The 144,179-nt window shown below is 37.1% G+C and overlaps 6 protein-coding genes across 10 annotated transcripts; 3 read left to right on the forward strand and 3 right to left on the reverse strand.

Moving 5' to 3' along the window:
• Positions 1–11,796: 11,796 nt before the first annotated feature.
• On the reverse strand, positions 11,797–15,142 carry LOC107782988 (zinc finger protein WIP4-like). Its single transcript, XM_016603943.2, has 2 exons — positions 14,367–15,142; positions 11,797–12,494 (listed from the first exon to the last, which is right to left on the reverse strand). The coding sequence occupies exons 1-2, from the start codon at positions 14,877–14,879 to the stop codon at positions 12,048–12,050; spliced, it is 960 nt and encodes a 319-aa protein (XP_016459429.1). The 5' UTR covers positions 14,880–15,142; the 3' UTR covers positions 11,797–12,047.
• Positions 15,143–39,214: 24,072 nt separating this feature from the next.
• Positions 39,215–45,370, reverse strand: LOC107782989 (E3 ubiquitin-protein ligase BIG BROTHER-like). 4 transcript variants are annotated; one of them, XM_075238904.1, is made up of 8 exons: positions 45,132–45,363; positions 44,586–44,757; positions 43,993–44,224; positions 43,560–43,623; positions 42,830–42,872; positions 41,036–41,163; positions 39,768–39,876; positions 39,215–39,675 (listed from the first exon to the last, which is right to left on the reverse strand). In XM_075238904.1, the coding sequence occupies exons 4-8, from the start codon at positions 43,574–43,576 to the stop codon at positions 39,634–39,636; spliced, it is 339 nt and encodes a 112-aa protein (XP_075095005.1). In that variant the 5' UTR covers positions 43,577–43,623; positions 43,993–44,224; positions 44,586–44,757; positions 45,132–45,363; the 3' UTR covers positions 39,215–39,633. The 4 variants fall into 4 exon arrangements, with proteins under 4 accessions (XP_075095005.1, XP_016459430.2, XP_016459431.2 ...); XM_016603944.2 differs by having other exon boundaries at positions 43,560–43,594; positions 45,132–45,362; XM_016603945.2 differs by having other exon boundaries at positions 43,560–43,594; positions 44,586–44,772; positions 45,132–45,362.
• Positions 45,371–72,244: 26,874 nt separating this feature from the next.
• LOC107759519 (ADP,ATP carrier protein 1, mitochondrial-like) lies at positions 72,245–75,298 on the reverse strand. Of its 2 annotated transcripts, none has more exons than XM_075238903.1 (4): positions 75,195–75,298; positions 73,397–73,872; positions 72,933–73,304; positions 72,245–72,802 (listed from the first exon to the last, which is right to left on the reverse strand). In XM_075238903.1, the coding sequence occupies exons 2-4, from the start codon at positions 73,862–73,864 to the stop codon at positions 72,506–72,508; spliced, it is 1,137 nt and encodes a 378-aa protein (XP_075095004.1). In that variant the 5' UTR covers positions 73,865–73,872; positions 75,195–75,298; the 3' UTR covers positions 72,245–72,505. The 2 variants fall into 2 exon arrangements, with proteins under 2 accessions (XP_075095004.1, XP_016432969.1); XM_016577483.2 differs by having other exon boundaries at positions 75,125–75,282.
• A 1,016-nt stretch (positions 75,299–76,314) lies between these two features.
• LOC107759515 (uncharacterized) lies at positions 76,315–79,919 on the forward strand. Its single transcript, XM_016577479.2, has 6 exons — positions 76,315–76,699; positions 76,805–76,869; positions 77,293–77,345; positions 77,448–77,963; positions 78,518–78,689; positions 79,408–79,919. The coding sequence occupies exons 1-6, from the start codon at positions 76,555–76,557 to the stop codon at positions 79,594–79,596; spliced, it is 1,140 nt and encodes a 379-aa protein (XP_016432965.1). The 5' UTR covers positions 76,315–76,554; the 3' UTR covers positions 79,597–79,919.
• A 24,250-nt stretch (positions 79,920–104,169) lies between these two features.
• On the forward strand, positions 104,170–117,972 carry LOC107759516 (telomerase reverse transcriptase-like). Its single transcript, XM_016577480.2, is given in 14 exon segments — positions 104,170–104,733; positions 108,846–108,917; positions 109,267–109,332; positions 109,424–109,589; positions 109,738–109,801; positions 109,891–110,164; positions 111,478–111,604; positions 111,892–112,036; positions 113,471–113,511; positions 113,514–113,608; positions 114,080–115,237; positions 116,069–116,628; positions 116,987–117,259; positions 117,497–117,972. Coding segments are annotated over 14 exon segments (3,612 nt in total). The 5' UTR covers positions 104,170–104,436; the 3' UTR covers positions 117,771–117,972.
• Positions 117,973–129,911: 11,939 nt separating this feature from the next.
• On the forward strand, positions 129,912–135,283 carry LOC107759517 (ATP synthase subunit O, mitochondrial). Its single transcript, XM_016577481.2, has 6 exons — positions 129,912–130,151; positions 130,694–130,741; positions 131,874–132,117; positions 134,120–134,232; positions 134,837–134,923; positions 135,011–135,283. The coding sequence occupies exons 1-6, from the start codon at positions 130,047–130,049 to the stop codon at positions 135,128–135,130; spliced, it is 717 nt and encodes a 238-aa protein (XP_016432967.1). The 5' UTR covers positions 129,912–130,046; the 3' UTR covers positions 135,131–135,283.
• Positions 135,284–144,179: the final 8,896 nt, after the last annotated feature.

The following is a 144,179-nucleotide window of genomic DNA, read 5'->3' on the forward strand; positions in this document are numbered from 1 at the left end:
TCGATAACGAGTCCAACCATACAAGATTTACTCAAATCTAACCTCAAATCCCTAAATTTTAGCATAAGAATTTTTCTCAATTTTTTCTCAAATTTCCAACTCAAATCACTAATTAAATGATAAAATTAATAATAGATTTGTATAATTTAACCAAAACCGAGTTAGTATTTCTTACCCCAATATTTTCTTTGAAACTCTCCCGAAATATCTCCATAAACCGAGCTCTCTAGGTCTAAAAATAGATTATGAAATCAAACCCTCGAAATTAAGCCTTTTCTGCCCAGCGATTTTGCTTTTGCGGGCCTTTAGTCGCATTTGCGACGCTGCACCTGCGGAAAAATCATCACAGGTGTTGTTCCAACTTAAGCCCAGAAGACTCGCACCTACAGAGGACCCCCTTAGCACTTTTGCAGACACTATCCGCTTCTGCGATCCAAGGCCTCCCTGCCATCTCTGCTTCTGCATTGCATTCCTCGTAACGGCGACTCCGCTTCTGCGGAACATGGACCGCACCTGCGGTCCCAGCTGGCCATGACAAAACACGCTTCTGTGGATTGAGGTCCCCCCCTTGCAGCTCGAGAGCTGCTCCCTGCGGCCTAAATGCACATGTGCGATATCACCAGAAGTAGCAGTGCTTCAGCAATCTCATAAGTCCAAACTTGTTCCGGATTCAATCCGAATCACCTCCGAGGCCCCCGGGACTCCGTTCGAATATACCAATAAATTCTAAAATACCTAACGGACCTACTCGAGGCCAAAAATCACATCAAACAATATCAATTCTACGAATCGCAACCCAATTCAAGCCTATGAAATTATGAACTTTCGAATTCCAAAACTAATGTCGATTCGTGCCAAAACAACTCCGATTGACTTCAAACTTTGCACACAAGTCATAAATGATATGACAGACCTATTTCAACTTCCAAAATTAGGATCCGACCCCGATATCAATAAAGTCAACTCTCGGTCAAACTTTTCAAATCTTCTAAACCTTAAATTTTCTAACTTCCGCCAATTCACACCGAAACGACCTACGGACCTCCAAATCAACATCCGGACACGCTCCTAAGTACAAAATAACCATACGGAGCTATTCAAACCGTCAAAACTTCATTTCGGAGTCGTCTACAGTCTACACAAAGTCAAACGACGGTTAACTTTTTAATTTAAAGCTCCAACTTAGGGACTATATGTCTCATTTCACTCCGAAACTCATCCGAAACCAAAACCAAACATCCCCGGCAAGTCACGCAACCATAATAAAAATAGAGGAGGCACTAAATAGGGGATCGGGGCTAAAATACTCAAAACGATCGGCCGGTTCGTTACATCCTCTCCCTCTTAAAACAAACGTTCGTCCTCGAACGAGTATAGAGACATACCTGAAGTGGCAAAAAGATGAGGATAACGGCTATGCATATCATGCTCGTTCTCCCAAGTTATCTCCTCGACCGGTTGACCCCTCCACTGAAGCAATGTTCCTTGACCTCAACTTTCGGACATGCCTATCCAAAATGGCCACCGGCTCCTCAACATAAGACAAATCCTTGTCCAACTAGACTGAGCTGAAATCCAACTCATGAGACGGATCATCGTGATACTTCCGGAGCATAGAAACATGGAATACTGGATGAACTGCAACTAAACTAGGTGGTAGTGCAAGCCTGTAGGCTACCTCTCCAATCCTCTCAAGAATCACAAAAGGTCTGATATACTTAGGGCTCGACTTTCTCTTTTTCTCGAACCTCATAACACCCTTCATGAGAGAAACCCGGAGCAAGACCCGTTCCCCAACCATGAATGTAACGTCACGAACCTTCCGATCCGCATAACACTTCTGCCTAGATTGGCTGTGCGCAATCGATTTTGAATCAATTAAAACTTTTCCAAAGCATCCTAAACCAAGTCTGTACCCAATAGCCTAGCCTCACCCTGCTCAAACCAACCCACCGGAGACCGACACCGCCTCCCATACAAGGCCTCATACGAAGCCATCTGAATGCTCGACTGGTAAATATTGTTGTAGGCAACCTCCGCGAGCGGCAAAAACTGATCTTAAGAACCCCAAACTCCATCACACATGCACAGAGCATATCCTCCAATATCTGAATATTGCACTCAAACTGTCCGTTCGTCTAAGGATGGAATGTTGTGCTCAACTCAACCCGCGTGCCTAAATCACATTGTACGGTCCTTCAGAATCGCGATGTAAACTACGTACCCCGGTCAGAGCTGATGGATATCGGCACACCATGAAGTCTGACAATCTCGCGAATATAAACCTGAGCTAGCTGCTCTGAAGAATAAGTAGTCACCACTGGAATGAAATGTGCCGAGTTGGTCAACCTATCCACAATCACCTATAATGCATCGAACTTCCTTTGAGTCTGAGGGAGCCCAACAACAAAATCCATAGTAACCCGCTCCCATTTCCACTTTGGAATCTCTAGCCTCTAAAGTAATCCACCTGGTCGTTGATGCACATACTTCACCTGCAGACAATTTAGGCACTGAGCTACATACTCCGCTATGTCTTTCTTCATCCTCCTCTACCAATAGTGCTGGCTCAAGTCCTGATACATCTTAGCGGCACCCGGATGAATGTAGTACCGCAAATGTTGAGCCTCTTAAAGAATCAACTCACTCAACCCATCTACATTGGGCACACATAGCCTTCCCTACATCCACAACACACCGTCATCCCCAATACTGACCTCCTTGGCATCGCCGTGCTGAACCGTGTCCTTGAGGATAAGAAGATGGGGGTCATCATATTGACACTCTCTGATACGATCATATAGAGAAGACTGGGAAACCACATATGCCAAAACTCAACTCAGCTTGGAAACATCCAATCTAAAAAATTAGTTGGCCAAGGACTGAACATCCAATGCTAATGGCCTCTCTATTACCGGTAGATATGCTAAACTGCCCAAGCTCTCCGCCTTACGACTCAAGGCATCGACCACCATATTGGCCTTCTCGGGATGATACAGAATGGTACTATCATAGTCCTTAAGCAAATCTAACCATCTCTACTACCGCAAGTTAAGATCCTTCTGTTTGAACAGATGTTGTAGACTCCGGTGGTCGGTATAGACCTCACAAGGGACATCGTACAAGTAGTTCTGCCAAATCTTCAAGGCATGAACAATAACTACTGACTCAAGGTCGTGGACATGATAATTCTTCTCATGAACCTTCAGCTGTCCAGATGCGTAGGTAATCACCCTACCATCCTGCATCAACACTACAACGAGGCCAACACGCAACGCATCACAGTATATAGTGTAAGACCCCAAACTTGTAGGAAACATCAACACTGGGGTTGTAGTCAAAGCAGTCTTGAGCTTTTGAAAGCTCTCCTCACACTCCTCGGTCCACCTGAACGGAGCACCCTTCTAGGTCAGTCTGGTCATAGGTGCAGCAATAGATGAGAAACCCTCTACAAATCGACGGTAATACCCTGCCAAATCAAGAAAACTTAGTAGCTGAATATGGTCTGGGCCAACTCTACACTACTTCAATCTTCTTCGAATCTACCTTGATCCCCTCGCTCAACACTACATGACCCAAAAATGCGACCGAATCAAGCCAGAATTCACACATCAAAAATTTTGCATACAACTTCTTTTCTCTCAAGGTATGAAGCACGATCCTTAGGTGTCGCTCATGATCCTCTCGGCTCCGGGAGTACATCAAGATGTCGTCAATAATCACAATGACGAATGATACAAGATAGGGCTGGAATAAACTGTTCACCAAGTGCATGAATGCAGCTGGGGCATTGGTTAGCCCAAATGACATCACAAGGAACTCGTAATGATCATACCGAGTCCGGAAGGCAGTCTTCGAATTATCCGGTTCCCGAATCTGCAACTGATGATAGCCTGATCGCAAATCAATCTTGGAGAACACTCTGACACCCTGTAACTGGTCAAATAGGACATCAATGTGTGGCAATGGATACATGTTCTTCACTGTAACCTTGTTCACATGTTGATAATCAATACGTTGCGCATAGAACCATCCTTCTTCTTTACAAATAAGATCGGAGCACCCCAAGGTGATACACTGGCTGAATGAAACCCTTATCAACCTACTCTTGCAATTGCTCATTTAACTCTTTCAGCTCTGCTGGGGCCATACGATATGGTGGAATAGAAATGGGCTGAGTGCCCGATAATAAATCAATACCAAAATCGATATCCCTATCGGGCGGTACGCCTGGAAGATCCGACGAAAATACATCTGGATAATCCCTCATTACCGGAACTGACACAACGGTAGGAGTATCAACATTGACATCTCTCATGAAGGCTAGATATGCCTCACACCCCTTCCCAACCATCCAATATGCCTTAAGGAAGGACACCACCCTGGTAGGAACATAATCCAAGGTACCCCTTCACTCCAACCGCGGCAAACCTGGCATAACTAATGTCACCGTCTTGGCATGACAATCAAGGATAACATGATAGGGCGACAACCAGTCCATACCCAAGATAACATCAAAATCTACCATACTGAGAAATATTAGGTCAGCTCTGGTCTCAAAACCACCAAGAACAACTAAACACGATCGATACACACGGTCAACAACAATGGAATCCCCCACAGGCGTGGACACATAGATAGGAGAACTCAAAGAAGCACAGGATATACCCAAATATAGAGCAAAGTAAGATGATACATAGGAATAAGTGGAGCCTGGATCAAATAAGACTGAGGCATCTCTCTAACAAACCGGAACAATACTTGTGATGACTGAGTCGGATGCAACCGCCTTCGTTCTAGTAGGAAGAGAATAACATTTGGCCTGACCTCCACCTGCCCGACCTCCACCTCTAGCTGGCTGTGCAAGTGGAGTGGCAACTGGTTCCTTAACCACGGCCTGAGAAGCTTGATGGCCATGTGGAATACATGGGGCCTGAGTAGTCTGTGGAGGTGCACCCCTCCTGAGTCTAGGGAAGTCCCTCATCATATGACGAGTGTCACCACACTTAAAACAAGATCTTGGAGGACGTGGCTATTGGAAATGGCTCGGGCCTGGTCGGTTGGACTAGCCGCTGAAAGCACCCCGTGCAAGAGGTGCACTAGACAGTGGCGGTGTATATTGGGTAACCTGAGGCCTAGGAGTAGCCGGACTACCTTGGAAGCTGGAAGTGCTGAATGAACAGGACGACTCACATAGCCGCTACCATGACGGGCTGCAAATGGGGTACAGGCACCACTATATGTGCTAGAATCTCGAGGCCTCTTAGCCTCCATCTTCTCTCTCTCCCAGGCCCATATACCCTCCAATATCCTAGGGATTTCCACAGCCTACTGGTACGGGATGTCAGTCTCCAACTCTCGCGCCATGCTGAATCTAATACCAGCGTTGAGCTCAAAATCATAATTCGTCCACAACATGGAAATAGATAATACTAGAACACATGGGCACGGTCAATAAAAGTCAAGTTTCATACTCCTGAGCTAGTATAAGGGGCATGCTACGGTGTATGCTTGTGCGAGTGTACTACTGTAGCTCAAGTCAACAAGTAATATCAAAGACATCGAGTAGGTCATCGAAGCAACAAAACAAGTCATGTAAGGTGTATGACAAACACAAGGAAAGGCGCACCATCACACGAAAATCACCAACACAATAACCCCAAGCCATCAGACATCATCCCTAACATTGCCACCCTTATCCCTCTGATAGCCACCCGTATCACTTCGCCCTGACAATATCATTAGCCACCCTTATCTCTCTAATAGTCACCCGTATTACTCCATATAAATGCCACCCTTATCGCTCCGCCTTGGCAATAACACAATAGCCACTCGTATCACTGCATACATTCAATAATAGTGAGATGACACCCTTATGCCCTACATAACAACAACGGTGAAATGCTACCCTTATACACCGTATAATAACAACCGGGAAATGCCACCCTTATACTGTACATAACAACAATGGTGAAATTCCACCCTTATACTCCGCATAACAACAACCAAACAACAAAACAATTCACACGTGTTATCATCACAATACCAAAACATATCAAGTCGTATCGCAAGTGCCCATAGGCCACAACCTTTCCAAAGATTCAACGATATCAATATTTTCACAACAAATAGCCCATGGCTCAACATAACATATATAGAATCTCAATAACAACAAAATAAATGGAAAAGTAACTGTCACGACCCAAAACTAACCTCTGTCGTGATGGCGTCTATCGTGGAACTAGGCAAGCTGACTCATTTCTAAAACAAACCGATATTTTCATTTCAAAGAAAATTTCATGGTTATTTAACATAAAACCTCCATTTAAAGAGTTTAAATCAAAGAAAAATAGAAGTGCAAAAAAGAAAAGCCCGACATCGGGGTGTCACTAGTCATGAGCATCTACTACAATCTGTCTAACAATATCAAGGCTAACTCAGCCTGGAAAATAGCTAAATACAACTAGAGGAAGATAAGAGGGAGAAGAGCAGGGGCTGTGATCGCCAAACAGCTACCTTACTATCTCCAAGAAAAATCTGCAACCAAAACACTCAATAACTGCTACTGTGTCCAGCTACACCTGAATCTGCACACAAGGTGCAGGGAGTAATGTGAGTACGCCAACTCAGTAAGTAACAACAATAAATAAAGACTGAGCAGTAGTTACGAGCAATAAAGCATATAACGTTCATATTATGAAATCTCAGTTAGGTACAACATGCTTTAAAAATCAGTGTTTGAATCGAATCATCTCATTTAAACCCGGTTTCAGTAAAAATTATTTAAAGATATTTTTCTAACAGTTTTTCAAACCAAGGCTCAATGCAAAAATGAGCAACAGAAATGATGAAATCATAAACAGCCCCTCGGGCAAAACATCACTCATAAACAACCCCTCGGGCAAACCTCACAGTCACTCGTGCCACTCGGGCATACCTCATAATCACTCTTGCCACTCGGGCATACCTCACAATCATTCATGCCTCCCATCCCCCAACCTGAGATGTGGCAGGAGCAAGTGGAATCAACCCCACCTGAGCTAGAGTGCCAAATATGCTCAAAAACTGTGCGAGAGTCTCTTAAAGTGCAGGGGTAGTAAAAGCATCTCAGGTTGCTGCTCTCCAACTGGAGCTACTAGTGACTCCTCTATAGGAGCTCGGGCAGGTGCTCTGGCTGCACCACGTCCCCATCCCGGCTCTGGCCTCTCGCAGCTCTAGCAGAGGGCGTGGGTGTCAGATCATCTGATCCAGCTGTGCGTGTCCTCACCATCTGTGAGAGAATAGAAAGATAGAGATTTAGAATTTCGAAGACAACAATTTTGCATGATAAGGAATCGAAGAAGTGAAACATTTCCTAACAGTTCCATAGCCTCCCGAAGATAAATACAGAGGTCTCTGTACGGATCCGCGAGACTCTACTAAAGTTGCTTGTGACTCATAACACCTATGAATCTAGAGCTTTAATACCAACTTGTCACGATCCTAATTTCCCATCGCAGGATGTCGTAATGGCACCTAGTCTCTATGACTGGGTAAGCCTAACATTCATGCAGAAATAACTGAAATAATAATTAAAGTCTCAAAACTCAGCAACTATATAAAATAAACTCTACAACTCAGCATATACAACTCCACAACTGAGCTCTCGCTAATACCTGGGTTGGTAGGAGGTACATGGATCTGCACAAAAAGATGTACAGAAGCGTAGCATGAGTACACCACAACAGTACCCAGTAAGTGCCAAGCCTAACCTTGGTAAAGTAGTAACGAGGCCAATTCAAGGCCCTACTGGAATAAATAAGAAAAATTGTACAAGTGTATGGCAGTGTAGTAATGACAATAATGAAATTGAAATAACAGTAACATATCAAGGTTAGCTACACAGAACTAAAGCAAATAATACAACATAGAGAAAATGAGGAATGATATGCTAAGGAAACAAAACAATCAAAGACAAGTGCAATAATAGATAAATACCAACAAGAGTCACTACCGAGGTACCGCCACGTAGTCTCAAATAACAAAATAATTCACAATCTTTCCTTATATTACCGTGGGAGCCTTGCATTTAGTTTTGAAAATTATTTTTTCCAAAATAGCTTCCCGCATTTTAGCGTACTTTATCACACCGAGTGGCTTCAAGTAGTTCCCCTACTAGCAACACGCGTATCAAGCCCACCTTATCTCACTGCATGCGTTTCAACCCCCAAAACCTTATACCACCTCATGCGTATCAATATCACAACATATCACAAATCGCACCTCAAGTGTCCAATATCACAACTTGCCAAAGAATTCAACAATAACAGTGTTTTCACATTAAAGAGACCATAGCTCAATCACAATATACACAAGAGTCTCAACAACAACAACAACCGGAAGTGGATAACTCAACAGAATAGTATTTCACAACTTAACACTTTGCTTTAATGTGAATCACAGCCTTTATATCTCAATACCAGTTTCACCAACAAGATATTCCAAGAATAACAACTTCAAGAAAAGAATTCAATGGTCAAATAATGAATACTGAATAAAGGAATCAAGAACTTCAACTAAACATGTAGAGAAATTAACAAGTAAGAGATAAGACAAGTAGAGCATGTGAAAATAGCTAGTGATGATGAAGATAACATGTTAAGATAACTCGATTAAGGCATGAAAGGAATCTACATAGCTAAAATTGGTAAATTTCCACATTTAACTCGTGTACACACTCGTCACCTCGTGTACAGGGCTTTCACACATCACATTTATCACAAAACAACACCAATCCTAAGGGGTAATTCTCCCACACAAAGTTAGGCAAAACATTTATCTCAAAACACGCTAGTCAATCCAACTCTGAACGGCTCGAATCTAGCCAAAATCACTTTATACTATAAATATAACTATAGAAAACTATTTCGAACAATAAAAGTACGATCTTAGCAAAGAAATAAAAATCAACTCAAAAAAGTCAACCCGGGCCCGCGTCTCGGAACCCAACCAAAATTATAAAATCCTAACATCCATTCGATAACGAGTCCAACCATATAAGAGTTACTCAAATCCGAACTCAAACTACCTTTATAATCCCCAATTTTAGCCTAAGAAGTTTTCATAATTTTCCCTCAAATTTTCAACTCAAATCACTAATTAAATGATAAAATTAATAATAGATTCATGTAATTTAACCAAAATCAAGTTAGGATTTCTTACCCCAATATTGTCCTTGAAATTATCCTGAAACATCACCCTAAACGAGCTCTCTAGGTCCAAAAATGAATTATGAAATCAAACCCTCGAAATTAGGTCTTTTCTGCCCAGTGATTTTGCTTTTGCGGTCCTTTATTCGCATCTGCGACGCCGCACCTGTGGAAAAATCATCGCAAGTGCGGTTCCAACTTAAGCCCAGAAGACTCGTACCTGCGGACCCCTTAGCACTTCTGCGGACACTGTCCGATTCTACGATCCAAGGCCTCCCTGGCCATCTCTGCTTCTGCGATGCATTCCTCGCATCGGCAAGTCCACTTCTGCAGAACATGGACCGCATCATCGATTCTACGAATCGCAACCCAATTCAAGACTATGAAATTATGAACTTCCGAATTCCAAAACTAATGCCGACTCATACCAAAACAACTCCGATTGACTTCAAATTTTGCACGCAAGTCATAAATGATATGACAGACCTATTTTAACTTTTAAAATCGGGATCCGACCTCGATATCAATAAAGTCAACTCCCGGTCAAACTTTTCAAATCTTCCAAACCTTAAATTTTCTAACTTCTGCCAATTCACGCCGAAACGACCTACGGACCTCCAAATCAACATTCGGACACGCTCCTAAGTCAATAATCACCAGACAAAGTTATTGGAATCGTCAAAACTCCATTCCGGAGTCGTCTACACAAAGTCAAACTTCGATCAATTGTTTCAACTTAAAGCTCCAACTTAGGGACTATATGTCTCATTTCACTCCGAAAATTACCCGAAACCAAAATCAAACACCTCCGGCAAGTCACGTAACCATAATACAACATAAAAGAGATAATAAATAGGGGATCGAGGCTAAAATACTCAAAATGACAGGCCGGATCGTTACAGAAAAGGAACTAAAGAGCCATTTTATTTTTCAAAGCTTTGGTCTCTTAATCTTTCTTGTTCTTTCTTTCTTTACTTCTTGTAATTTTCATATTTTATGCTAGTGTTGGCAATATAGGCCATATTATAGAAATCCTTTCTTTTTCAAATACTCGATAATGGAGTAGTGTCTTTTTGTTGGGATAGTTGATGAAGCTTGATATGTATTTATAATAGTTTTCTCAATCTTATTTACATACTAGGCCTGAGATTCTCTAGCTCCACTTTTATATTGTGCTGGGGTGTTAGATTTTAATTAGTCATATCTATCTAGTTATTTCTAAAGTTACTTGTATTGATTTTGTAATTCTCACAAAGCAAAATCGTTACATATTGACTAGTGTGAATCAGTAGATAAATGATAATTTTCAGCAATCCAGTATTCCAAATATTGATTTTTGCTTACTTCAATTTTAATTCTCACGAAGGAATTGTTATAAGAAATATCATTGATTTCTTCATAAAGATAATCTCAAGAGTTCTTTACTACTTCTTGGCGCAATTCATGCAAGACATATATTTCGGTCTTATCATCACTAGTTGTAAGTCAGTTAATAATATAACCTCAAGGAATATTATTAATTATTTAATTTCTAGTGAGCAAAGCATATTGTATTAGCAATAAGCAATTATCCATTAGTGAAATATATTTAGAAATTGAGATTTCATTATAAAAATATTGTCAAGTGAATTCAATGATTCCCAACACTTTTTAAATATAAATTTCATCAATTTGGTTCTCTCAAATAGTAGCTAAATTATTACAAGTTTGTAGCATAGATTTTCCAATTTCTGTGGGACGATATCTTAAACTATACTAGAATTTGACGGAGAACTAGCAAATATTTCATATGCACTAAGAGCTCGTCATGATCACTCATTATGCACTGCTCAAGGATTGTATGCTCTCTTAATAGTTAAAATAGGGATTATAAGAGAACATAGGAAACAGATTTGGGTTGATAATACTAATATACCCCGGTTGATAATGCTAATACACCCCTCTTAAAACGAGATTCTTCACATCAAATACGAAGTATTGAACAACAAAATGGTTAGGCAAAATTCATGAGAAAAGGAGCTTTTTTCTAGAGTCTATTTAAGGAAAAACATAAATGGAGCCCGAGGGAGAAGGAACTGTAATATATTTGTAAGGATATAACTTTACTTTACTATGTAAAATTTTGTTTATACTATTAGTATATTATAACATGATATAACAGGTTATTTATCTTATTTATTGGTGACTAATCTTTCTAATTATAATCAATTAAAATTTATGTTATCAGCATATAGAAGTTAAATTTGTCACTGACATTTAGTTTATTCTCAAAATTACTTTTCAAAAACCTTTGGAAACACTACCTCAAAACGGAATCGACACACCAATAGTTGAGGACTTGGGATATGAATCTTTCTTATTATAGTAAATCACAGACGTGATTTTCCCAATAGTTGATTTCTTGGAGATATGAAACAAATCTTTAACATATGTGCATGCAATTAACTATATCTAAAGTTCATAAGAAATATGGAACCAGAAGAGGAGATCCATTTTCTGGCTACTTTGCTGCTGCAGACCAAACCCTAATTAACATGATTTGACAAGACATTTTCTTGTGCCCCGAAACCTTGTCTTTACCTTAAAATTAAGAAAAAATGTTTCAGCAGAAACAACTGTAGCTTTGAGTAGAATATTAAGATAATTCACCCAATCTAGAAACACACATCTTATATTACATATCTAGAGAACAATCATTTACAGAAAATTCACTTCTCTTTTCCAAAACATGGAACAAATTTAAAGTGTATAAGAGTGAATTTGGAGCATAAACAAAGACAATTTAGCTCGTTTGAGGGCGAACGAAGAGAAACCAACTATGGAAATATTGAGTCTTTTAATCATGTCAGAGATTTTGCATCAAACTGGAGACGAAGATCCAACGTCTTGTTCGATCTCAGACGTTGATTCATCTTCTAATTCCTCAAGATTAGGTATCCCAACAGCGCCATGACCGCGTCCAAAGGACTTAATATGATCTTTCAGAGACCTCTTATGCTTAAAATCAGAGCCACAAATGCAATACCAAATCTTGCCACAATTCTTCTCATGGGTTCTCCAATCACCTTTCACAGCAAATGGTTTCCCACATTTCCTACACATAAATGGCTTGACTCCATGTTTCCTCTTGTAATGTGTTTGAAGGGTTCTAAAGTCTTTTAATGGCCTTGCTCTTGGGTGATCAATGTTGTGCTTGCAACCTGGTGCACAGCAGTAACAAGGCAGCCTTAGCATTGCACTTGGTTGTGTCCCTCTTAAGGATTCTGGCCCTTTTCTGTATTGGGATCCATGTCCCCACATATGCATCTAACATGATCAAGAAAACTATAATTAGAGATGAATAAACTGGTATATATGGATTTAAGTTGCATACATCGATAATAAACATGTTAGTTAGTACTATTTTTATCAGGTTATCAATTAATGTTTACCAACAATTACATTATAAGTAACTTGATTATGTGAATAATTGTATACTATTAGTGCATAGAAACTAAACTCAACAATATAGGCAAATGGATTGCAATATATATATTGGAGAACTTTTAATAATTATGAAGAACATTTCATACATTTATCTCGAAGAGCCAAAAAGAAGAAATTATGATTGTATGAATCGTATATCTACGATTCTCTCTGTCCCAATTTATATGGTGGAGCTCAGATTTCGAAAGTCAAACTTTTTAATTTTGACCGTTAATTCAAACATAAAATTTGTAAGTTTTTTGAAATAAAATTTATATATTTAAAAACTACTTTAAAAATACAATAATTAATAATTCAAATTATCTAAAAGACATATGAAAAATAGTGATCAAAGAAAAATTCATTTGACTCTCGAAATGCGAACTTTACCACATAAATTGAGACCGATGGAGTAGAATATCTATTTGAGAGTTTTAGACGAACAGTCATGCCGAAGCATTTACATAAAAGTAATAAAGAGTTGAATAACATTCAGAGAGGCAAAGTAGGATTAATTCCACTAAGAATATCAAAGGATATGCATAGAGTAAGATGATGATTAAATCTGCAAGTAAACCATGGCTTAATTATGGTGCTTTTTGAAACACTTGGCTGAGTAAATAAGCTAAGGAGTAAGAAATTCAAATTTGCTAAAACTTGAAGGACCAAAAGGACAAAGAAAGTTTTTGAACAACAGTTATCTTCAAGTTGGAGCATGACAAATAGTTAAAAAGGGTTTCATTCAATGGTATGTGGTGACATTTGAAAAAGCAACTTGACCAACAGTCATCTTCTGCAACAAAATAGTGAGTTCTCAGAAGTAGCATTAATGCAGAGAAATGAATGAATGATGTTTTACTGAATTTGAAGGGATGAAAATCAACTCTGTCCGGATTCTCCTGAGGAGACCTGAACTAGTGATGAAATACTGGAAATCTTGTCAGTTTTTACACTGCCAAATTTGTCAGTTCCCGTTTGACCACATTCACCTGGTTGCAGAAGTTTAGCACTAAATAGTTTGAATATAATACCCCTACCCAAACACGAAACAGGAAAAGGAAAAAAAAAAGGAAAAGGAGAAATATATTTTATTAGAAAAACTGCTCTAGTATCAACCATTAAAATGTAACCAAATCTGGTGGCCAAAACCCTCATTTCATGCATAAATGAAGTGAGGTGTAAAACAAAAATATAAACCACAAATAAATAAGAAATAGAGTTAAAAAAACTATAATTATATTGATGAATTAGTCATAAAAAATATACATTGAAGAACAGGCCAGGTGGACCGTTTTGAAGACAGAGGACCTTAAAGAAACCCAGAAAGAAAAAGAATCTAGGTTGAAGCTAAAAACATGAAGAATCAAGCTTCTGAACTCTTCAATATAAGCATTTTACGACACAATTGTAAAGGAAACAAAAGAGAACACAAAATTTCAGACCTCAACTTGTAATTCATTCATATAAACTGAATTACCAAAAAGATACTTTAAATAAACTTGATGGAGAAAACAACGATTGGATAGGTCTGTACTGACATAAGTTCAACTGAACCCACTATTTTAGATATACAACATATAAACACATTTTAAAAAATCACTAAATTTCAAGAAACATCAAATTCTAAACAAATAAACAATAACTATAATGTTAAAAAAAATTAAAAAGTCAACCCATCAATTTAAATTCTAAATCTGCTTCTATAATACATACCTGAAGATTGTTGTATCTGTTAAAAGTCTTGTAGCAAAGATGGCATGAGAACTGTGTTGGACCAATGAGAATCTGAGAAGGGGTAGGGATCCAATACTGACCCTTATTTAGTTTGCTCAAAGGGACATCAAATTCTTTATTTCCCCCAACACTTTCAGATGAAAATGAAACCCTTGAGGAAGTCAAATCAGAGCTAGGGCTAATTGGGAGCCCTATATGTAAAGAAACACTCACATTTTCATTATTATTATTATCTTCCTCAGCTATACTACTAGTAGTACTCTCATAAGAATACTTAGTAGTATTAGTCTTGTCCAATTTATCAACATTTTTGAGAAGGGGAAGAGCTTCTTTTAATGGTGGTGAAGGAGGAGGAGCAAGAGAAACTTCTTCTTGGAAATTCATGTTGTTGTTTGAATTATTGTAGCAAAAGTTGGGAGAAGAAAGATATTGTTGATGGAGAGGAAGGAAGTTGAACCATCCTGTGAAGAAATTATAGTAGGGTTCTGTCATACTGAAAATAAGTTTCAGTTTCAATCTGTTAGAAAATTTTCTGGGAGTTCTATTGTTCAGAGACTCTCACTATTTTTGTCTAACAGCTATCTTTAGGGTTTATGTGTTTAGGGGTGTGTGTGTATATATATATATACACATAAGAGTCTATAGATATGATGGGGAAATGGAGGATGGGTGAAGGGAAGAAGAAAGAAAAGGTTAAGGGAAGGGGTTGAAGGATATTGGAAGGAGGTTCACTAGCTACTTCATGTGACAGTGAAATGAAAGGAACCAGTAATACAGTGCTATGATATATTACCTTCCTTTTTATTTTTAATTTACGTGATACTATTTATTAGGCGAATTTTAAGAAAGAAACGAAAACTTTTTAAATTTGTGGTCTTAACCAATCATACTTCCTCCAATCCATGATAAGTGATTTTTTGGCCTTTTTTGTAATCTAAAATAAGTAATTTTTTCAGATTTCAAGAATAAATTAATTATTTTTTTTCTACATTGTCCTTGGAGTAAATAATGTTGGAGTATGTGTTAGGGTGTTTATGTGAAGAGATAGTAAAGGTTAATATGATCAATTTCATTGCTAATTAATGTTAAAAAGTAGATTTCTTAATCTGTGTGAAAACATCCAAAAAAATTACTTATTGTGGACCGGAGGGAGTAATATTTATGTGACTATAATTCTTTTGAAACTTATAGTATTAAATATGTTAGAGTATTTTTGTGGCTATAAAAACTTTTTATTAAGAGTAAAATTAAAAATTAAAATTAAATTCTTTCCTTATTTAGAAGGAGGTCATTATTATTTTTAGAACGAACTAAAAAGAAACTAGATTAACATAAAATAAAATGGAGGAAATTTTTTTTTATTAGTCTGCCTCGAAAAGAACAGATTTTATATTTATAAAAAAATTTATTCTAATATTAATGATTTAAATTACAATCATATAAATATCTTGATATATTCGAGATCGCAAGTTTTAAAAATATTTTTGTTATATACGGTTAAAACTTTTTTTTTCTTTTTAAAACTTCATGACTAGTGAAACGTGTGTCATATAAATGAAATAGAGAATATTATAACTTATTGTTATAACGAGTGTGTGGATAATGAAGGAAATATTTTAGCAGCTTTAGGATTAAAGGCAGCGAACCAAATGTGGGTGAGGGGATAATAAAGGAAGTAAAAGCCAAAGGACAAAGTCAGAGACTACACATAGCAGGTTGTCTCCCTCAAGAATCATTGTGAAAATTCTTGCCATGTTGTACGTTGTTTTAGTGGTAGAATAAATTTACTCTCACTTCTTCTTTCTTTTATTAGCCTTTAAGTATTTTCAACAATCTCGAGCTTTTGCTTTGAACAATGTGTCTGCTGTTTTCTATGTGTGAACCCAAGGCACATTTAACTTACCACTTTTATATTCTTCTCACCGGTTTCCTTTCTTCCTTTTTAAAAACCAAAATTACCTTCTCCACTACAAATTAAATAGAGTAAAATATAAAATTAACTGGTCAATAAAATTAATGAGAGCTTATTAACCAAAAAGTATATAAAATATATATATTAAATATATATATATATATATATATATATATATATATATATATATATATAACACATAAATATATTAAAAAATATACTATCAGCTATTATTTTTAGGAATAGCTAAAAATATACGTTTCTCTTTACCAACTCTAAGAAATACTAACTTCTGTTTGCTAAAAAAAAATTATTGAATAAGAGCACCAAGAAAATTTGGAAGGTGCGTGACTTGTTTCTTGAGTTCGTTACTAAGAAAATTTAGTAGAAAACTCTGATTTGACTGATTCTCATTCTTCTACTTATACCAATAAGACCTGACCGACGTCGAAATACAAAAGGAAAAGGACTAATTACCATGACTTTTTCTTTAGTTATATAAACTTCAAATTTATTTTCGGTTCCTGGGGTCCGAGGAGAGAAGAGGGTCAAGATCATGCATAAATGATATGATATCGATAGCTTCCAGAAAATATTATTGCTAAGCTACCTTAACATTATAAGTTCAAGATTACAATAAAGGTGAAAATGAAGTAATTCTTGTGCGGCATTTATTGTGGCTTATAGCCTGTTTGACCAAGCCGGAGAAAAATCAGCTTATTTTGAGAAGTGTTTTTTTCAAAAGTGCTTTTAAAAAAAGTACTTTTGGAGAAAACAAGTTTGTGTTTGGCTAATCACTCTAAAAAGTATTTTTGAGCAAAAAATAAAATTTAAAAATACTTAATTCTTTTAATATAAGTTAAATATATTAAAAATTATTCAACAAATATAAAAGCATTCACCCCTAAAGTCACTATATATTAGAAAGTTATCCTAAAATTAATAAAAAATATTTATACATTAATATCCTAAGTATTAGGTTTAACGGTTATTTTTGTATATACTATATTTTGTTAAGGGTATTTTTGGTAAGAAAAAAAGTCAAAATTGCTTCTGCTTCTGCTTTTGAGAAGAAATTACTTTTTCTGCTTCTCAAAAATTATTTCTACTTCTTCCCAAAAATATTTTTTTTCCCCAAAAAAACTTAGCCAAACACCTCAAAGTTAAGGAAAGAACGTGCTTTTGAGGAAAAAAACACTTTTACATGCTATTAGTCTTACAAAATCCAGATAGATTCAAATAGATTAGTCACATTGCTTACAAATCGAAACAATTCAACATCCTCCTAGTTTAAGAATTTTGTGTGACATTAATTATTGAAAAAAGGTAATTTCATCGCACTTTAATTAATTGATAGTGTTGAATAGGGGTGTACATGGGTCGGATTAGTTCGGATTTTCTAATTACCAAATCAAACCAATTGTATCGGGTTATTAAATCTAAATACCAAATCAAACCAATAAAGTCGGATTTTTCGGGTTTTTCATTTATTTTTTTCCATAAAGTCTTCATAGCACAAAACGTAAAATTTGTGATCCAAATATTTCTTTAATCCTAGTAAGACATAACTATATAAGGTGTTTTTCAATAAAATAACATAAATATGAGATGAGTCGTGGCATTGTACTAAAATATTCAACAATAAAGATAATAAAATCACATAAAATAAGTATTACTAATAAGCCATAATGAAAACAAACATAATTTAAAATTATAACTAATAAGTACTATTATTTACATGACTAACCACTAAAAGAAAAATAAGTTATACATTTTATCTAAACCATGGAAAAAGTAAAAAATAGATATCCAACACTATTTTCATTCATAGTATAATTGTATTGAATGTCTTTTATTATCATTAGTATTGATTTGATTTTGGTTTAGGATTTATTTGAGTTAGTAATATTTATGGACTATAAAACTTATTGGAGCATCCAAAAATTATAAGCTCAAGATTGAAATAATACGTTAAAAGATAAAATTATGAAAAAACTTAAGAATATTTATAAACTACACTACCATAAATATTTTTATGTATTAAATATATTTAAAACTTTTATACATATAATGTCGGGTTTGTTTGGTTTCGGTTTGACTTTTTTTAGTTAAAATCAAATCAAACCAAATATGGTCGGGGTTTTTTTTCCAACATCAAAACAAATCAAATCAAACTATAGCCGGATTTTTTTTCTCGATTTGACTCGAATTATCGGGTTGGTACGATTTGTCGGTTTCATTTGTACCCTTGTGTTCGAACTTACTTTGGACTTTTCTTGTTCCGTTGTTTTTACTAATCAAAGAAGCTACAGTATTCTCCAACTTCTAGGCTACCAACGCAAAAATGTATTGGATTTATTTTTTTCTTTTGTGAAAATTAAGAAGTTTCTAGGGTGATCGTGACACGTGGACTCAAGCTATAACGTTGAAAATAATAGATGCAAAAAAGCAAATCGAGCTTCTTCTTTTTCCATAAGCATTTCGTTGGTTGTATGATATGATTTTAAACATAAACCATATATCCATCTCTGCTTTTTTATTGGCGAATTACTCATCTAGGAGATAACACCGTGGTGACGCGTGGAGCTCTTATAAAACACATGAAAATGAAAGGCAAAGTGTAGTATATATAGTAATAACTTCACAGAACTGCTTAGTGCTTACTCTATAGCCAGCAAGGAAAATGATAGCCATGATCAGAACACTATTCATTCCTACAGAAGATAGAGCATTGTGTGAGGAAAATGGAAAGGCCAAAAGGGGTGAAACGGGAATTGTTTGTCAATTCATTCCTCATTTTTCTTTGTTAATTATTTCTATTATTTTTTTTATTTCTCTTAAGATTATTGAGAAAGTTAAGTAAATTTGGTTATCAGTAACCCGTCTTTTTCTAGATATTGACTTTGACCGAAAAATCAATTTTTGGTTAAACAAATTGGTTCCGTTGCCGGAAAACTAATAATCTATTCACTTTCCAAATTTTAATTTTTAACAACCAACTATGTCAACTGCTAACGAAAATAACCAGTTGAACCCACAAGGTGAAACTCCACCACTCCCTTCTCCAACGGGATCCCCTCAGCAATCCCGTGGAGGTTCACCTGAAAGGTCTACATCGCGTGCTGATGATCAACAAGGAGATGAACAAACTGTAGAGCAGGACTCTCTAGAGCAATTGATTGCAGAACACGTGAATAGTGCTCTACAAGCTTTTATTAGAGGATTGCCCAACGCGCCATAAACTCCTCCACCGGTCAATACAGCAACCCTAGAAGACCCACGCTCAAGACTTGGCAACTCTGGAAGTGGAGAAATTCCAAACGAATCTCGTGATTGAGGGTCAGGTACACCAAATAATTCTAATCTACAAAGTTTAGTACTAACTTTGCAGAAACAAATCAAGGAGCAAAACGATCGCATAAAGCAAATACCTGGTGTGCCACCCGTGATCAAAGGGGTGGATATTGACAAGTATTCGCAACAGCCTTGGAAGCCAAGTACAGCGCCTTTGCCAATTCCTAAAAAGATTAAAATTTCTGATATTCCAAAATATGATGGAACGACTGACCCACGATATCAGTAACTGCATTCACAACTGGCATGAAAGGAAACGATTTAACCAAGTAAGAAATTGAATCGGTTTTGGTTAAGAAATTTGGTGAAACACTCACTAAAAGTGCATTAACATGGTATTCTCTTTTACCTGAAAACTCTATTGATTATTTTGCTGAGCTTGCAGATTCAATTATAAAAGCACATTCGGGAGCTCAAAAGGTTGAAAAAGGGATGGAAGGCAACTTTAAGGTAAAACATGAGAATACATAATTACTCAGGGAATTCGTAGATAGATTCCATCGGGAGAGGATGATGTTACCTCGGGTACCTGATAATCGGGCTGCTATGGCATTCGCGAGTAATTAAAATGAGAAATGTTCAGAAGCCACGAGAAGACTGAAAGAGAGTTTGCGGGAATTTCCATTAACAACTTGGAACGATGTGTACAGCAGATACAACACAAAATTGTGGATAGAAGAAGATACGGTCGCACAACCAAGAACCGATGAAAAAGCAGGATCGAGACGTTCGAAATCAGGGGGAAAACAAAACACCGAAAAAAATAGGTACGAACCTTACATAGGACCTGTTGGGCGAGACCCTCGATCTAAACAAGAAAACACATGATTCGATTCAAGACCGACGAAAAAAGATACGAGTTCTTCATCTAGGTTCAGAAAGGAACGGGATGTACGAGGCAACGATTCTGGTACACACACAAGGGTAGGAGATTATAGCTTTAATGTCAGCACCTTTGAGTTAGTAGTTGTTTTAAGAGGTATGGGAGATAAGGTGCAATGGCCTAAAGAAATGAGATCAAATCCAAGCAAAAGGAATCCATATTTCTTGTGTGAGGTTCACAATGATCATGGCCATAAAACAGTAGATTGTAGACTACTGCAGGGAGAGGTCGAGCACTTGTTGAAGCAAGATTATCTAACTGACCTGTTCAACGAGAAAGGAAAACAATCATATATAAAGAACAAACACGAACCCCCAAAACCTCCATCACCAAAAAGAATAGTTAATGTGATAACTGGGGGAGATGAGGTCAATGGTGTAACTTATACAGCTGCAAAAAAGACGTCAAAAGTCATGGTTAGCGAGTTCGCCAAGCCTTGGATAGAGACAGTATAATATTTGATGATGAATATGCGGACGACTTGATGATTCCTCACAACGATACTAATATAAAGCGAGTTTTGATTGATTCAGGTAGTTCGATAAACATCATTTTACTAAGGTGGTGAACGAAATGCAAGATATCAACAAGGTGATACCAAAGATACGATCCTTGGTCGGGTTTGATAATTCAAGTGTTATCACAAAAGGGGAAGTTTTGCTCACCACATTTGCAGAATGAGTTGTTAAGGATACAAAGTTCCAGGTAGTAGATGCGGACATGGCATATAATATAATTCTGGGAAGACCATGGATTCACAACATGGATGTCATCCCATCCACATTACATCGGGTTATCAAATTTCCTTCACATTGGGGAATCCGTCAAATCCGTAGAGATCAGCAAGCTTCAAGAAGTATCAACTCGGTGGTGGCTTCGAGCAAGGTAATCAATGATGTAGACGCAAAATAGCAACTACAGAACTCGGTTGAGGACATTGCTGCAAAAACCTCAACTGAAGGCATACCAGGACAAACTGATATTGATTCGAGACCTGATGTTATTCAAGATCCAGAAAAAAATAAAAATATTAAGATAACTGCTGAAGAACTCGAAGCTATATTGCTATTTACACGTTGGCCAGACAGAAAAAGTTTACATCGGAGCAAATTTAAGCCCAAAAATAAAAGGTAAGTTAATCGAATTTTTACAAGCTAACGTAGATTGCTTCGCTTGGTCGCATTTAGATATGACAGGTATACCACTGGAGGTAATGACTCACAAATTGAATGAGGACCCATCATACCCACCTATCAAGCAGAAGAAGAGGAAACAAGGATCCTTCAAAAAAAGATGAGGTACAAAAGCTTATAAAAATTGGTTAATTACGAGAAGTAAAGTACCCTAACTGGTTAGCTAATATCGTAGTAGTTCCTAAAAAGAATGAAAAATGACGAGTTTGTGTAGATTATACTGATCTAAATAAAGCTTGTCCAAAACATTCATTTCATCTGCCACATATAGATCAACTAATCAATTCTACCGCAGGACGTGAACTTTTGAGTTTTTTAGATGCATATTCAGGATATAACCAAATAAAAATGGACAACCTAGATGAAGAAAAAACTTCATTTATCACAGACAGGGGGACTTACTGTTATAAAGTCATGCCCTTGGGTTTAGAAATTGCTGGAGCCACGTATCAAAGGTTGGTGACTAAAATATTTCAAGAGCACTTGGGAAAACCATGGAAGTCTACATTGATGATATGCTGGTAAAGTCGACACACGCGGGAGATCATTTTCAACACTTGTCAGACACTTTCGAGATTCTCAACAAATACAATATGAAGCTAAATCCAGAAAAATGTGCTTTTGGCGTGGCTTTAGGTAAGTTTTTAGGCCTTCTCATTTCTAACAGGGGTATTGAAGTGAATCCTGCGCAGATCAAAGCTATCGAGGAAATACCAGAGATACTCATGAGGAAAAAAGAAGTGCAGAGATTAACAGGAAGAATAGCAGCCCTGGGGAGGTTTATATCAAAGTCATCAGAAAAGAGTTTTAAATTCTTTTCAGTATTGAAAAAGCAGAATCAGTTTGAATGGAATGATGAATGCCAACAAGCCCTCAAGGACCTAAAATTGTATCCGTCAAATCCGTCTTTGCTAGCCAAACCAAAAGACGGTGAAAGGCTTCTCATTTATCTTGTTATGTCAGAAGTAGCAGTAAGTGCGGTATTGGTACGAGAGGATAAAGGTAAGCAATCCCCAATGTATAATGTTAGTAAATATTTGTTAGATGCCGAGACACGGTATCCCCATTTGGAAAACTTGCTTCAGCGTTAATCATGGCATCTAGGAAGTTAAGACCTTATTTTCAATGTCATCCTATTTTTGTAATAATTGCTTTCCCCCTGAGGAATATATTGCATAAACAGGAGTTACCGGTAGGTTAGCTAAATGGGCAATAGAATTGAGTGAGTATGATATCATATATCAGCCCAGAACTGCAATAAAATCGCTGGTTTTGGCAGATTTTGTAGTGGATTTCAGGATGAATTTAGTTTATGAAGCAGAAAAGAACTACAGGTATTTACCGGATCTAATATGGGGACTTGGACTTTATTTACCGATGGTTCTTCAAACATTAAATGAGCGGGTTTAGGAATCGTACTAATTCCACCTTCACGGGAAGTCATAAGATAAGCAATAAAGTGTTATCCAATCACTAACAATGAGGCAGAGTACGAACCTGTGATTGCAGATTTGGAACTGGCACAAGAACTTGGTATAGAGAAGATTGTGATCAAAGGTGACTCACAGTTGGTGGTTAACCAGATCCAGGGGACTTACGTGGCAAGAAAAATGTGAATGCAACATTACCTGGAAAAGGTACGGGAATTACTTAGACAACTTCAGTCGTGGAAGGCCATACAGATACCTAGGGAAGAGAATGCAGAAGCAGATGCGTTGGCAAATCTCGCGTCTATCACGCATGTAACAAATGCAGAAAATGCTATCGTGATACATTTGTTTCATTCGGCACTTGACCAAGACAAGAGCGGGGTAAATTTTAATAATCTAACTTGGGATTGGAGGAACGAATTTGTGAACTTTTTGTAGTATGGAATCTTGCCCGAGGACAAGAAGAAGTCACAATTGCTTCGCCAAAAAGCCTCCTGGAATTGCTTAATTCGTGGAAATCTATATCGAAATATGTTTGGCGGACCTTTAGCACGGTGCCCCAGCCCATCGCAAACGGAGTATATGATGAGGGAATTACATGAGGGGCACTGCGACAATCACCGGGGGAAGATCATTGGTAAAGACATTAATAAGAGCAGGGTATTGTTGGCAAACAATGGAAGAAGAAGCAGAAATCTTTGTAGCCAAGTGCGATAAATGTCATCGATATGCCAATAACATGCACCGCCCAACAGAACTGTTACATTCAGTTATTTCACCATGGCCTTTCATGAAGTGGGGAATGGATATTGTAGGCCCGTTACCTCAAGCTAAGGGAAAGGTACGGTTTTTATTAGTTTTAACATATTATTTTTTAAAATGGGTAGAAGCGGATGCATTCAAACAGGTGCGAGAAAAAGAAGTCAGGGATTTTATTTGGAGAAATATTATTTGTCAATTTGGAGTTCCAAAAGGAAATCGTATGTGACAATGGACCGCAGTTCATAGGTACTAAAATCACAGAATTCTTTCAAAGTTGGGAGATCAAACGGATTACGTCCGCATCTTACCACCCTGCAGCTAATGGACAAGTTGAGTCGACAAATAAAGTTATCATTAATAAATTGAAGAAGAGATTAGAAGAATCAAAAGGCAAATGGCCAGAACTGTTACTGGGGTGTTGTGGGCCTATCGAACAACAGTAAAAACAAGTACGGGTGCGACTCCATTTTCGCTTGTTTATGGTGCAGAAGATTTAATTCCGGTAGAGATAGGTGAACCAAGTACGAGATACACACTTCTTACTGAGGAAGCAAATAAGGAGGAGATGCGAGTAAATCTGGATCTATTAGAAGAAAGGAGAGAAGCAGCATTAACTCGAATAGCGGCTCAAAAATAAATGATTGAGCGATATTACAACAGGAAAGCTAATTTGAGATGCTTCAAGATTGGGGACTTCGTCCTCAAAAAGGTGTTTCGATCGACAAAGGCGGCCAACGCGGGAAAGTTGAGTCCAAATTGGGAAGGCCCTTATAGGGTTCGAGGTATCGCTGAAAAGGGAGCATACGAGTTGGAAACCATGGATGACAAGGTACTATCATCAAACTGGAATGCAGTTCACTTGAAGAAGTACAACTTCTAGACGAGGAAAGTACCCATGGTCAGGTATCACGCAATTCAATTTTGTTTTATTCTTTTAAATTTTACTAACCATTTTAGATGATAGGCAAAAGACTGGCCCGTACCAAATGATGATATTAGACTTAAAAGGCACATGGAATACTGAAATATTTCCGGTCTAGGTTATGCAGTCATCATCTAAATAAATATCTATGAGTCACGTTCGTATTTTCCTTTTCAGGGAATGGACCAAAAGGAAGGAGTAATCCAGTGTTCGAGATTTCATACTTCAAGGCTCCAACACTAGGGGGACTATGCATATAGAAGAAAGTAAAAGTCGCGAAAATACATACTTCAGTTTAGCCTAAATCAAAAACCTTGAAGAAACAAACCTCTTGAATTTTTCAAAAGAGTGTGAACTCGTGAAAAGGATGTAAGATATTACATGTTCCTACGAGTTTTAGGTTAAGGACAAAATCTTGTCACCGGATAATAGACCCAATTTTATATTTTTAAATCTGCTACAATAAAAGCAATTATGAAAGTGTTGTACCAGTATCGTGAAAATAATGTACGAAATTTATTTGAAAGTTCAAAATATAAAACTTTCTCAAATTAGTTCTTTTTTCATGTCTACATCATGTTTCATATATTTGCACCAATATGAAGATGAGACGTCATCTTCATCAGTGTCGTTAATATAAAAGGGCCCTCTTTTATAAAAACTTGTGTTTATCAAAGTCATGGATTGTTAAGGCATTTTTAAATGCAAGAAAAAGCTCAAACATCAAAAAATCAAAGAGCATAATATGTGGCAAAAGCAACCAAAACGTTTATAAAAACAAAAAGATGCCAATTTGTCATTAAATTCCAAAATTAAGCTAAGGGAAAAAACAACATACGGAAGTCCCAAATAAAAGATGACAAAAAACAGAGGAAAGGAGAAAACTAAGGAGCACCATCAATGAGAGTATCATCAACGGGAGAAGAAGGATTAACTTGAGCAGAAGAGGCATGAACATCAGCTCTACAAGTCCATCCCCATCACCCTTGGAACCTTCATCTTAGGGTGAGAAAAAGCTTTGACATTGTTGAGTTTTATCGATTGCTTCTTTAGCCTTAGCAATCTCAACATTAAGTTCAAAACCCTCCTAGTTGTCTTCAATTAGAGTCTCGAAGCGAGTGTTCAAAAAGGCCCAGCTCACATCTAACGATAGCTTATCCTCGAGAGCCTCATAATCCTTCTCCCACTGATCAACCTCAGCTCTCAGCTCTTCTTTTTCTGCTTCTGAGGCATCAAATGATGTCTTCAAAGGAGCAAAATAACTTTCCAAGAATTGAATTTTATCTGCAGAGGCGCGGAGATCTTCCTGAGCTTGGGTAAGCGTCTGAACCAATTCTCTCGCGTAAACCTCTTTTTGATTAAGGAGCTCTTTCAAACTCCTTATCTCTTTGGTTGCCTTGGAAAGTTGTTCAGCAAAAGAGGATTCCAGTATATCCTTGTCCTTCCCAACTTAACTGGAAGAGGCTTTTTCAATCGCTAACTCGGCAGAAACCATCCTCATTTGACGCTCCAAAGCATTCTTCTCTTCTGTAAGAACTTCTTTTTTCAGCTGAAGATCTTCGAATTTTTCCATCCAATTGTCAGCCTCGCTGCGCAATTTCATAACTTGCTGGTCCGCTTGAGAAACATTTTCATAAGCTTGGTATCAATAAAATTAATCTGCAAAAAGGTAAAGGAGGAAGAAAGAAGAATAGAAATATAAGCTTGTACCTTCAAAGAAGAATGAACAATGTCATTCATTAAAGTCAGTGAGTTGTGGCTTTCTAATTTCTTCTTCTCCACGGGGCCAATCAGTGGCTTCAACCACACGTCGACTTGACCACATTTCCTCAGTAAGTTCCCATCTTCAGGGACCTCAATTACGACTCTTTTCATCTCCCTCCTGTTGCTAGAAGGTTCGGCCTCTGTATGAGAAACAACCACGGGAGTAACAACTGGAGTAATGTCAGGCAAAGGCACTGAGGTGTTGATGGTAGATGAAGTTGGAAGGGACTCAAGAGGCAATTCTTCAGAGACAGGCCCAAAAGCTTTTTCACCCTCAAAGCCTTGAGTGAACAATCTATCAACGGAACTTGGTAGGGGATCAACAACATCTTCATCAGAAATCACTAAAGGAACATTCTCTGGATCATCTATAAGTCTGAAAGGAATTGCACTAGAGGGAAGGTCATGAGAGGGGGTGCCTCATCATCATAAACCACGCATATTCTGATGTTTTCCTTTCTCACCAAAGATCCTTCCTCTCTTTCTTCTTCATCATTAGAGCCACAGGCTTCGTCAGTTTTCCTTTTGGAGGAAGAAACACCCAGAATCCGTTCCTGAGCAAGACTCACGGAAAGTTTGGTTGATGGAACAGATGCGGGACTAATACAACGAATAGCAAATCCTAACAAAAAGGAAGGGAAGGATAGGAAATTCTTGTATAAGCAAGTAAATGGAAAAGAAGAACTATGAAGGTAAAACGTATCGTGTGTCTTCACTTTTCAACCAAATTTTTGAGAAAGGAATTTCCAAGATCTTTTATCCATAGGGGCAGCAGTTAACATCTTTTCTACCCAAGCACAAAAGTCAGGAATCTCATCAAAGACTTCCATGATTGCTGCAAAATGGGTACGTGATTACATGAAATTATGCAAGATATATAGAAAAAGAAAAAGAAAAAGAAAACTTACGAGCAAAATTCTATTTTTCTGGGAACGACATATTTTCTTTACCCACTAATCCACTAGTGGTAGCAGCAATGAAACGGGCATACCAGCCACGGTCTCGATCAACTTCAGGGCTAACCAACACTCTCTTACTTTTAGCCACGATAGAAAAGACCCCTTTCACGAAACAACTTGGGGGGGTAAAGGTGAAGCAAGTGCCGAAAGGTAAAAGTGACAGAAATCAGATAAAACAAATAAAGAAGGCATGATACAGTCCTCCATACCATAGGGCTAATCTGGCAAACACACACGTTGAAGTAACGACAAAACTTAATGATTACTATATCAATAAGAGGCTTAAATCCTAAATTAAAAGGGTAGGTATAAACAAAAGAGTAACCGGCATGATAAGAGGTTATTCTCTGATTGGCACCAGGGACTAAAACTGAGAAATTCGGTTTCCAATGGCACTCTTGTCGAACCAAGGAAAGAAGACCGGTAGTGATTAAACTCGGGAAAAGTTCAGCAGAGTTGAGAGACGTTATAGAAGAAACTTGATTTCTCAGGGTTTCATGATCAGTTACAAAAGAAAATTCTTGGGAAATAATTTCTGCAATTGTAGGTTCACGCACAGGTTCATTTAATTCCTTATTCCTAGAAGAAGATCTGGGGGTTAAAGGAGCCCTAGGTTTAGAAGAATATGGCCTAGCAGAACTACTTTGAGAAGAGGAACCACTGTTAGATAGTGAACTAAGGCTACGAAGTCTACCACCTCTCCTACTTTTATTAGGGGCAGCAGAAGGATCAAGTTCATCAACAATCACAACTTTACGAGGATTTGGCGTTGTCGAAGACATGATTATCTAAGAAAATACAGAGGAAAGGATGCAGAAATACAAAGAAAGAGTAATGTAATGGATGCTGAAGAAGGAAGACTCCAAGAAATCAAAAAAAATGAAATATTTATAAGAAGATACGACCATCGTTAAAATTGGTCATTATGAAGCGTCTTAATTGAACCATCACTTCAAGACTAGAACAGCCGTGCAGAAAGAACCCTAAAAGGCATTAAGAAACTGCAGAACCAATCGTAAGAAGCCATATGGCGTGGGCATTAAATAGATGTAACAAGCGACACATCAATTCTGAAAAAGACATGATGATACTCGAGAAGCGACGGCAAGGAATTCCCGCCATAAAAACTTATCACTTTCCGAATATTCAATTGAGAATATTCAGAAAGTGGGAGTACTATCTGTATTGGTAGAAAAAGTCATGACATGCGGAACGACATTAAGCTGACGAGGCATGACGCGTGGAGCGTCGATATAGCGACAAATGGCATTCTTAATTAACTGAACTAAGAATGCGTGAAAGCTACGAGAGAAACACCCACGGGGTAGCATAAGAGAAAAGAACCGAGCCTAACAGTTGTCAAAGGAAAAATAGGAACGGAATGAATGAAGACTGCAAAGAAGGGAAGATACATGAACCAGAGATAGATAAGGAACGAAAATCAGGGGCAGTTATAAGGAATCTTTAATCATAAATATGCCAGTTACGGTTATCTATGACAATCAATATAGTTAATGCCCTTAATTAGTCCAAATTAAGTATGCTAACCGTTACGATTGTATGCTCCTATATAAGGATGAGAATTCCATTTATAAGGACAGGTGACGATTATTACTGAAATTCATACTATAAATCTTTGCTTACTCTCCAAATTTTCAGCCTTGATTTTGGGAAGTGTTTGTCAATTCATTCCTCATTTTTCTTTATTAATTATTTTCATCATTTCTTTTATTTCTCTTAAGATTATTGAGAAAGTGAAGTAAAACTTGGTTATCAGTAATCCGTTCTTCTAGATATTGACTTTGATCGAAAAATCTATTTTTAGTTAAAACACACACAAGGTACTTGAAGGGTGGTCTAAAGATGATTATAATGGTTAAAAAAATTGCGTGACATTAATTTCTTAGATAATATATCTGCACCGCGTAAATTGTCCAATAAGCATGTTTGGCCAAGCTTTTTGGCCAAAATAATTATTCTTTTTAGTCAAAAGTATTTTTTTTCAAAGTTAAAGTGTTTGGCCAAACTTTTAAAAGGAAAAAAGTATTTTTGAGTTGAAGCAGAAATAATTTTTAAGAAGCAAAAAAATAGCTTCTTCCTAAAAGCACTTTTTTGAAAAACACTTTAAAATAAATACATTTAAAAATATTTTTAAAAAAATTGACCTAACACTAATTACGCTCAAAAGTACAAATCAAAGCTTATTTTAAAAAGCATTTCAAAGCTGAATTCTTTCAAAAGATGGACTGAAGTAGTTGCGAATGTGATGAATGTTATCTTTTAAGTTTGTGTGGTCTATTATTATCTGTCAGTAGAAATGGAGAGAGCAAAAGGGAAGAGGGACACAGACAATTTGGATCTTATATCTATATATATATATATATGTTGATCAGGTCACATGCGAGATACTGTAGTTGAATTTCATTTATTTTTTTCGTCGAGTTTTCAATATAACCAGTGAAGTTAAACTCCAGAGATATCTATACTTCTATCTGACAGGAGTGATCTCTTACCTGTAGTTATTTAAATTTCTATTTTAGGATATATACAACACTGAATTCATACCCTAATAAATAGTAGTTGACGCATTAAATCAAGTAAAATATTGTCCTGTTGAAGCATTTGGGACAAATGAGTTTATAAAATGTCCTAAAAGAACAAGTTCTTGAACGGACTAGTTACTTGTCGACATTAATTAATAGGTCATTTGGTACACATAAAAGATTTGAAAAAATAAAATGTTGAAACTTGAAAATACCTAAAAATAAAGTTGTTACCGTTTCAATTTGGAGTCATTTTCTCCGATCTATCTATATTATATTAAAAGTACAAAGGCTCTTAGCGAAATGTCGTTCGTCTTTTTTACCCCTTTAAAATAAATTTCACACTAGACAAAATAATCATTTAATTATCTTCCTATATATAGTATTAATCATTCAATTTATTTTCCTAATATTTAGAAATACTCATTTAATTACTTTCCTATTTAGAACCTTGATTTAGAAAAGCGAAAAACACATTCCTAAAATTTCTACCATAAATAAATGAGAAAAGTACGTTTTAGAGAAGGAACTAAAATGTCTTCGGTTCCTAAAATCTTATGTTAATTAAAAGAAAATATATATTTCAAGAAGGAATCAAATTATTTTAAATTTTAATTTTTTTCTATACATAAATAAAAAAGGACAATATTAAAAGGAAACTCTTAACTACTTTTGTTATGGGTAATTTTTCGGCAACTTTGTCAAACAAAAACGTAGAATCCTTTTTTCCTTCTTTTTTTTAACTTTTCTATTTACATGTTAAATTTCAAAATGTTATATTTTTACTTTGATCTATCTATACTATATTAAAAGCACGAAGTCGCTTAGCGAAATATCGTTCGTCTTTTTTGCCCTTCTAAAACAGAGTTCACACTAGACAAAATAGTCATTTAGTTATTTTCCTAATATCTAGGAATATTCATTAATTTATTTTCCTAATATATAGGGATAGTCATTTAATTTTTTTCTAATCATAAATTCTTTCATTTTTCAAACTCTATAGGCAAACACTTCCATAAAAGAGCTATCATTCCACGTTTTGGTTTCCATGTCTTTCTTTGAATATAAACAATTTATATTTATTCATGCTCGGATTGACTTTTAAATCATGATAGGAATTACTTTCTGAGTTGTATTTAACTCTCGGATATTTGACCAACTAGAAATATAAACTACTTAGTAACTCTGGTTGTTACTAATCATGAAGATCAGTTAGAAAGAATATGCAAAGCATCGCAAAGAAGAAAGAAAAGTAAAAAAAACCATTAATATTTGTCTTATTATTTTTTGGTAGTTTATTTTGTTGACCAGCTTAAAGTTTTCTTTTGCTTAAAGTCTGGCAATACTCTTTTTTAGGCGGATCCATTACAGACAACATATATAATAAAGGAGCCATGATATGATAATTAACTAGCCATAAAATCTGCAATTGTAACCACGTTAGGGATCTTGTGAAGAAAATTTGATAACATTCTAAAATCAAGCAATGACCGGTCTCGTCAAAACATACACACAAGTATTTTTTGTTGACAATGATTTGAATTTTATATATAAGGCAGTTTTTATTTGATCTTGATCTTAAAATCTTCTACACTAACTTCTCAATTATTTTCTCTTAACATATCTTTTTCTATTTCATGTTTTAGATTTGAAGGATTTTAAATTTGAGTTAAGTTACAGATTTTGTACAGGTTGTTTGGACCATTGCATTTCATAAAAAGAATTAGTAAGAAATTCAATCTATGTCTACTTAGTTCACTATTATTTTTTCTTACGTTTGATAATTAACAATACTAATTTATTGCGAACTTAAATTGCTTACTTTAAAATAATTATCAACATTTAATTTTCTCCCTAATTTTGAGGAGTTTTAAATCAACTTAGATTTTATGTGTATATATATTCTCCTTATTTTAATTGTATTGCATCTAAACTATAATGCTTTTCTTATTGCATTGGTAAACTTAAGTCCTATTTCACGTACAACTCTTAATTCAAGAGTTACAAAGCATATAAAAAGAAAGGAGAAGAGAATAAAGATGAATAGTAAACTCATATTTCACGTAGGTAAAAAGTTAAAATATTTAATATTTTAAAATCTATTTAGATTTTACCACTTTAATTGCAATAAGCCAATAAACACACAAAATTGAACGCTAACTTAAATAGTTAGGCTTACGCAAGTTGCCTTACATATATAAAATCAATTGAAATGATAGAATAACCATTAAATACTACTTACTCCTTCCGTCTCAAATTATATGTCGTATTTCTCTTTTACACGCCCCTTAAGAAATATTAATTATGAGTAATTTTTGACTATTTTACCCCTATTTTGAATATTTACTCTATTTATGTGATATCTTCATTTTCAAGAACAATTACTATTAATGATAAAATTAGAAAAATATTATTTATTTTGCTTTGAACTTATAAAATGACAAATAATTTGATACAATTATTTTTAGAAATCATGACAGATAATATGAGACGGAGGGAGTAACACTTATATGATTAGATAAGGAAATATATATATATATATATATATATATATATATATATATATATATATATATATATATATAAAACTTTGTAGTTATGTATGTAATAAAGGAGTCCTAAAATAAAAGCACACTCATGTACAAATTAAAATAGGGAATTGTCGCGTATATATACCGAACAACCATTATTTTAAAAAACTTATTCTTTTTTAATTGTTCTTTTATGATAACTCAAAACAAAAATCAGTTTAAAATGTATGTAATTTTTTAAAAAAAATTATACAGATTAACACAAGGTACACGCGCAACGCGCGTACCCTAAAAATTAGTTTGTATACTAGTACCAGAAAATTCAAGGGATTAGGGATAAGATGGGATTGCTTAGTAAAAATATAATGATCTTTGAACCAACAAAGAAAAATAATAGGAGTAGTCTTTTCATCGACCTCTCTCGTCCTTCTTTATTTTTTTCACTTTTATTATGCAGAAGGGGAGGGAAAAGGAAATAGGGAGATTACAAGGAGGGAGAATTGAGTTTTCATTTGCTAATAATTATTCCCCATCGTCAATTTATGTTCGACTCGAGCAAAGAGTTTAACAAAAAATGAAAAAAAATTAAAATTTGTGGTCTACACAAGTCATACATATTTGTGTGGCTATAAATCTCACTAAAGGTAAAATATAAAATTTAAAGTTAAATTATTTTTAGTTAAAGAAGTATAATATTCTTTTTACACTAAATATAAAGGAAAGAGTGTCACGTAAATTAGGACGGACGACAGTGTAATATCTACCATGTATAGAAGTGTAATCCTTATTTCATCATAACCACTCTCCACGTCAAAGAGTTTAAGTATTCCACGTAAATCCTTTTTGATACTCTTACACAATGGATCGTTTAGAATCCTCACGTTAAATCTTGATCTTCATATCCTCAAAACGTTAAAGGTTGACTGTTTTGAATGAATTGATCTCCTTCGTATTATCTAATGTTGTTTTAACTCCTTTCAAGGCCTTGTTGTGGTATTAACGAAACAACTCTTATTGGTTGTATCTAATCCTAGTTAACAGCAAAAAATATTAGCCTATTTCCCTAAGACAATTAAACTATTAAAACAACTACGTAACTTAATTAAGTGGAAGCCATTAGCCATTTCATGATTTTGATGTTCTCAAGAATGCACGAGTGTGTAGTCTTTGGAAAAGAGAGTCATTTAGGTCTCCAAGACTACACGTTCAAGATCTAGATCTCTTGCCTTCAAATTTGGAAATCCTAGGAACTCCAAATCAATACAGCCTTTTGTTTGTTTATTTTTGTATTTGTGTGTCATATTAAAATAACCAAATTGATTTCCTTTTTTTTTTTTTTTGAAACTCGGGAAATCTTAACTGAGCACACGAGAAATGTAAATCGCACTAGGCAAGTCCGGTGCGACGAGCTCTGATTGAGAAGGCTAGCGACGAAGAAAATTGTTCCCAAATCTTTCGGGTGAGAAACCAGCCAACCAACGAAATTAGCCAATCCTTGCGTGCAATTCTTGTTTTAATGCAGTACAAATCTACGAATTATTTAAGAAACGTTAAATGTCCAAAAACAAATGTTTGACGCTTGTTTGTTCTGTGGTCCATTTCTTGTAACTTGTAGACAGTACTGAATGACTTTTTACTATACTAGTCTGCATTTCATTTTTCTTGGAAAATTAAAATAATTGTCTCGAAATCAATGTGTTGCTGTTTTGACCTTTGACAAAAGAATTTTTAGTGCATTACCAATGAAACCTATTCTTTTTATTCCCTAGCAATTTAAATACTCTTTTCCAATGAGAGGTAAATGTTATCTTCAATCAATTTAGACTGCACGAAATAACACGTCTACCAACTCCGGTCACGGAGTGAAGCTCATGATACGTATTGTTCATTTTGAACATAGGCTTGTGCGAATTTTTCTTTTGAATTGCGTTACATTGAACCCTAAAAGGACATGTACCATATGAACTTTTGTCGTGCCTTATAAAACTATTTATTTTTCACTATCATTCCAATATGAGATTTGCCTAAGGTGACATGTACACTCTCAGTTATACTTGATCCGCCCTCATCGGCCCGCTCTCCGTCACGAGCATCACAACTCATTTTGGCTCATTGTTTTCGAATCGTGCAACCCATGTTATGATCCTATCAGTGAGGAAATGATCTCCTATTATCACTTATAATTTCTACAAAGAAAATCACTAACAAAAAACTCCTATGTTATTTTCTTACTAACCTTCTGTAAAAGGTGCATATACTATGCAAACTAGATGAGGTCCCCTAAGCAACCAGTTCCTAAACTGACTAATATTGAGACCACTTTTTAAGGGTAAACATGTAAACTGTACAGACAAAAAGAAAAGGGAAAACCTTTTTTTTGTTTTTTTATTACACCAGTTCTTTTCACCCCTAATTAGTTCCTTTGAATGAAAACCTATTCATTATTATAATTTCTTTACTCTTATAAAAAAGAAGGCTGAAGGAAAAGAAAAAAACAAAAACACAAACAAGAAAAGGGAAAAAGAAAACTCTAGATTGAGAGTCCATTATCTAATACAATAGCAAAACCAAAACGAAACATGAAAAACATCTAACAACTCATCTTAAAGCGACATGTTTTAGAAGGTCACTTTTAATAATGGTGGAATGGTTTACTGTGAAATGCATTCTTGTAACTTTTCATATGTCTTATTTAACCAATTATATAATTAATTAATTATTAAATTAACATTAATTCTTATCCAAGAAAAAGTGAAAAAAATATATAATATTATGATGAGGGTTTTAGCTGCCATTGGAGGAAACAGCGGCAACAAAGGATCAGAGGCATGCACTTTGTGATTCTGGTCAAATGAAAGGGACTGATCAATGGCTTCTTAATCATAATGCATACTTAAATGAAAATAGAAAAAATAAAATGTTAAAATTGCAAACAAAAATAGAAAAAAGAAGATAAAAAGAGATAACAAAGTGTAGCAATGATTGGAAGTCACTATTCACATACATAAATGATGTCATGCAATATATTGCAATCCTCATTTACATTACTTTCCTTATTTGCATTACTTTCACGAAAGTGATGTTACTCTTTGTTACTGACTTACTGGATTGCATAAATGCTCTCCTCCAATTCTTCTTGTGCCATCCAGGGCCCCACCCACCAAAATTTTCTACTCTTTAATTTTGGTTTTTAATTTTTTTAAACACTTAACATTGTTTTGTTTAATCATATAATATTCGAAAATTTACTAGCTCGGCTAGTTTTAAAGACGTCGTGACCTTCTTTCTTGATGAAGGTGCAAGTTAAAGTTGAATTATGAGACCAAATAAACCAATGAAAACCATTTCTCACTCTATAAATTTCTAGTTTAAGTTCAAAACGATTTGCTTTACCACTACAAATTGGTAAACGCCTAAACAGTTCGTGATAGAAGGACATCAATAACTCAACCTCAAAAGCTAGCTTATGAAGTGAGAATTGCCCAAAGACCATATATGGAGAACACGGACATAAAATGCCTTCCCATATAGGACAACTCAACAGTTCGTTAAATAAGAATCAAAAAAATAATGAAAACGCAAGTAGTCCTCGACCGATCAATATTTTAATGGCGGTCAGCCATTTCTACCTTAATTAAATCACGTCTGTTAATTAATTACCCAAAATGGTCGTACCTTCATAGCGCGGATCATGTGCACGTTAGTTGATACTACTACAACAGTTACGCTTCAATCTCCAGAATCCTGAATCCGCTATATATTAATCTTTCACTATGTTTATCGCTCTATTTAAGTCGGTCTCTGTCCAATATCGTAAATTTTTTAGCTTTTTGTGTACTAGAAGTTCTTGTCTCTGTAAGAATAAAAGACTCCTAACGATTGGACTAGAAATAAATGTAATATCATAATGTGCACGTAGTTGATATGAAGCAATATTACGAAAAATAAAAAAATAGAGCAACTCGCAGAAACTCAAGTTCTATTAATATTCGTTCCACAAACTCCTGTAAGGGGTTGGAATACATAGAGCAACAGGGCACAATGGGGTACATAGAAGACAGTGTAGGGCTTCTGAAGAAGAAATGGACTGATTGGATAGTCCTAACCACATTCTACGTGTCCCAATTTTTGCTCTAATTATTTTTCACTGGAAAGTTCGAGCCTATGCTACTTGTTTACGAAGGAGTGTGGTGATATAAATGAGATCTCTGTGCTCTTAATCGCAAGTCTTAGATTCAAGCTAAAAAATGGTAAATATATCCATGTTTGCGACACAACACGTCAGATTAATTAATTGGGTTCTGAATATTAAATGGTTAAAAAAAAGTAAAAAAGAAGAAGATTGTGCGAATTACATCAAGGTGGAGGAAGAAGGGGAAAGAGAAAAAGAGGGTTGTAAGTGAACAAGAATATAAGGAGAAGAAGAGGACAACTGATCAAAGAAACATGCCTAATCTTTCACTAAGAGAACAATACGTGGTCAATAAATATACGGACATAATCACACACAGACAAAAAGAACATTGTTGTCATTGGACAAACTGACTTCAAACCTTTTTCTAATCCTGTTTGAAAAGATTGGACGAAATATTATGAGTTATACTGTAGTATTCTGTGATCTATAGGTCACTTAATCGAACTATGAAAGTAGCTATTAATATCTGTATTACGGCAGATTATTTTCGCTACATTCCTAACAGTGCGATCCTTTTCTGGACTTTGCATAAATGTTGGATACTTTGTACACTGGACTGCCTTTACACGGTAGCGCTATATTTCTGCGAATGAATTCTAATATCTGAACTTTTGAATGTCCTAACTTTTAAAGCTACCACAAAAAAGAAATTATGATTGGTTGTTTAATAAACAAAATTATGATTGAAAAGAAAAGTGCCTCACTGGATATATTCTTATTCTTGAAGGTACTAGGCTGTGATGGGAGACTGAAGTGTGTGTGCAATGTGAGATAAAGTGACCAAATAATAAGACCACTTTTTTTTTTCTTTTTTAAATTTAAGGACAAAAAGAGTCTGCCAAAATGAAAGGCTCAACAAGTAGATGGATGGGGAGAGGATGGCAACTGTCTTTATCTTCCCGACAGTTTAGAGTGGTAAAAATAGACCTCTCAATGAACACAGGTGCTGAACTGAAAGAGACAACTTCTTTTTCTTTAGGTCTTAATTAAGTTCATTACTACTTTGATAACTATTGTAATTAATTTTATCTTTAGGAGCTTGCAGCAATAATCATCTTGAAAATATATCAACCAAAACCAAAAAGGCATTAGTCAATTGTTGCCGGACAAATTAAAGCCAAAGGATAGATTGAGTAATTTGTTAATCAGTTTCTTGTTAAGGAAAAGATCTCATATGTTCATTTACAATTTGAATTTTTAAAAAATGACCCTATAAATTTTTTATATGTTTTATTTACAGCTCTCTTAAATTAATTTTTATCCACCTCTTTTAAAAATCATATAGCTATAAAATATTTGTAACAAACTTCAAAATCAAATCTCCTGTGTCTGTCCCAATGGTGCCGAACCCAAAATTTAGACATCATGGTTTCTGACTTCTGTGTTGACAATATTTAAATTCTGAAATATATATTTAATTCTCTCTATAATTGTTTTTTTACGCTGACACCCGTTTGTGGGTTTGTATGTGTTTGTGTACATAAAACTTTTGCCAAATCTGCAGAAACGACCCTGCATCTACCACCTCTTGTATTAACATGGATATCAATATTCTAGTTTACTGATCATCGCTTTTAATTTTTTTTTTAATTTACCATCAAAACTGTGCTCAAGTTTTACGCTGGTTGATGATATAAATAAGTATAATTCACTTGGACCTAGATTTCCTACTATCTCTAGAACCTTAATTACAAGAACTTGACAAAAACAAATGTACAACATCTCTCTCTATTTCCCACCCGAAGCCTAATGTGCAGTGGAATTAGGTAAATGAAGCTAACATGCACTGACACAATCCTTGTGAAGAAAAATCCCGGAAATCCTGCACGAAAAGGACATACTACTATTCACTCAAATAAATTGCCTAAATATGTTTGGTTGAAGCCACAGGGATGGTTAAGGAGAGAAAAACTAGTTGGTTTACTTACTTCATTTAAGTTAAAGTTTTGATGATTTTCTTCTAATTATTTGATAGTACTGTTCAAATTGAAGAGTGATATATTTTCTCCTTTGCATATACGTAGTTCCAATGAGAAATTTGACCCTTAACCCTACTAACATTTAATTTTTACTCCTTCAATCCCTACTATTTAAACCCAACACACATTGTGTAAAAGGGCTTGGCAGGTGGCTAGATTTGGAACAGAACTTGTAAAAAATTTCATGTACTTAAGAGAAAGCTAATTCACTTGAATTCGACTCATCCCCCTTATTTACTTTCTGGGCCACTGCAACTTGATAAGAACAGTAGCGGATGTAGCTCTTCAGCAACAGTCAACAGGTTCAAACGTACCCAATATATATATATATATATATATATATATATATATATATATATGTGTGTGTGTGTGTGTGTGTGACAATCCGGAATGTTAATATATAAATATTAAATCTTGAACCATAATTTAAAAGTACAATGAGTTGCATCCGCCTGGATAAGAAAGTTGTTCAAAGCAACTTAACAATTGTAAAATTACACACAACACAATGGAGAAAGAATAGAGGAATTTAGTCAGGAGCTCGTTATATAGCTCAAAAAAAGAAAAGGAAGAAGAGTTCTATATTCAGACTTTCCCTAAAAAAAACATAAGGCTGTGAACATATAAGCGTCTATTTAATTACTTTTTCCTGCGTTTTAAGCACGATCTAAGAAAAGCGAATACAAGATTTGATGTTACTCTATGTTAGTGGGCAGTGGAAGAAGATAGTAAAGCCATTGAACCAAATCTGCAGTAAATCCGTTGAAGCAAATCTGCTAAAACTGAACCCTGTATGGACCATTTTATAACTCAATGCCTTTATTCTTCAAGGAGTACCTCTTTGTTGCAAATGGGGCATGTCTGACAAATCGAAGTGAGTTTAGTGTTAGATTTCATAGAATGCAATGCAAACTTCTGATACATAGAGGCCAGAATAGTTATTACTTTCATACCTTATTGATGCTTAGCCATTTGGAGCCGCATTCGGTGTGGTACATGTGCTTGCATGGCAAATTTATCTGTCGATCCCCTCGTCTGTACCTCATTTGACAGATGACACATCTAGCTTGCATGCAAAAAAGATCATTTAATCTTTGAGGTGAAAGATAAAGGATTCATCAACCAAAAAAGATGAAGATAAGAACTCTACATATGATCAGCAGAAAATTTATGAAGGTAACATAACATCCTTTGACTAAGAATTTATGGAGCAACTGAAATCCATGTAAGATGTGCCCCCCTAGTGATCACAAAACTGAATATTTTTACACAAGTACTGAGGTTAAATGGGAATTTTGAGGCATGGTTATACTAAAAACCCCAAGTAGAGCCATCTGTTTTGGCACAAAATAGGCACTAAGCTAGGCGGATTAAGTTACCAAATAACTTAAAATTTGAATTTCCTAGTCAAACACGTTTGTTGTGCTCTATCGTTAATCCATCAAGTGATAATCTTCCCAGATGCCAGACTAGTTTCTGAGGTTCAAGTGGACCTACTTTCTGTGGCGCACACAAACAATTGAAGCAACAAAACAAACCTGCAAAGCTATGCAATTAAAATGACATCATTTCTCCCAAACTTTTCCCTTCATTGTTTTTTGGAGTTCTCCTTTGTATACTCTTTTTTAACATTTGGAGGATTGGGGGCGAAGTGGAAGGCAGATTATTAATCAAGGATGAGCTCAAAAGTATTAAAAAGGGCAGCCCGGTTCACAAAGCATCCCGTGTTCACGCAGGGTCCGGAGAGAAGGGCCGCACCCTAAGGGAGTGTGATGTAGGTAGCCTACCCTGATGCAAGCATCAATGACTGATTCCGCGGCTCGAACCCGTGACTTATAGGTCACACGGAGACAATTTGACCGTTGCTCCAAGGCTCCCCTTCTCAAAATTTTACTTGAATAAATTCAATCCCTCACTTAGATACAGTTTTGCTGTGTTATGTAAGGGAAAATATAGGAGGAAAACAAAATCTTAGCTCAAGCCCCAAACAATTATCTTATATCAATGCTTTACAGCAGTTAAAAACTATCTACTCTGTGTGCCAGTACTGCTAGCCATCTCTCTTGAGACGGCAAGGAAGTAATGATCTTTTTGAATATGTAGCTAAAATAAGATGTTAGATTTGATGAAAGCATTCAATATACAGTGAAAGGTTACTATAGAAAGGAAAATTTCACCTTTTACGATCAATGGTCCAAAAAGGTGCCGGTGTAAAACTTACCTCTCTTCTGATTTTTTCCTGGAAAAGATGCTGTTAGACTTGTATTTGGTTGTTGGAAGTAAATTAATAAGCTCCTCGGGAAGCCCTCGACTTTGAGTTCCAACTGTTTCGCCTAAATCAAGCAACTCCTGCAACAGTAAAGCAGAAATTTAGTATACTAATCTATGAAATTGGTTCAGCTATTCACAAGTAAAGATGATGCGACCAGTTATACAGCACACATCCTAAGAACAAGATAATGAACAAATATTATGATTTCAGTGCTCAAGGAGAAGGAGTTGGTAGAAATTTGCATGAATACTCATTAGTTTCACATAATGGGTGACTGAATAATGAGATCCATATTATCAACGAAGATCAAGAATTAAAAGATAAATTTTTAAGCCAATTAATATCAAAAGTATAATGCTGTACGTTGCACCTCAGACTACCATTCAGCAGCTTTCTTCAACCTTTGCAGCCATAGATTGCAAAAAACACAGATGTAATTTCAATATTGCGTTCAAGTATAAGATAGTACATTAAAGTCTAACATTTGTTATCAGGAAGAAGATTTTTTTTTCTTTTGTTGGATAAAATGAAGGTGTAGACATTCTGAAAGACGGGTATTGTTTTTGGATCAAATGAAGAAGTAGTCAGTCATAAAAAGTAGGAACTACCATTCCCATACTTATGGACTTTCAGCTGATGAACAAGTCATAACACGAAGATATATTAGTGTGGCTGCTGAATAGCTTTATTATGAGAATTAACAGCTCTTTTGTTCTGTGCATATCTCTTCTTTTCTGCAGGTCCTTTCTTCTCTCGGTCTCTCCCATCTGTTCCTTTACTTTTGTTTAGGGAAGGAGGAGTAGAGGATTTGCATTGTGCAAGCTAGTTATTAAGCTAGGCGATACCTCACTCTGTACACAACTTTATTTTACTATAAGAAAAAGAAAGCCACTGAAATTGAAAAGATTTTAAATGAAAAATTGGACAGACATGCAGAAGATAATTAAATGACAATATAAGGATATGGAAGATATTCCCATTATTCCTTTTTTTTCTGTCAATGTCTTCCATCCTAAGACAGACATTTAAGTAATTGAAAATATATCTTCAAAACGATAAGTACAACTAGTTTACAAGCAATCAGCACAACCATGAACAAGTGGTCCCTAAAATAACGCTGCAACCCATACCACAACCCATATCTGAAGCACCATAACATTCCTTCAGGAGCCGAAGAGGGCTGTGATAGTGCTCATTCTTAGAGGCGATCATCTTTAACTACACAACACCTGCAATAGGCGTAGGTTCACTTTATAGGTGCCAATCCCAACAACGGACAGCTTATCTTAGCATTTCAACTCTCGCTCTTTAAATGTGATCGGTAAATAGAACCTCTAGATAGAGGAATGAGTTTCAGAAACTCTATAATTTCAGATATTTAGTCAGCTTAAAAGATATGACTCGGTCGCTCCTAGAGGAAAAAGGTTTTCCCTGTAATTTGCCTTGGACTCTTGGATTAGCTTTATGCAAGTATGAGAGATAAAACTTTGACATCCTTCAATAATTTGACATTGTAAGACAGCGTCACAATATGGTAACTGCAGCTTTCTGTGTTATAAGCCTCCTCACTCCATCGAGCAGTTCTTATCAAATAAAAAATACAACTTGGACAGGGTATTCAAACGACTGTATAGATTAATTGTAAAACCCTACAATGAACTGCAAATCAAGCTCATCTGACAAACATGACCAAAGATAAAATTCAAACAAGTTAGAGGAGATGGGAGTAACAGGGTTATATACCTCATAGGTCATGTTGTCGGGGTCTATCATCTTCCAAAATATCCTGCACATGTTACCAAAAGGAAATAAAGGTGATATTAGCACGCTACAAGTCAGTAGCATGTTAATCCAGTCACTCATAAACTAACTCAAGATGATGGCGACTATTACACTGCACACACTTTGAAGAACAAGAGAATCATGGATAGTACGATTTCAACTGCTTAATATTCCGATAGAAATTAGTGATATAGTTCATTATTAGAGTGGGTGAATTAGGAGATCCATATAGATATTGGTCTTCTAGCAAGGTTCCATTGTCTGTCTATTTTTCTTTTCTATATATTCTCAAGGTTCAAGAAGAAGGATGAGAGAAAGCAAAAGTCAAAGACAGATATTTTATGATGAGAAACACTGCCTCCGTCTTTTTGGTTGATGTAGTGGATTTATATCAGTAAATGCAGGGAAATGCACAACTTAACTTCATGTTTTCTACATAAGTGTTTAGTGCAACCAGTATGTATACAGGACATGATAAAGTTAACGGAACAACATCCTCTATTCTAAACAATCATTTTATCCAGCAGTTCAGAGAACTAGAGACAGGTTGTGAGAAATGACAAATAGCTAAGAATGGGCAGCATTTTAAACACAAATAAATAAATAAATTGAGTTATCAAAAATCCAAAAAGTTGCCAAAAGCACAATGAAAGAGTGGAGCAAACTCTTCTATTGGAAACAAGCAATATACCTGGTGGCTAGAATCATCTTGATGGGGTAGAACACCTGATGAATTGTGAAATATATGTTACACTCTGTAAAATCGCAGTATGTTATAAGTATTTAAATAACACATAACTTGCAGAAGTATCTGTTTATATGACATACTGAAACTTCAACAAAAAGTAATAGGGTCTACAAAATATCATTTACGGGTAAAAAGAAGGGTTATTTATGAAACTTGACCAGTGAGGCAAATGCATGGTCCTATGACCTATCTCACAAAGAGAAAGGAGAAAAAGTACAAAGAATTTTTAGTGCCGACTAAATGTGAAGGTAAAAAAACTACTATTAACGGCAAATTGACTAATTTTGCATCTAATGCCGCCAGTTGGGGAAAGAAAAACCTAAATGCATATACACTTTAAGTGTTAAATTTCCAGATAAAAGAGGTAGAGACTCACATTCCTCTGCGGCAGCATCCTCAGTGGAGACTGTATTTTCCTCGTATATTACATCAGTTGATACACCTTCGTCAACATTCATAGGAATAGGATACTCCCAAGGCCTCTCTGAGAGATCCGGTCTTGATACGTGGTGGTTGCTGCCCGTCTCATAAGAATGGTAAGAAGTACTCTCAAGATTGGAGTACCCATATTTACAGTAACTCATATTCATACACCAGTATGCATTTTCCTGGACATAAGATTCAGAAGTTTAATGTCAGCATTCAAAATGCTCCAATTTTTGAGATAAACTAACAACATTGTCACTAAACTTTACCCTTTGTTTACAGTAAAGTTTCAAACTTTCTTTTTGTCACAATAAAGTCAACAACAAATGGTTAGTCACACAGCCTAAGAGTTCATTAAAGGAAGTGAACATAAAACAGGCTATTATTTCCAGCACCAAAAGCCTAAATATGCATATTAGAGCCTATATATTGAATTGGGGGCTACTTCTACTGCGGCATTACTCCCTTGTCACAATTTATAAGCTGAAACAGTACAAAATCAACTGCTAGAAAGAAAGTTACTTATAAAGTTAAAAAATTTACCTGATCTTGAATGTGTAGAGGGTTATTATGATAATGCATAGGGGTGTGTGAAACACCATCCAAGAAGCCTGTGAAAGTCTCTGGAACATTGTAAGGAAACCCCATATTGTTCATGTAATGCATATCCATGTGTTGATCCCCACTCATTTTCTTCTAACTTTCCAATTTTGCACTGAAAAAAAAAACACTAAACAGAGATATAAACCAAAATACAAAAGCTCAATAAACACCAAGAATGCAGCAAACAGAATGTTAATAATGAGAGAAGTTAAGTGAAGAATAAACTACAAAAAGCTCCTTCATTTTCCCTCTTCACCCATTCTTGAAACAATGTACATACGGGAAGCCTTATTTTTCTAGATTTCTAGTGGTTCTTTTCCTTCCATTTTGAAAACTCAACAAGACAAGAAAACCCCAAGTAAAAATTATCTGATTTATTTTCCAATGGTAACTACAACAAATCAAAAAAAAAAAAACACAAAAACACAGATGAAATGCAGAAGCAGAAAAAGGAGTGTGGATGAGTAGAGAACAGAGAAGGCTTACAGAGAGAGAAGGGAGCAAAGAGCAGTCACAAAATTGTAGTGAAAAATGGAAAGCGGAGTTTGTTGGATATATGAGCTGCTTTTTGTAAACAAAGACTATATAGATACATATAGATACAGTCCCCTCTTCTCTTCTCTCTTTTGTTTGTCTCTGTCTCTGTCTCTGTCTAATGTCAGTCTCTCTCTCTCTTGCACACGCAGAGGTACTGGCGCTTATGCCGGACTTGAGAGACACGCCATCTATATCTATGTATCCATTTAATAAATAACTATTAAACGATGCGACTACTCTTAAGTAATTTTACTGAGGCTAGTTTCGCCATTTAATACGAACTTGTGCTTTTACTGAGGCTAGTTTCTCTTTGGTAAGTCAAGATCTAGGAGATTCTAACTATTTGACCAAATATATATGACTCTTAGTTTAAATAATTAAATTTAAGTATTTATGGGTTAAACTTAATTAACAATAATATTTCTAGATGTAGCTTTCGAGGGTGCGATGAACGTCAGATAGATTTGGTCGAATAATGATAACAATATGCAATAATTATTCCAAAAAGCATGAGCAATAATATAGCATTTAATAGCAATGAATAACAATAAATGACATTTAAGTAAATAGGAGGAATGATTCACCCAATAAATGATGAACTAGATGATTGTTCCTCCTGACAATGATGAGTGACAGACAAATCCTGAATGTTCAAGTTATTCTCGGATCTGATGGAAAAGTATGGAATAATATAGACAAGAATCATAGTAAAAATATGGTGTTTGTATCTTAGTAAGAGAGAGGGAGAATCTTTTTGTCAAAGTGTGTTCTTACAAATGAATATCACATGCCCCTATCATTGTCTCTTTTTTCTATTTATATGGAACATGCTTCTAAGAAACCCTAAAAGACCAAGTACAGAGAATATCCAATAGAATATTCTCTCTAATATCCTATCTTGAAAACTAGTCGTTACAGCTCTGCCGGACGTATTCGACCTCGACCTCGTCTCTTATTGACGCATTGACTACGGCCCTTGTTGACTCTTCGACCACGGCCTTCGCTGCTTCTTTGAGCCATTTCGACGAACGACGACTTGGGAACTCTCTTCTTAGTATTATCTTGGCGAGAATATTCTAATGCTAGATTTTGAACCATACAGTTATTCCCTCCGCTTATTATGGCCGCCCTCAGGCGGGCTTGATAAGCGGATTCTGTTCATTGTGGTCAAATCGGCTGGGCGGGCTGAACGGGTCGTGATGATTATGCGAACTGGTAACGAGGCCCTTTGTGAGCCGCAAACTTCGAACGCTTCGTTTCAGCGTCGGTTTGTTGGAGTTTATGTTAGCCACGAATCAGGTTGACGTCACGATGTCATGCGCCATCATGACGCGTATTACTGATGCGCTACTTCGTTTTGCGTGGGACTCTTGATTGGACATGCCGCTTCGGTTCCGATGCCAGGTAATAATGATCCGATTTCTCGATTCTGATGCCTGAATCCTTATAAATAGGGATGTGAGGGTGTAATTTCAAAGTTTATAAATTTCCTATATCGAAACTCTATATCCTCTTCCTCATTTTCCATTGTTGTGCATCTTTTCCCTCTGTTCCAGCGATTCTCATCATTTTTAATCCTCCGTTGTTAGGTATCTCTCTCTCTCTCTTTCTCTCTCTTTCGTTCAAAACATGCCTAACGTACCCTCTGAGTCTAGCGAGGGAAGTAATGCAGTCCCTCTAGAAATAATGTTTCCCCCTCAGGTGGAGAGCGTTCCCACTGCCGTCGAGGACGGAAGCTTCCCTACGGCGGAGGAGATAGTTCCCCGTAACCCAATACCAAGTCTGATTTCTTAAAATTGCCAGAAGCCGAGCCCGGAACCTTTAAATCGGCGATGAAAGAGGATGATCTGTTGGAGCTTAAGAAGAAATACGGCCTTCCCAATCACGTCGAGTTGATCCCTCCCGGGTGGGATGCGGTACAGGTCCATCATCCTGGGTATTGCGCCTTCTACGCCGGGTTGTCTACAAACTTATAAGGATGATCACAAACTTTGCGGAGTTTGTCGGGTTCGAGCTCGCACTTCGACACTTGACGCACCTATTTGCCACCAGCTTTTATTGAGGGATGATGATGAATCTTCGCCACCGAGGAGGTAAATACTTGGTGGTGAAGATGGACGACAAGACTAACCGCCAATTTTTGCCCAACGTTTTCTTTGTTAAAACTGAGGATGTGGTGGCCAACACCGATAGTTTACCTGAGGCTTGGAATTGTACTCGTAAGTACATGCCTTTTTGTTTGTAGGTATCCAATTTTTCCTTCGTGTTTGGTCGTGGTTCTAATCTTATGTCCCTTCTTGTGCAGCTATGTGTTCGCCTCCTCCTTCCTCACACTGTGGGGATACGCGAGTGGTTGGGCTTCTTCAAAAGGTTTGTCCCCCATCTCCCTTCGACTAGTAAGTTGTTCTCGTCTCTGGCTTCTTAGTTATTTCTCTTTTCTGGTTTACTTTGGGTGACTTTCTTTTCCCTTTGTACTTCCCTTAATTTCAGCTAGGGGGTCCTCGAGGAGGTTGAGAGCTCTCACACCTGCATTTCGAAAGTGGAAAAATGTTGAGGCCTCGACTTCTACCCCTTCCTCGACTATGTCCACCTCAGCTCGTGTCCCGGTTTCTTCTTCGGTCACGGTTGCCTCTACTCGGGCCCCTACTGGTGCGTCTTGTCCAGATCCTTCCTCCACCGTGGGCACCTCGTCCCCATTACCATACCGCCTTGTAGATGAAGATGAGGAGGAGCTTGTACCTGGTGAGGAATATTTGATGCCTCGTAAGAGGTGGTCTATAGATACTGGTGATGGGAAAGCCCGAGCCGTTAACTTAATGGAGGGTGACTTTACACTGCGCGAGACGACGACCATTGTCATCGAAGATGATGTCGAGCCGGTGTCTGAGATTCCGAGGTCGGCGGAGGCCGATGGGGGTACGTCTCTTCATTCATGCGATGACGGAGGTCGAAGGGCCGGCCACTAGAGATTTCGACACTTCGCGGCAAGAGGAGTCGTCGACTTCGCGCCAGTTGATGATACTTCTTTGTCGGCCGATGGGATAGGCAAAGGAGTTGCTGAAGAAGGTTATGAGACGGGTTTAGACGTTGATGTTGGTGACCTGAAGATGATGGGGGAAGGGTTTACCCAGCTTGAGGTAAGGCTGGAGGGGTCTTCGAGGACCATTGTGATCCATATGGATCATGATTTGCTGAAGAATACGAAGAACGTAGTTCCTGCCCTCGGCCCTCTTTGCTCCGAAATAGAGGGTGAGACCCTCAAGGAATTGGGCGATGTCACCTTGTCGAGGAGCATAGCCGGTCTTGCTCTTAGGGTGAGTATTTAGTATTTTATCCTTCTCCTTTTCGCCTTTGTTAGCAGGGGTATTTTCATTTATGCCTTCCTTCTTTTTCTTTTTGAGATTGTGATTTTGGAGATTGAAAGTGCCCGGAGGGAGGAGAAGCATAGGGAAATATTTGGGAGGTTGAAAAATAAATATTTTGAGTACCGAGGCAAGTACCGGGATTTTCGCAGGCGGTTTGGTGAGGGCGGCAATTTGCAGGCCCTCCGTGATGAATTGAAGGAGAAGGATGACGAGTTGGTGAGAGTCATCGAGAAGTGTAGCATCCTTGAGGGGACGTTGATAATTAGGGAAAAGGAGCTTGAGGTCAGCAGAGCCGTGGAGGCCCAGTGCGGCGACCTTCAAGCATAAGTGGTCGAGCTGCACAGGCAATTGGAGGAATGCCGCCTTCAGATGGAGATCATTAATGGTGAAGTCACAGAGAAAGTAGAAGAGTTGGAGAAGGCGGAGGCGGCGCGGTCAGAGGCTCTAAATAAGGCAGAGTCCCTTGAGGTGGTGATTCGAACTCTCCGTTCTGAGCGGGAGAATGACCTAACGACGTCCAGGCTCAAAGAAGAATGGCTTGATGAAAGGATCGGGGAGTTGGAAATAGAGGCCTATGTTCTTCATGATCGAGTGGTTGTTTTGGAGGCCAAGAAGGCCCAACTTCTGGCACAGCCGTCCTCCTCCCATACTTCGAATTTTCCCAATGTCCCTCGGGAGGAGTGGATTCACGCCGAGGCCCAGTTAGATATCCTTCGAGATTTGAATGTGGTGAGGTCCGTTTCTGATGAAGCCCTTGAAGGTGTTCGTGTGAAGGCCCGCGAAGCTCGACTTGCTTTTGGTATGATCTTGCTAAGCCTGAGGCCGGTGAAGGTGTAGATTGACTTGAGGAGGCCACTTGGAACGATACCGCATATCCGGAGGGCGAAGGCGACGATAGCGAGGGGATCAAGATTGAGAGGGCACCAGTGGCCAAGTTGGTGAAGGAGGAGGAGATCATGATGGTGGTGATCAGTAGTTTTTTCTTCTTCTCTTTTTTGTAAACTTTTGTATATTTTTGGCGGCGTCTTCATGAGCCTTTGTAAAAATATTTTAAGTATGAAATGCCAAATTTGTTCTCTGCATCTGTTTCTTTTCCTGTGGTTTGTTTTCTGTACTTATGTGTTTTTTCTTGTGTTGTTTATGCATTGGAACATGGCCGAGGTCATCAACTTATTTGGTTGTGACCTTTCGTTAGATTGCAGCCGAGGGCCGATAGGTGTTTGTTCGGACGAGGTCAATCATAACTTTTCATTTAAGTTGTGGTCGAGGACCGGTAGGTGTTAGTTCAAGCGAGGTCAAACGTAACCTGAAGTTAATTACGGCCGAGGGTCGGTAGGTATTAGTTCGAAAAAGTCGAACATAACTTGGATTTAGTTATGGCCGAGGGCCGATAGGTATTAGTTTGAACAAAGTCGAGCATAACCTGTATTTAATTATGGTCGAGGGCCGGCAGGTGTTAGTTTGAAAAAGGTCGAACATAACCTAAATTTAATTATGGCCGAAGGCCGTTAGGTGTTAGTTTGAACAAGGTCGAACATAAATTTATTTTGTTATGGCCGAGGGACGATACGTGTTAGTTCGAACAAGGTCGAACAAAACCTGAATTGCTGAGGTGTTAGTTCGAACAAGGTCGAACATAACCTGGATTTAATTATGGCTGAGAGCCGTTAGGTGTTAGTTCGAACAAGGTCGAACATAACCTATATTTTGTTATGGCCGATGGATGATAGGTGTTAGTTTGAACAAGGTCGAACATAACATGAATTTGAGAAAAAATGTGCTGGTAAGTGTAAAGTTTATTGCCCTGACATTATTGCATTTGTTACATACTTGAAGAAATTTACAGATTTCTGGGTATTGGCTGGTGTTCCAGTCCTAGTCCCGGTCTATTTAGTCCCTTCATTGGTCGATCTGGAGAATAGTGAGAGGTTGAGCAATGAAATAGTAACCAGGGCCTTGCCTTCGCGTACTTTGACTTGGAGTGTTCCCCTCGTCGCCTCGTTAAAAACCTCCTTGAGAAAACCCAACTGGGATAAAACCCAAGTGAGGAAAAACGAGTACGATTTGGGGGACACTTCTTCTTTTAGAAGTTGAAGTATTTGAGGTGGTTGATATTCTAGTTGTTTGGTAGTAGCTTTCCTTCTATTGTTTATAGTTGAAATGATCCTTTATTTGCTTTTGCTGTGATTTTGTACGGATTGTCCCAATTTGTTCCTAGCTTGCCTTCCCTGGGATCTTTGCTCGCTTAAGTTTCAGTTTTCAGTACGTAGTCCCCGACTTTGAGCGGCCTGGCCTTTGCTTTCTTGTTATAATAGCGTTCTGCTTGATGTTTTTGGGCGATCATTCTTATATAAGCCGTATCTCTTCGTCGAGTTCTTACCTTTTGCCCTCGTCATTGCTTGTGCCGCTCTCATGGGAGTACCGTAGACCAGGCACTCCGACCTCGACTGGTATTACCGCCTCGGTCCTGTATACCAAAGAGTTGGGTGTCTCTCCTGTGCTCATTTTCGGAGTTGTTCGATAGGCCCACAATACTTCTGGTTGTAGTTCCGGCCACAGTCCCTTGGCATCCTCAAGCTTCTTCTTCATGATATTTAGTATCAATTTGTTGGAGGACTCTGCTTGCCTGTTGCCCACGGGGTGGTACGGGGTTAAGATTATTCTTTTGATATGCTATTTCTAGAAAAATTAGGCGATTTTATTTCCCGTGAATTGGGGTTCGTTGTCGCAGCTGATTTCTTTGGGAAGGTCGAACCGGCATATGATATTTCTCCATATAAAAGCAATTACTTCATGTTCCTGTATTTGGGCGAATGCTCCTGCTTCCACCTACTTAGAGAAATAGTCAGTTAAAACCAAAAGGAATCGTATGTTACCTCGTCCTACCGGGAGAGGGCCCACGATGTCCATTCCCCATTTGATGAATGGTCAAGGTGAGGTGACCGAGTGGAGGTATTCGCCCGGTTGGTGAATCACTGGGGCGTACTTCTGGCATTGCTCGCGCATCTTTATACGAAGTATGTAGCCTCTTTTTTAACGGTGGGCCAGTAATATGCCGCTCGTATAAGGCATCTGACCAGTGCTCGGTTGCCGGAATGAGCTTCGCAATGGCCTTCGTGGATTTCTTCAAGGACGCGCCGAATTTGGTTTGGGCCCAGGCACTTCGCTAAAGGGTCGCCATAAGTTCTTTTATACATGTCATTGTAGAGGATGATGTATCTGGCTTCTTGCATCATCAGTTTCCTGGCCTCTTTTTTATCACCTGGGTGTGTGACATCCCGCAAGTATGCGATAATATGATTGCGCCAATCCCAAGTTAAGTTAATGGTTCTTACCTCGATTTGGTCTAGCGATAAGTGGAGGAGATGGATCACGTTTTTGTCTCATATTATGATGATTTTGGAGGTTACGGCTAGTTTAGCGAGGCCATCTCTCTCGGCGTTCTGTGCTCGTGGAATTTGGCCGAGCTGGCATTCGTTGAACTCAGGCAGCAGCTTGTAGATTTTGATCTGGTATTTTTGCAATCTTTGGTCCTTGATTTAGAAAGTCCCTGTGACTTGGTTGACTACGAGCTAGGAATCACAGCGTAGTTTTAACTATTTTGCCCCATACTTGAGCGCTAGTCTCAAACCTGCAATGACGGCCTCATACTCGGCCTCGTTGTTAGTCATATCCGGGCACCTTATGGACTGGCGAATTACTTTGCATGTTGGGACTTCGAGTACGAGTCCTAGTCCGGACCCCGACGCGTTGGATGCACCATCGGTGTATAGGACCCAGAGGTCTTGTGTTTGGGGAAAAGTTAGGACGGCTTCCCTTTCGACTTCGGGCATTATTTTTGCGTTGAAGTCGACGACGAAGTCAGCGAGCACTTGTGACTTTATCGTCGTTCGCGGCTGGTACGTGATATCGTGCTCGCTTAGCTCGATGGTCAATTTGGAAAGCCTTCCCGATAGCTCAGGTTTACGTAAGATGCTTCTTAGGGCAAAAGTTATGATGATCGAGATGGGGTGACATTGGAAATACGGTCTAAGCTTCTATGAAGCTAGGAGTCTACGACTAAGGCCAAAGCCAATTTCTCGAGGTATTGGTACCTCGTCTCGGTATCGACTAATGTTTTGCTAATGTAATAAATGGTAGATTAAGTACCTTTGTTTTTTCAAATTAGTACTGCGCTTACGACTACCTCGGATACAGCTAGATAAACGAGGAGATATTTCCCCGGCTCTGGTTTTGAAAGCAAGGGCGGCAACGACATGTAGGACTTTAGTTCCCTTAGATCCTGGACGCACTCCGAAGTCTATTGGAGGTCGTTATCCTTCTTAAGTATGCCAAAGAATCTATGGCACCTATCCGACGACCGCGAGATGAACCTTGATAGGGCGGCGATACAACCAGTCAACCTTTGGACCTGTTTTTTGGTGATCAAGAGTTCGGGTATCCCCTCGATGGGTTTTATTTGGTCAGGGTTTACCTCGATCCCTCGTTGTGATACCAGAAAACCTAGGAACTTTCCTGAGGCTATGCCTAATGCACACTTCTCCGGGTTTAGTTTCATTCCGTACCGTCTGAGTATGTCGAAAGTTTCTTTTAGATGGTCGATGAGATCTTCTCCCCTTTTGGACTTGACCAGCATGTTGTCTATATATACTTCCATTGTTTTACCAAGCCGATCCTTGAACATCTTTGTCACCAATCTTTTATAAGTCGCCCTCATATTCTTTAGTCTGAAGGGCATGACCTTGTAGCAGTACGTTCCTTGGTGGGTGATGAATATGGTTTTTTCCTGATCTTCCTCTTCCTTAAGGATCTGATTATAGCCTGAGTAAGCATCCAAGAAGCTTAGCAGGTCATGTCCGACCGTTGCGTCAATGAGTTGGTCGATGTGAGGCAGCGAAAACGAGTCCTTTGGGCATGCTTTGTTCAAGTCTGTGAAGTCAACACACACCCGCCATTTCCCATTCTTTTTTTTAACTATTACTACGTTGACGACCCACTTGGGTACTTTGACTCCCTGATGGAACCATTTTCTAACAGTTTTTCCACCTCCCTCGCGCACTGCATCATTGATAGCAGAGTTGAATTTACGCCTGATTTGCCTCACCGGGGGGTGGAAGGGGTCGACGTTTAATTTGTGCGTGGTGATTTCCTTCGGGATGTCTGGCATATCCGCATGGCTAAAGCAAACAAATTCGCGTTAGCTTTTAAGAATTGACTGAATTTACCTAGTACCTGAAGTTTGCAACCGATATAGGCCATTTTGCTATGGTCGTTGGGATCTAATTGAATGGGGTCGAGGTCTTCTATGGTCGATCCTGCGGCTTCGACTATGTCGGGATCCCCGATCTCATCATGCCTCGACCTTGACCCTACTGATTACTATGCCTCTTTTTCTTTGTCCTTCCTTTGTTGGGTGGCCGTGCTATCTAAAGCAATGCGGTAGCATTCCCGGGACGTAGGTTGCTCTCCTCGTATGCTGAATATTCCCCATTGAGTTGGGAATTTGACGACTTGGTATAAGCTGGAGGGGACGACCTTCATGAGGTGTATCCACGGTCATCCCATTATGGCATTGTACGCGATGTCTTGATCCATGATGTAGAGTGTTGTTTCCAGAGTCACGCCGCCGGCCAAAATGGGGAGTGTAATTTCCCCGAAAGTCCGTTCAACTGCATTATTAAAACCAGTTAGCGTGATACAGTGCGGTACTATCTTATCCTCGAGATTCATTTGGGTAAGTACTCGGGGATGAATAATGAACGCGCCTCTCCCGTCATCTGTCATAATTCATTTAACATCAGTATCTAAAATTAGCATAGTAATAATGAGGGCGTCATTGTGAGGAAAAGCCAAACCGTCGGCGTCCGACTTGTCAAGATGATACTTTCTTCAAGTTCGTCGTATCGTTCGCGGGTGATAGATCGCTTGAGTTTGTGGGTAGTGGTGAACTTTATGCTATTGATAGAGGCGTCATCGCCATCACCGATGATCATGCTGATGGTATGAGCTGGTGAGGGTGCTTAGGCTGCCCTTGCTGCTCGCGTCCTCTGGCGAAATTTGTTCTCCCCCTATCGCTTAGCAGCTCTTTAAGGTGTTCTTATCATAACATGTTCAGGACTTCCTGCCTCAAGGCGATGCAATCTTCAATCTTGTGCCCTAGTTCCTGGTGGAACTCACAGAGGGCATCTTATTTTCTGGTGTTAGGGTCCGATCTCATCTTTTGCGGCTACTTCACTTTTGGCCCGAGCTTCTTCAGGGCGTAGACTATCTCTGTAGGTGACACGCAAAAATTGTGAGCAGATAATAGGGGTCATAGCTCTGTCATTTCGAGGAGTTCCCGTCCTTGGTCTGGATGGACCTTCTTCGTAGTGGGGGGAGGGGGCAGCGACCGTTCTGATATATGGTTGATGTCGTTTCACGGTGGGTTGGCCCGTTGAGGTCATCCTTATCTGTACGGACCTTAGCACAATAAGCATTGTCGATTTCGTCTTAACTGGTTGGGGGATACTTCATCAACCGACTCAACAGTTTCCTTATTGCTCTTAAACCATCCCTACTCAGCCTATTCTAGAAAGCTGCGACCGCCATCCCTTCGGACACGTTTGGCAAAGTCATCCTTACTCGGTTGAACCGGGCGAGGAAGTCCCTCAGCCCTTCTCAGAGATTGTTTAATAGCAAATATGTCGTTCACTCTCGCCTCGGCCTTCTTGGCTCTGGCATGGGCCGTTACGAAGTTGTCGGCCATTTCTTCAAAGGTTTCTATGGAGCATGTTGGTAGTTGTGAATACCAGGTTAATGCCCCTCATGTGAGGGTTTCGCCGAACTTCTTCAGCAAGATGGAAGACACGTGTTCTTTGGCGAGGTCATTGCCTTTCACGGCGGTGGCGTAATAAATCACATGATCTTCAGGGTCGGTTGTGCCGTCATATATCCTGAGATAGGGTGGCATTTTAAAGGTTTTTGGTAAGGCATGTGGTACTGCATCATTACTGTAGGGCTGCTCGGCGAACCGGTTGGCATCCCTCTTTGGCAACATCTTAGGAATGCCTAGTATCTTATCGACCCTTTCCTCGTGTTCTTTCATTTGATCCCGGAGCGCCTTATTTTCATTTTTCATTTCTCCCATCCTTTTTAGAATGGCTGCTAGGGCGTTGTCACCTACACTATCAACGATATTAAGAGTAATACCTGTCGTTGGAGGAAAGAGCTGGTTGCATTGTTCGTCTGCTTGTTGTATCGTGCAAGTCCTTGCATTTTCTGCAGTCGTGTCCCGAGCGGGCTTGTTGAGGACGCTAGTTAGCGTGTCAGTTAACCACGCTTCGAGGAGTTTTTTTTACAGCTGGGGGTGTTTATTCTTCCACAGACGTGAGGCTCCCTTACCACGAGATTTTGTTATGCTGCAATGAAGGGGTGATGACCCATCTCATCTAGGGGAAGCACTGGGCGTCACGCCCTCGTCTGTTATTTCACAGCTTTTGTTGATGACGTTCATGAGGTTGGTTGGGAGGTTACTTGTTATTCTTGTCCTTTATTCTCGGTTACCTGCCATATTGGGATTCCTATACACAAAAAATGGAGATCTTTTTTTTTTTTTTTTTTACGTTATTGACCCGTGTTAGTTGTAGATCTAGAATAAACTAAAAGTTTAACTAAGAAATCCTCACAGACAGCGCATAAATTATTTGACCAAAAATATGACTCTTGGTTCAAATAATTAAATTTATGTATTTATGTGTTAAACTTAGTTAATAATAATATTTCTAGATGTAGCTTCCGAGGGTGCGATGAACGTCAGATAGATTTGGTCAAATAATGATAACAATATGCAATAACTATTCCAAAAAGCCTGAGCAATAATGTAGCATTTAATAGCAATGAATAACAATAAATGACATTTAAGTAAATAGGAGGAATGATTTACCCAATAAAGGATGAACTAGATGGATGTTTCTCCTGACAATGATGAGTGACAGACAAATCCTGAATGTTCAAGTTATTCTCGGATCTGATGGAAAAGTATGGAATAATATAGACAAAAATCTTAGTGAAAATGTGGTGTTCGTATCTTAGTAAGAGAGAGGGAGAATCTTCTTGTCAAAGTGTGTTCTTACAAATGAATATCACATGCCCTTATCATTGTCTCTTTTTTCTATTTATATGGAACATGCTTCTAAGAAACCCTAAAAGACCAAGTACAGAGAATATCCAATAGAATATTCTCTCTAATATCCTATCTTGAAAACTAGTCGTTACAGCTCTGCCGAACGTATTCGACCTCGATCTCGTCTCTTGTTGATGCATTGACTACGGTCCTTGTTGACTCTTCGACCACGGACTTCGCTGCTTCTTTGAGCCATTTCGACGAACGACGACTTGGGAACTCTCTTCTTAGTATTATTTTGGCGAAAATATTCTAACGCTAGATTTTGACCCATACAATAATACGAGTGATTCGGCAGATTTGGATGTCAACATAGAGAAGGGCATTGTTTGAAAAGGCAGCAAATTTGGATCGTCCAAAATAAAAAGGGAAAAATATAATATCACAAAGTCACATGAACCCTCGGCATCAAATGGTATGAAATAATTGCTCTTTGATATTTCAGAGTTAGAAAAATCTAAAAAGGTAAAGGATGGGAGGGCAGTATTCCTTTTAGAATTATTAATTACCAAAATCGGATCATCATGATGTTATGATTAAACATCTATTTTTGTTTCATTCTTTTTTTGAGATTAAATCTTAAAGGACACTCAAGACCGAAAATTAATATCATCATACACTTAAATCTTTGTTTCGTTCAACCAGAGTAACTCATAATATCTAAATTCTTATTAACATCAACTTGCCAGGCTGTATACTTCTGGGTGCAGAATTCTTCAAAAAATGATGAGTTGAAGCTAAAAAAAATACTACATAAGTATTTGGGGAATATAACTTGTACTGAAGCGAGCAGAAAGATAAATTTAAAACCTTGAGAAGGAAAAGATGTACCTTCTCTGAACCAGTCCAAATGAGAATTCTAAAAGTTAGGTCTGCTCTTATATAGGTTGGTCCATTTCTTGATCAATGTAATATTTTGGATTTGTCGTAATAGTCAAAATTAGTTTTTCAATAATAATAAATAGGGATGATATAGTAAAATTATTATGTTATTTATTATTTTTTAAGGGGTATGTCAAATTAATAAGTACAAGTAAATTTGGACGAAAGGAGTACAAAAAACCCGAGATGTCTTAGATTTGGACAGCTCACATCATGTTCTTGTTATACCCTCTGTTTATTTTTATTTGTCCACTATATTAAAAAATATATTTTTACTATTACTTTTTCATTTTAGTAAATTAAGAGAAAGATAAAAATAATTATTTTACCATTGTCATTAACCTTCATTCCATAAATCATTTTTCAAAACTTTTTGAAATGTTATCATTATTATGGATAATTTTGTAAAAAAATATATATATACTTTATTTATTATTTCTTGAGAGAAGTGTAAAGTCTATTGTTGACAAGTAAAAGTGAGCGAAGGAAGTATTTACTAATGAAGTAATACTTCGGACCCGTTTGTCCATGCGAATTACTTTTTTTTTTAACCTCAACTTCACAATGTTGTTTGGTTATACATTTTATTTATTTTTTGAAGATGAGTTTCAAAAAAAAATAAAGATGAGTTTTAAATTTGAAAAAGTAATTTGTACCTATTTGTTAAGTAAACAGTATTTTTCTCTCACAAAATTATATAATATTTTTTTCAAATGAAATGTATGTTTTAAACATAATTTTAATTTTTTAAAAAAAGTATTTTTTTTAACTTTAACTTTAAAAATTATTTTTTAAACCTAATATTTTTGGGGAAAGTTACGTAATATACCAATTTATAAAACTCACTTTCACTATATACCTAAATATTGAAATTACATCAAATATTCTAAAAATATTGCACGCTATACTTCCAAATCTTCCATATATTCTGAAACATCTCACAATCTTCTACTTCGAAATACAAGTAAAATAAATATTTTAATTATATATGATATTAACAAGTGTTTTCAATAGGCGTATCGCGTAAATTATCCATATTTTTCTTATGTCCAAGTACCTACTCCCTTCGTTTTAAATTAGATGAGATATTTTCTTTTTTAGTTTGTCCAAAATAAATGACACACTTCTAAATTTGAAAATAATTCAACTTTAAACTCTTCATTTTACTTATTTTAACCTTAATGAGAAGCTTTTATAACCACACAAATGTCATGGCCCACAAAGTTTTTATCGCTTAAACTTTTATTTTTTTTCTTAAACTTCGTGTCTTGAGTCAAACTATCTCATCTAAATTGAAACGGAGGGAGCAATTATTTTAACAGTGTTCAGTGAAAAAAAGTTTCTTACAGTAATTAAGGAGAGGCGTGGGGGTAGAGAAGGCATGTGGGGGGGAAAAGCCGTTTTAACAGCCGGTAAGAAGAAGCCGCATTCCCAGAAGACTGTCTGCCGTAATCTTTGCCGTACAGCTGTACCTCTGATGAGTAGATCTGTAATCAAAATAACAGTAACAGAGCATGTTTTGTCACTACAAAAATCCTATTTGCTTGCTGTCTGGTCCCCTTTTCTCCAACCACCCCCCTAGTCAATGGAAATTTTTACATTATATTTCTTCTTCTTGTTGATTTAATACTTCTACTATTATTTTTTTTGGTTTCAACTACTACTTCACTAAAGAACAATACCTTATTTGGTCGTGTTTATTTTTGGTCAAAAGTGTCTGTTGGATCAAAAGTTTTTTTTTTAAAGTTAAGATATTTGATCAAATTTTAAAAGAAAATAAAAAAATATTTTTAAGTTGAAGCATAAGTAGTTTTTGAAAAAATATTATTTAAAAGTTTGGTTAAACACTAATTACTATTTAAAAATATTTTTTAAATTAATTAGTTAAACATAAATTATTTAGCACCAAAAGTATTTTTTGAAATAAACTGATTTTAAAAGCATAGCGTCTACAAGAGTGGTACATACTTTCATTTTTATTTTCCTTTAGGTAACTCTTTGCTTTTTAAAACTATAATTTTACAATTATTTTGCAAGTTTGAAATGAATACAATTATAGTAGTCAATATCAAAATTGGATTGAATATATTTTGAGTTGTGGTCCCTTCGAGTCTCTTAATGAAAATAAAAAGAGTAGAAAAATAATTATCCTACCAAGGAATTGGGTAAGAAGCAGTAATAATGTCAGCTTTTCTAAAGTATACAGTCCTGCAAGTTGCTGTAATTGTTGCATCACTAGCTCTTCCACAAGGTACACTATTCTTTAGTATTTCTTGTACACGACAGGTGAGAATTAACGAACCAATAAAAAAGAGGATGGTACTATGAAGTTAGTTTGGTTTGAACACAAATTATATTGAGATTAGTTAGGCTCGTATTATTTGTTTATTGATTGTTTGGTATTGTTGTATTAATTCTTGAATGATAAATTTTATTATTTTATCCTGGGATAACTTATATTTTGATTAATATTCCACCCTCTGACAGGTATAAATTATTCTAGTATTATCTTTAATTCTAAGATAACTTATTTCATGATTAGTAACCAAATAAGAAATGAGACGGTATTAATTTTTTATTCTAAAATTATTTTTGCTTATCTATAATACCACACGACTCTTCGAGTGTGGAACATAGCATGCCATCCCAAAGTTAACGGCTTAGTTGAGTGATTAACAATATTATTAGTTCTAGCTTCATATTTACAAAAATAAAATATTATACGAAGAAAGGACGGAGCAGATTTAATTGTACTATGGTGGTTATATATAACGAGTAATAGGTTATTTGGCCAAGTTTTTTTGGGGGGGGGGGGGGAGGGGCAAAAGTATTTTTTGGGGCTAAAAGTGCTTTTTTAGGGATTAAAAATGCTTTTGGCCAAAAATTGAAGTGTTTGGCCAAGCTTTTAGAAGGAAAAAAATATTTTTGAAGAGAAGGAGAAGCAGATTTTGAGAATCAGAAAAATGTAGCTTTTCTCCAAAAATACTTTTCTGAGAAGCACTTTTGAGAAAAATACACTTAGAAGCATTTTTCAAAAACTTGGTCAAACACTAATTACTACTCAAAATTGCTTTTTAAATTAATTAGCCAAATACAAATCGATTTTCACCAAAAGTTCTTTTTTGAAAAACACTTTTGAAAAAATCACTTCTCAAAAAAAGCAGATTTTAGAAGCTTGGTCAATCAGGCTATAAATGTAAAATTAGAAATCGTAGCAATTTTGATAAACATATTACACATGAAGATACATTTTACAATTGATATTTTTGTGTGAAGGAGATCCGCGGTAAGGAAAAGAGGAAAAGGAAAAAATAAAACTTGAAGAGAGTTGAAAGTTTCACCAATAAGATGCAAGGTAATTTTACTATCAAAAGAGACGTGTTGGGATAAATGAAATGCCTTCACTTTAATTAGAGGCCTTACATTATAAATTTTGAATATGAATAAAATCTTGATAGAGACCTTTTCTTTTTAAATAACTTTACAGAATCTAATTAATCGGATCAATAAATTTTAGATGTTTATACAAAAAAGTTGCAATACTACTTATATTATCACCCAATGCTCGTTAGTAGGGACGTGTGTAGTGTATTAATAAGGAGTTCAATTGAATATAACTTTCGACGGGAGTAAAAATTTATATGTAAAAATTCATTACAATTATAAAAATAGTAAATATGAACCCATAAATTTTAAATTTTGGATATACTTCGGTTGTGATGGTAGGCTAGAATCACGTGTTTTAGTCGTAGTTTGCATTCTAATTACTGCATTTTGCTTGTGTTTGAGCTTGGATGTTAGTGAATTGCACTTATTATGTGTTTTATGCTTTGTAGGAAGTGATTTCGAGTTAAAAAGATATTCAGGAGCTAAATTGAACAAGTTGGAGCTTTTGAAGTCTAAGTAAAAGCCCAAGGGATTAAACCGGGATCGCGTTCGGGGGTCGAGAGCCAAGTCTGGATATCAAAAATTGACAAAACGGAAACACTCTGGAAAACTTGCATTGCCGCGCCGCAGTAGAAATTGGTTGTTGTCTGTCAGAACTTGCTCTCTGAATATCCCCACAAACTGTGTAATTTTCTCGGAGTATTTGTCCTATTTCGGCTAGGAAAAGGTAATTTCGTATGGGCCCACTCCTACATGGTATAAATACACCAAAAAGATATTTTTGAAGGGACTTTTGACCTTGGAAGCTTTGGGAGAGCATTAGATGCTTCAAGACACAAGATTTCACCATCCTTCCATCAATTCAATACCAGAGTTTGGATTGTAACTTTAGAATGATGCTTTCTTATTCTTTAACTATATTTGTGATGACTTCCTCCATGAGTATGAAGTAGTTTACCTTAGGGTTTGATGGATTTGGTGTGTTGATAAATATTTGTGGATTTTAACTCTAGTTCGTGCTTGAATTCGTTTATGGAGTTTTGAATTGTTGCAACTTTATTCATCAGTTTATTTTATTTGATTTAATTATTGATTCTCTTAAGTAATCGGAATAGCTTGTTAAATTGTTGATTAAATCAAGTTAGGAGAATATTCGAGAGACGTTTTCCTAAGGACCAATCCATTAACGCATGATTGCATACTTCATAGTGCTTATATTAGTTCACCTCATAGAGTTAAGATTTAATCAAGAGAAGAGCCTTGACTATACGTTTGAACTAATCAAGTGAATTCGTGAGAATCATTAGAATATTAGAGTGAATTGAACTAGAATTAAATCCCAAATAGCTATATTGCACCTATCCTGTCAAACCCTTGTTCCTCACATTGATAAGAAACCAACTCTGCAGATGTCCAATTCCTTGTTGTCAATTGTCAAAATGCTTTATTTTAGTAGTTAAACTTAGTTCATAATCTGTTAACTCAAGTATTGATTCTCCTGAATAGCAATTAAACCAAAAAATTTTCGAACATTGTTTAAAACTAATCCATGTGGAGACGATATTATACTATATTGTATTTGATTAACGAGCATCAATTTTGTGTTGTGTTTTGCGCTCGTCAAATTTTGGCGCCGTTGCCGGGGATTGACAATCAATAATGTTCAAAATAGTTATGGTGCTAATTCAGGATTTATTTTTTTATTCTTCAGGGGTTTCCTGTGCAAGCAACAGATTGACTCTTGTGGTGTATGACTCGATCTTCTTCAAATGAATTGATTCCATATAATCCAGAGGTGGAAAAGAGTCTACGACAGTTGAGGAAAGAGAAAGGACTCACCAGAATGTTCTTAGGGCAACCTTCAACCCAAGAATACATGGCTAATAACAGTGAAGATGGGGCAAATTTAGCTGCAAGAGAAGCAGCACAGCTTAGAGAAGAAGCTGCAATGATAGCAACTGAGACAACCCGTAGATCTGCTGATGAGACCGTCAACGATGATGGGGGTCGAAGATTCAATCTGAATCGACTCTTGATTGAAGACCAGTTCGAGAATGCTATACCCAGGCCTGGTAGAGCATTGGGTGATTATGCCAGACCAGTCTACAATCAGGGTATGTCCAGTGTCAGACCTCCATCAGTAGTAGCAAATAATTTCGAGTTAAAGCAATTGTGTCTTTAGAGGGAAGGTGAATGAAGATCCTAACACTCACTTGATGTATTTTGAGGAGATCATGAATACCTTCCAGTACAACGGAGTGTCGAAAGATACAATCTACTTAAGGGCATTTCCCTTTTCACTAAAGGATGACGGGAAGCACTGACTTCGTAGCTTACCAACAGGGTCGATCAGGACATGGGAAGATATGACTAGAAAGTTTCTTGACAAATACTTCTCAGCTGCAAAAACAGTGAAATTCAGAAGGGAAATTTATAACTTCTACCGGATGGACACCGAAACAGTTTTCAAAGCTTGGTAGAGATTCACGGATATAGTGAGGAAGTGTCAGCACAATGGGATTTAATTGTGGATGCAACTCTAGGACTTTTGGTGTCACGACCCAACTAGAGGGTCATGACTAGCACCCGAGCCATACTTGCCGAGCACCAACGTACATTTTATCTAACCTTTCTTATTATCTTTAAGGGCCGACAAGATCAATATAAATAGTAGACATGGATCATGAACATCCAACAATGAAAGATAATGTCATGAACATACATAACATAGGACGACAAGACTGTCAAAAAACTATATATAAGGTACGAGCTACCATGCTGCCATGAAAGACTATACAACAAAAATCAGCCGACAAGGCATTCTAAACCATACATAAGTCGACATCTGTCTATGAGCCTCTAAAGAAACCTAAGTGCTACAACATTACCGGAACAGGGCCCCGACATACCCCTAATGTCTATAACAAAAATGCATACCAAGACCACGGCAAGTCCGGAGAAGGGATCTCGCCAATAACCGCTGAACCGGACAGCCTACTGTGGTAGGGGAGCTGCGTCTACCCGTCTATCAGGACCTGCAGTACGACATGCATCGTCCACAAATAAAAAGGACGTCAGTACAAATAAAGTACTGAGTATATAAGGCAGGAAAGCATAAGTAAGAACAATAATATAAACAGTGATAGGGAATATACAACCTGTGACATCCGGGTACCTCTGAGGGCTACTGACATGAAATACATGATACATACATATATATACACATAAACTTTTAAAACATATGCCTTTATGGGCATCATCATCATCATATCGTACCCGGCCGTAATAGGCTCGGTAAAACGTACCCGGCCATCATAGGGCTCGGTAGAATCGTACCCGGCCATGTGGAGCTCGGTAAAACCCAATTGATAAGTGGTTGCACAATAGGTGCCATACCCGGCCGACTATAGCGCGGCTCGGTAGAGTAAAATAGATACATATATATATGATGCATGCTGGACTCATTGGAATCACATTTTGAACCTTTCGGAGTGACGTAAGGTCGGTATCCTTCGTACACGTTATTAGGATTAACTCTTCATCAAGAATCTTATAAGAATCAGGAACTACCAACAAAATTGATAATATAAGAATAAGAGAAGTAACATCAATATCAATCGTTTCATAAGAAGGGCAGCAATGTAAGTACTGCTAGCTTCTAAGAATAGAGTATCTTTGGGAGCTCGTTCATTACATTATGTACAATCGGAGTCGTGCAAAAGAATGAAGGGGATAGCCTCACATACCTTGTATATACTGCCCAACCTCAAGCTATGCAAATGTCATGACTCCTTAGTCTACAATAAGAGAAATGACACTATCATTATCGTTTAAGCGTCGTAACTATTATGTATCGACCGCAACCTATTTTACGATGAAACGGACAGCACCTCCTCTATTTATATGACTTCCCACAAGTCAATACAATCACCAAACAGCCCAAACAACATCATTAATAATCATACTGAGCCTCCAAAACAGTCCACCAACTAACAATATTACTACCAAGCCTTTTGATATATATTTCACAAGTTCTAGCATCAACGACTCAGCCACAACTTGGATAATCTTAAATATATATAGAGTAAGAGGTTCCTTACCTTTAAACAGAAAGAACAACTCCAATTTGACCTTAATTTTCCACGAAATATCCCTTCAATTCTGCCACAAGAACAAGGAAGCGAAACTAGCAATTAATTCGGGTTTTTCGACACTAGAATTACTTTAGAAAACTTGAAATCACCTAGGGTTGATATTAAAAACTTGAAGGTATATTTACAGGACATAAAACACTTAAAACAACCTCCCACACGAGCTGGAACAACACAAAAATCAGCAACAACAAGAAGAACAAGAAACTTACTAGCGCCACGGGATTTCCGATATTTGATTTGTGTTGTTTGCCCTTTGTTTGGGTCTTGGATCATGAGAGAACCTTGAGAGACTGTTTTAGGGTTATAAGGTCTGAATATACTGAAAAATAATGACTTAAAACGGGGTTGAGGTATCTTATATATGTCCATATGTCTTAAATCGTCTTTGTGGGCCCCATAGAGAGCAGCTTGGCGCACTCTCGCGAAAACGCGAATATCTCTCTATTCCGAGATCGTATCGATGAACGGTTTAATGCGTTGGAAACTAGACTCATAGATCTTCAATTTGATAGGTATATCACCCCATAATTCCAAGCACATTGGGAGAAAAATGCAGTAACATTTGACCTAAAGTTTAAGTAAAATTATAAACCTAAGTTGCGACAACTTTTATCGACTTTTGTTTCATAACTCGCTTGACTTCAAGACTTATGATGCGGATATTATATGATTCAAATACATTAAAACAAGACCTCTTGGGAAAGTTAATCACCTCTAGTGTTACCCGAAAATACGGGTTACAACATCCTTGATTCTAACACAACAGTGCAAGCCTAACTAGAGGCCATGGACAAAGACATAAGAAAGTTGACCTTAGCCAAGGTCTAGAGCCAACCATCACCAATTTGTGATTTCTGTGGAATGGGACTTCCAACGCATGAGTGTCAGGCCGTAGCTGCAGATGAAGTGGTAAATGTTGTGGGAAGCTTTGATAGAGGCAACTACTAGAGTGGTAACAACTTCAATCCTATGGGACAGAGGCACCGAGGCTTTTCTTGGAATTCACCAAGTGGTAGCTTGAATTCATGGGAGCAAAATAACTCCAGACCCTAGAGACAGGGAGCTCAAGGTTTTCAAAATCAGCAGAGGCATCAATATCAGCCTCCATGGTTTTCGTGCTTGAATTCGTTTATGGAGTTTTGAATTGTTGTAACTTTATTTATCAGTTTATCTAATCGAAAGAGGAATATCTTGGTAATTATCTTTGCATTATTTTATTTTGATTTAATTATTGATTCTCTTAAGTAATCGGAAGAGCTTGTTGAATTGTTGATTAAATCAAGTTAGGAGAATATTCGAGAGATGTTTTCCTAAGGACCAATCCATTAACGCATACTTGCATACTTCACAGTGCTTATATTTAGTTCACCTCGTAGAGTTAAGATTTAATCGAGAGAGCAGTCTTGATTACTCATTTAAACTAATCATCGAGTGAATTCGTGAGAATTATTAGAATATTAGAGTAAATTAAGCTAGAGTTAAATCCCAAATAGCTACCTTGCACCTATCCTATCAAACCCTTATTCCTCACATTGATAAGAAACCGACTTTGCAAATCTCCAATTCCTTGTTGTCAATTGTCAAAGTGATTTATTTTAGTAGTTAAACTTAGTTCATAATCTGTTAACTCAAGTGTTGATTCTCCTGAATAGCATTTAAACCAAAAATTATTCGAACATTGTTTAAAACCAATCTCTATGGAGACGATATTATACTATACTATATTTAATTAGTGAGCATCAATTTTGTATTGTGTTTTGCGCTCGCCAGTTCGTGAGTAATTTTTGAGTGACAAAGGAAGCGAAATCCGTCATGATTCCATGGTCCAAAATTGAATGAAAACCAAGAAAGATCTTGTTATAGTTTGAGAAACAAAGGTAAGCCATGGATTCAAGGAGACACAAATCCCTTGTCTTCAAGCAAGGAATTTGATCTATCTTTTGACCAATTACGTGTCTCTTAGTGAAGACACTCTTTGTCCCTTCTTTCATATAAACTATGTTCTTAATTACGTGGAAAAGTTGGTCAATAAATTAACTAAAGAGTTCATAATTATATATTTTATGGGAAAAGAAGGTGATTTATCTTGGGAAATGATTAGATTGTATATGATTATCCTGATTTAAAAACTTGAAAAAGGTGGGATAAGAGCATTGCTTTCTTGTTCATCTCCACTTCACTGCCGTTAGTATTGAGCTTCTAATTTCGGTAGTGGACAATAATCATCTTTATACTTTTGTAACTTTACATGATTAAATAAATCATACATATTCACAATATAAAACCTATTTCACTATAAGTTTTGTACTTCAAATAGTTGTGGGCTAAGAAATGGTCAGTTAGTAGCCAAAAGGTTTGCGTATAAAAAAAAAACTTCTTGACTATACATGGAATTCCATTAACTTCTAAAACATTTCTTCAAAAGAATAAAGATCATACATTGTTACCTCATTTATCATTAAATATTCCTATTATTAAGGCACAACTCTTTCTCGAATCAACTAACAAAGTAGTTGATTATTGCACTTCCAATCACAAAACAAAGAAAATTTAATTTAAAAAAATGCAACTAGTAAAGCCACTTTATCATATTAGCTTTAAAAGTTCACATATTTTTCTTGATTTGAATGATTTTCTCCTAAAGATTTAAGTGAATCTGGTGGTTGCTTTTGGTGCTCTTCATTAGTTTCTTCAAAATTGAGAACTTGGATATGTTGGATGTAACTCATGTTGTTAACTTTTTCAAAAATCATACTTCGATAACAATTGGAAACAACGATAAAGCTTTTTATTTTGAAGATCGTGAAATCAAGAACTATCAGAAAATTATTAAAAAAACTAGACACAATCCAACCCTATTACTATTTTCCTTTTTCTTATTTACATGAATCGAAATAAAAATAAAAAAGAAATTCAGAATTTGAAAGGGTGATATTTTGGGCCAGAACACCTAATTGAGAGGTCCAAACACTTCACAAATGAGCGTAGAGCATTAGCCTATCATGAAACCCATCTTTAAACTACAGTTCTAACTAATTATATAGCCTTTCAACAACTAAATTAGCTACACAACTCAAATAATCATTTTTATAATCTTTATCGTCGAATTCCCAAATGTGCATCTTCGAATGTTTCAGCCGATCCCCAATCTCCCAATATCCCTTATCTTGACACTTATAAAATATCTATATGTATGGTTGCCACTTAGAAATAGAAAAAGACACTTGTAAAATATTTTGAAATACTATAATATTATCAACAATTGCTCACATATTTTAAAATATTTTTAGGGAAAATAGCAAGGAATAAAAGAGTAAGATTTGCTTGATTTTTATGGTCCAAATACAATAGGTTTGGTGCATTTTGGACTACAAACCAAACTTAGATTGATGAACTTTAACTCAAAAAATTACTTGTGAAATATATAATTTCTATGAATCAATAATTGGTATTGTAATCTATTTAAATTTTGTTACTAAATGGTTGTATATGTAGAGTTATTAAGTAAATATTATTATACTCTTATTATTATTATTATTATTATTATTATTATTATTATTATTATTATTATTATTATTATTATTATTATTATTATTATTATTATTATTATTATTCCTTTATATGCTTTTTCTGAAACTGGAACTAGTCGAAAAAATATTAATATTTACTATAGTTTATTCATCATATAGAATTGAAGTTATAGAAGACTTTTGTAAAGTTCATTTATTTATTTTTACCGCGCCAAGTGTGCAAATTCACTAGTTTCAAATAATTCATGAGGATGTCCAAAAAAAGAAAAAACTTCAGAGCTTGAAAGGGTGATATTTTGGGCTAAAACAACTAATTGGAAGGTCCAAACACTTAACATACGAAAGAGCGTATAGAAAACTACCCTCTATAGCCCCTCAAAATTTTAATAACTCATGTTTTCTCCCACTTACACGAAATGGCCCTTCGATCCAAACATATTACATCTAATATCCCAAAATGTCTATTTTGTATATTTTTTGTATAGTGACAGTCTATTTTGTATATTTTTTGTATAATAACAGTCTATTTTGTATATATGTTGCATAGTGACATTCTATTTAGTATATATTTTGTATAGTGACAGTCTATTTTGTATATTCTTTGTATAGTGACAGTCTATTTTGTATATTCTTTGTATAGTGACAGTTTATTTTCCATACTTCTCTGCTAAGTATTGACTTTAAACACTGTTCAAACTTAAACGTGTCTCTTTCGCGTGGAATTGCTCTATATTGAACTACAATAACTATTTGTGCCGGATTTTGTTAGAAAACTCAATTTCCCGGCCATGTTAGTTCTGCTTCCTCCTCTCATCCTTCCAATCTTATTCTTTCTGCCACTTTTCAGCAATAGTGATACAACTAAGATCTGTTTTAAAGGTTTTGAACAATTTATGTGGAAGAGCTATATGGCATATTCTTTTTCTTTGGTCGTTGAGGAGAGAGGTCGACGTCGCTCATGAAGACATTCTGCCGCCGAAGAAACAGATCTTGTGGCTAGCCACTAGAATTACTTTTGGGCTATAAAATGTATATTGTAATTTTAGGCTATCGGGTGATATATGTTTGGGCCGATGGGCTATAAATAAATTTTGCTCAAGAGCGTAGGGCATAGGCCTACAATGAAGCCCATTTGTAAACTAGAACTTAACTCATTTATATTAGATTAATAATTAATGCTTGCCAATAAATTTATATGTAATTATCTAATAAGTAATATGATTGTATAAATAATTTATATCCTCGGTGACAGTGGCAGAGCCACATTAAAGTAAGGGGTTCATATGATATCCCTTGCTAAACAAATTTACTTATCATATATGTATATTACAAGCCTAAAATATTAAAGGAAAAACTACATAGATGTGTCACAAAAAGACACTACTTACCAAAAATTATCCATTTTGGTCATGCTACCAAAAATAGCCAAAACATTACTAATGATATACAAGATTCAAAAATCCTAGGCAAAAAAAAAATAAAATTCAATGGGTATTGTTAAATTCGTTGAAAACACATACATAAGGCAATATACAAAGTTTGAGGAAAATTGAAGATGAATTGGAGTAGTTTGGACTTGGAGTCAAAATTTATTACCAATGATATACAACATTAAAAAAAACTAGGCACAAAAGGATTCTTTTTCTTTTTCAAATGGGTATGGTTGGAATTCGTTGGGAACAAATAGATGAGGCAATATGTAAAATTTGAGGAGATTGGAGGTGATTTGGACTGGTTTGGTATCAAAATTCGTAGTTAAATTCGAGTTTAAAGAGTTCATCTGTAACACATGTATCAAACATGTATCACGCATGTATCACAGACCTATGTATACATGGATATACAAGAGATATATAGGAGATACACATATGATACATAAGTGATAGACGGAAGATACACCGTGTGATATACATCTCATATTTTTCTATGTTCGTCTTTTACTTCGAATTTGACTCAAATTTGAATTCAAACCACCTCAAATCCCCACCAATTTGTCTCAAAATTGAGTTTCAAACTCCTTGAGATGTATCCAATCTATTCCAACAACACTCATTCGTAATAAATTTCAATTTCAAAAACTCGAATTTTCAACTCAAGCTTAAGCGAGCTTCAATGGCTTACAATGGAGTTTTAGCTTATCTTCTTCACTTTTCAAATTATTTTACTAAGTTACTGTATCAAAACACTTGCATTTATGATTTTCATTTATCTCTTTTCTAACTTTTTGGTACTTGGATTTCTGTCATCAGCTTGCAAATTGAAATGCTATTAGCTATATTCGAATTAAGACTCACTTTATATACGAGCAGATTGAAATAACCTACAAGTTGTAATCTAACAGTAAAGAGCATCCTAGAGTTAAAAAGGAGACCGGAGAGAAACTGAAATTAATTAAAAAAAAATTGGATTAAAAGAACATTTGGTCCTGTTTGGGAAGATATATTATTTTGAGCTAGTTTTGGTTGAAATTGTATATGGACTGACAACAATTTTTCCAATAATAAAATGCATAATAAATACAAAGGTTGAATCCCGTTGATTGGAATCAGAAGCTTGAAAAGCCTATTTTTATAAAAGTTGAATCTGTTAGTATTTTGTATTCGAAAAATATATTTAAAAACAGTAGCAACGAGAAATCATAAATGTAGAAGAACAAAAATAAATACGAGCCCACTGAATTCACAGTATTTTTTTTAAAGAACTTAATCCCCTCCTAATACCCGATGTTTAGGATTATTTCCTCCCAGGATAGAACGGATTACCCTCACTAGTATAGCGGTACTTCAAACCCCAGTGACCAACGAACTCAAAGAACAATAGCAAAATCACACTTACTGCTTTCTTTTCTGTTAAAACAATGCAGAAGGAAGAAGGAAAAATCAGAATTTTCGTAAGAAAAATCTGAGATAGAGGTCATGTATTTATAGCCAAAACGTCGGGTAATACCGAAGAGTTGCAACTCTTCGTGTAAGGCTGCAACTCAAAATGGTTGTTTTATAAAACGACTATTTACGCAAACCGCCAAATTCAAATTAAAACGGAAAAAACAAAACGGCGGAAAAAATTAAATTACTGTTACAGAAACGGTCTAATTTAGATTAAATAATATTGCGTTAATATTAACAAATAAATTTGGTCCAAAAAATTAATCAATCAATTAGATCATTTGACCAAATCGAGCGAGTGCCAACGACGACGGCGCGATGCTTGCTTTCTTCTCAACTCTTTAAGAGCTAGAAGAAATACAATATATATATATATATATATATATATATATATATATATATATATATATATATATATATATATATAACTCTTTTCCTCTTCCAATAAGGGACAATGTCTCTTTATCAAATTGGGAAATTCAAAAATTTAATTTTTCCCTAAATTTTCCATTCACTCTATTTTTAAGCTCTAACAAGCTTAAACCCCAACAAAATCTTCTTAATGAAATATCCGCCACTGCTCAGTGAATATAACTTAAACTCTTATTTTAATCCTTTAGAGCTCCATCCCCCCTCTCCCCACGGTCCCGATCGTATCTAGAAGAGAAAAGAGAGGAAAAGCAAAGAATTCATGATAATATAGAGAAGATTCAACTACATTATTGAGTTGGTTGGATAATCTATCAAAGTGAAATAAAACATTTATGCATAGTGTGACTTGCCATGTCTATCAAAATTGGTTACTCTACTCTCCTAGAAGCTAACTAGCAACTGCACCAGCAGTAGCCACAAAATGTATCACATCTCCTACTGAAGTAAAAAAAGATACTAATGGTTTGGTAGCTAATTATTCAAAACTCAATTAAAAATCTTAGTAGGGATGGCAAAAATGATCAATCTTAAGCACCACCAGATCCATACTTCTTTCCGAGTACAAGCATTTGAAGTTTGTCGTAGCCAGAAAGGACACCAGCGCCAGCAATGGCACGAAGAATGTTTGCACCAGCACCCTTGAAGAGAGACTTTGCACCCTCATTCTTCATTATTTGAGTAAAAGCATCCATTGAGCTTTTGTATTTCACTGCTTCACCAGATGTCATCATCATTCTCCGACGAACAGTGTCAATTGGATAGGATGCAAGTCCAGCTCCATTTGTAATTAACCACCCTAGTGCAAAGCTAGCAAAGAAGCTATCCTGAAACCAATTGGAAAAAACAAAAAAGGAACACATATATGAAACATCACAGACACTTCATCAGCAAACAAGTCTAATACAACACTGAACGCGATCACTAGAGTTATAGTTAGTAGTAACGCAAAATTACCTGTAGCCCTCCAGTGAGGACAACTGGTTTCAAAGAATCATACAAACCAAAGTAGAGACCACGGTACACAATGATCCCAACACATGAAATATTGAATCCACGGTAAAGTCCAGCAACTCCATCAGATGCTAGTGTCTTCTTGTAGACATCAACAAGGCCATTGAACTGTCGCTCCCCTCCCCCTTTTGCAGCCTTACTATCATTTGCTAGCCTTGTTCGGGCATAGTCAAGTGAATACACAAAGAAAAGGGAAGATGCACCAGCTGCGCCTCCTGATGCAAGGTTGCCAGCAAACCATTTCCAGTAACCGTCTCTTTCCTTTTTGAAGTTAAAAAGCCTCTTGAAGTAATCTTTAAATGCAAAATTCAAGGCCTGCACAAAAAGTGGGAGAATTATACAACGAGAATGAAATGAATAAGGATCGTATCTTACATAACCAAGTTTGTCTGAGAAAAAGAACGAGCCTGAGTTGGGAAATAACGAATAACGTTTGCTGTGTTTCCTCTCCACAACGACATAATCCCCTCGTCCTTCATTGTTCGGCTAAAACATTCAGTTATGCCACTGTATGGTTTAGATAACCGACCAGCCTTGATCATTTCGTCCTGGTTTTGGATCAGGAGTTTGACGCGCTCAATTGGAGCAGCTGCTGTCTTTGACACTGCTGCTGAGACACCACCCATAAGAAAATCAACTGCAAAGCTGGAAATACCTTTCTCTGAAGGAGCTTGGACAAAAACTGGCGATGAGTACGACGAAACCATGGACATGTCATATTTTCCTTCACATTGATGCAACAAAGGTTTCGTCTGATTTCCATATTTGTATGGCCTTTGGTACGCCAGAAGATCTCGATTTTGGGTAGATCTAACCAGGAAGTTGCCAGATACCTTATGAGCAACAGAGGGGTATTGTGGCTGATCAATCATCATCGCTGTCTCTAAAGAACAAAAAGATGGAAAATGATGTATTTGACAGCTAAATAAATAAGAAGCTAAGATGATAAACTATTAAAGTGCAAGCACATGTTGGCTGCAGGAAGCAATACAAACATAGTTAAATTGCAAGAAACAGCTTGGTTAAGTTTGGTCATTATAGACTAAATTTACTTCTAGACATAAATCATTGACTAAATTGCAAGAAACATACACAAATCATTGACAAAATTTCCAACATTAATCCTTACCAGAATAAAAATTGGTTGTTATTACTGATACAAATATTAATCTGTTTGATGGTCCACACATGTCAGATAAGAATCACTTAAATCAAATTCGTACTTGACTACAACAACAACAACCCACTCCCGTTTTTGCAACTGAGAAAAATGAAAAATTAATTGTACAACAACTATTACTATGCGTCAGTCCCAAACAAGTTGGGATCGGCTATACGAATCTCCACGGACCATATTTCTCCATTTAAATTCAAAAAATATATCAGTGTCGGACCAAAATTAGAAAATATGAATCATAGCATATGACCAAGAATTATCATTAAGCCTTATATTCAAAACTTATTATAGCAACAAAATCAGTGTGACAGTGTGGGAATGTGGTAAGAAGAATCTCAGTTCTATTTTAGTTTAACAATTGAAGGACCGCAAACCAATTCCAACAAAAGAGCATAAGAAAAGAAATACCAGTAAAATAGAAGAAGGAACTCGATAAATACACAAACATGTTAAGTTCACGGATCAATATTCAATCACAACTTTGGTAGATCCTCAGATATATGCATATACTACCTGTTGCTACCGCAATATTGCTACAGAACAACAACAAAAATAAACTTAACTAGCAGCTACTGTGATAAAATTTTAAAATGGATATTCAAGAAAATATCTAATGATACACTACATCAATTTAACGATTTTAATCATTCAAAAGGAGAAAAAATCGCCAGAATTCCATTATCGCCGTCATTTCAGTTGGTTTATATACATTTCAGTTGGTTATTTTCAAAATAAAAATAAAAATTGTTAAGTTCAAATGCTAAAAACTAATCATGCATTAAGCCAAACGTGAAAATACCAGGTCAAAGTACTCTAATATACGTTTCAATTTCAGAAAACAAGTATGACAAGGTAAAATTAGATCCAAAACTTATTCCAAATAAAGATCATATAGCATATCTCATAATAGAAGCAATCATCTAAACAGAAAATGAAATGATATAAAGAAAACAATTACCTTCACTCTTTGAAGAATGTATGAGTTTTTTTTTTCTTTTTTCCAAGAGAAAATCAAGAAAGTTTTGTACCTGAAAAATGAGCATAAGTTTTTGGCAATCGGGTTGCTTTTAAGTGAGACAGAGAAGGAGATTCAGAGTGGAGAGAGTCTTGTATTGCCTCTAACAGTGGAGTCAAAAGTGGAGATGATAGGTAGAGAGGGAATCAAGGAGACTGTTTTTGGTTTAAATATGACACCTATACTTTGTGTAACAAAATTATAGGTGTGAATTTTTAATGTGTAACGAAACTACTTAATTTTGTCATTTGATGCATGTATGAAATTTTGTCACACAAAAATTAAGTTAGATACGAGAATATAATTTTCTCTTAGTTGCATGAATAGATTCACGATCCAACAGAAATACGAGAATATAATTTTGTTACACAAAAATTAAGTTAAACCATAAAGGAAAAATTTGTCTACTCATGTATAGGCCTAATTTTTTTATGAGATAAACAGGGAATTTTTGTTTTGCTTTTGGTGACCGTAAGATTTGAATGCAAGGCTTCATATTTGAAATTAAGGAGGTTTACCTAGTATTTACAACTAAATGGATGCACGTCTAACCCGCCAAAGAAGTGTTACAATTTGATTCGGCAAAAAGCCTACTCCATCCGTTTTAATTTATGTTAACAAGGTTGATTGGCACGAATTTAAGAAAAAATAAGACTTTTAGAATTAGTGGTCCTAAACAAGTCAAAAAGGGTCCAGAGTATTTGTGTAGTTATAAAAGTTTCTCATTAAAGGTAGAATTAGAAGTTTAAGCAAAATTATTTCCAAATTTAGAAATGAGTCATTCTTTTTGGAACTGACCAAAAGAAAAATAGGTTCACATAAATCGGAGAACGGAGGGAGTATATAAATCTTCAAACTACAAATAAGGGGGGAAAGAAGTAAATCAATTCGGCAAAATAAAATATTTTTTTTCGTGCCAAAGGAAATCTCGAGGGATAGAAAAAGGTACCAATACTTAAGCATGTGGTACAACATTACCAAAGCATACACGGTATTAAAGGTGCAGTAGCAAAGAACTAAAAAAAAAGGAGTACTTGGACAACATTGAAGACCAAATGATAAATAGCTTGGATCCGAAGTTAGATCTGCGCATAATTCCCATGGGATTAAAAATCAGCAACAAAAAAAAAATTAAACAAGAAAAATCCCTAACGGTCAAAAAGGAAATAAATATATAATTAATAAAACCCTCCAAAAGCCTTAAATCCCAACGGTCTTTAGTGTCAGCTCCTTCCTCAACAAAGAAACGTTGCATTTCACCTGTGAATTCATTCAATTAAAAATCTTCTGAATTCTTACTTTATATCTGGGTTTTGTAGAAACGTCTTAAACTCTTTTTCTTCTACTCATTTTTTTTTTTGGTGTAACCCATTATGGAGATAGCCATAATTGATTGGAAAACGATTGATTCAAGATTTGTTAAAGATGATCTTTTGGAGCATTTTAACGCACCTCAATGGGTTGATTTTCTTGTTCCTGATGCTCCTGTTGATGATGATGCTTGGTTCTGCAAACCTGGTAACTTAATACAAATAACAAATGTGTTTGCTTTCTTTCTTTTTTTACTACAGATTTGACTAAATTTTGAGTCTTTTTCTTGCCCCTTTTCTTGTTTTGGAGCAGATTGTAATCATCCAAAGACAGTGGAAGATTTCTACAAAGCAAATACCCCTTCTTCCTCCTCTAAGGTTTGTTGTTTCGTTTCCTATTTTTGGTCCAAAATTTTGTGTTTTAAATTTGCGAGTTCCCATATGTCTGTTGATAAAATGTGGAAAGAGGTATTGTAATTTGAGTGTTTCTGCTAGTTTTAAGAATATTAGTATATGAATTCTTGTGGGTAATAGTTAATTTCACCATTCACTGCAAGATTCAGGATTTGCTCTTCATTTTTCTTGTGGAAAAGGAGAAGTGAATTCAGTGTTTATGCAATTTTCAAGAAATTTTTAGTCTATCTTCATTTTTCCTTTTAAATTTCCTAATTTTTCTCTTTGATTTTTGCTAGTTAACTGATTTCCTGACTTTTCAAACAAATAATGGAATGAACTCGTTCTGTTTGGAGTATAACCTTTCATTTCTTATTCAAGTTTTGCTAACTTTGTTGTATTTTACAGCTTCAAAGATCAGCTAGCGTATCTGATATGCCTCTTGGGGAACGAAATAGGAGGTAACTAAATGAGAAGAAAAAAAACATTTTCTTTTTTTATGCAATGGATTTTACTGAATTTTTATTGGACAAGATTGTGAACTGAATGCTTTTCAATTTCAGAGATGCAACACTGAAGAAGAGAGGGCAAATCCAACCATCAGTATCATCGAACAAGGACATGAAATATGATAAGATTGTTGAAGATAGTGAGAATCAGAATCCCAATTTTGCAACCCCTCCTCGGTTCAGGACTAAATTGATGAAACAAACATTCAAGTCAAGCGCGGAGAAGAAGCCGGTTGATGATAATATCTCATTGCAAAAAGAACAACAGATACCAAAGTTGAGAAGTACACTTTCAGCTAGGAATCTTTTTGCTGGTGGTGATTTGTTGAATAAGGTGACTGACTTCTGCAATGAGCTGAAGAAACTAGTAACCATCAGAACTAAAGAGAAAGAGAATGGTGCAAATGAGAACTTGGAAACAAGTCCACTGATGGGGAATAAACAAAAGGCAAAAGATTGTATTGTTGATGATGAGCAAAGGGAAAGGAAGCCATTGTTTGAGATGACTAAAGAGACTAATGAAACAGTGTCAAAAGGCAACATTAAGGAGAAACAGAGAAGGAAACTACTGTAAGTTTCACATATTTCTTGCCATCTGTATCCTCACAGACAAACATTTACATGTTTTGTAGATAATTTCACATAATAATGTTACCCCATTAAATAGTTAATTTAGTCAACCATTTTTTTAAGATGTAACTTGTAAAGGAACATTGTTTTGAGAGTATCATAATCAAACTATAGTTCACACGGAAGATCTCATTGTTTATAATATTTCTATTAGGTTGATACCATACTTTTGCTAATTCTAAAATATAATGGGATGATCATTCAGAGGCGGACAAGAATTTAAAATTGATCGGTTCAACCTTGAGAGTTCTTAGCCACTGAATTCATTGCACTTTTGAAATTTAAAATTATGGGTTCGAAATTTAATATTTGTTGATATTTAGTGGTTTATGTGTCGAGAAAATTGGTTCAGTCAGAATGTATAGCACATAGATTGCATCCCCCTATGTGGCCATTATGCTAATAACATCAACAGGTTAAACAAATACTTAGAGGTGGTTATGTTTTATTAGAGGGTACTGAGTATTACTTTTGGTGAACTATCTTCCACACAGGAGAAATGATAATGCAGAAAACACACCAATACTTGTGGATGTGAAGAACATAAAGCGCAAAGATGAAGAAATCTTGTCCCAGATCCGCACGAATCCTCCTACTCCTCAGTGTTTCTCAGCCAGCCGTGGAACTACAAAGGCCACTCCATCTAAGGCAAAATATAGACCTCTGGTATGTATGAAACCTTGTCGTCTCTAGATTGCGATTTGCAGTTGAATACTCGCGGGCAGTCTGTGATCTCCTCACTTTGTGCATAGTGATATACTTGTTCAAAAAATTTCTGTCTCACTAACACTTGAGATATACTTGTTCAAAAAATTTCTGTCTCACTAACACTTGAGTATAATAACCTCTTTGCTATGCTGCTGTGAAGTACATCATCCCCTTTCGGTTTTTTTATCCAAAACAAAAGGAAACCTTATTTTCTAGTTGCTGTTAAGTGCCCCCAAGTTGGTGGAGGAAATGGTAATATTATCTCCTTATAGATGTGATCTTGGACAATCCTCACCCTCATCAACTAGTTTTTGGGATTGAATTCGACCCAAGAGCTAGAACCAACTAATCCTCAAAACATGATATTTGAGATGAACTTTGGCAAAAATCAGCACCATTTTGATTGTTTATCAGGATGCTGCCAAAGTTGAACAAAATAGGATAAGATAAATCTTAACGAGTCATTCAAATTTAAAGAAGCTCGATTGATGGTTTTGATCTTAGGCTCTTTGGTAGAATTGCAAAATGAACAAAAGTATAAAAAACTCAGAGAACAACAGGCACCAAGTTACTCCAATAAATCTTCAATCTGTTCCATTTTTATTAATGCTTTTAACTGTTGATCAAATTATTTAGGGACTAATAACACTGCATTTGTATGATGAAATAACATTAGGAGACAAGGGGAATCCTTCAAGAATTGGAACAGAGCAGCAATGAAGAGAAGAGAAAGGAAGATCAAGGGAAGATGATGAGTAATAATCAACAAGGACAGAGAGGTGGTGCTATTGTTGCTGAAAAAGAAGCTGCTGCTAGAGCTTTGGATGTTTTCTGGTTCTTGAAACCATGCACTCTTTCCAGCTGAAAAAGGTCTCAAGCAGTTTTGCTGCATAACATTTCATGAAGTGATTCTTTCATACTTAAATAATTTGTTTTTCCATACAAAATTCTTTCATTCTTTATAGTTTCTGATACACTCAATCATCTATTGTTACCCCATTTATTTGGTCTTTGAGGATAATAATAAGTTGTAAGAAACAGCTCAATGGTCCAGCATATTAAACAATGTTATCTAATACTCTTGTCCTATGTTCAGTTTTTAGCTTACTTTATCAAAGACAATTCTGATAAAGTTTTCGACTGTAACAAACACCAATTACATAATGTCACCTAAGGATTCTTGTGAGACATCTTGCTTTTGTGTAATTATTGAGAAGTACCCCATAGCCCCCACCCCATCCACCCTCATTTGCCCAGTTTTTTCTCCTTTCATTGGATGGTTCTTGGGAGCTGGTGATGCCATTGTAATAGTATAATAAGATAACTAGAAATATTACTACAAAGATAACATTAGGCAAGAATGTGATTGATTGTTACCATGGAACCTAAAAACAGCTTTATCTCCATTATTATCATTCAACAGATGGACCAATGCTAAGGGGCTTTATAGAAGAGGAACAGCACAAAAACCCCACAGCAGAAAGGGAATCCTCATCTGTATTATTGTCCCCTTGCAATAATTTTTCCTAAGAGACTGATAACCAAAACAGCAATACTCCATCTCATAAGCCTTAAGAAGCAAGTAAAATAAGTGCTTAATCCACAAAGCCAACCATCTAAATCCCATCATTAGCAATTACTTTGAACCTTGAGTCTTGTTAATTGGGTCGTTATTATCTCAATTTACAAATAGTTAAAGGAAAAACCAAGAACCCAACCAGAGATGTGAGAACATTTCATGAAGTGATTCTTCATACTTATCAGTTATTTTTTCATAGAAAAATTCTTTCATTCTTTATAGTTTCTGATACACTCAATAAACTATTGTTACCCCATTTTATTTGGTCTATGAGGATAATAATAATAATTTCAACTGTAACAACGCCAGTTACATAATATCACCAAAGGATTCTTGTGAGCCATCTTGCTTTTGTAATTATTGAGAACTACCCCCACAGCCCCCCACCCTCATTTGCCCAGTTTTTTCTCCTTTCATTGGATGGTTCTTGGGAGTGGTGATGACATTGTAATATAATAAGATGACTAGAAATATTATTACAAGAAAACAGCTTTATCTCCATCATTATCATTCCAACAGATGGACCAATGCTCCAAAAGAAGAGCAGAAAGTGACTTATAGAAGAGGAGCAACACAAAAACCAAGCAGAAAGGGAATTCTCATCTGTATTGCCACTTTGCATTATTTTTTCTTAAGACAATGATAACCAAAACAGCAATACTCCATCTCATAAGCCTTAAGAAGCAAGTCTTCTATAGTAGAACAAGTGCTTAATCCACAAAGCCAACCATCTAAATCCAATCATTAGCAATTATTTTGAACCTTGAGTCTTGTTAATTGGGTCGTTATTATCTCAATTTACAATTTAGGCAAACAATTGAGTGGTTGATGATTATATTGGAATGAACATCATGGAAGATCATAGTTAAATCTGTCTAAATTTAGATATGCAGAGAGTGCAAGTAACAAGAATAATAACCAAAGTGTCTCAAGTTAATCTAGCTAGTAATTACCACCATTAAAAGAATTGAACTATGCAAAGAAACAGAAAAACAATTGCAACCTATGATAACCCTTTTATTAAATGCTCTTCATTTACATGAACCATCAATTCTCTGAAACAAAGAGTCTTACAGAGAAACACCAACCATTCCACAAATCCAAAATCAACTTGAAGGGGAAAAAAACTCTAATAAATAAACTTAAAAAAAGAAGAAGATTAGAGCCAAAATATATTTATTTACAAAACAAAAAGGCTCAAACTTTTCCTAGATTGACTCAGTAAAGATCCAAAAAGGAAGTTGAATCTCTACCTAGTAGTAATACAAAGCATACAATTCAAGATCCTAGACCAAGCATGTCGTAGCCTAGGGTACATCCTCCCTGTATAAACACTTGATTCCCTCCACATATCCTCCATTGTTTCCACAAACAGATTCAAGCTCCTCACTGGAGGTACATACAGAGTCAAAGGCACTGCTGAAAACGCCACTGCAAAGAACAAGTGCAGCATCTCAATATGGGGTTTTATAGAAGATAAATCTCACAGAAAAAAGAAAAGGGGAAGATGGGTTTTTATAGATTTTGTTGAAAAGCTAAGAACTTGGATTTTATTGAGAAAAAAGATACTACTAGACTAGGAGATAAATCAAAAAGGGAAGATGGGTTTTTTGGTGAGTTTTTCTTGAAAAGCAATTAACTTTGAGAAAATGGTTAAAAATAAGAAAGGATTTCTTGGTTATGTGAAAGTCTTTGAGGCACTTTAGGGATTGAGATTTGGATCAACTTTGAATGGCAGTCGCCAATTTTTGTTCATATATTAATTTTGAGGGGGAGGGGAGGGGTTAATGGGGTGTGGGCGCGTGTAACCAAAGCTACTAGTTAAATCAAGAAAGATCAGCCGCCTGTTTCTTTTTTCCTTTTTTAAATTTTTATTTGCAGCCACCTGGTTTTCATGGGTGGTTTTGGGGTCCTAGCGGCCATGTGGTTACTTTTAATTGCTCAATGACTAAATGAACATCTATCAACCTCTGATGTGTTTGTCTAATTATGGATTATATCTGAAGTCGTTTGACCAACAAACAAATGAACAATATGGACAATCCTGTGTTTAGACTTTAGGCCTATGGCTGAAATATGTACAACCTAAATCTATTGCAGAGTGTTCAAAAGAAACTTAGTTGGGAATAGAAACATTGTACAACTTAGATTGTTGTCCAAGAAAACAGGTTTTTTTTAAAATCATATTTTAAGTAGGCGTTTGGACATTAAAAAATATAATATTTAAAAAACTAGTTTTTGATGTTAAGTTAAAAAATTATATTTGAAAATTAGTGTTTGTGCATCTGAAAAATTATTATATTTTTGTGAGAGTAAAATATCATTTACTTGAAAAAGAGGTAAAAATCATTTTTTTCTAAATTTGAAACTAGTCTTCAAAAATTCAATTAAATGTACAACCAAACAATATTTTGGAAGATGACTTTCGAAAAACAATTATGGACAAAAGGCTTCTAAGAATGTCACGACCCAAAATTCCTCCTTAGGAGTCGTGATGGCATCTATTCTTGAAGACTAGGTAAGCCTAACACTTACTGAATTTGTAACGACCCGGCCGGCCGTTTTGAGTATTTTAGCCTTGATCCCCTAATTTATGCTCCCTCTATGTTATATTATGGTTACGTGACTTGCCGGGGTGCCTAGTGCCGGGTTCGGAAGAGTTTCGGAGTGATATGATACACATAATCCCTAAGTTGGAAGTTTAAGTCGTAGTAGTTGATCGTAGTTTGACTTGTGTGGAGATGACACTTGAATGAAATTTTGATGGTTCTAATAGCTTCGTAGGGTGATTTTGGTCTTAGGAGTGTGTCCGGATGTTGATTTGGAGGTCCGTAGGTCGTTTCGGCGTTAATTGGCGAAAGTTGAAAAGTTGAAAGATTTTGAAAAGTTTGACCGGGAGTGGACTTTTTGATATCGGGGTCGAATTTCGATTCCGGAAGGTGGAATAGGTCGTAATGTCATGCATGGCTTGTGTGCAAAATTTGGTGTCAATCGGAGTTGTTTCGATATGAATCGGCGTTGGTTTCGAAATTCGGAAGTTCATAAGTTCTTAGGCTTGAATCGATGCACGATTCGTGATTCTAGTATTGTTTGATGTGATTTAATGCTTCGAGCATATTTGTATGATGTTTTCGACTTGTTAGTATGTTTGGTTGACGCCTCAGGGCCTCGCTTGTAATTCGGACCATGTTTGATGCATTTCGGATCATTTAGGAATAGCTGAAGTTGATGGTTTTCTCAGGTCTGGTTTCCTTCAATGCGATCACGAGGTTTGGTCCGCGATCGCGAAGGGATTTTTGTGGACTGTTGGTTTTACTCTTCGCATTCGCAGAGAGAGGGTCGCGATCGCGGCAGTGGTGAAACTTGTGCTTCGCGAACGCGTATATCTGATTGTGTTCACGTACAAGAAAGTAAGGCAGCAGGGTCACGCGAAGTTGTGCTTTGCGATCGCATGGGCATGCTCGCGATCGCGTAGTTCTGTGTATCAGTTATCCGCGTTCGCGTGGAGTCAACTACGTTTTGATGACGTCCACAACACCTCTATAGGAGATATGATACGGCCGTATGCAATAATAATTACCCAATTATGAGTCGGGGTCGAATCTACTGGAGTTATGAGGGGTGTTAGGAGTATATATTTGAAGCAAGCAAATGGGTTACCTAAGATTGCACTTCCACAACAAAGTTTTGTTTTCTATCTCTATTATTACTCTAATGAATGCAAGCTAAAGAAAATAGATTATAGATAAATGTTATTGAGGTTTTTCCAATTGGATTAAAGGCCTAGGGCTATGACCATAACCTGGGTGTTTGCCTATTGGGATAAAGATGTTTATTCTTATTTTATTGATTGGGGTGTATTATAGCTCTCAACTCCATGTTACCCACTCAATACCTCTCGGTCATAGAGTGATTTTATCCAATTTGATTTTCTCAAGTCCAAATGGGTATCAACCAAAATAATTGATAAGAGCTCAAGTCGGGTTCTTACTATCTCTAGTTTGAACCCTTTAATTAGGTTAATCAATTTCTCAATTAACCCAATTCATTGTTAGTTAAGTTATCCTAGACTAGGTCCCTCTTTCTCAAGTAAAGACTAAGTGTCACGACTCAAAATTCCACCACAAGCATCGTGATGGCACCTAGTCTCTAAGACTAGGTAAGCCAATTTCTATCACATTTTGAAGCCATTTTTTTTAATTAAATAAATAACCAAAACTAACAGCGGAACAAATATGAATGTACAACCTCCCAAGACTGGTAGTATTGAGTCACGAACACTAACTGAATACATGGAATGATCACGAGGATCGAATATACAATATTGTTTGATTCGGAACACTCCTTTTTTATTCGGATTTCATCTCGGGAGACCAAACTTCTAGCATTCCTGTAATTTGAACAATTTTATTAGTTTCGGGAACACAATTCAATACTTTTGGACTAAAATAAAGGCTAAAAAGGTACTAATAATCAGTCAAAATCCCCATTTATCACGTTTGCGAAGGCCATTTCGAGGGATATTCAGAGGGATTATTGGGATAAGAGTTCTTAACTTGATGTTGATTAAATTCCACTAATCTATCATTGATTTTATCATGTAATTAGGGATTTGGGTTGAAAAAATTGGGGATATGTGATAAAACTTCTTAGGCTAAATATGAAGAGTTTTGAAAGGCGAAATGAGGTCGGATTTGAAGAATTCTTGTATGATTGGACTCGATATCGAATGGGCGTTCGATTTTTGTAATTTAGGTCAGGTTCCGAGGCGAGGGCCTAGGGTGACGTTTTGGAGCAATTTTTTTGATTCTTTGCCAAAATCATAATTTCATTACTTAAATTAGTTTTCTATAGCTATATTTATAGTATGAAATTATTTGGCTAGATTCGAGCCGTTCGGTGTTGGAAAATCGAGGAAAAGGCCTTCTAGTTGATTTATTTAGCGTGGTTTGAAGTAAGTGACTTGTTTAACCTTGTATGAGGGAAATTTCTTTTAGGATTTGGTATTGTTGTGCCAATTGTGATATGTGGAGGCCGTGTACGCAAGGTGACAAGTGCGTACACAGGCTAAATGTCGAGATTTCGGTTTTAGCTACGTAATTTCTTTTTCATGCTTTAATTGAGTTACTTTAGCATGTTATAGCCACCATGTTTGTTCTAGTTTCACATGTCTACTTGTCTTATCTCTTATTTGTAACTTGTACTACATATTTAGTTGAATTACTTATTTTCTTAATTCCATATTCATTATTTAACTGTGAGATTCTTTACTTGAAATTTGTTATCTTTGAAATATCTTATTGTTGAGTTGGAGTTGAGTTGCAAAGGCCGTGGTTTCTATTGAGGCAAAGTAAAAGTTGTGAAATATCATTTTATTGAGTTGTTATATTTTTATCATTCGTGTTATTATTGAGAGGATTGTTTGGTTATTTGCACGAGATTTATGTCGTGCTATTGTTGTTACTATTTGCATGAGATTTATGTCGTGCCGTTGTTAATATTGATAGACATGCGGTGGTATAAGGTCTGGGTGTTGAAACGCATATGGTGAGATAAGGTGGGCTTGATACGCGTGGCTAGCATGGGAACTACTAGAAGCCATGCGATGTGATAAAGTGGGCTAAAACGCGGGGTGCTATTTCTGAAAAATAATTTGAAAACTAAATGTAAAAGCTCCCGCGGTGATATAAGGAAAGACTGCGAGTTACTTTTATAATTTGGGACTACGAGGCGGTACTTCGGTAGGACCCCCTGTTGGTCTTCTCTTTTTTCCCTTCGTGTTGTATTAACTGCCTTGATTTCGTGTTGTTAACTTTCCATAAATTCTTTATTGTTTCACTTCCTTTGTCATTATCATTATATCATTATATTTTCTGTATTTTTTCTTTTTATCTCCAGTAGGGCCTTGACCTAACCTCGTCACTACTCTATCAAGGTTAGACTTGGCACTTACTGGATACCATTGTGGTGTACTCATATTATGCTTCTGCACATGTTTTATGCAAATCCAAGTACATCTTATCAGTCCCGGTACTAGCGCGCTGAGCTTGCTTTTGGAGAATTCAAGGTATACCTGCCCGCGTCCGCAGGCCTCGGAGTCCCCTTCTATCCTGTTCTTCCTTATTTCATTTCACTTTTATAGAAAGTGATGTATAGGATTGTTCAGCACTGTATTTAGAGCTTGTGACTTATATTTCACCAAGTTTTGGGGAGTTGTACGCATTGTGTTTATAGATTTTATTTATGAAATTGTTGGAGTTTTGAGATTCTAAGTTTTATTTAATGTTTCCGCATATTGTTAAACATACCTAGTCTTAGAGACTAAGTGTCGTCATGACATTCTACGGAGGAAATTTGGGGTCGTGATAAGTTGGTATCAGAGCTCTAGGTTCATAGGTGTTATGAGTCACAAGTAGGTTTAGTAGAGTCTCGCGGATCGGTACAGAGACGTCTGTACTTATCTTTGGGAGGCTATGGAACTATTAGGAAAAACTTCAATTCTTTGATTCCTTATCGTGCAAAATTGTTGACTACGGGATTCTAAACTTCTGTCTTTCTATTCTCTCACATATGGTGAGGACATGCACAGATGGATCAGATGACCAGATACCCCGCGCCCCCTGCTAGAGCCGCGAGAGGCCGGGGTAGAGACCGAGGACGTCCACATGGTTCAACCAGAGCACCTGAACGAGCTGCTACAGAGGAGCCACCAGTAGCTTCAGTTTGAGAGTAGGCACCTGAGACGCATGTTACCGCACCAGCACTCCAGGAGACTCTCACCCAGTTCCTGAGCATGTTCGACGTTTTAGCTCAAGTAGGATTGATCCCACTTGCTCCTGCCACATCTCAGGTCGGGGGAGGAGCAAAGACTCCCGCCGCCCATACCCTAAAGTAGCGGGTCTAGGTTGATCAGGTCCCAGATGTTAGGGTAGCAATTTCTAAGGGGGAGAAACCCAGGCTCGAGAGGTACAAGAAGTACCACCCTCCTACTTTCAATGACTTGGCTTCAGAGGATGCCCAGGGTTTTCTTGAGGAGTGTCATCGTATCCTCCATACTCTGGGTATTGTGGAGTCTAGTGGGGTTGTTTTCACTATGTTCCAGCTTAAGGGAACAACTTATCAATGGTGGCGAGCATATGAGTTGGGTAGTCCGGTCGAGGCAACTTCACTCACTTGGGCTCAGTTCTCAGATATGTTCTCGAGGGAGTTTTTTCCCCAAAGTCTTAGGGATGCATTGCGCGCGGAGTTTGAGCAGTTGTGCCAGGGTTCTATGATCGTGTCAGAGTATACGGTCTGGTTCAGTGATATGGCTAGGCATGCACCAGCCTTGGTTGCTACTGTTAGAGAGTGAGTTCGTCGATTTATCGAGGGGCTCAACCCCGGTATCTGATTTAGCATAGCCCGAGAGTTGGAGATGGACATCGCATACTAGTAGGTAGTGGGGATCTCTAGGAGATTAGAGGGTATGTGTGCCCGAAAGAGAGAGGAGGGGGAGGCTAAGAGGCCTCGAGATTATGACATATATAGTGGTACCCATACCCAGTTGCAACTCGTCATGGTATGGGCTATGTGAGTCGCTTGGTTCATTCAGCACTTCCAGCTTCCAGCAGTATTCCGGCCACTGGCTCCATATTATGCACCACCATTGTCTAGTGAACCTCCTACACGGGGTGCTTTCAGCGGTTAGTCTAGACAATCAGGCCAGAGCCAGCTACAACAGCCACGTCCTCCGAGAGCTTATTTTGAGTATGGTGACACTCGTCATATGGTGAGGAATTGCCCCAGACTCAGCAGGGGTGCACCTCCACCGACTACTCACGCTCTGTGTATTCCACCGGGTCCTCAGCTTCTCAGTCCATGGTCGTCACACTAGTTGCCACTCCACCTGCACAACCAGCAAGAGGTAGAGGTCAAGCAGATAGAGGTCGCCCTAGAGGGGGAGGCCATGCCAAATATTATGCTCTTCGTACTAGGACGGAGATAGTAGCATCCGACTCAGTCATCACAGGTATTGTTCTGATCTGTCATAGAGATGCATCAGTCTTATTTGATCGAGGCTCCACTTATTCTTATGTGTCATCTTATTTTACTCCATGTTTGGGTGTATCCCGTGATTCTTTGAGTTCTCCTGTCTATGTTTTCACATATGTGGGAGATGTTATTGTTGTTGACCGTGTGTATCGGTCGTGTTTAGTTATTCTTAGTGGTTTTGAGACCAGAGCCGATCTATTGCCTCTCATAATGGTAGATTTTGATATTATTTTGGGCATGGACTGGTTGTCGCCCTATCATGCTATTCTCGATTGCCACGCCAAGATCGTGACGTTGGTTATGCCGGGATTACCACAGTTAGAGTAGAGAGGTGCTTTAGATTATGTTCCTAGCAAGGTTATCTCATTTCTAAAGACTCAACATATGGTTGAGAAGGGGTGTAATGCTTATATAGCTTTCGTGAGGGATGTCAGTATTGATACTTCTACCGTGGAGTCAGTTCCGGTAGTGAGGGATTATCCAAGATGTATTTTTGGTGGATCTTATGGGCATGCCGCCTGACAGGGATGATGATTTTGGTATTGATTTGTTACCGAGCACTCAGCCCATTTCTATTCCACCATATCGTATGGCCCCAGTAGAGTTGAAAGAGTTAAAGGAGCAATTGCAAGAGTTGCTTGATAAGAGCTTCATTCGACCCAGTGTGTCACCTTGAGGGTGCTCCAGTCTTATTTGTAAAGAAGAAGAATGGTTCTATGCATATGTGTACTGATTATCGCAGTGAAGAATAGGTATTTATTGCTATGTATTGATGACATATTTGATCAGCTACAGGGTGCGGGAGTATTCTCTAAGATTGACTTGCGTTCAGGCTATCATCAGTTGAAGATTCGGGAGCCAGACATCTCGAAGACTGCCTTCGGGACTCGGTATGGTCATTACGAGTTCCTTATGATATCATTTGGGCTGACCAACGCCCCAGCAACATTCATGAACTTGATGAACAGTATATTCTAGCCCTATCTTAACTTTTGGTGTACTCCCGGAGCCGATATTTTGGTGTACTCCTGGAGTTGGGAGGATCATGAGCAACACTTGAGTACCGTGCTTCAGATCTTGAGAGAAAAGAAGTTATATGCAAAATTTTCAAAGTGTGAATTCTGGCTTGATTTGGTAGCATTTTTGGGTCATGTAGTGTCGAGTGGGGGATCAAGGTAGATCCGAAGAAGATTGAAGCAGTTCAGAATTGGCCCAGACCATCTTTAGCTATGGAGATCCGGAGTTTTCTTGGTTTGGCGGGGTATTACCATCGATATGTAGAGGGTTTCTCGTCTATTGCAGCACCTATGACCAAATTGACCCAGAAGGGTGCTCCATTAAGGTGGACGAAGGAGTATGAGGAGTTCTTTCAAAAGCTCAAGGTAGCTTTGACTACAACCCTAGTGTTGGTGTTGCCTTTGGGTTCAGAGTTTTATACTGTGTATTGTGATGCGTCGCGTATGGGTCTCGGCACGGTGTTGATGCAGGATGGTAGGGTAATTGCCTACGCGTCTAGACAGTTGAAGGTGTATGAGAAGAACTATCATGTCTACGACCTTGAGTTAAGCAGCTATTGTTCATGCCTTGAAGATCTAGAGGCACTATTTGTACGGTGTTCTTTGTGAGGTCTACACCGACCATCGGAGTATGCAACATCTGTTCAAGCAAAATGATCTTAACTTGCGGCAACGGAGGTGGTTAGAGTTGCTTAAGGACTATGATATCACTATTCTATATCATCACGGGAAGGCCAATGTAGTGGTTGATGCCTTGAGTAGTAAGGCGGAGAGTTTGGGCAACTTAGCATATCTACCGGTAGTGGAGAGGCCATTAGCCTTGGATGTTCAAGCCTTGGCCAAACAGTTTGTTAGATTAGATATTTTTGAGTCGAGCCGAGTTTTGGCTTGTGTGATTACTCGATCTTCTCTTTAAGATCGTATTAAAGAGCGTCAGTGTGACGACCCCCATCTGTTTGTCCTCAAGGACACAATTCAGCATGGCGATGCCAATAAGGTCACTATTGGAGATGATGGTGTATTACGGATGCAAGGCAGGCTATGTGTGCACAATGTAGATGGCTTGCGTGAGTTGATTCTCCAGGAAGCTCACAGTTCGCGGTACTTCATTCATCCGGTTGCCACCAAGATGTATCAGGACTTGAGGCATCACTATTGGTGGAGGCGGATGAAGAAGGATGTAGTTGGATTTGTAGCCCGCTGCCTAATCTGTCAGCAGGTGAAGTATGAGCATCAACGTCCTAGTGGATTGCTTTAGAGGTTAGAGATCCTAGAGTGAAAATGGGAGCGAATTACTATGGATTTTGTTGTTGGGCTCCTATGGACTCAGAGAAAGTTTGATGCAGTTTGGGTGATTGTGGATACGTTGACCAAGTCAACTCATATCATTCCAGTGGTGACTACTTATTCTTCAGAGCAGTTGTCTCAGGTTTATATTTGTGAGATTGTCAAGATTCATGGCATGCAAGTATCTATCATCTCTGACCGAGGTACACAGTTTACATCGCAGTTTTGGAGGGCTGTTCAGCATGAGTTAGGCACGCGTGTGGAGTTGAGTATAACATTTCACCCTCAGACGGACGGACAGTCCGAGCGCATTATTCAGATATTAGAAGATATGCTTCGTGCATGTGTGATGGAGTTTAGGGGTTCTTAGGATCAATTCTTGCCGCTTGCAGTGTTTGCCTACAACAACAGTTACCAGCCGAGCATTCAGATGGCCTCGTATAAGGCTTTATATGGTAGGAGGTGCCGGTCTCTGGTGGGTTGGTTTGAGTCGAGCGAGGCTAGGCTATTGGGTACAGACATGGTTCAGGATACTTTGGAAAAAGGTTAAATTGATTCAGGATAGACTTTGTACAGCCCAATCCAGATAGAAAAGTTATGCGGATTAGAAGTTTCGCGACATTGCATTCATGGTTGGGGAGCTGGTCTTGCTCCGAGTTTCGCCCATGAAGGGTGTTATGAAGTTCGGAAAGAAGGGAAAGCTGTGCCCTAGGTATATCAGACCATTTGAGATTCTTGAGAGGGTTGGAGAGGTGGCTTACAGACTTGTACTACCACCCAGTCTAGCTACAGTTCATCCAGTACTCTATGTTTCTATGCTTCGGAAGTATCACGGCGATCCGTCTCGTGTGTTTGACTTCAGCTTAGTCCAATTGGACAAAGATTTATCTTATGTTGAGGAGTCGGTGGCCATTTTGCACAGTCAGGTTTGAAAGTTAAGGTCGAAGAACATTGCTTCAGTAAAGGTTCAGTGGAGGGGTCAGCCAGTCGAGGAGGCGACTTGGGATACCGAGCATGATATACGTAGTCGTTATCCTCATCTTTTCACCACTTCAGGTATGTCCCTATACTCGTTCGAGGACGAACGTTTGTTTTAAGAGGGGGAAGATGTAATGACCCAGCCGGTCATTTTAAATATTTTAGCCCTGATCCCTTAATTTATGCTACTCTATGTAATATTGTGGTTACGTGACTTGTAGGGGTGCTTGGTGTCGTGTTCAGGAGAGTTTTAGAGTGATATGGGATACATAGTCCCTAATCTGAAAGCTTAAGTCGTAGGAGTTGACTGTAGTTTTACTTGTGTGAAGATGACCCAGGATTGGAGTTTTGACGGTTCCAATATCTCCGTAGGGCTATTTTGGTCATAGGATCGTGTTCGGATGTTGATTTGGAGGTCCGTAGGTCATTTCGGCGTTAATTGACAAAAGTTAGAAGATTTTGGAAAATTTGACCGGGAGTGGACTTTTTGATATCGGGTCGGATTTTGATTCCGGAAGTTGGAATAGGTCGTAAAGTCATGTGTGACTTGTGTGCAAAATTTGGTGTCAATCGGAGCTGTTTTGGTATGAATCGGCATTGGTTTTGAAATTCGAAAGTTCATAAGTTCGTAGGTTTGAATCAATGTGTGATTCGTGATTCTAGTGTTGTTTGATGTGGTTTGACGCTTCGAGCATGTTCGTATAATGTCTTAGGACTTGTTGGTATGTTTGGTTGAGGTCCCGGGGTCCTCGGGTGTAATTCGGACCATGTTCAACGCATTTCGGATCATTTAGGAATAACTGAAGTTGCTGGTTTTCTCAGGTCTGGATTCGTTCAATGCGATCATGAGGTTTGGTTTGCGATCGCGAAGGGATTTTTATGGACTGTTGGTTTTTACTCTCTGCGTTCGCAGAGAGAGGGTCGCGATCGTGGCGGTGGTGATCGTGTTCGCGTACAAAGAAGTAAGGCAGCAGGGTCATGCGAAGTTTTGCTTCGCAATCGTGTAGGTCTATGTATCAGTTATCCGCGTTCACATGGAGTCAACCGTATTCGCGAAGGCCATTTTGGGGGCAGCCTTGTTTTCTTCTTCGCGGTCGCGAAGGATATTCCGCAATCGCAATGTGTAATTAACTGGGCAGCATAACTTAAGTTTGAAATCGAAGGTTTATTTCATATTTCATAATTTGGACTTAGAGATCTCGGTTTGAGGCAATATTTCGAGAGATTTTCAGAGGGATTGTTTGGGTAAGAGTTCTTAACTCGGTCTTGATTAAATTTCACTAATCTATCATTGATTTTATAATGTAATTAGGGATTTTGGTTGGAAAAATTGGGAAAAAGTGATAAAACTTCTTAGGCTAAATTTTTTAGTTTTGAAAAGTGAAATGAGTTCGGATTTGAATAATTCTTGTATGGTTGGACTCGATATCGAATGGGTATTCGATTTTTGTAATTTTGGTTGAGTTCTGAGGCGCGGGCCGGGTGACTTTGGAGCGATTTTTTTTATTCTTTGCCAAAAATATATTTTCATTATTTAAACTAGTTCCCTATAGTTATATTTATAGTATGAAATTATTTTGGCTATATTCGAGCCGTTCGGAGTTGAAAAAATAAAGGAAAGGTCTTCTAGTTGATTGATTTAGCGTGGTTTGAGGTAAGTGACTTGTCTAACCTTGTGTGGGGGAAATTCCCCTTAGAGTTTGGAATTGTTATGCCAATTTTGATATGTGGAGGTCGTGTACGCAAGGTGACGAGTGTGTATACGGGCTAAATATTGAGATTTCGATTTTAGCTACGTAGTTTCTTTTTCATGCTTTAATTGAGTTACTTTAGCATGTTATAGCCACCATGTTTATTCTAGTTTCACATATCTATTTATCTTATCTCTTATTTGCAACTTGTACTACATCTTTAGTTGAATTACTTATTTTCTTAATTCCGTATTCATTATTTAACTGTGGGATTCTTTACTTGAAGTTTGTTATCCTTGAAATATCTTGATGTTGAGTTGGTGTTGAGTTGCAAAGGCCGTGGTTTCTATTGAGGCAAAGTGTAAGGTGTGAAATATCATTTTATTGAGTTGTTATGTTTTTGGCATTCGTGTTATTGTTGAGAGGATTGTTTGGTTGTTTGCACGAGGTTTCTGTCGTGTTGTTGTTGTTACTATTTGCATGAGGTTTCTCTCATATCGTTGTTATCGATACGCATGTGGTGGTATAAGGTCTGGGTATTGAAACGCATGCGATAAGATAAGGTGGGCTTGATACGCATGGCTAGTAAGGGAACTACTAAAAGCTATGCAATGTGATAAGGTGGGCTAAAATGCGGGGTGCTATTTTGGGAAAATAATTTCAAAATTAAATGTAAAGCTCCCGCGGTGATACAAGGAAAGACTGTGAGTTGCTTTTATGATTTGGGACTACGAGGCGGTACCTCGGTAGGACCCCTGTTGGTCTTTTCTATTTGCTATATTTGTTTGGTTGTTGTTTCTTTAACATGTAAAATCCATATTTTCCCTTCGTATTGTATTAACTTCCTTGATTTCGTGTTGTTAACTTTCCTAAATTCTTTATTGTTTCACTTCCTTTGTCATTATCATTATATCATTATATATTCTATCTTGTTTATTATTATATCCATTAGGGCATTGACTTGACCTAGTCACTATTCTATCGAGGTTAGGCTTGGCACTTACTAGGGTACCGTTGTGGTGTACTCATACTACGCTTCTGCACATATTTTGTTGCGGATCCAGGTACATTTTATCAGTCCCGGTACTAGAGCGTTGAGCTTATTTTTGAAAACTTCAAGGTACACCTACTCGCGTCCGCAGGCCTCGGAGTCCCCTTCTATCATGTTCTTCCTTATTTCATTTCACTTTTATAGACAATGATGTATAGGATTGTTCAGCACTGTATTTAGAGATTGTGACTTATATTTCACCAGGTTTTGGGGAGTTGTACGTATTGTGTTTATAGATTCTATTTATGAAATTGTTGGAGTTTTGAGATTCTAAGTTTTATTTAATGTTTCCACATATTATTAGGCTTACCTAGTCTTAGAGACTAGGTGCCATCACGACATTCTACGGATGGAATTTGGGGTCGTGACAGAATTAATAACATATTTTAACTAATGAACTATTAAACATGAACCAGTAATCTCTGTACATAGCCAACAACCATCAATAGATGTACAATATCCCAAAACCGGTAGTACAAGTCATAAGCTCTATTGAGTTCACTAGAAAATCTCTAAGTACAATATTTCCAAAATAGAAATAAAATGTACAAAGTAAAACTTCAGAAGGTGACTCTGAGGCCTGCGAGCGCGTCGATGGGTATACCTTGAAGTCTCCACAATAATACTCGATCAGCTATCTAATGACCAACACGCTCCGAGGTACATAGATCTGCACTAAAATGTGCAACAAGCATAGTATGAGTACACCATAGTGGTACCCAAAAAGTATCAAGGCTAACCTCGGTGGAGTAGTGATGAGGTACGGTCGAGACACCTACTAGAAATAATAACTTATGCATAATATAAAGCTAAAAGATGAACGATATCAAAATAAGGATAAATATGGAAGGAGTAACAAAACAACACTAGCAAATGGAAAGTAGAAGCAACAATTAGCAACAAGGAGTAAACAAGTGATAACGCCGCATATAATCACAACACAGTTAAGGTACCAATGACACCAAATAAAATAAAATGACAACCAATTATTCGACTGTTCTTACACAAGGTTTATACAAGAACTACCCTGAGGTACCACATCTCATAATCACAAATCACGGGTCCCAAATCACGAACCCTAATCACTTGAAATTTGGTGCCCATATTACCAATCACAAACGTACAGACAACACACGTCCTGCACGGACGACTCACGTGCCAATACCATTAATATCGTATATCTGCACAGACAACTCACGTGCCAACAATAATAATACCTTATATCCGCACGGACAACTCACGAGCTAATAGTATTAGTATCTCATATCAGCACGGACAACTCACGTGCCAACAGTACAACTCGCGCACAGGAGACAAGTATACAAGAATACATGTAAATGATCAATAAACATCAAGGTTCATACTCCTGGGCTGATATAAGTGACAGATTACGGTGTAAGTTTGTGCAAGTGTACTATCACAACTCGAGTCAACAAGTAAGATCAAATACATCGAATGACACATTGGAAACAACACAACAAAACCCGTAATATGCATGACTCATGCAAGATAGGCACACCACCACACAAATATCATTAATGATAATGTCCCCGGGCCATCACAAATCATCCCCGGCATAGCCCCCTTATCTTGTCGCGTGTGCAATAATAAAGTAAATGCCCACCTTGTCTGGCCACATGCGCATGATAATTATCCCACCTTGTCTCTCCACATGCGCAAACCCAACATATATAGCCCGCCTTGTCATGCTGCATATGCAACTACCAGTACTAACAATAGCGCAGACAACTCACGTGCGAATAGCCCGATAATCCTCTCAATAATACCACATGTGCCAAAAATAAAATAACTAGGGGTGTTCATAAAAACCTAAAAAATCGAACCAACTGACTAAAAAACCTGATACTTTTTAGGTTTGATTTGGTTTTGGTTTTGAATTTTAAAAATTGATCAAATTTGGTTTGGTTGGTTTTAATTAAAAAATAACCGAAAAAACCGAACCAAACCGACTATAGAAGTAGCTATTTAAATTTATTATTACACCTATATATATGTATATTTTTATATAAAGTTTTAAAATTTTATGGTACATATTAGTCGTTTATATTTATATTCTAATTTGTTTTTACTATTATAATAATCTAAGTCTTTGCCTTTACATTCTAGTTTGATTGGTAGTTTTCTTTTGCTAAGTACAAGAATTTATTTTATGTTAAAAATAATTAATTTTTAATTGAGTACTTAAATTATTCATCACTATTTGATTCAATTATTATCAATATATCTTGGTAAATGATAGATTCCTCAAAGAGCAATTGGTTTGATAGTGTTACGTTGAAAGTGTAGCCTTTGGAATATATGTTTGGTAGTGTATGTCTCATATTTAAGAAAAAATCCGATAAATAACCGAAGAACCGATCAAAACCGACAAAAATCGAATCGATAAAAAATCGACTTAATTGGTTTGGTTTGGTTCCAATATTTGAAGAACCGATTTACTTGGTTTGATTTTTTTTTAGAGAAAAACCGATCCAAACAGAACCATGAACACCCCTAAAAATAACACAATATAGCAACCCGCTCCACATGTGCCAATATACCACAATATTTCCACAACAACAATTACAATGCCACAACCACACATAGCCCGCGGCTCAACAACACCGAGTACAACGAGAACACGATAACATGAGGGTACGACAAATAAATTAACACAAGAATTACAACAATATAATAAAATGGGAGAATAAGCTTAAGAATGAAATACATAACAAGTAATAATGACTTCAAGTAAGAGTAGTTCAACAATAAGAGAGATAACATGTAACATCCACTTCAAATAAGGATAATCAATTACTAAAGAGATAACATATAATAATAACTTCAAATAAGGATTATCAACTACGAAGGAGATAACATGTGACAATAAGTTCAAATAAGAATAACTCAACTATGATAGGGATATTATGACAATAAAAAGACAACAATTATAATTAACGCATGTATGAGTAACTTTGGCAATAGGAGATAGAATATGAACCAACAGCTTCAAATAAAGCATATAAAAGTAAATTTCACAATGGAGGATATAACATGATGGAACAACTTCGATTTAATGGGCTTAACAAACTTAAGAGTCTAAACCGGTTAAATTTCCATATATAAGGTTGTGTACACACTCGTCAACTCAAGTGTATGTCTTTCACGTAGTTTAATTAGTGCAAATAAATCAATCCCTATGAGGTAATTCCCCCACACAAAGTTATGCAAGATATTTACCTCAAAAGCCCTCAATCAATACTCAAAAATAGCTTACCCTTTACAATTCTCATTCGCTCGTCTTAAATCTAACCAAAATCGACTTAATAACATCAAATAATATAAGAGAAATCAATTCCAATAAATAAAGCTATGATCTTTCACAATTCCTAAAGTCAACAAAAGTCAACCCCGGGTCCGCCCGGTCAAAATCTGAGTCCAAAGGTAGATTCCAACTATCCATAACCCCACGAGTCCATATATGTGTTTTGTTTCAAAATTCGAGTCCAGTTCGACTCTCGTATCCCAAATTTTTATTTTTCAAAACTTGGACAAAATTTCTCAAAAATTCACTTTGATTCTCATAATTTTTATGTTAAATCTCATATATAATCAATAACAACAACAACGATCCAATAAAATCTCACAAGTGGGGTTTGGGGAAGGTAGTATGTACGCATACCTTACCACTACCCCGATGGGGCAGAGATGTTATTTTCGATAGACCTTCGGCTCATATATAATCATGCAATATAGTTGGAAATTGATCAAAATCACTTAACCAATTATTGTAGATGAAAATCCCTCTTCAAAATCGCCTCATACCAAGTCTAGGGTTCAAATATATGAAAATGAGACTAAAATCCCGTCCCTTAGTTTTTATGTCCAGTCGCAAGAGTAGCAAATGCGACCTGGGATTCGCAAATGCGAAACCCGCAAATACGAAGAATGATTCGCAAAAGCGAAACCATTACAGTCCTGGTGACGTTGCAAATGCGAACTGTTGACATATCACAAAAGCGATCAATTTGATCGCATATGCGACTCAGCCTAGCCCAAGCCCCCATCGCAAAAGCGAGCTTTTTGTTCGCAAAAGCGAAACTGACAAACTCCGGCTTATATCGCAAAAGCGATTTTCCCTCGCAATTGCGATGCCGCAAATGGGATCAAATTCTCGCATTTGCGAGACCTGAGGTATCTGTGCAAAAATCAGCAATGCTATAATTCTTTCAAACACTCTGATATATATCCGAAACTCACCCGAGCCCTCGGAACACCAAACCAAACATCAACACAAGTCTAAAAATATAATACGAACTCGCTCGCGCGATCAAATCATCAAAATAACATCCAAAACCATGAATCGAACCTCCAAAATTCATGAAATTCAAGAATTTCTAAAACACAACCGCGCGTTCAATTCCTATCAAATCAACTCGGAATGACACCAAACCTTGCAAACAAGTTCCAAATAGCAAAACAGACTTATTCCAAGTCCCGAAACAGAAATCCAAACACGATAACTATGAAGTCAACCTATGATCAAACCTAAGGAATTTCTAAACCTTCAATTTGTCAATTTTCGGTAAAACAACACAAATAAACCTACGGACTTCCGAATTCAATTTCGGGCATACGTCCAAGTCCAAAATTACGATACAAACCTATTGGAGCCATCAAAATACCGTTCTTGGGTCATTTTCACAAAAATCAAACCTCGGTCAATATTTTCAATTTAAGCTTCTAAAATGAGAATCACTCATCAAAATAGATCCCGATACATCCGAAAATTAAATTCAACCATGCACGCAAGTCACGTTACACAATATGAAGCCACTCAAGACCCCCAACCACTGAACGGATTGCTAAAGCTTAGAACGACCGGTCAGGCCATTACAAAGAATGACATTATTTGAAGTTCTCCCCCGAAAAAAGAACTTGTTTGTACTATCCCCCACCCACCACCACAAAAAAAAGAAGAAGGAATTTTAACCTCAAATTTTAAGAACTTGCAAAAACATGCCAAACAAATTAAGTTGTTGTCCAAGATTTTTTTTTTTTGTTTCCCACGTGATGTCCGTCATCTGATATTCGTATTGGGGTCCGAATAAATTCGGATTCGCGACGGAAAGTCCTTGGAGTTAAAATGCTCTCTAACAAAGGCGATTCCATACTCAAGGCTCGAACTCGAGACCTCTAATTAATAATAAATAAGTACTTATCACTCCACCACAACCACAACCCTTATCGGTAAGAAAACTTCACATATCTTCATTTCCTACCCAATACAAAAGGAACTTTCATGATATAGGAGAAAATCCACGTATCTACCTTGACAAGCATTCAGATTTCATCAAATTGAAAGTACTATATATATAAAATCCAAAGAGCATTTTTTCGATGGTCTGGACTTCAATAATCTTTGCAATTTGTACCGTTAGATCTATGGTGCCTAAAAAGATCTAATGGTCCACAATAATGGATCATTATGATAAGTTCGGAATTCAAATTGACTAGCTCTTTTAAGAATGGGTTAAGTCCTTATCAATTAATAATTTGATAAGTTACTAAATGATTTTAAATGTTGTGATCTTTATCGTTTATTCGTTTATGTACTCTCAACGTCTAATTCATTGGTAAATTGTCGTACAAAAGAATTGACAGTTGTGCGTATTCTGGACTGCAATAACCATATTGTTCTTTTTGATTTGATTTATTTTTAGTAATTTGAAATGTGACTAGAAGGAAACAAATGAACTATTTTAGGATATTTAGGCCAAGTTATAATAATCTTTTGATTACAAAAAAATAGTTTAGTGATTTAATGATACTTAAGTAAAGTTGATTAATTTTTTATTATAAATGATAATATAGTAAATCGACGCAGTAATAAAAAGTTAAATAATCATTCGTAAAATTATATTTGAGAAAATTAGTTAACTTGCCGGGTTAAATCGAATGGTATAATTTTTAAACACTTTTTACCCTTAGTTGGATGTAAGTGTAGAGCATTTTATATACTATAATTATTGCGTATACATGAAGTTCATATAAAATTAAAGAAGTATAATCTTTATGAGAAATATATGGAGGGGAAGTAATACAATTCTTCCCAATCAAATAATGTTAAAATCTTACCCAAAAGCTTTATAAATAATCGAAGTATAATTTAGTGTTATTAAACACAATCAAAAGTAAATGCAGAAATTTGAACAAAATTCTAAATTATTCTGATATGTGAAATTTACCGTGTCAAGATTTTCGAATTCTGAAATTCTTTAGTCTACGCTAAGCTAAATACAAAATATGAAATGATTAATGAAAAAAATATAACGACGGATAATTTTAAAATATTCACGCCGGTAAATGAATAAATTTTGGAAACCTTATAAGTGTTTGTTTTACAGTATGAACCGTTATTTAACTTCAAACTTGAAATAAAAAATTTAAAATTTGAAAAACATGTTCGAAGAATATTTCAAGTTTACGTTCAACAAGAACAATAACAAACTCATTGTAATCTCATATTATCTTGTGAATGTGAAAGAGACTGTTTTCGATCGGTTCAAGGAATTCAAGTTTACGCTCACAAACTTAAAATTTATGTTCAAATACAATAACTTTCGACTAACATTTTCCAACTTCAACCAAATCATATTCAAACACTTAATGAAACGTCTTCTTCACACTAATGCAATAATTAGATAACGTGATAATTAAATGTTGTGGGTGGTGCTTCCAAAACCGCCGCGCTGGCCTAGAGAGTTCTAGAATACAGAAAGACCTAAATTATAGTGAGATTCATGGGTTCATGTATGAAGACCCACCGTCGGATACAAGATTTAAATTCTGTGGATTTAATTTTTAAAATTTTTAGCATTAAAATTATTATTTTTATAAAGTTATTCACTAATTTTATAATTTTAATAAATTCTTTTTATATATAAATTTTTACTTTAAATCAAAAATTACGAGTTTAATTAAATCGTTCGATTTAACACTACTTTTGTCCCTGCGAAGACCCATGTGATACTGATATCTTCGTGCATGTCTAGTTCTGGACCCACCTGACTGGAAACATTACGCAGTTGAAGCATAGGCGAACCTATGTTGGCCCAACGGTTGTCTTCGTCGAAAAATTATATTACGTATAAGGTAAAATATTATTTGTTATTGATTAAAAATAGACTTTGAACATCTTTGTATAACCCATTGACAAAAAATATTCAAAATTTAAATACACTATTGAATTTACTCGCTTTGCGACTAAGTTGAAGGCAGATTGGTAAATGAAAATCTAATTAAAGAGTGGACTATTACTTATTCATAAGTCAATAATAGGAGTAGTAAAGAAGCAGAAACATCATGAAGCCTATACAAAGCCACTTTGCAAGACTTCTATAGCTTGTGTGGCTTAGTCTTTTTTGACCAAAAATATTTATTTAGATAAAAAGTACTCTTTTCGTTTCAATTTAGATGCGCTAATTTGATTCAGTACGAAGTTAAAAAAAAAAAAAAATTTGAAACCTATGGTCTTAAAAATTTAAGGGGTAAAAGTTTTGTAGGGTCATGACATTTGTGTGGTTATAAAAGCTTCTCATTAAGGATAAAATGAAGAGTTTAAAGTTAAATTATTTTCAAATTTAGAAATATGTCATTTATTTTGGAACAAACTAAAAAGGAAAGTACTTCATCTAATTTGAAACAGAGGGAGTAATCTTTTTTAAAGTTAAGTTTTTAGAAGGGAAAAAAGTTCTTTTAAATAGAAGTAGAAACAATATTTGAGAAGTAGAACAAAGTAATTTTTTTTCAAAAGTATTCTTTAGAAAAATATTTTTGAGAAAAAATATTTAAAAATTCTAAAAGCTTGGTCAAACACTAATTGCTGCTAAAAATTATTTTTTAAATTAATTAGTCAAACATAAACTGTTATTTCTTTAATATTTTTTTAAAATACTTTTTAAAATAAGTTATTTTGAGGAGACGCAAACATGCTATAATGGTGCTTTAGTGGACGGCCAACCACCAAGTTTATTAGTCAAAGCTGATTTACTGCACTTTCCTCCAAAAGTTGCATTTCTCGAATTGCAAAGAACGTCCTCGAATGTTCAGTTAAGGAGGCAAAACTTTGGCTTCTTATTTCCCCGAGAGAAATAGAAGAGAAGGAAACTACTAAGGGGGCGTTTGGACATAAGAATTATAAAATTTCAGAAAAAAAGTAAAATCTTTTTTCAAGTGAAATGGTATTTGAAAATTAGAGTTGTGTTTGGATATGAATATAATTTTGGGTTGTTTTTAAAATTTTGTGAGTGATCTGAGTGAAAATTTTGAAAAATAACTTTTTGGAGTTTTTCAAATTTTCGAAAAATTTCAAAATTCATCTTTAAGTGAAAATTTAAAAATTTATGATCAAATACTGATTTCGAAAAAGTGAAAATTTTCTTATGTCCAAACAGGCTCTAAGAAAGTATAATTTAAGTTACGTACATTCTAGTTTAAATATTAATTACACTTTAAATAAGTTTAGTTTTTGTTGCAATACCATCAATAACATCATATCATGAATACGATTTCTTTTGTTGAGCATCTGCTTTGAAAGTTTTCTTTTTCGTGTTTGGATCGTACAAAAAGGAGAGAATATCAGGAATTCATAAAGTTTGTCTTTTTACTCCACAAATTTAATTCAACGAGAAAAAAATATTGAACAGTGCTCATTATGCATTGGTCTTTTTCACTCCCCATTCTCCGTGACAAAATGTTTTTAGTATTGTATACGATCGAAATAGATTTCGGCTTTCGTGCGTCTGATCGAGTTCGAAAGATAATCGATCGAAGTGAGACTTCGAGATGAGTTCCGAAGATGATACAAACAAACTTCGAACCCGAAGGGCCGATCAATGTCGAGTTTGATATCATTATCAAGCTCGAATCTATCAAAATAAAGTTATCAAGCTTATGATCCAGAGACCGACCAACATTGACCCCGAATCAATTCAAGGGTCCGAGTCAGAATCGAGCTCAAGCCAAGATCGAGAGCTCGAGCTCATAGACAAGAGCCGTTGCAATCCCATTAGAGGAGAGAATCTTGGTAGGAATTGCGGAAAAACTGATTTATCATGGGTCTCCCACTGAATATTTTTAATTATATCTAAAGTAAGATCCCTGTACTATAAAAGGGATAGTTATCATTTCCGTAGAGACAAGTTTTTGCTAACATTGTAATTCAAGCATCATATTCTCCTATAATGAAGAGTCGTTCTTTCAAGTTTCTTAATCTGATTCCACTTGTTTAGTCCAAAATTTTATCTTCTTTACAACCATGTCTATTTTGCATTCTTTGTAATCTATACTTGATATTTCTATTTATCCTTACGATTTATATTAAGCTACACCACATATCCTTAGAACTACGTACAAATTCAACTCTATTCGTTTTTCGGGTAAACAATTATATTAAATAGATTAACACAAATCTCCTTTTGCATTTGCGACAAGTCGACTGTACCACTTAACTATATGAAAAACATTTTTTTGTAATTTTACCATTTGTTATATTTTGAGAGCAATGCACATCGTTGTGATTAACAAATTGTATTGTATAAAAGCAATTTTAATTCATAATTAAAAGTAGATAGATTAATTAAATTTTTTCTTAAGGTAATTTAATACGTGAAATTCATCCAAACGAATGGTAAAACTAATATTTTTACAGTAAGAGAGTAAATTTGAACCATTTTTCTAATTAAGGTTATGACTTACTGAAAAGGGAGTTTAAAGGCCTCACATTACAGCCCACACAATCTTAACACTATGCAAATGTGAATATAGAATCCAGTTTAACTTCGGGAAACAGAGTTATCGGGAGGGAACAAAAGAAAAGAAGGTTGATTTTCATTACTGTTGTCTTTTACGGTTTTACCCCCTTTTACCCCAATAACCGTTGGGTAAAAGAAAATCGACTTCCCAAAAAGTTAAAAAAACTCATTGCAGCTTTAATTTTCACTCACAAGTCACAATCCTCTCCTCCTCCTTAACACACCTCTCTCCGTTCGATCCCACTCGCCGTCCGGCGATGTCGACGAAGAGACGGAGAGTTCCACCGGTTCTATGGAGGTTGTTCCACAACCGTGCACGTACTCTAGGACATACAATTTTATCTCTAGTTCCTTCAAAAACGTCGGCGAATTGCCTCTGCAAGGGTCGCCAGTGCCTCGGATGCGTCGGCGAAAATGGCGCCACGTTATTTCTGATCAGGGAAAAGGATCCAGATGATTATCGGACGCTTCTCAACAAATGCTTCGTTGTCCTCTCCGATAGCACGCCTCCTCTCCGCGTGTACGATCCTCACTGCCGCTGGTCCCACCTTGAGGTATCCGTTCTTTTTATATCAGTTTTAATGTGATTGTTGTTGTGAAAAGTATGCATTTGGAAACAAAATTAAGAATAAAAGGAAGTCGTCGGACTTTGGCGGGAAAATTTAGATATTCAATTTTTTTGGCGGGAACTGTTCCTCTTGTGAGTTTTTCTTTTTCTTTTTTAGGTATAATATTATATGGTTGTTCCTTGCTGTTACAATTGTTCTTCATTATTCTTTGTTTTCTGAGCTGAAATTTTGATAAGGTCTCTGTCACATGGGTGTTTATGTGAATTGTTTTGAAATGATTCTCTAGAAAACATATGGAATAGTAGATACTGTAAGGTGAAAATATTATGTTTAAATATAAATTAAGTAAAAAGCAACATGGTTGACACACAAAAAGCAAAATATGATGATCTTCTCGGCTGAGTATAAACCTGTGAAGTGATTAGAAATGGCTGAAATGTACAGTTAAGCTAAGATCTGCTGGTTTGCTTACTAGAGGCTAAATGATTAACAGAGCTCGAATGCTAAAGTTGTCTTGCATATTACATGAGTGACAAACTCGGCAGAACCCTGAGAGTATGCTTTTTGCAGGGTGGTTCATGTGTTCGGTCTCGCAAATAGCTAGTACTCAGCATTTACGTGATGATCCAATGTTATTGTTTCAGCAGTTTAATGGGGATAAGATTCATGTATATGCATATCTAGCCTTAAGATCAGTTCCTTCCTAGGATCATTTCATCCTTGTGCTTGGACTAACTACATTCATGTTTTTCCTCTACCCAAATCAGCGCAAAAGTTCCTTTTGTTAGTATATTACTAAGATGATTCTCGTTTACATTATAGACGAATCTTTTATCTGATTACAGCATTAATTGATTCTTGAAGTCGAACCAGTTTCAAATGTCAGATGGAGCTGTTTGCCACTTTTATGTTGGCAAAGGGAAGAATATGGAATGTAGAATGACAGCCCCGGAAAAAGAATCAGTTTGACATGCTAAATATGAATGCACTCTGTAACAGTTTCAAATAGTTTTATGCTGAAAGTTGTGACTGTTGGTGCATATTTATGAGTGCGTTTGATTGTTTGGTCTTTTCCCTTTTTTGTTTTTTTTCATGCATATTGTTTACCCCAAAATTGGGTAACAATTAAATTTGTACGCGGCTTTAATGATATGTGTTTTAATTCAAACAATTAAGAATATCAGATAAATGAGTTAGAGATGAAATAAACGTTCAAACCAATTGCAATGTTATGGCCAAGCCTGAGCTTAGTCTGACCAATGACCTCGTCCTCGGTTGGACCCCGGTTCAAGCCCGGTCGTGATTCGTGAATGAAGAACAGAACAAATGAGCAAAAACTGTAACAATAGCTAAAAGGCAGTAGATAAACTTGTATTGCTTTGATTTGCGTGTTACAATGTGTCGGAAGAAAAGAAAAACCTCCTATTTATATAGTAGGAGAGTTTCAGTCCTAATAGAAGTTTAAAAAAGGTAATAATCTTCCTTTCCCGATAGTTGTTGATCCACAATCGACATCAAGCAAAATTCGCGCCGTGACATCTAGTTGAGGGCGAGTATCACGGCCCTCTATCCGCCATGCACAACCGTTCATCGTGTCTCTCGAGGTATATGACTTATACTTGGCCCGAGGTGCGTTGTTTTACCGCATTCGATGACGGATACATCGTTCGCTCTTCCTTGATTTTGATACGAAGGGTCTCGGACCTCGATTACAATCTCGTGGATCGGTGCTCTCCCTCCATTTTCTCGTCGAAAAATCGGGGTAGATATATCCCTCGATTTTACCTGTACACAGATAGTCCCCTCGCTTTCCAGAGAGTAGGTTTACCGAAACGACGGGAAGCAATTAATGGACCCCGGTTCCTTCGTACGTTACAACCGAAATGACGGGTCAACGAAACGTCCCCTCAGTCGCGTCGTTCCGACTTCAGACACGTGTCAGCCGCCGGTTGACTGTCCTTGAATGCGAAATGTCACGCATTGATTATTCTTCCTCTATAAAAGTTCCGACCCTTTTTCACTTCTTTCAGTTTCTGATTCCAAATATTCACCTCGAATTCTCTAATTGTCTTTAACTCTTTCAAATCTTTATACATTGCTCCCTAAACCTTCATATCTTCATCTTCAATCCTCATACATTCTCTTTGGATCTTCAACCCATACCTTCACACCTTCATCTCATCTTCAAATCTTCATATTTTTTCTTCAAACCTTCATATTTCCCAGATTACGATGGCCAAAACTTCCAAGTCTGTGGCTTAACAAACTGCTCCTTCATCTTCCCAACCGGCCACAAACGCCGATGTGGCCATTCCCGAGGTAGCTCAGGAGCCCCCCTTGAAGAGCTTCATAACCAGGGGCTGCTCCATTGGGAACGATTTTACGTCGAGAAGGCCTTTAGTCAATAGGACCCAAGGCGAGGGAGCATGGAGGTACATATGCTCCGTTACTGAGGAAACACTGCCCACAGTCCGAGTGGACTGTAACTGGGAAGGCAAGGATGTGGTCGTCCTCCGGCCCAACGACGACATCACTACTCACATGGAGGGGTGCTTAACTGTTTACACTTACTCCTTCACGCTCGCCCGGTGGACCCCATAGTCCTTGACTTCTGCAAAAGGTACGGGGTGTGCCTTGGAAAAATCCACCCGTCCTTTTGGAGGATCGTGATCCTCTTACAACACTTCGTGAACAACACCGGGAAAGGAATATTATTACCTTTTTTAGACTTCTATTAGAACTGAATCAAAGCAATACAAGTTTATTTTCTGCCTTTTAGCTATTGTTATAGTTTTTGCTCATTTGTTCTGTTCTTCATTCACGACCGGGGGTCCAATCGAGGACGAGGTCATTGGTCAGTCTAAGCTCAGGCTTGGCCATACCATTGCAATTGGTTTAAACGTTTATTTCATCTCTAACTCATTTATCTGATATTCTTAATTGTTCGTGTTGAATTAAACCACATATCCTTAAAACTGCGTACAAATTTAATTGTTACCCAATTTTGGGGTAAACAATACACTTGGCTTGTATCTATTAGAATTCTTCTTGCCTCCTGATGCATTGGTCATTCAACTGGGGAGAACATGTGGCCCATAGTTCAAAGTTTAACAGCCAATTGAAATAATAGATATCTAAGGAGGAAGCTTTAGAGACATCTCAAATATTGCACTTTTTTCCAAGTCCTTGACAATTAACATTGTGTGATCTATGTCAACTTGCTAGGTTCTTAACAAGTTTAGACATGTGTAATTATCTAAGAGATGGATCCGATAGAAGGCCTCAAACCTTGAAATCTTGCCTAGAAAAACAAACTATATGGATGTGAAAAACAGGAGTTACTGCAATAAAATAAAGTTTTTCCATGTCTGCCATACACTCGTTGCATCCTATACTTGGATGTGTACGCATGTTTCTTTTTCTTTCAATTTTTTTTTGCATTTGACCTATGATTAGCACCTATGTGGGACTGTACTTGTGCAGTATATAGGCATCAATTATATCATAATGTGTGTATACAGCTTTAAAGGATACTCTAGACTGAAATGCACTAAAACTTTCTTAATTTCTAGATTCATATTGATGCTTATATCTTCGAATATGGTTCCCATGATATGCATGAATTAATATGGGATGAGTTACTTTATGGTGCAAGGGTGCAAAATATGCTATGTTGGTAATTCATATTGTTTTTGAAACATGCTATCTTTTGATTAATGCTTCAATTAGCTCATCTTAATGTATATTTTTACCAATCAAATAAATCAAATTAGCTCATCTTAACGTGAAGACCTGGAACTCTTCATCCATGTGACATTTGTTTGAAGATGATTAGTAGTTTGTAAATAATATGGATGACAACTCTATAATTGTATGATGCTTAAAGTGTTAGTATCATTGTTATATCCTTCTTTGCATTTAAGATCTCTCAGTTTTTGTATTTCAATACTGCTACTCTAGTAGACTGGTAGGAATTATATATATACTGCAATAGAAACAACTGTATAGTACCATAAATTTAACTTGAATTATATTAAAGATATCATTCTTTTTGTTTGAATTCAGATTGATAATCTTTTACATGCTTGCTATTTCAGCTTGTTAGGAGGACAATAGAAATGACAATAATCGAGCAACCCAACAACGTTATATGTTCTGGTTATGATAAGGTGACAGCAGTGCCTTTTTTCAAGCTGATTATCTTTGTCTGCATTTTTCATTTCTACAATACAAATTAAGTTCCCAATCCCAAGATTGCAGCTCTGCTTTCTTAATTGAGGTTTAGTCAAAAAGGATTTGTTTAAGTTAGTTTGAATTCATTTAAAAAAGGGGAGTAGCCAGGTAAGTAAACAAGCTGCATAAAGAATATTTCTGTAAAGATAGTCTGTAATGATTGTTATGCCTTTTCTCCCCTTCAAGGTGGCAGTGATTTGTAATCTGATTTCAACTGTTCTTCTATTATTTCCTAATTTCTTTTGCTTGATGATTACTTTAAAGCTGTTTTTTCGTATCTGATAGATGAGCCGCTTCAGTGACATAGTAGAGCTTTTGACATCACCAGCATGGAGCCTTCTCCTTAAAAGGGTGTGTAAAATATTAGCTTCTCGGGTGTACTCTAATATTTTCTTGTGTTGTGGTAGGCAAGTAAACTTTAATGTACTTTGACAACCTGCAGATTGGGGATGTTCTCATGGTTTATTTACTAAAGAACACTTCAATATTTTTTCGACTCCCTCGAAACAAACACCGTCAGGTGGCTGGAGTTCCCATCTGTGACTTACGCCGAAAATCTCTCCTGCATGTATCTGCCACTACCTATAAGCCTTCATTACTTCATCCTGGTAACTAGTTTCAGAAACTTGTTCTTTTGAGGGGCTTTGAATTTGATTAAGTTCAAATTTCTCTTCATATATACTCAACATACTTCAGTGTAGTAGATCTGAGTGCGACATTGTTTGAATTATTGTGAAAGTTTATTGCTACTCCCAGAATCTAGGAAAAAGAGAAGTGTAGATGAAGTTTACTCATCAATGAGGAAAAAGATGTGCATTAGGTTTGTGTCCTGACGTCGTTACTGTAAATTCTGCTAGCTGGATTGGCTGCAATTGTAGGGATTATATTTTCCATGCCCTGTTGCTGCAGGAAAAATTGTGCTGCGGAGAAGTTATCGACGGAAACTACAAAATGTAGTGACGTGCTTCCATCTAGGGAAGGCCAATTTTACTCAATTACACATACTTCCTTGTGTGGAAAACGTAAAAGACAGTATAAATGGCAGCGTCAAAGGAAGCGTAAGCAGTTGAAGGCTCAAGAAAAATATTCCTTAATCCCTTGTATGAATTCCAACACTAAGGACAATTGGCTGGGAGACCAGAATTGTGATGTAAGCTCAAATTCAATGCTTCTTCTTGAAAAGGTGATTTTGCGAAACTTACACTGCCTTTATCAACTTTGATCCTATAGTCTTGCTTGTGATCTTCTTCGCCCACCCAATGGCCCTGTTTCCATCTGATGCATATGCTAATAAAGAAATCACCAACTGGTAAAATGCCTCAGAATGTTGCAGGTGAAGGTTTTCAATCATAAAATAATTAAATGCATTTTCAGTTTCTTCTAGCAAAAGAATGGACTTTTATGTCAAGATGAGAGGCACTGGGATGATTCAATCCTACTTATTTTTGGGATGCAAAATGGTGTGTGCTGGAACGGGTCATCCTTAAGCCCATTTTATCCAAGGGACCAATATTGTTAAGGCTAGTGAATAACTTACTATTGTTAATTGGTTCTGACTAAACTTCATAGTCTCAAACAGTTTTATTACTTTGTAGATTTACCTTGCATAATTTCTCAAAATAAATGAGAACCGTGCAAAATTAGATTTATTCAATTTTATAATACATGAGCATTTTGATAATTGTGTCTCACTGTCTTATCTGAATATTTATTCAGAACTAACCAAACATATGATAAGATTATTATGAGGACATGCCATTGTACGGACTCCTGAGTTGTATCCCATGTTAACTAAACACAGATGGATGTTATTTGAGAGTTCTTTATCTGGGGAGGTTCTCTTGAGATGACTTATCCTCCTTTATGCAGTCTGAATATAAACAAGCACATAAAGGATAATAGAAATCAAAAAGCAACTTTGTAAAAGAATGTAATCGTTTGTATCCCTTACCATGACCAATTGGGGTTAAAAATTGCATGCTTATGTTTCCACATTTTGTAAACTGTTTAATGTGAAAGCTGGCAAAAGGCCCTCAAAATTGAAATTCAGCTTACACCTAAACAAGTCTGCTTAGCGCAATCCTTAAGGATCTTCCCTGTCATTGTCAGTCTTACCACACATGTTGCATCTAGGAAATGAACAGCTGCTTTTTGTTCTAAGGGCTAAAGGTGAGAACATAGAGAAGAATGCTAATAGAAGATGAAAAATGAACAAGAACAAAAAAAGAAATAAGTTATTGATTTGTCAGAAAAAAAAGAAGAAATAAGGTACTCAAAAGTGTAACAATCGTAACTAGTGCTGATGTGATGCAAGAGTACTTTCCTAGTGTAAGTAACTTCTATCTGAGTTGGGCTTTTCCTTATCAGTAGATTCAGAATTCTTAAACTTCTCAAGGAAGAGGCTCGAAAGTGCTGAATGTATTCACAAATAATTCAGCTATACATACATCTACATATTTTGGATTAGTAAAATGTTTGTCTTTTTCTTGTCAACAGAAAAATACTTGGTGCTCTTGTTGTTTGGTCTTTCAAACAATCCCAGGGGTCAAAAAGGAAGTTCAAATTAACAGGCAAACCATCTTCTACAAGTTGGAAAGTTTTCCTTCTGTGTTCCCATCCAAGCGTATCCTTCTACTTTGCCCCCATCCTAATCTTGCTTGGCATTATGGTTCACTTTCATTGCTAATATCAATATTAAGAAAGGACTGGAGTTCCACTTTTATTCATAAACGTTTTGCAACCTTTTGCCACTTAGATTTCACTCCCTTTTGGTTTAGAGAGGAGTTTACTGTTCTCTTATTTCCTAGCCAATCCAGGAAAATGGAAGAACTAAAATAGAAACGGACTGTTGTTGGCCTCTGCATCACCACCTTTGGAGGAAACTTTGTTGACTAACTCAAGAACACTCAGACATCATGAATTCGCTGAAGCCAGACTCTTCTGGAGCAAATAGACTCTTCAAGGAAATTTTTGGATCTCTTGGTGTAAATGTCACTACTCAGATAGCTTCTTGCACGCACAGCAGCAACTGTACTTTTATCAGATCCACTTGTCTGTAAGCAACAGTTTTCCCTTGTTCTTAGTTGATCATCATCTATGTTTATTCCTCATCTTTGAAGTTTCTTACCCAAGGATGATTATCTCATGTGGTTACTTTGGTCGTTCCTCATGTACTTAAGGCATGCCTCTCAGATGATGGTGCAGATAATCCATTTCAAATATACTCTGAAAAATATGTTTTGAAATTGCAAATCTCCATTTTCTTTTTCTCTCAGGCAGTCTAAATTTTCTGAAATCAGGAATTTTCCCCTTCTCCTGTTTCCATATTCTTAGTGTGTTCGAGCATAAAGTATCTGCACTTAAGGGACTAGTGATTTGCATGAATTCGGAATTATTATGGATGGCCGACATAAACATAATTACTGGTCAGATAAAGATATATACTGTTATGAAGCTTGATAAAGTAGTCAAACATTGGGTTGTTTGCCAAGAAAGTGGTAGAATCAAGTTGTAGAAGCTGCTCTTTTGCTATTTGTTTCTTGAAAGAGAAAGGCTAGCACGTATATTAGTCTCACCTGAGAGATTCCAGATCTTTGTTATAATGTTGTTTGACTTGTACACAAGTAAATGGTAATGCTGTAGGAGCTCAAAGTGTATTTAGATATATAGGGGGTTGCTGGGACTAGTTTATCAGAAAATTCTTTTGTCAATAATTTTGTATTATCAATGCGTTGTCACCATTAGTTCACATTTGATTGGGTTATTTGAGAGCTTTCCTGCTGCTAGTGTCCTGGAGCTGGGTTGCCGGGACTAGTTTATCAGAAATTTCTTTTGTCTATAATTTTGTATTGTTGCGTTGTCACCATTAGTTCACATTTGATTGGGTTATTTGAGAGCTTCCTGCTGCTAATGTCCTGGAGCTTGCTACCTCCCACCTGCACAAATATCGGGTAACTCTATCCACCAAGTCTTGGACATATGTGAGGAAATCACCTAGTGTTTTTGCCTATTATGGAATTTGAATTTGAGACCTCATGGTTCTCAACCCACTTCATTGACCACTAGGCCACATCCTTGGGTTCCGTCGTGAAGCTTTACAATTCTCATTCTGTTGACTTCATTTTGTTCATTTTAGGCCCCTTAACTCTTTGATTGACTTCAATTTGCTAATTCCTTGACTGAAGTAACCATTGGATGGGTTTTCCGGTGGTGAGTCTCTCAAATTCACTTTCGGACGATTTGCCATGTTCTGCGCTATTATCTCTACTTTCTTTTCGCTGTGAAAGTGTGGATGACTTAGTTGTTTATCCTAAAAAAATTGATCATGGTACATGTCTTGCACTATTTTTTTTGTTCATTCGACATTGTATTTTTTTGGGAAGGAGTGAATTCTTAAACTTATTTTGCTTAATTCTCTTTTCTAACACTATTTGTAAACATCTAAACCTGTTTTGCTTAGTCTCTTCTCTATCACATTTGGTTGACGTAGATACCATTCAATTATTAAGTTGCTGAAAACTCTCATCCGAAAGCTCACCATTGCCAACACGTAAGGCTGTTGGAAAAGCACTGTTCTACTCCATCATTGGATCAATGTACCGAAAGTATTATTGCAACTATCTTGGAGGTTAGTCTTTGTTAAACTTGTTCAAGCTTCAGTTCACCCTCTTCTTGTTTCTGGTCCTTCTGAGGTATAAAAAGATTTGAAAAGAAAGAAAATTAGTCATTATTTGCCAGTACTCTCCACCATTTTGAAATGCGTAGTTGTCCAAGTTAAATTGTTGACCAGGGCTTCAAACCCAACAAGTACTAATCTTTTATAAGATGTTGACACCTAAGATTTATTAACTAAGCTACAATTAATTATTGAAATTTTGGATATTTTCAATTTGTGAGCCATGATTTTGCCTATTTCAATCTATTATTGCTATCTAGCAGAAGAATGTGGCTCATATGACCTCTTCGGTAGTGGTACTTTTATCTGACATGACCACTTGCACCTTAGTGAAAAACCGATGGATGGTCCTACTCAGTTGTCTGTAAATAGCATTTCCAGATATGGATATTGAAAGTGATGTTCTTAACTATTTGGGATCAGAGACACGAAACTGAAGCAAGTATACTTGCAAAAGGTTGTGCTGAAAGTGGATTAGCTCACAATGACATCGAGTCCGAAAGTTGCAGCACAACTCCAGAATCACAACCCTCTCTGTTGGAGCCAACCAAGTGTTATTGTATGAAGAAGCAGGTTGTATCATTTATTTGGGCTGTTTGTCGAAGTATAGTGCCCATAAATTTACTGGGGACTCCTTCTAATTGGAGAGTTCTAACAAAGAATATTTCCAAGCTTGTTAAGCTACGAAGGTTTGAGAAGTTCACGCTCAAGCAGAGCATGAGGAAAATTAAACTATCTAGGTATCATCTACTCTCAGATCAGTACTCCTTACTGAAACATAAAGTACTAGAGCACTGGATATTTTGGTTCTTTTCTTCAATTGTTGTGCCACTGGTTCAAGCTAACTTTTACGTAACTGAAGCTGAGCATGAGAAACAAGATATATTTTATTATCGCAAGCCTACGTGGGAGAACATTATTTCCAAATTTGTGACTTTCTTGAGAGATCAAGGTTATCAAGAATTAAATGTTGCATCTGTCAAGAAAATAATATGGAATAGATCATTTGGTTTCTCAAAAGTTCGACTTTGTCCAAAAGGAAAGGGGGTAAGAATGCTGGCAAACCTTAAAGCATCGGCAAAGTTGCCTGTGAATCCTCCTATGCAATCCAAAGGTCTGAGAAAAGTAGGTGTTGGTAGAAATGTTAAATGTTACAATTACAAATCTGTTAATGAAGTCCTCAAAGATTTGCACTTGGTGCTCAAACGTATAGTAGTAAATGAACCAGAGAGGTTGGGTTCATCTGTATTTGACTACAATGATGCATATAAAAGGCTTCTCCCTTTCTTATCACTCCTGCAGAGTGGTTTTTCTGTCAAACCTGGAGTTTTCATCATTGTATCAGACGTTGAAAAAGCTTTTGACTCTGTAGACCAAGATAAGCTACTGAGTGTGCTGGATGATCTCAATTTGGAGGAAGAATATTTTTTAAGCAAAGTTGTTCAAGTTGTGTGCACTAAGAAATCATTGCGGATACCACAAAACTGGACATTAGTGAGTAAAGCGAATGCCCCTGACTCTGCTAATGCCAGGTCTTGTCTTCCCACTGGCTCATTGCATGGCATTCTTGTGAAGCAACAGGTAGGATGTTTTGAACTGCTTTAGGGTAAACACATCTACATGTACATTTCATGGCCTTCTTTTGGCTCCTTTCACTTGTATGTGGTTTCTTAATTTCTTGGAACTGATGTATTTGTTTGAAGGCAAATGTACTTTTTACTAGAATGTTGTACTGCCTTAGGATTAGATCTACATGCACATTTCATAGTCTTCTCTTGGCTTCTTTCACTTACATGTGTTTCTGTTTCATAATTCCTTGGCACTGATTGAATTTGTTTAAAGGCACAAATACTATTTACATTCCATTGTTGATGACAACTTTGTACATATTATAATTTGCATTTACAAAATATATTCTGCAAATCGAAGAAACACATGATGGGATGACAGAACAACCAAGTAAGGCAGTGTAAATCAACATGAAGGTTTGAAGTTAAATAGTCATGAAAATTGCACGTTGGTATAGGTATCCAAGGTTAATAATCTATGAAGAACTGGGGTGGGGTGGGTGAACCGGGGGGGGGGGTAGGTGGAGGCAGATCAACCAAAGTTCTACTCCTCCTAGAAAGGGAAATGAATCATTCTGTCTGATCTTTCAGTTAGTTTAAGGCCCCATCAACCAAAGAACAAATCAGAAAATAGCAGTTTGACAAACAACTTATATCATTCAGTTAAACATGACCTGGTATTTATGTTTTAAGCCTAGGCCCCATCAACCAAAGAACAAATCAGAAAATAGCAGTTTGACAAATAACTTATATCATTCAGTTAAACATGACCTGGTATTTATGCTTTAAGAACCTTACTTACAAGAAGTGGCTATAATAAAATCTAAATTACTTAATCTTCCAGGTGCAAGGCAGAAAAGTAAGAAAAGAACAGCTTCAAAGTGATTTGAAGGAGCACATAAAGCGCAATGTGCTGCGGTTAGGTAGCAATTTTTTCTTGCAATCTGTTGGTATACCTCAAGGGAGTGTTTTGTCCTCTATGCTCTGCTCTTTGTATTTAGGACATCTCGAGAAGTCAGTAATATTTCCATTCCTTGACAAAGCTTGTGAACCTGCCCCTGGATTTCCTTCAGAGGGATGTTTTCTTGATGATACAGCTTCAAGATGTGCTCACCTCGAAATGCGTAAACCTAGCTATCTGTTACTTAGATTTATTGATGACTTGCTTTTCATCTCAACCTCAAAGGAACAGGCTTCTAGGTTCTTCTCACGGTTGCAGAGAGGGTTTCGAGCCTACAACTGCGACATGAACAAAAAGAAATTTGGAATGAACTTTCAGATAAACACTATACCAGATCTGAGATCGGATAGATTGTATGTGGTTGAAGATGGAACCTCATTTCTTCGGTGGAGTGGACTATTTATCAACTGCTCAACGTTGGAAATTCAGGCAGATTACACGAGGTCAGCTATCTTCCTAGCAACATGGCATCACTTGTGGATTTCATATAAGCTGTTATTTTGTTTTTTCTGGTGCTTCTTAACGTTTATATCATGATAAAGGGGAGTTACTACCATGCCTAGTCGATCGAAATGGTTGTCGCAACCACCATTTTATTTAGCATACTTGGAATTAAACTTAATTTATTTGGCTATCAATTAGTCATTAAAACTTGTTAACTTAATGTTTAGGAAGTTAGGCAATTGGCAATATCTCCCTCTGCATGATTGTTTGTACTCTCCTTTCTAACTGATTTTCTCAATGCTCAAGGAATTTGATTTAATCAGTAGATATTTGTTGATGTGATCCTTTTTCTAGCAGGTATTTGAATTTCCCACTGAGTTCAACCCTCACTGTTGGCTGGCTAAATAAACCAGGCCGTGACTTAAAGGTTAAGCTGTGCGGTTATCTGAGACCGAAATGCCATCCTATATTCTATGATTCTAACATAAACTCAGCAGCTGTGGTCAGACTCAACATTTATCAAGCTTTTCTTTTGTGTGCCATGAAGTTCCATTGCTACATCTCTGATTTATCAAGCATATGTAGATTCAGCACCAAATTTTATGCAGATGCTTTGGGAAAATCATTGAGGTATGAAACATTTAGTACATCATCATTGGTGCGATTTGGTGCTCTTTATATACTGGTGGTGGATCTAAATTGGAACACAGCCTCTTCAATTATTTTAAATCTCAGCTCTGCTAGAGTTCTAAATGAAAGGGGTTGGGGGCAAGGGAGAGTGCATCAGTATTTACATTCTTAATCTTATTGTACTCCTGTTATTGTTGACATCATGCTGCTTTGCTTTTAACTCATTTTTCTCACTAGGTATATGAAAAAGCTCATCAAGAGGAGGATGTTCTCCTTCAAAACTGGTTCAGATTGTCGTCCAATTCTTGAATTGGGGAAAGGTGAAATCGAATGGCTCGGATTAACTGCCTATATTCGTGTGTTGAAGAGGAAACAATCAAGATATAAGGAGTTGTTACGTGTATTAGATTCTAAGCTCATAGCGCTTGGTAAGCAAGAAAGTACATTATCAGTACTACAAGAAGCCACAAATGATAAGCGTTCCTCTATACTATGGAAGATTAAGTATTGACAACAGTAGGAAACATACCTGTGTTGATTAACTCTTTTCCATTCTGTCCACAGTGTTCTGTGATGAAAAAAGAAGGTTGTAAATTCTTTTAAGCTTCAGTCTGGAGCCTTCTAAAATGAGCTTGACATCAAAAACTAAACCATGTCGTTCTCCTGATATATTTTGAAAGCTATTTATACAGACTGCTATGTTGGCAATGGTATTTTAAAGCGATACTATTAAGATCATATACGTAATGGTCCTCGTTTAAATTGCTCCTTGAATTCATTATAATCACTCATTTTTTTGGCATAATCAATGTCACAAGTAAAACTTCAAAATTAAGCAAAAGCGTAATATATAATCTTTTTGGTTGAAAAAAGCTTGCCTCTTTTTGTTTTGTTTTGCTCTCCTATATTGTTTTATTGAGCTGATTGCTTCTAACTTTAATCCCTATGTCGACTTCTACTTATTTATAACTGTCTTCATTTCCTCCACATTGCTCACAAAACAGAGAGCTAAAAATGGTGCAATCAAGAATTCTCTGTCAAACGATGATTGATGTTGGGCATATTTCGATATGTGTTGATGTTACTTTACCCATGTTTTAACCGCTTTTTGATGCTATTTGATCCTTAAAATGCCCAACATGGTTTAATTATTGGTTTTATGACTAATTGAGTTGTGTATGATGAATTAGGGTATTTGGAGTGCAAAAATATGAAGAAAAGGTGCTCTAGGTAGAAGAAGAGGGATTGGATGCGTCGATCCAATCTAGAGAAAAAAATCAGATTTCATGCATCCTTAGCAGTGAAGTCGGCCCATAGCATCCACCCTAGCATGCGAAGCTGAGAAGTGGAGGACGAGGTGGATGCGACGCATCCACCCCAGCATCAATCCATGTAGCCAAGTCGGATTAGGAATAGGAAAACTTTGACCCACGACTTTTGTACGCAATATATAAGCTAAAGACGCCTCTTTTAGGGCATCTAACAGATTGGGAAGAGGGAAAAAGCCACGACAAAGCTGGGAAACCACGAAATTTATTTTGAGTTCTTATTTTTCCTTCTTTTATTGATTCTTATCCACTCTTGTGAATTATTTGATGATTGCATGAACATGAGTGGCTAAGAACACTATTATTCTAGGGTCATGGGCGATATATGAATGTTGATGTTTGAAGTTTAATTTGACAAAGTTTATCATATTGGGTTGTTTATTTAATTCTGTTTTTAATTAATTTGCTGAGTAGTTAACAGTGAATTACTATCTACGAATCTAGAGTTGAACTCGAAAGTGGGAATTCTAGATTGTATATAGAATTAAATAGAGCAAGTTCTTGAATCCGGACATCGGGGAACGGATTCGCAATTAGGATAGAAATAAACCTAATTATCTTGCTCGGTTGAAATACAGGAAGTGTAAATGCATTCGTGTTAATCTTAATTCCATAGACATATAGGTATTAAGTTAGCTTAAATAGGCGAGTAAGGACTCGACAGATTCTTATAAGTAATATCAACCCTGTCAATCAACAATCCAGATAAATCAATTAGTTATTTTAAGCTAAGAATGCAACATGATTGTTAGTTAACCCCCTCGAATATTATCTCCCATTGATTGTTATTTAAAACTATTTAAGTGTTGTGTTGATTTCTAGTATTTCATTAATTGATAGTTTTTAGGTAGTAAATTAGACAATTATCTATTTTATAAGAAATCGCTTGAATCGATAAGCTATTTGAGTTTGAATTAGTCAAAAATTAATCATAAGTCTTCGTGGGAACGATACTTTATTCACTACTCTATTACTTGACGACCATGTATACTTGCGTGAGTGTGTTTGGTCGCAACAAGTTTTTGGCGCCGTTGCCGGGGACTTAGAAATTAGCTACTTGACTGAGTTAAGCTTTTATTACTTATTTGTTCAAGTTTTAATTTTCAGTTTGCCTTGTTTGTATTAACGCAGGATCTTCTCTTGAATGCGGAGGAGTAGAAGTACAAACAACCTCCTTCCTTTTGATCCAAAAATTGAACGAATACTTCATAGAGTGAGGAGGGAAGTCGAAGCTAGAACGAGAATAGAAAGAGAGTTGGACATCGTAGTTCAACCACAACCAATAGAGATGGCAGGTAATGAGGAGCGTTCGGTGATAGAAGCCGCAAGACCCAATCTTGCTAATATGACTCAGGCTATCGTGAAGCCTGATATCACGGGGCATTTTGAACTCAGACAGTACATGGTACAGCTGATTCAGTCCACAGGGCAATATGTGGGTCTATCTCATGAAGACCCGCAGAGGCACATTCAGAACTTCTTGGAAATTACGGACACTTACAATTATCCGAACGTTTCTAAGGACTATGTCAAGCTGACACTATTTCCCTTTTCATTATTGGGGGAAGCTAAGGAATGGTTGCAAAAGGAGCCCGCGAACTCAATCCACACTTGGGATGATTTAGCAAGGAAATTCCTAATCAAGTTTTTCCCTACTAAGAAGACAAAATCGCTGAGGAGCCAAATTCTTGGGTTCCAACAACGGGATGGCGAGACACTTCGTCAAGCTTGGGAAAGATACAAGAAGCTACTCAGAGACTGCCCGCATCATTGTCAGACTGATGAGATATTGGGTCACACTTTTGTTGATGGGCTAGACGAGGCATCAAAGATGAATCTTGATTCAGCGTGTGGGGGTAGTTGCATGGCGAGGCCGTATAGTGAAATACAACTCTTGCTAAATAACTTCACTGCTAATGACCATAATTGACAAGGAGATGGGGACTCAAGAAGAGCAATTAAACAGAAGGCAGCCGGGGTGATTGAGCTTGATGACTTCTCAGCCATGAGAGCAGATATTGCAAAGCTGGCAAATTAGATGAACAGAATGACAATGCAACAAACACAACAGATGCAACATGTACAACAAATGTTTATTTGCTGCGAACTATGTGGTGACAGTCATATGAGTGACATGTGCCCCACGAATCCTGAATCTATATACTATGCGGGGCAACAAAACAGAGGTCCGATGAAACAGCATGCACAATATGGGAATACTTACAATCCAAATTGGAGGAATCATCCTAACTTCTCATGGGGCGGAAATCAACAGAATCAGTATATGCCTCAAGGAAATTTCAATCAGCCTCAGAAGCCACCCCAACAAACAGAAGAGAGTACGAATGACTTGCTAAAAAACTTGTTGCTTGACAATCAACAGCTCAGGACCGATTTTAGAAATCTTGAGAGGCAAATGGAGCAGTTAGCAGCAAATCAAAATACTAGACCTACATGCTCTCTTCCCAGTAATACAGAGAAGAACCCTCAAGTTAATGCAGCTACACTCAGAAACGGGAGGGAACTAGAGTAAGTGCCAAAGAAGAGAAAGGACAAACCTATACCTGAGGGGGAGCTGACCCCTAAGGCAATACACGAGTCAAGAAAAATGATGCAAGTTCAGAGTCAGTGGAGGTTGCAAGGCCACCACCACCTTTCCCCCAGAGATTGCAGAAAAAGAATAACGATCGCATGTTCAACAAATTTCTCTCTATGTTGAGTCAGGTTCAATTAAATATTCCATTGGTGGATGTACTTCGTGAAATTCCAAAGTATGCTAAGTACATAAAAGATATAGTGGCTCACAAGAGGAAATTGATTGAGTTCGAGACAGTTGCACTTACTGAGGAGTGCATTTCAAGGGTCCAAAACAAGCTCCCTCAAAAGCTTAAGGATCCTGGCAGTTCACCATCCCGGTGCGAATCGGTAATATTGACGTGGGTCGTGCTCTTTGTGATTTGGGGGCGAGCATAAATCTGATGCCATTGTCCTTGTTTAAGCAATTAGGTTTGGGAGCTCCAAGACCAACTACTGTGATGTTGCAATTAGCTGATAAGTCGATAGCCTACCCTGAAAGAGTGATTGAAGATGTGTTGCTGCAAATTGGGAAATTTATCTTCCCAGTTGACTTCATTATTCTAGATTTTGAGGCTGATGAACAAGTTCCAATCATATTGGGACGACCTCTCTTGGCTATTGGTGATGCAATAATTAAAGTGCGAGAAGGGAAAATGATTATGAGGGTGGACAATGAGGAATCAGTCTTCAATGTCTACAAAGCAATCCAACTTCCCCGCCACTATGAGGAGCTCTCTATGATATCTGTTATGGAGGTGGATGAGCAACTTCTTGATACGAGTGTATATCTAGACGACTCTCTAGAAAAAGCAATCATGTTATTTGATAGATGATTGATGATGAGGTTGAGGAGATGATGCATATCCTAGATGCATCATGTGCTTACATGCAAGGAATACACCCGTTTGAGCCCCTGAATAGGCCAAGTGGTCCCCCTCCAAAGCCGTCAATTGAAGAAGCTCCAAAATTAGAGCTTAAACCCCTACCCCCTCACCTTCAATATGCTTATTTGGGTAGTTCTGACACTTTACCTGTTATTGTTTCTTCTCACTTGTCTAAATTGCAGGAAGAAAAACTATTGAGGGTGCTACGTGAGCACAAGCGAGCAATTGGGTGGACAATGTCTGACATTAAAGGCATTAGTCCAGCTTTCTGCATGCATAAAATCCTCATGGAGGACGGACACAAGCCAAGGGTAGAGCAAAAACGCCGACTAAATCCAATCATGAAAGAGGTAGTAAGAAAAGAAATGATTAAGTGGCTTGATGCAGGTATTGTATTTCCAATCTCTGATAGAAAATGGGTAAGCCCAGTTCAATGCGTGCCGAAGAAAGGGGGGATGACTGTAGTAGTTAATGAAAGCAATGACTTAATTCCTACAAGAACTGTCACGGGATGGAGAATTTGCATAGATTATAGAAAATTGAACAATGCTACCCGGAAAAACCACTTTCCCCTCCCCTTTATTGACCAAATGCTTGATAGGTTAGCTGGCCAGGAATACTACTGTTTCCTGGACGGTTATTCGGGGTATAATCAGATTGCTATAGCCCCAGAGGACCAAGAGAAAACTACATTTACGTGTCCTTATGGCACGTATGCGTTCAAGAGAATGCCCTTTGGTCTTTGTAATGCACCTGCGACTTTTCAAAGGTGTATGATGGCTATTTTTACTGACATGGTTGAAAGATTTGTAGAAGTGTTCATGGATGATTTTTCTGTGTTTGGATGTTCTTTTGATAATTGTTTAATGAACCTTGATAAAGTGCTTGCTAGGTGTAAAGAGACGAACTTGGTGCTAAACTGGGAAAAGTGCCATTTTATGGTACGTGAAGGTATAGTTTTGGGGCACAAAGTATCCAAAAGTGGTTTGCAGGTGGACAAAGCGAAGGTGGAGGCGATTGAAAAATTTCCCCCACCGACATCCGTTAAAGGCATTCGCAGTTTCTTGGGCCATGCAGGTTTTTATCATCGTTTCATTAAAGATTTTTCGAAAATTTCTTCTCCTTTGTGCAGGCTTCTTGAGAAAGATGTGCCCTTCAAGTTTGATGATGCATGTCTGAGAGCATTTAAGGAGCTGAAGGGAAGGTTGGTGACTGCACCAATTATCATTGGCCCAGATTGGGCGCAATCATTTGAGTTGATGTGCGATGCAAGTGACATAGCAATCGGAGCTGTTTTGGGGCAAAGGAGAGATAAAATCTTTCACTCCATTTATTATGCGAGCAAAACTATGAATCCAGCTCAGATGAATTATACAGTTACTGAAAAGGAGTTGCTTGCAGTGGTGTGGGCGTTTGACAAGTTCAGATCCTATCTAGTGGGAACTAAAGTCATCGTTTACACAGATCATTCAGCTATCAGATACTTGTTTGAAAAGAAAGACGCCAAGCCGAGGCTGATTCGTGGGGTCCTCCTCTTGCAAGAATTTGACTTAGAGGTCCGAGATCGAAAAGGGACAGAAAATCAAGTGGCTGATCACTTGTCCAGATTAGAAAGTCGGAACCATGTAGCTGAAGGAGGGTCAATCAAAGAAATATTTCCTGATGAGCAGCTATTAGCAGTCACCTCAGGTGAAGCCCCATAATATGCAGATTATGTGAATTTTATTGCAAGTGGGGTGACGCCATTAGAATTGACACCTGACAATAGAAGAAGATTCTTACATGATGTGAGACTCTACATGTGGGATGAGCCATTCTTATATAGGTAGTGCGCGAATCAGTTGGTGCGAAGGTGTGTTCCTGAGGAAGAGATGAATGCTATACTGCATGATTGCCATGCTTCGCCATATGGAGGTCATCATGGCGGGGATAGAACCGCTCAAAAAGTGCTACAATCAGGTTTCTATTGGCCAAAATTGTTTAAGGATGCACGTGCCTTTGTTAAAAATTGTGACAGATGCCAAAGAACCGGAACTATCACAAGGAAGCACGAGATGCCCTTGCAAAATATTCTGGCAGTATAGCTTTTTGATGTTTGGGGGATTGATTTCATGGGACCGTTCCCATATTCTAATAGGCACAGGTACATCTTGGTGGCGGTCGATTATGTTTCTAAGTAGGTGGAGGCCATTGCTCTTCCTACTAATGATGCAAAGGTAGTGGTAAGCTTTGTAAAGAAGCATATCTTCACACGTTTTGGGACTCCAAGAGTGTTGATAAGCGGCGGGGAACTCACTTTTGTAACAAATTACTGAATAATGTTCTTGCAAAGTATGGAGTTAAGCATAAGGTTTCCACTGCCTATCATCCCCAAACGAGTGGTCAAGTAGAAGTTTCCAATAGAGAGGTCAAGCAGATTTTGGAGAAAACAGTAAGTGGGAATAGAAAGGACTGGGCTGGAAAGCTGGATGATGCATTATGGGCATATCGCACTGCATACAAGACCCCCATAGGTACTTCTCCGTACGGGTCGGTTTATGGGAAGGCATGCCACTTGCATGTTGAGCTTGAACACAAAACCTATTAGGCGATTAAAAAGCTAAATATGGAGATGGACTTGGCCGGTGAGAAGAGATTGCTACAACTCAACGAGCTTGATGAATTTCGATTGCATGCGTACGAAAATGCCAAATTGTATAAAGAAAAGACAAAGAGGTGGCATGATAAGCATATCCAATATCGTGAGTTTGAGCCAGGTCAAGAGGTTCTCTTGTTTAATTTGAGGCTAAAGCTTTTTCCCGGAAAGCTTAAATCTCGATGGTCGGGTCCGTTTGAAGTGGTTAGTGTGAAACCTCATGGGATGGTGGAATTACGTGATACGAGTTCCAATGCGACATTCTTGGTAAATGGCCAGAGAGTAAAACACTATTGGGGTGGTGACATTGCACGTCACACGACCTCGATGGATTTGGTGGAGGCGTGAAGAACGTGTTACGTCATGCCGTGACGTTAAATCATGCGCTTGTTGGGAGGCAACCCAACTTTACTGCTTTATTTTATTTTTGTTTACTTTTTATTTTATTTTATTTTTATTATTTTGTAGTATTTATTTTTGTTTTGTAGGATTATGAGCATATGAAGCAAATCCATTAGAAGAGTGCAAAAGCGAGCTAGATGGTGAGGACTAAGTGTGGGGTGCCCACACAAAGGACGATGCCTGGGGGAAGTCTGAGTACCTCGTGAGCCGCTATTGCTTCGGCCTTTGGCCTACCAGGGAGTCTCGTTTACCCTCTTATTATTTATAGTGTGCATTGAGGACATTGCAAAATTTTAAGTGTGGGGTGAGGAGATCGTTTATTTTAGCTTAGTTGTAGTACTCATTCTTAAGTGTAGTAGCTTTTGTGAAAGAAAAAAAAACGAAAAAAGTAGAAAAATTAGACTTTTCCCGACGATTGATCTCCTAGACAGTTTTCTTGAGGGATTAAAGTCTAAATAAAAATCCAAAAATATGTCTTTTAGCTTTCTTTAGGTAGTAATAATTACCTGTGATTTTTCTTTGTGCCTCGGTTTTTTTCCATGGGATGTAGTTTGAACCGGGTAGCTTTTTTCTTTTCGAGTAGATTAGGAATTTAGGAAATAAAAGGAGGAAGAATGATTAACCTAAGCGCCCTTGACTTGTTTCATAGTAGCATATTTATGCTTTGGCATGTGTAGTATCTTCCATGTATTTTGATAATAATCTTAATGCCTTTATATATTGAATAGCATGTTTTGTGACGACTATTTCTCGTTTTCTTGACTAGTGTTCACTTTGCGCTTAATGCTTAATATCTCGTGGCTCCGTGAATACTTGCATTGCTTGAGAGTCGGAATGTGATCGTCCTTAGTGAGTCATGTGCCATGTGTGGTGAGGTTTTTGTGTAGTCCATGTATTGTACTTGTGTCTAGAACTTGCCCGGTATGTGAGTTGAAGCGAAATTTGAGGTGATGCTCGGTTTGAAAAATAATTTTAGGCTTTCTTTGATCTTTTTAAGCTTATTGCTTATTACAAATAAAATCTATCCCTAGTTAACCATTTTGAGCCTATTGACTTTTATTTGGTACTCACATTACAAGCCTATACCCTTTTTATTATTAATTAATATTGTTTTGATCCTTTTACCTCTTAAAGCACTTTAATTATGAAATGAGCGCTAAAAGAAGTAAGAAGGGACTAAGTGTGGGGTGGCTTTTGAGTGGAACCAATGAAAGAAAGAAGGGTTCACTTATTTTGTAAAATAATACACCACTAGCGGAAATTGAAAAAGAAAAAAAAAAGAAGAAGAGAAAAATCTGAAAAAAAAAAGAGAAAGAAAAATATAGATGAATAAATTGTTGTCTTGTTCTTGCTAGTGGGTATGAATTAAAGTAATGCTTAAAGAAAGAGAAAATATTGTTGGGGGTGATATTATTTATGAAATTAAAGTGGTGTTGAAGAATTTGCGCTTAAGTTATTTGATGATATGTTAAAGTGCTTAGGAGGTTGAGTCACTATTCCTAAAATATATCTTACCCTTCCCTTAGCCCACATTACAACCATGAAAAAGTCCTAATTGATTTTAGATCGAGCGAGCTTACATTAGTAGAGATTTACATTAAGGGCAAGCCTATGGTACCAATTGCATGCATGTGACTTCTTTGTGAGAGTGAGCGATTTTCTTTGATATATGTGAGTCATTAAAATATATTTGATCATGAGATTCGAATGTGTGGATTGAACTCGCTCTCTTGTTCTTGTTGTGAGGGCACATGGTTTCACGAGGGATAGGTAACGTTATTAGACTTCTCTATGATGTTGGGTGTTCAAGCCATGAGTGCATTATGACATTGAGTCGGGTTTTGAGGTTAGGATTATTATGAGCATGTTGTCTTTGTTTGAATATTTTTAAAAGAATGACATAAGTAAAGGAAAGTGTATGTGATGCATATTCTAGAGCCTAATTGTAGCAAATAACCATGGTCATAGGTGTAGTGTGCTTTGAATGATAAGAGCTTAATTTTGTTTCGTCTACTATAGTGATGGTTCGTTCGAGGACGAACAAAGGTTTAAGTGTGGGGTGGTAATGTTGGGCATATTTTGATATGTGTTGATGTTACTTTACCCATGTTTTAACCGCTTTTTGATGCTATTTGATCTTTAAAATGCCCAACATGGTTTAATTATTGGTTTTATGACTAATTGAGTTGTGTGTGATGAATTAGGGTATTTGGAGTGCAAAAATATGAAGAAAAGATGCTCTAGGTAGAGGAAGAGGGATTGGATGCGTCGCATCCAATCTAGAGAAAAAAATCAGATTTCGTGCATCCTTAGCAATGAAGTCGGCCCATAGCATCCACCCTAGCATGTGAAGCCCCAGCATCAATCCATGTAGCCAAGTCGGATTAGGAATATGAGAACTTTGGCCCACGACTTTTGTACGCAATATATAAGCCAAAGACGTCTCTTTTAGGGCATCTAACAGATTGGGAAGAGGGAAAAAGCCACGACAAAGCTGGGGAACCACGGAATTCATCTTGAGTTCTTATTTTTCCTTCTTTTATTGATTCTTATGCACTCTTGTGAATTATTTGATGATTGCATGAACATGAGTGGCTAAGAACCCTATTATTCTAGGGTCATGGGCGATACATGAATGTTGATGTTTGAAGTTTAATTTGACAAAGTTGATTTTATCATATTGGGTTGTTTATTTAATTCTGTTTTTAATTAATTTGTTGAGTAGCTAACAGTGAATTACTATCTACGAATCTAGAGTTGAACTCGAAAGTGAAAATTCTAGATTGCATATAGAATTAAATAGAGCAAGTTCTTGAACTCGGACATCGGGGAACAGATTCGCAATTTAGGATAGAAATATACCTAATTATTTTGCTCGGTTGAAATACAGAAAGTGTAAATGCATTCTTGTTAATCTTAATTCCATAGACATATAGGTATTAAGTTAGCTTAAATAGGCGAGTAAGGACTCGACAGATTCTTATGAGTAATATCAACCCTGTCAATCAACAATCCAGATAAATCAAATAGTTATTTTAAGCTAAGAATGCAACATGATTGTTAGTTAACCCCCTCGAATATTATCTCCCATTGATTGTTATTTAAAACTATTTAAGTATTGTGTTGATTTCTAGTATTTCATTAATTAATAGTTTTTAGGTAGTAAATTAGACAATTATCTATTTTATAAGAAATCACTTGAATCGATAAGCTATTTGAGTTTGAATTAGTCAAAAGTTAATCATAAGTCTTCGTGGGAATGATACTTTATTCACTACTCTATTACTTGACGACCACGTATACTTGCGTGAGTGTGTTTGGTCGCAACAAGTTTTTGGCGCCGTAAAGTTTAAGCAAAAGCGTAATATATATTTTTTTGGTTGAAAAAAGCTAGCCTATTTTTATTTTGTTTTGCTCTCCTATATTGTTTTATTGAGCCGATTGCTTCTAACTTTAATCCCTAGGTCGACTTCTACTCGTTCCGAAAGTTTTCTATATTTCACAACTTTAAAGCTTTGAGAAGTCTACATTAAACCAAAAAAAAAAAAAGAAGCTTGCGAAGTCTTTAAAAGAGGCATCTAATAATTGGTTAATGACAACATCACGTACCTTTGGAACATATGATAAAATGCAAAAGGAATAAAATATTAGGCGGCGCTTGCAAAATCTAAATAGAAAAAATGGATGGGTGCAAGAGGGAGTTTAACTGTCATTTCAGAATTTGCAGTATGATTCATTTTATTGTGCAACCAAACTTTCACTCTTGTTAAGATCTAATTTTAAGAATTTTGAAAAATGGGTAGGCAAATAATGCTACTATCATACTGGTTACAAGATTAAGAACATTATAAATATGAGTTGTAATTTTTTAACCTTTTGGAATTTGCATAATTCAAGGCGTAAAGCATACACTCACAATGACTTCATTTGATGTGCATTAGCCCACGAAACTCGATCACATAGAGTATTTATAATGAACATGTTAGACTATAAGTGACATAGTTAATCTATAAGGTCATTTGGTTGGTGGGATGTGATAAATAAAGATATTTCATGATATTAGCTATTCCACCTTCTATATGAGATAGCTAATCACCATCATTTTAGAACAAAATGATTCCCAAGATTAATTAATAACTACAAACTAAGACGGGATAAAATAATCTCGTATTTTATCCTGAGATTCTTATTTTTTATCTCACCAACCAAACGACGCCTTTTGTACAACAAGGTTGAAGTAAATATAGACGTAATGTTCTAAATGTGATTTCCCAAAAAAGTATATATTTTTCAAATTAAAACAAGGTCCATAAGAAGGTGTAGAGGTCGAGCATTAAGATTGTAGGTTATGAGGTAGTTGAGCATATTTAGTCTACCAGTGTAAGGCTATGCTGATAGGATTTAGTCTTAGACTGCTAGTGGTCAATATTGTGTCTACACTACTCTTTCATTTTCATAGTGTCAGGCTTTATTTACTGATCTTTCCATCTATTCACTGGTTCTTGTCATGTTATTATTATTCCTATGATTTTTTTATTGATGGTACTGATATATTGTCTCTTTTTATTTTCTTGAGCCGAGAGTCTATCAGAAACATCCTCTCTATCCCCTCGGGATAGAATTAAGGTATGCGTATACACTACCCTCCCCAAACCACACTTATAAAATTTTACTGGGCCGTTGTTGTTGTCCCTACTTTGTCACAGTAAAATAAGGGTTACAACTTTAGGTGGGCTTACCCCAAAAAAAAAAAAAAAAGGGGTACACGTGTCGCTAAATGCCAGTGGTAGTATAGAAATCCTATGCCCTCTTAGGTTACAAATTCTGAAATGTTGAGCCAGTAAAATCACAGCCTCCTCGAGACTCTCTACCCCTAACCCTCACTCAGCCATTTTCAACACTACAAAGCCCATTAATCTCTGGTGAAAACAAACCGGCGTCGAAGAAAAGATTCTCTTGCGATGGCAATGGCAGCGCGAGTTAGATCCACGCTCCCTCTCCTCCGCAAAGCCCTTTGCTCCGATTCAAGATCCGCTCTTTATCCCGCACTCCTCTCCGATCATGAGGTATTCATTGTTATCAGATATGAGACCTAATTTTGGTCTTTGATATTTCTGATTTGTTTGTATTTGCTGGGTTTTGCTTTGATCTGTATTTTGATTTTAGATTCTTGAAATGATTTTTGACTTGAAATTAGATTTTTTTTGATTTATATGAAATGGCTGAATGTTGTTATTGGGTTATATATATGCCGTCAGAACAAACCGTAGTACGTGGAAACCTTTGTAGCAGTTTTTTTCGTTCTTTTAAAATTGAAAATGATATTGAAGGAAATAGATTTATCTTTGCAGCTTAGGGTCGACTATTTTGGTGCGATTATCGTATTGAATATCCTGTTGGAACCATTGGTAGTTCTGTTTTATTTACACTCGAACTACTTGAGAAGAGAAATCTTTGAATGTGCACACTGCATAAGCACATCCAATTTAAAGTATTGCTGAATCGCTTTTCTTTTCACAGGACTATTAAAAGTGTCCATTCTGTTGCAATCTGGTAAAGTGGCCTGTTTTTTATTTTATTTAATATATGGTTGTCATTTTATTTGCAGTTGTCAAGGAATTATGCTACTGCCCCAGCCAAAGAGCAAAAAGTTAAGGTTAGTAATCCTATGAGATTGTAGTTGTATTTGTGTGTTCAATATATGTTTCTGAGATAGTTTTTCTTACTTGAGAGTGATGAATGTTCTGAAGTTTCAAGTTGAATCATTCAATATGCCACTTATTGCTGCCAAAAGCATAGCATTCCTACCCTGAATTAAATGAATATTGAACCAATTGGGTACCTCAAATCCTCAAATTGGTATCTGCATGACTGCATCTTTGATTTCAAATCTAAGTTGGAGCCCTTCGGCCTTTCTTGAATTTATTAGAGAAGTTATCGATATCTTCAAGCAAAATTCAACCCCTTTCTTTTTGAAGGTTGGATGTAAATTCACACTGTATATTGTCATTTGACACCAACTTGGTGTCTATTGGTTAGAAATCATCTGAGTTAGCAAATTTTGAGCTCACTTGTATTAATAGGATAAAGTATCTCGCATGTAAAAGTACTGACCTTTTTTTCAAATGAAGGATGAACATAACTTTTTCTTTTTGGCACGCTGCTCGTTTCTGTTAAATTAATGCCTCCATTTGGTGATTCCTTTGGCAATGGATAGCATGATCTAATGCTTTTCTCCCATGTGCTCCTGGTGGTTGTGTTTGTCTTTTCGCTGCCAAGTCCAATAAGTCTGTCTTATAGAATTGGTATACTTTCTGAAAAGTGTTTACAGAAGTGCTCAGCCGCAGAAATGGTGTGGATTATTTCAAGAGTAGAAGTCAATTTTTGACCATGTTAATAATCCCACATAATTGGTTGACCGAGAATCAACGTCAATCTTCTCATTATTGTTGTAGAATACTATGGTTGTCGGGGTTGGTTATTAGCCATAAAGTTCAAAACATCCTTGTTCTCCTGTCAATTATTTATGTCTTGGACCAGTTCATTCTTACCAATTGTACGGAATGTCGAAAGACCTTTTGTTTTTGATTGCTCATCTCTCTTCCTGTTTGTGAATTTAAGTTTAAATTCGAAATACGTATCAATCTCTGTCACTTGAAGCAATTACATCATTTTCTTTCTTTCATATTGTCTTCAACCTAAGAGATGCTAAGAAATGGATACTTTTACCAAAGCAAGGAATACAAGTCTTACATCTGTTAACATCTTTTGCTTCTATGATGTTTTAGGTTCCTGTGACGATGTATGGGGTTTCTGGAAATTATGCCTCAGCTTTGTACATCGCAGCTGTAAAAGCTAGTGCATTAGAGAAGGTCGAGTCCGAGATTTTGGACCTTATTGAGGCTTCAAAGAAAAGTCCTAAATTTTCTCAGTTTATGAAGGATCTCTCTGTGCCTACAGATACAAGAGTGAAGGCCATAAGTGACATCTGTGCACAGGCTAAATTTGGAGATCTCACAAGGAACTTCTTGGGTATGATAAAATTATATTGTTATTTCTGGAAAAAATCTCATTTTTTGAAATTAGATTCTGCTTCAATATTTTGATCCCGGTCGATTGGTTGTTTTATTACTCGAAGATTCACATCAATTTGGTATCTATATTCTGTTTCATAGGATGCGAGTTCCTTTGATCGATGTTAATCTAACTAGCAAATTATAAATTCTTCTTCGATGTCACTATTTGTTGGAATTTATTTTCCTAGCTGCATGGTCATCTCTTCACACTGGAAACTGAGGCTTCCTCTGTTATCAGTTCAGGTGTTCTCTTTTACTTCGTTGGGGGGAAAGGGAGTAGGTGATTTGTGATTAGGTTTGGTGTATATCTTTTGGAAATTCGCATTGTAGATTTGTAGTTTCACCCCTTCAACATTGTACCCCTTCAGATTAATGCTTGAGCCAAACAAGACAATCCAGAAGATACATTCCTTTTCATTTGTTTAGTAGGATTCGTGTGTACAATTAGAATATTAGTCTCGCATTGAACTACAACTGGCCTATATATATTAATTTTTATTTGTGGTAGAGTGGTTTTTATGGATATAGTGGTAGCATTCTCAATTCTTTTCTTATTCCTGAATGCTAAGCTGCATGTGGGGTATTTTGTTATACTTATTTTAGTTTTTATTTAGTTGTGCAAAACATATAATATGAGGTAACCAAACAATAATGCAACTAGAGTCTTGACCTTGATCATTTCTCCCAAATGTGGTAGAAATGTGGTCCATCGTCATTCAGAATCCCTGTACTGCCCCTATGCTAATTTGCAAACTTTACAACTTATTTATATTAACCCTTGTCCATATCATGCTTTCCTCAAGCCATACTGCAAGTACAATTTTTTTGAACTTTTCTTTTTATTCTGGTATCTGTTTGTCATTTATGGCTTTCTAGTTACTTGGGAATTTCCACTTTTTTCCTACTTTTTCATTGCTTCAGGAATAGTTCTTCCTCCTTGTCAGAGAAAACCATGATGATGCAACAACAACATACCCAATATACTCCCACATGTGGGGTCTGGGGAGCGTAGTGTGTACGCAGACCTTACCCCTACCTAGTGAAGGTAGAGAGGCTGTTTCCAATAGACCCTCGGCTTAGAAAGAAAAAACCATGATGATGGAATGTGTTAAATGGGGATGCCGTAGACATAAAATCACATTGCGTGAAAAAGAAAGGTACATGTGTGCTACTGATAAGAAAGGGGGAAACTCTCAACTACCTACTAACCTTCTACTCTAATCCTCGACCTCCACACCCTCCTATCAAGGGTCATGTCCTCAGTGAGCTGAAGCCGCGCCATGTCATGCCTAATCACCTCTCCCCATTACTTCTTAGGTCTGCCTCGATCTCTTCTCAAATCCACCATGGTCAACCTCACACACCTCCTAACAGGAGCGTCAATGCTTTTGCTACTTTCATCTTCTGCACATGAGAGCTTTTGACTGGCCAACACTCCGTCCCATACAGCAGGGTTGGTCGAACCACCACTCTGTGAGGAAGAGCATGTCTATTTCCAAAAACCAGTTCGAATTCATGCCGGGTCGTTCGACGATGGAAGCTATCCATCTGGTGAGGAGATTAGTGGAGCAGTATAGGGAGAGTAAGAAGGACTTGCATATGGTGTTCATTGACCTTGAAAAAGCGTACAATAAAGTCCCGAGGGAGGTGGTGCATGGAGGTTAGCGGCGTCCCGGTAGTGTACATTAGGATGATTAAGGATAAGCTGCTAAGTTATATTTCTTTTTGGCAGAATTTTGACTTACTATTGCCTTTTCTCAGTGGTTGCTATGTTTGATATAGAGATCAGACTTTCACAACCACTAAGATTTCATCGTTCATCTCTTTGTTTTTTATTGTCATGTGGTATCTAAGCATGTGTGTTTGAGCTTTTTATTAATCTGCTTGGGTAGTATTCTCCTTCTGTTTATGTTCAATTTATATTTGTCTGACATTCTCTTTCACCTGTGTATTTCTAGTTGTTTTGGCCGAAAATGGGAGGCTGAAACATATTGATGCCATAGCAAAAAGGTTTGCAGAGTTAACCATGGCACACAAGGGGGAGCTTAAAGCCACTGTAACAACTGTTATTGTAAGTTCACCTATTCTGAACTAAAAGTTTGATTTCGAATTTAGATCCTTATCATTCGGTCTTTTTATATAATTTGGCAAGGCTATCAACTATGTTTTCGACATGGTATTTATTTAATGGTTCTTTGAAGAGTAACTGAAACTCAAATTAGGAGGATGAAAGCAGTATGAAGTTGCTTATAAACTGCTTATGGTGACTCTTGAAAGATTGTTGTGAAGCAACTCTTTTCTACTGCAGAAAGATAGGGTCACTGCAGTTTGCTTCAAAAGTCAATATATCTGCACTTTTAATGTGACTACAAAATGACATCCAATTCTATTCTACCATGGGTAGTTCTATTCTAATATTTCAATGTGTATAGTCATTATTAGTCGGGACCCTTCATTATTTTCAGTGATGTAATGCTGGATGCTTTGAGTTGAATTCTTTCTTGCTTCCCCGGCTCTCTTGCACCCTCATGGATTGGGGTGGTTAACCGCTGTTTTTGATACAAGATTTTAATTTTGACAGTAGTCAGAATATGTTACTTTATCTGATTATTGTAGTTTGTTATTTTCTCGTAGTTAAATATCTGATTATTGTATCTTTTGTTTTCTTTACCCAGCCTCTTCCTCCCGAAGAGGAGAAAGAATTGAAGGAGACATTGCAAGACGTGATGGGAAAAGGGAAGAAGGTGAACATTGAACAGAAGGTACATTATGATACTGATAATTATTTGGTAAATTCTTAACAATAAAAGCTGCATCTGCTTATGATGTTATTTCCATTCTTGTTACAGATTGATCCTAGTATTCTTGGTGGGCTTGTGATAGAATTTGGGCAGAAAGTTTTTGACATGTCGATAAGGACTAGGGCACGCCAGATGGAGAGACTCTTGAAGGAACCTCTCAACTTTTGATCACGTCCCTGTTGTGGTTTTAGCTGAAGATGAACATCCTCTTTATTTGAACTGCTTGAAGTGTTTCTTTTTCATACAGTGTTCTTCTGTTTCTTGCAAATAAAAGCGTACTTCACATTTGAATTTTCCAAAGGAAAACCCTGATCATGATCATTTGTTGCATTTTGCACCCCTTTTTTGAGATTTGCACTGTCCTTTTTTTCTTTTATGATTTGTACTCTAATTTCTTTATTTCCTTGCAAAATAATTTATTCACTTTTTAAAATTTTCTATGAGGGTAAAAGAGGAATACAAGAATATATTCCTTTCTCTAAAATTACCCGTGAATCCTCTCCATTGTTTGAGTGCAATTATTCTCTCCATTAACAACTAAGCTTTGCTTGTAAAATCTTTCGAGTTATTTCACACCATTAAGAGCTCCAGTCTGTGTAGCTTGGCAAATTCATAATCTCTTGTTTTGGCCTTTGGAGGAAGGGCTCCGTAAAACGCAATGCTATATGTTACAAAAGCTACTTCCTTTTTCCTATTTACAAAAGTGATTATTATCAAATAAGTTTTTGGACTCTGTCATCTTTACATTTCGAGATCATGATCAATTTATTCTTAAGAGTTGAGGAGGTAAAAGAAAATTAATCACACCGAATCGAATTAGTTACTACGGTTAAGAGGTAGATTGAAGTGATAGTATATATTAAATCTATTTTTTCACTTGTAAACAAGAGTGAGAAATAAGATCAAATTTCTCCTGATTTTAGCGGTAAAAATTTCACGGGGCAACCTATTTGGTCACCACATTTAATTTGTACCAATTTTTTTTATAGAAAAATTTAACTAGTACTCAAAGTACAGACCAGTTCAGGAATCTTCCTCCTTAGGCGATGTGAAAACAAATGTGACGATGAATTTATATGGTATTTGTGAGCAAGTTTTAAAGTGGTTTATGTTGTTTTACGGTAGTGAGTTGTTGTGACACTCCTTTCTTTGCTACAACTAGGTTTCTTCTTCTTAATTGCAAAATAAATTTGTTAGATTTGTTGTTTTGACAAATTGATGATTGAGGTTTGCTCTTTATGATATTTTGAGGTCATGTTTCAACTTTGAGACCATTCGGAGTAGATTTAGGTGTTGAATCGTGTGTTGGATTGTTGAAATTCGAAGAACAAGTTTTTATTTCTGGGTAATTTGCACTTCGGACTTATTTGAAACATTGATTGTACTTTAAACCTATTTAACCTTAAATACATTTTAAGTGTAATTTTTTTACTTCAGACCTATTTTACGATCGAGGCTGCTCTATTTTGCATCAGGAACAAAAAAAAACTAGTAGTTCTGTTCCCTCGTTCCCCCTGCCTGTATGCTTTTATAGAGTTAAATGATCTGAACCTATGCATTGTCATACGACATTTATATTTGTTACTAAATCAAAAAATGACATACAAATGATGTAAACAACTAGCCGCCAACATATCAAAACAAGAAACTACTAAACAATTTGACTAGTTCTTGTTAGGAACTACTAAACAATTCGGCTAAACAATGAACTACTAAACAATTCGCCTAAACAATGAACTACTAAACAATTCGACTAGTTCTTGTTAGGAACTACTAAACAATTTGAGAATGATTCTTAAGTGGATGAAAATATTTGTTGTACTTCAAACTTATTTGGTGTTAAGTGTATTTTTAAGTGCAATTTTTGCACTTTAGACTTAATTAGCCTTAAATGCATTACACTTCAGACTAAATTTTTTTCTTCAACTTCAGACCGGAAAAGCCTGAAATTGATCCCAAAGTGGATAGACTTGTAAATTTTAGCGATATCTTTTAGAGAAATTCACCCGGAATACAACGTTTTGAAGAGTTATTTATAAGAGTTACAACTATCTTAAAATAATTACAGTATATACAGTTTAATATAATTTTTTTAACTTCTATACCACTTTTATATTCCTTAAATATCTCATTTAAAACGTGAAAATAGTGATTGTGATTACAATTATGAGAATAGTAAATGCATAATTATCTAAAATTCTCCTTAAAAGTACCTCCACTTAACATAGAATTAGGGATTTCTTTTACTTCAAATTTATCAAATTTTCTATCCCATTCAATATCTACTTCATACTTGAATCCAATTAACACCGACGTGGTGCTGCTGCCACAATCCCTTCAGTTGGGATTTCAAGGTTTTTTTTAAGAGCTTATCGATGTGGGTTTCATTCTTGTGAGTACTATCGAACCCAGTCCAAATTAATAGATTTAAACTTGATTTTTCATTTTTTTTTTCAAATAGTGGTGATTTCAACTATTTTCATGGTCTTTACGGGCCATGGAATAAAAGTTTTAGGACTTAACTTCGCTAGGCTTCGTTTAAGTTCACTGGCGGAGGAATATAAATTTGTTCTTCAACTCTCCATCTCCTTTATTCTAGAATATTGAATTGTCTTTCAATCAATGATATTACTTCCTTACCTTCTCTCTCTATATATATATATAATGAATAAATGGTATATATTGGTGTATACGGTCAAAATAGATTTCGGTTTTCCTACGTTCGATCGAGATCGAGTGGCAAGAAACCGGAGTAAGATTTTGGCAATAAGCTCCGAAGACGGTATAAACGAACCTCGAGTCCGAAGGCTGCGAGGAGTCGACTCGATAATCTTATCGAGCTCGAGGCATTACTTCGAGGTCAGAAGTGCATCACGCCCACCCCGAAGGTCGAACTCAAGCCAAGACCGAAGGGCCGACCCAGTATCGAGCTCACAGACAAGAGCCGTTACAACCGCACCAAGAGAGAGAATCTTGGCACGAATCGAGGAAGAGGCAAATTATCATGGGTTCTCCACTATATGATTTATTTTATTATTTTTGTTATAAATAATATAATGACCCTCTATTATAAAAGGGGATCCTTGTAAACACTGCACACATTGGATAGATTGAAAAACAACAGACCCTTTCTTACAGACAAAGATTTCCCCTTGTGCCCGACTTACTTTGTCCTATCCATTTTTTCTGTTCATCATTCTCATTCTCATAGTCAAAATACTTGTATTGTTATCTTTGTATCAAAGGATATTACGTATCCTTAGAACCATACATATATTTGGCATTATCCGATTTTTCGGGTAAGCAGTTTGGCGCCCACCGTAGGGCTAAGGATAACGGTAATTGTTTGATATAAACCTACAGTACACACCAGCTTACAACTTCAAATCAGCAATGGCTTTACCTATCGACCACGAAGCCGGCCTTCAAGATGAAACCAACAACTGTCAATTCACAAATAGCTCTAGAGGCGCATCAGCATTCCAAACCGGAAAGAAGCATTCAGGGCGGTACTCGATCCGTAGCCCGAGACACCCATAACGCGAGGAAAATCGGGGCTAGCTTGCGTATGATCTTTGAGATGCTACAAGCCCAACAAGTAGCGATAGCTCAGTTACAGAGCCAAACTCATATACAGAGCAGGCCAGATTCCAATCCGCTTCAAGAAATCACCCCCAGAACGGAACCCGCCATAGTAAAATCAAACGAGCAAGAATCGAGGACCGCTCCCGAAATTACTAAATTGCTCGAGGAACTCACAAAAAGAGTCGAAGCCAATGACAAGAGAGTGGAAACATACAATGCCAGGGTCGATCAAATCCCTGGGGCTCCACCAATGATAAAAGGGTTTGATTCGAAAAAATGCATACAAAAGCCTTTTCCCTCGAGTGCGGCCCTAAAGCCAATCCCCAAGAAATTTCGTATGCCCGAAATTTCCAAATATAACGGTACGATCGATCCTAACGAACATGTCACCTCTTACAGATGTGCCATCAAAGGTAACGACTTGGAGGACGATGAGATCGAATCCGTGTTGTTGAAAAAGTTCGGGGAGACCCTCTTGGGAGCAATGATCTGGTATCACAATTTACCACCAAATTCCATTGATTCTTTTGCCATGTTAGCAGATTCGTTCGTAAAGGCACATGCTGGTGCCATAAAGGTTGCAATAAGGAAATCAGACCTCTTCAAAGTAAATCAAAGGGGTAATGAAATGCTGAGGGAATTCGTATCCCAATTTTAAATGGAACGCATGGAATTGCCACCGGTCATAGACGATTGGGCCGTACAATCTTTCACCCAAGGGTTGAACGAACTAAGTTCGACAGCATCACGTCGGCTGAAACAAAATTTGATCGAGTATCCAGCAATAACTTGGGCAGATATACACGACCGATATCAATCGAAAATTAGGGTCGAGGATGATCAGTTGAGAGCTCCGTACGGACCCGCGCATCAGAGCAGGACAACTACTAAAAGCCAAAGGGAGATCGACAGAGAACAAAGGTCGAACAGAGACTGATACCAACCGTACGTCGTAGATCGGATAAACAACGGTTCGGCACGCAATACAGTTCGGAACAATCGAAGGATTGATCGAGGGCAAAATTATCGAGGACTTATGAGCAAGAGAGGATTTGATAAATATTCCAATCCTATAGAAGTACCTCGGTTATCAGAGTATAACTTCAGCGTTGATGCATCCACCATCGTGTTGGCTATCGGATGCATCAAATACACTAAATGGCCTCGACCCATGCAGACTGATCCTGCCCAAAGGAATCCCAATCAAATGTGCAAATATCATGGCACCCATGGCCACAGAACGGATGATTGTAGGCAATTAAGAGAGGAAGTAGCCCACTTATTTAACAAAGGGCACCTTCGGGAATTTCTGAGTGATAGGGCGAAGAATCATTTTAAAAATAAGGATTTCGGCAAGCAAAACGAGCAAGAGGAATCGCAGCACGTCATTCACATAATCATCAGTGGTGTCGATACCCCTCAGTGATCGGCGCTTAAACACACTAAAACATCAATTGTAAGGGAAAAGCAATCTCGGACTCAAGATTACGGAATGCCAAATAGCAATCACAGATGTCGGTTTCGACCTAGCCAGATAACCAGAAGATCGAATAAGATGATGATCAGAGGATCCCTCGATCCTTGATGATTCCGACGCCACCAAATCAACAATTGAGGAACTGGAGCAAATCACACTTATCGAACATTGGCCCGAACGAAAGGTATACCTGGGGACGGGGTTGAGCCCCGAACTCAGGAAAAAACTTGTTCGATTTCTTATCGATAACATTGATTTTTTTTCCTGGTCCCATTTAGATATAACAGGGATCCCACCGGACATAACGATGCATCGGTTAAGCTTGGACCCTAGGTTCAGACCGATGAAGCAAAAATGAAGACCCCAGTCCGAGGAAAAGCACGCATTCATAAAGGATGAGGTAACCAAATTTCTCAAGATAGGGTCCATTCGGGAGGTGAAATATCCCGAATGGTTAGCCAATGTAGTTGTAGTGCCTAAAAAAGGGAGCAAACTTAGAATGTGTGTGGACTATAAAGATTTGAACAAAGCATTCCCCATAGATTCCTTTCCGCTGCCATATATCGATCGCATAATCGATGCCATGGCCGAACACGAGATCCTCACTTTTTTTTATGTCTATTCCGGGTATAATCAAATCCAGATGAACTCGGAGGACCAGGAAAAGACTTCGTTTGTCACCAAATATGGAACATATTGCTATAATGTGATGCCCTACGGACTAAAAAATGCAGGGGCTACTTACCAACGCCTAGTAAATAAAATGTTCGAAGAACAAATAGGTAAATCATTGGAAGTTTATATTGATGACATGCTAGTCAAATTCCTGCGCGCAGAGGACCATTTAGCCCATTTGCAGGAAACATTCGATATTTTGAGGAAATACAACATGAAGCTCAAACCCAAAAAATGTGCATTCGGGGTCGGCTCGGGCAAGTTCCTCGGCTTCATGGTGTCAAATTGGGGAATCGAGATTAACCCCGAAAAAATCAAGGCCATCGAAGACATCGCCATCGTGGACAGCGTGAAAGCTATACAAAAGCTAACTGGACGGATTGTAGCCTTAGGCCGATTCATTTCGAGATCATCAGATCGAAGTCACAAGTTTTTCTCTCTACTCAAAAAGAAGAACGATTTCGCTTGGACACCGGAATGCCAACAAGAATTAGAGGAACTAAAACGATATCTATCGAGCCCCCCACTTCTTCACACTCCAAAAACAGACGAAAATCTTTGCTTGTACTTGGCAGTATCGGAAGTTGCCGTAAGCAGTGTCCTAGTTCGAGAAGAGCAAGGTACTCAATTTTCCGTTTATTATATAAGTCGGACCTTAGGAGAAGCAGAAACCAGGTATCCACACCTAGAAAAATTGGCGCTTGCACTGATAAGCGCCTCTAGAAAGTTAAGACCGTACTTTCAATGTCACCCCATATGCGTATTAGCCACCTACCCACTTCGTAATATTTTGCACAAGCCCGAACTATCAGGCCGATTGGCCAAATGGGCCGTCGAACTCAGTGGGTATGATATCGAATATAAACCCCGTACGACCATCAAGTCTCAAATTTTAGCAGACTTCGTGGCCGATTTCACGCCAACCCTCGTACCCGAAGTCGAAAAAGAACTCCTGTTGAAATCGGGTACATCATCGGGGGTATGGACCCTTTTTATGGACGGAGCCTCGAACGTAAAAGGGTCCGGACTAGGCATAGTTTTGAAATCTCCCATGGGTAACACTATTAGGAAATCTATTAAAACTATCAGGTTGACTAACAACGAGGTCGAGTATGAAGCCATGATTGCAGGTCTCGAGCTAGATAGAAACTTGGGAGCAGAAGTCATCGAAGCTAATTATGACTCTTTACTGGTGGTGAGTCAAGTAAACAAAACCTTCGAAGTATGAGAAGGTAGAATGCAAAGGTATTTAGACAAACTGCTTGTCACTTTGCACCATTTCAAACAATGGACTATACAACATGTTCCACGAGAACGGAATAATGAGGTCGATGCGCTTGCAAATTTGGGATCGTCGGTCGAGGTAGATGACTTGAGCTCGGGGACTGTCGTTCAGCTTTCGGGATCTGTAATCAAAGACGGTCACGCAGAGATAAATTCGACAAGCTTAACCTGGGATTGGAGAAATAAGTATATTGAATACTTAAAGAGCGGAAAACTCCCATCGGACCCTAAAGATTCCAGGGCCCTACGGACTAGAGCAGCTCGATTCACGTTGGCTTCCGACGGAAAGCTATATCGAAGGACATTCGATGGGCCATTAGTAGTATGCTTGGGCCCAGGAGGTACCGATTACATCCTACGGGAAGTGCACGAGGGCACTTGTGGGAATCACTCCGGTGCCGATACATTAGTTCGAAAAATAATCAAAGCAGGGTATTATTGGATCACTATGGACAAAGATGCGAAGGAATTTGTTCGAAAATGCGGCAAATGTCAAAGGTTTGCGCCAATGATCCATCAACCCGGAGAACAACTTCACTCAGTCCTATCCCCATGGCCGTTCATGAAATGGGGAATGGATATCGTTGGCCCTCTGCCATCGACCCCAGGTAAAGCTAAATTCATTTTATTTATGGCTGACTATTTTTCTAAATGGGTTGAAGCGCAGGCGTTCGAGAAAATAAGAGAGAAAGAAGTTCTAGACTTTATTTAGGATCACATCGTATGCCGATTTGGGATACCCGCTGAAATAGTATGAGACAATGGGAAACAATTCGTTGGCAGCAAAGTAACAAAATTCTTCGAAGATCACAAAATGAGAAGGATACTATCAACGCCATGACATCCGAGTGGGAACGGACATGCCGAATCAACGAACAAAACTATCATTCAAAACCTAAAGAAGAGGTTGAACGATGCTAAAGGAAAATGGAGGGAAATCCTACCCGAAGTCCTTTGGGCATATCGGACGACATCGAAATCCAGTACGGGGGCGACCCCATTCTACTTAGTATATGGGTCCGAAGCATTGATACCAGTCGAAGTCGGTGAACCCAGTACCAGATTTCGATTCACGATGGAAGAATCAAATAACGAGGCTATGAATACCAGCCTCGAATTATCGGACCGAAGACGAGAAGCTGCTCTCGTCCAATTGGCCGCTCAAAAGCAGCAAATCAAAAGATATTATAATCAAAGAACCAAGCTCCGCCATTTCAAACCCGGGGACTTAGTATTAAGAAAAGTCACCATCAATACCCGAAATCCGAACGAAGGAAAACTAGGACCAAATTGGGAAGGACCATATGAGGTGCTCGAGAACGTCGGAAAGGGATCGTACATGCTCGGCATTATAAAACGTCAAACAGTTATCAAGCAGTTGGAATGTATCACATCTAAAACGGTTTTACTGCTAAGGTACGACCTTTCCATATTCATTTACATTTCGAAACTTACCCCTGCAGGAGTCTGAACAAGAGCTAAGATGGATCTTCCGCTTGAAAGCACGCGTTGTACTCTTTTTCCCTTAGACCGGTTTTATCCCAAATGAGTTTTCCGGCAAGGTTTTTAATGAGGCAACCATTGATCGTGCTGCACTTACAACAATATTCGAGGCCTCTTTACAATCGACCTCGAATACTGGGAGGGCAGTAGGCGCTCAAATACATCGAGTTCAGATGCAAGAAAATTATTTCGCAACAACAGGGTTCCCATAAGAATAATTGGTAGAGCCAAATGGTCGAAACGAACCATGCTCATGTAGGTTGGCCCGAACCCAGGCGCAAAACGTGAACACATGTATAATGACTTGCAAAGAAAGTCCTCCCTCTTTACCAACGTCCAAGAAAATTCCTCTATTTTTGAGATTTATTGCACAATCAGAATCAAGACAAATTCGACGACTAATAAGCCTACGGGCTACTTTGATTTCGAGTTCGATCAAGTACTCACTCGACCATTACGCCTACGAGCTACGTTACTTCGAGTTCGAAACATTCACTCGACTAATAAGCCCACAGGCTACTTTGATTTCGAGTTCGAGCAAGCACTCACTCGATCATTACGCCTACGGGCTACATTACTTCGAGTTCGAAACATTCACTCGACTAATAAGCCTACGGGCTACGTTGATTTCGAGTTCGAGCAAGAACTAACTCGACCATTACGCCTACGGGCTATATTACTTTAAACTAGAAA

The sequence above is a fragment of the Nicotiana tabacum genome, chromosome 19 (assembly GCF_000715075.1).
Source record: "Nicotiana tabacum cultivar K326 chromosome 19, ASM71507v2, whole genome shotgun sequence".
In the NCBI taxonomy this organism is placed as follows: Eukaryota; Viridiplantae; Streptophyta; class Magnoliopsida; order Solanales; family Solanaceae; genus Nicotiana; species Nicotiana tabacum.

Excerpts from the sequence above, each read along its gene's own strand:
- LOC107782988 (XM_016603943.2), bottom strand. The coding sequence starts at position 14,879 with ATGACAGAACCCTACTATAATTTCTTCACAGGATGGTTCAACTTCCTT. Across the intron at positions 12,495-14,366 it reads ACAGATACAACAATCTTCAG|ATGCATATGTGGGGACATGG; the intron begins GTATGTATTATA and ends TGATCATGTTAG.
- LOC107782989 (XM_016603944.2), bottom strand. Across the intron at positions 41,164-42,829 it reads CCGACAACATGACCTATGAG|GAGTTGCTTGATTTAGGCGA; the intron begins GTATATAACCCT and ends TTACTGTTGCAG. Across the intron at positions 39,676-39,767 it reads AATGGCTAAGCATCAATAAG|ACATGCCCCATTTGCAACAA; the intron begins GTATGAAAGTAA and ends TCGATTTGTCAG.
- LOC107759519 (XM_016577483.2), bottom strand. The coding sequence starts at position 75,209 with ATGCTCATTTTTCAGGTACAAAACTTTCTTGATTTTCTCTTGGAAAAA. Across the intron at positions 73,873-75,124 it reads ACATTCTTCAAAGAGTGAAG|AGACAGCGATGATGATTGAT; the intron begins GTAATTGTTTTC and ends TTTGTTCTTTAG. Across the intron at positions 73,305-73,396 it reads TTCGTTATTTCCCAACTCAG|GCCTTGAATTTTGCATTTAA; the intron begins GCTCGTTCTTTT and ends CTTTTTGTGCAG.
- LOC107759515 (XM_016577479.2), top strand. The coding sequence starts at position 76,555 with ATGGAGATAGCCATAATTGATTGGAAAACGATTGATTCAAGATTTGTT. Across the intron at positions 76,700-76,804 it reads TGCTTGGTTCTGCAAACCTG|ATTGTAATCATCCAAAGACA; the intron begins GTAACTTAATAC and ends GTTTTGGAGCAG. Across the intron at positions 78,690-79,407 it reads AGGCAAAATATAGACCTCTG|GAGACAAGGGGAATCCTTCA; the intron begins GTATGTATGAAA and ends AAATAACATTAG.
- LOC107759517 (XM_016577481.2), top strand. The coding sequence starts at position 130,047 with ATGGCAATGGCAGCGCGAGTTAGATCCACGCTCCCTCTCCTCCGCAAA. Across the intron at positions 130,742-131,873 it reads CCAAAGAGCAAAAAGTTAAG|GTTCCTGTGACGATGTATGG; the intron begins GTTAGTAATCCT and ends ATGATGTTTTAG. Across the intron at positions 134,233-134,836 it reads CCACTGTAACAACTGTTATT|CCTCTTCCTCCCGAAGAGGA; the intron begins GTAAGTTCACCT and ends TTCTTTACCCAG.